Source organism: Cetorhinus maximus, chromosome 8 (assembly GCF_964194155.1).
Source record: "Cetorhinus maximus chromosome 8, sCetMax3.hap1.1, whole genome shotgun sequence".
In the NCBI taxonomy this organism is placed as follows: domain Eukaryota; kingdom Metazoa; phylum Chordata; class Chondrichthyes; order Lamniformes; family Cetorhinidae; genus Cetorhinus; species Cetorhinus maximus.
Genome location: NC_135886.1, coordinates 35,300,671 through 35,444,849, shown reverse-complemented (window position 1 = coordinate 35,444,849; position 144,179 = coordinate 35,300,671). Strand labels below are relative to the sequence as shown.

Sequence of the window (144,179 nt, the reverse complement as noted above, 5' to 3'; positions counted from 1 at the left end):
GGAACACTGGTGTCGCTGAGGCTGGGGCGCCACGGCCACGTATGTTTGCCCAGCACTGAGGTCACCACAGCCATGGCAATGCTGAATGCTAAGTGATTTACTTTTGCAACATGGCTTGACCATTGCTTATGGAAGGATGAGTGCAAAATGAGACGGGGGACAGGGATGCACTTTGTCATTGTCTCCACGTTAACTGATCCAATGTCCTTGTTCTTCCTTTCAGCATCATCGGAGCAGGGCCAGGAGGAGGAGCAGCAGAGACCCCGCCTCACACCTGAGAGGACTGAAGTGTCATCAGTGTCACACCATCTCTGAGCTCATCCTTCCATAACCAATGGTCAAGCCATGTTGCAAAATTAAATCACTTAACATTCAGCACTGCTATGGCTTTTGGGAGAATAATGCTGACCTCACTGTTGGGCATATATACCGGCCGTGGCACCCCATGCACCAGCGCAGATACTAGCACCTCAATGGGAGTTAGAACATTGGCTAGTGTCCCGGGGCACAGCGGTGAGGGCACTTCACAGTCACTGGAGGAGCTGGCAGAGACAGAGAGTGCTCATGACGCCAGCAGTCAGAGGACTACAGAGGACCAGGCACGTGCTCAGTCGTTGCCTGATGATGTGGCTCTGGAGTCGTCCGCAAAGCAGCATGGGCATGAAATGTGGCCAGGTGTGCGGGAGCTTTTGAGGGAGATACATGAGGCTATGCTTGGCTTGGTCTCCGTGGTGGAGGAGTCTACGCGGACGATCGCCGAAGCAATGGGCCGCATGTCCGAGCGCCATGCGTCCTCCTTGGAGAGAGTGGCAACTCTCATGGAGAGCCTCCTCCAGGAGACCCATCAGGGCTTCCTGGGGATGCGCTCTGACCAGCAAGGCCTCACATCGGCTGGTAAGTGCCAATGTGGGAGATGGTGTGGGCACCAAGTTTCCCAGCTTGGTGCCCATCCATCCCCAGCGAACAGGGAGGACCTTAGTGACCCCACACCGGCGCAGCAGCTGCCTGTCGTCTCTGCTGGCACCTCTCAGGGCACTCTGGATGAGGGTGGCAACTCCTTCACCCCTCTCCCAGTGACCATAGCGTCCGGTGAGGCTGCAATGACTGGGGAGATGCCAGCTGTGGAGCTGGCAGATCCCTCCCAGGTGGGGCCAACATAGGCTCCATGGGCCAGAAGACGACCGCCAAGGTCATCAAGGCCAACAGGACAGCAGAGTCAGCAGGCTGTCTCAGAAGCCACTCTCAGCGATGGGACAGCACCAAGACGTAGCACCCAGAAACGTAAACATAAGGCACCTTAGGCACACCATGGGTTTATCACTGGTGCTTTTGTGTTGGCCTGCAATGAGGTCTTTATGATTTGCTTTGAATTGAAACATCCTTATCATTTTGTTTCATTAATTTTCTTTGCCTGTGATATTAAATTCAGACATGTGACCATAGCTGAGGGTGCCTCTTTTCTTCTGCATGTGTATGGTTTCCAAAAATGTTAGGAGTGCTTTGTGGGACATTCAGCTTTATTAACAAGTCTCTTAGTTACTGTTCCTAACCTGGAATATTTGGCACTTAGGTATCGGGTATGGAGCCTACAGCCCAGGCTTGTCCTGGAAGTCCAACTTTGGTGTGCTAGCTGAAGGTTTGTTGGATTAAATCTCTCGAGTGACCCTGCCTCCCTGCAGTATGCCCGGGTCAGCATCTACCCTGTTATAATTTCCCTGTGCATGGTCATCCTCGGACTCACTACTGGACTCATTACATGCAACCGCAGCCACTGCATCAACATCTTCATCATCCACTGCATCCCCCCTTTCCAGTGCAAGGTTGTTGAAAGCGCAGCATGCAACCACTATCACCGACACACGATCTGGGGGGTTTTGGAGTGCGCCCCCCCGAGCTGTCCAGGCATCGGAAGCGCATCTTGAGAAGACCAATGGTTCTCTCTACCACAGCCCTTGTGGAGGCGTGGCTCCTATTGTACCGCTGCTCAGCTTCTGTTCTTGGATAGTTGAGAGGCGTCATGAGCCATCTTCTGAGAGGATAGCCCTTGTCATCCAGCAGCCATCCATCAAGCCGGGCTGGAGCACTGAAGAGCCTCGGCACCTGGGAGTGTCTGAGGATGTAGATGTCGTGGGAGCTGCCTGGGTACCTTGCACAGACTTGTACAATCAGCATCCTGTGATCACACATTATATGCACGTTCATGGAGTGGAAGCCCTTCCTGTTGATAAAGGCTCACCTGCTGGTGCCTTGATTGTCACATGTGTACAGTCTATTGTACCCTGGACACAGGGGAAGCCAGCAATGGCCGCGAAGCCTCTGGCTCGTTGTGTCTGGCTTGCCTAGTCCCAAGGTAGTGGATGAAGGTCAATGCACGCCTGAACAGAGCATCTGTAACCTGTTTGACACAAGTATGGACAGCTGATTGGGAGACACCTCAAAGATCACCCATTGAGCCTTGGAAGGAGCCGGAGGCATAGAAGTTGAGAGCAGCTGTGACCTTTAGAGCCACTGGCATGGGGTGTCCACCCATACAGTTCGCGGAGATCTCAGGCCCAATCATCTGACAGATATAGTTGACTGTCTTCCCTGAGAGCCAGAACCTCCTTCGGCACTGCAGCTCAGCCTGTATATACTGGCAGCAGGATCGTGGCGTCTTCTGCAGCTCTTTCTGCCTTGGTCTACCTCTTGGCCCTGCACCCCTTGTGCCAGTGCCTGTCCTCCCAAAGTTGGCTCCCCTGAAGGCTGAATGTGCACTCATGGCCTCCTCCCCCTTCTAGCCCTCCCTTCCTCCTCAGAGGAGGTGGAGAGTTCAGCTCCCATTCCCAGGCTATGGAAAGGCTTCCAGAAACCTGCAGGCCCAGAAAAGATTCCTCACTGCAAAGTGCTGACCTGGGTTAAGAGTCCAGATAAAAGCAGCCGGTATGCGTTTTGAAGTATTGCATATCACACAGGCAAGTTTCAAAAACTTCGAAAAAATCAATATTTGACAGAGCACACTCGCGACCCCACTGAGCCCTCTTATCCCAACCGTGGATGAGGTTTATACAAATGTGTCCTACCCACCTTCCCATTGCGCTCGTGCGCCGATCCGAAGATTGCATGGGTGCTGAAAAATCGTCGTCGATTGGTGACTCAAGGGCCTTAAGTGGCCGGTTAATTAATGGCAGGCGCGCAGCAGGTATCGTTGCCTGCCCGCCCAATGAAATATCACGAAAACATGCGCTGACATCAGGACGCTCGCTTGACGTCACCACGTGACATTTTAAGCGCCGACGTGCAGGGCCCGCCCCTGCATGCCAATGGGACAATTCTGCCCCAGGTAGGTAGGCCATTTGGTCTGAAAGAATACGAGTGGATTTTTTATTCAATTTTTCCATCCTGGATGATTATAAACATAAAACCAGCATGAAAAAGGCATTATGAAGTTTTTATATTAGAAAACTTTTTGACATAGAGAGGAGGATTTTCCCCTCGTCGGGGGACTGAGCAATGGCCCACCACCCATGGTTTCATGCTGACTGGCCAATTAACCACCAGCCAGCATGAAATCCGCGCTGGGAGCCTCAGCACTGCCGGGGTTGGGGGAAGAGTCCAACAAAGCTGAACCAAATATTCTATGTTCAAACTGCAGGGTGGACTTTTATTTCCAGCATAGCTGTTGATGCATGGTACGTCAAAAGATCTCACTTTTTTTTTCTGCACAAAGTTCTGCTGCAAGCCTTCAAACCGGGCACTAAACCGTCTGCTTTTATGGATTCCATCAACATGCCAGAATGCAGCAGGAAAGAAACAGCCAGTCATAATGTGATATATTTAAATTATTATTTGTTCATGGGGTGTGAGTGTCACTCAGAAGGCCAGTATTTATTGCCCTGCCCGAATTACCCTTGAGGTTTATGAACTGCTACAGTCCATGTGGTGTAACTAGACCCACAGTGCTGTTAGGAGAAGTTCCAGGATTTTGACCCAGCAACAGTGAAGGACAAATCAGGATGGTGTGTTCAAACTGATCAAATTATTTCCTCTCTGTGACAAGAGGGCTAATGTGGATCCAGAATGTCTCATTAGTATCTTCTCCCGTAGAGGTACGCAAGACAAAACCATCACACAAGCACCCCACCTTAGAAGGAAAAAATACTGACCGGCCTCCTCCTGCTTCATTAACATGGACTGTTCCTCCCCTTTTTATGTGGCAGATAACTGAGCAAACATTTCACAAAAGTAGAGAGCAAAATAATTCTAAAGATTTCTGCTACATGCCTTGCACAAAATTGACTTCAAATTTATTTTATGACTAGAATAATATATTGCTCTTAAATGGGTATCAAAATTATGCACTTGGGCTGCCTAGTTATGTATGTGCAGCACCTGAGAGAAAGGGGAATAGGTTACAAATCCACAGCTTGCTTGATTGTGCATTTTTTACTGCATTCAGTAAAAGTAACATAAACCCCCAGTGCAAAGGATATATTTCAGAGTTTATCTAAGAAGGTTTGAAAGTTTGGCCTCAAGTTTCTGCAGTGCCCAGATATCCACTATATTTTTTTAGAAATCTGCCTTATTAAGTTCTAAATCCTAACCACACAGACAAATTTGGGGATAAAATTGCTTTAAATAATTTTACAGAACATGATGAGTACAAAATGGAGAGTTTTTTTTAAAATTGTTGACAGAAGGACCTGAAAATCTGACATTGGTTCAGTGTTTGTAAAAGTTCATAAGCAATCACTGCTGATCTGACTTCAAATGGTATAATTTGGAATGAGTGTTGAAGCACTCAGAAACATGATCCTGCACTACAGGATTTATTAAAAGCACTCAGAAATGCTTGAAAGCCATCCCGGCTTGTCAAGGTTGTGGAAGCGATCTTCTGCACTCAGAGGCGATCGTTAATAACTGAAAGCACTTGAGAATTCAAGGGAATATATTCCCTTTATTCCCATTATAATGCCTTCACCATCTCTGGGAAAAAACAACGGATGTTTTGTCAGGGGTGGGGGAGGTTGCGCAGTGAATAAATAGTCAACAATGTAAGTAACAAAGTAAATGTGGCACCATTAAGAAGTAATAGTGCAGCACAATTAAACTTATAAGTGTATAACAAAACGAAAAAGCTCGCAACTCACCAAGGCTCTGCGACAGCACCTTCTAAACCTACGACATTGACTTAGAAGGGCAAGGGCAGCAGGTGCATGGAAACGCCACCACCTGCAAAATCCTCTCCAAGACAGATACCATCCTAGCTCACCATTCCTTCACTTTCGCTGAGTCAAAATCCTGGAACTCCCTTCCTAACAGCCCCTGCCTAATTGGCCGCTGTTCTTGAGCACCTGATCGCCGAAATCCAAGACCCAGGAGCTGGCGGGCAATGTGGCCCGGGACAACAAGAAGACCCACATCAGCCCCCACCACCTGCAGCTCATCAGCAATGACAAGGAGCTCAACACGCAGCGGGGGGAGTCACCATAGCCCGGGGCGGGGTTCTCCCTAACATCCAGGCCGTGCCTATCCAAGAAAACCAGACATCCCAGCATGGTTAAATTAAATTATTAATTTGTTCATATTTTAAAATCCCCTTTCTTATCCACTTTCTATTCCTTTTTCCCCAACCACCACCCCCTCTCCCCACCCCACCCCCAAAAGAGCCATCTGTTACTTGTCCCAAGTTGTTCTTTCACAGAGTGCTTACCCTTGTCCTATTGTTAACACATTCTGCTTTCTTACCTTTATGCCAATATCAGCACCTCCTTTAGCCCTTACCAGTACTATTAATACTCCTTTTGTCTTTTTGTCCATGACATATTTATCAATCTTTCCTTAGCACCCACCTATTGCTGGCCTTCTATCCAGCTTCACCCGCTCCAACCCCCTTAAACAGTATAAATTTCATCACATTTATACTTCTCTTTAGCTCTGAAGAAGGGTCATACAGAGTGGAAATGTTAACTCTGTTTCTCTCTCTACAGATGCTGTCAGACCTGCTGAATTTTTCCAGCATTTCCTGTTTTTATCCCAGCATGGTTTATGTCTGAAGGTGAAAAATCAGAAAAAGATAAAAAGATAATGTGTGTAAAAAATTTTAAGGAAAACAATATATCGCCCAATGCATGGCTAAAAACAACAATCTTCTGGAACACCCAACCGCTGCCCCCCCCCCACCCCAGTTCTTCCCAGATCCCACTTCCACTGCCGTAAGCCAGCAACACCCAGCACCCAACTTTGTTGGCCTGTTATTATCACTTGGCAGGTGATGTGTGCCAGGCGGACTAAATCCACAAGGAAACTTGGCCAAGCTATCACAACTGTTTTGGAATTTGTATTTATTACGAGAAGATTTGTGCACTGAATTCAGAGGTAATGAGTTCACGAACACCTTTAGAGATTTTAAAAACTAAATTAAAATATTTATTAACAAAAGAAAAGATTTCAAGCACATACATAAGATTACAGTTACTTAATACTATAACAAATCCCAAAATTCCTAATTAACCTGACTCTCAACTACATACCCCCTTTAAGGCAACAGTCCAAAATAGATTTTAAATTTAAATACCAAGCTAGCAAGTTTACCACAGCATCCACTCGACAGTGGAATTCCAAATGCTTTCCTGTGCCTTTGGTTACTGGACACAGCAGACTTCTGCTAAAGTAGCTGGAGGCTTCCCCAAGGCTGTTTTACATGGTCCTCTTAGATCTTCCATGGCCCCATAACATAGCCTTCCATTCTCTTTATATATGTTTCAACTCTTTAATCTGTAAATTCCATTTTTCTACATGTTTTTTGAAATCTACTTTTCCCATAATATAAAAATCTTTCATGTTGCCAATATGGTCAGTACCTTTGGAAAAAATAAAAATAATGCTTGGCCTTGCTTGTCTTGTTGGTTGTAAACATCTGATTATCTCTCTGAAACCTAAACAACTCTTCCCCTTATCTAAAAATGCAAATTCCCTTCACACGCTATATGTGGAGCCCTCATCTATATTTACTCATTAGCATTTCAAATGCCTTTTACCCCTAACTTATTTTGATAATTTCAAGATTGCAGTCTCTCTGACTCTAATTCAAGTAAATCACACAGACAGAACCATCTACATTCACACCCATAAACCTATTTTACAACAAACCACAATAATATAAATGAAAAAGTATGCTAGTTTCATGACATCCGTACCCTTTCCCTTCCCCTCGGGCCTTCTCGGAAATGTACCTACATAGGATGGTGTGTCAGTCCATAGCCCTCCCTTCCTCTCTCTCCCCCCATCTCTCTCTCGCTCTCTCTCTCTCTCCCCCTTCCCTCCCCTCCCTCTCCGTCTCCCCCTCGTTCCTTTGCACCCTCCCTCTCCCCTCTCCTTGTCCCTCTCCCCCTCTGCCTCCTTTACCCTCCGCCTCCCCTTCCTTCCCCCTCCCACCCTCTCCCTCCTTTTCCCTCCCCCTTCCCTGCCCCCTTCTTCCCCCTCCCTCCCTCTTTCTCCCCCTCCTTCCCAATTCCATCCCCCCTCTCTGCCTCTCCCCCTCACTCCCTCCCCCTTCTCTCTCAAACACCCTCCCTGCCTCTCCCTCTCACTCTCTCTGCCCCTCCATCCCCCCCTCTCTCTCCTATTCCCTCTCTCTCTGCCTCTCTCACTCTCCCCCTCCCTCTCATTTCCCTTCCCCCTCCCCTCCCCCTTCCTTCCCCTCCCTCCCTCCCCCTCCTTCCCTCTCCCTCTCCCCTCCTTCTCTCTCCCTCTCCCACCTTGCTAACCCCCCTCGCTCTCTCACTTCCCCTCCCTCCCTCTTTCTCTTTCTCTCCACACACACCCCACCGGCACTGCAACCCTCTCCCTCTGCGACCAGGACTCCTGTCAGGAAGTTCCATGCCCCTGATTACCTGTGCTAAAAGCTCGCTGGCCGGATCACCCGTTATACATCATGTGACCCCAATTGACAGAAGGGAGGGACTATACCCCCAGTTACCACATTGCCTCCCCCTTTAGTTTTATACAATTTCTATTTACAGGAAAACATTTGAATAATCCAACAAACATATATACAATTTCAGGTGATTATAAATCAAGCCTCCGAGGTGCTCTTCTTACACAGCTAGAGTGCCATAGCTCTACCACTGGAGGTTCCTGAACGGGATCAACAGGGTCTGGAACTGCAGTATGAGACACACCATCGGAACGTGGCAGTTCAGGATTTGACAGCTCTTCAGAGACATTTGGGATGTCTATTGTAGGTCGTTCATAACCTCAGGAATTGACGGTTTGATGTTAATCACAGCTGGATCAGTTGATTGTTAGGATGTCTTTCTAGCACAAATATGATCTACGTGCTTTTGGAATATTCTATCTCCCAGTTGTACTTGGAGATGGTAAGATCGCGGACCAGTCTCTGAGACAATGGCTCCAGGAGCCCAGCAGGGTCCACTGTCAAAATTCCATACGTATACAATTCCGTACGTATGCTGAAAGTGCGAGCTTTACAGTGTATGTCATGGTTAAACTTTTGGTTACTCTGGTTCTGTGCCACCTTCCTCTCTAAGTTTGGAAATATGAGGTATGGGCATATAAGCAGATGCCGTTTCATTAATAACTCCGATGGTGTTGAACCCAAAGTCAAATGTGGCGTTGAAAAGAAACCGGGAAAGTCGAGATTGCAGAGTGCCTTCCGATAGCTTTTTCATAACAGACTTAAAAATTTGTACTGCCCTCCTGGCTAGGCCATTTGATGAGGGATGGTAAGGGGCTGTTTTAATATGTCGGATTCCATTTAGATCCATAAATTTCTGAAACTCTGTGCTGGTAAAACTGGTGCCATTGTCTGAAATGACAAGTTCAGATAGGCCATGTCTGCTGAAACTGTGAAGTAGCTTCTTGATAGTTGTATTTGACGTTGGCGACTTGACTTCATTTACAACCATCCATTTAAAATGTGCAACTATAATTAACAAGAACATGTTACCCAAGAATGGTCCCATGTAATCGATATGTAATTCAACCCAGGGTTGACCAGGCCACTCCCACAGATGCAGGGAGCCATTACAGGCAACTTCTATTTTTTGCTGACAGTGGAGATAGTGCTTGACCAAGTTTTCAATATCTCCCTCAGTGCCTGGCCACTGTACATAGCTTCGCGCAAGCATTTCGTTTTTGATGTACCCGGATGGGCACTATGGAGTTCTGTCAAGAGCCTTGTAGTGGGACCACTCTTGACCCCTGCAACAAAATCCCACCTTGGCAACTCAATTCCGTCTGTCTGACATGGAATGGTCTCAATTCTTCAGATACAGGCAAGTTTGGCCATCCTTTTAAGACAAAGTCTCTGACTTTCGATAATGTTGGATCTCTGTCCAATTTCTAATTTGTTCCACAGACACAGGCGAAGAATCTAAGAAGTTCAATGATAGCGCTAATTCCTGTGGAACTGGAGTACGTACAATGCTGTCTGGCAATGGGAGGTGATTGAGTGCATCTGCATTTGCAATTTGTAGACCAAGACGGTACATAAAATATACTCATACACAGATAATGTCAGAGCCCATTGTTGGTATCCTTGATGATGCTATTGGTGGGATGGCCTTGTCCGCGCTGAATAAACCCATTAAAGGCGAAATGGCGACCATGCAGGTACTGGTGGAATTTTTTCACCCCAAATACCACCGATAAGCCTTCCTTTTCCAGCTGGGAATAACCCTTCTTGACTGTGGAGCGGGTTCTTGGGGCATAGCCAATGGACCTTTCAGACGCATTTTCCATTTTATGGGATAACACAGCTGCCACCCCGTAGGGAGAAGCATCACATATTGATACCAGCTCTTTCGATGGGTCTTGGTGTACCAATAGGCACGACGAATGCAACAATTCCTTTGCTTTCTCGAAGGCTTCTTCCTGTTGTGACCCCCAAAACAAATGGTGGTCCTTTTTTAGTAACGAGTGTAACAAGGCCAACACAGCTGACAGGTTTGGTAAGAAGTGGCTATAGTAGTTGATCATGCCTAGGAATTATTTGAGTTCTGTTACATTGGATGGTGATGATGCATCGTTTATTGCCTGATCTTTGTCTCCTATGGCTGTAGTCCCAAGGTACCTTCCCTGTGGCCTAGATAAGTCACTTCTGATGCCTGAAGTGTGCATTTTTCCTTCTTTATCTGTACGCCGGCTTCCATGAACCTCCTTAGTACCTCCTCCAGGTTGGTCAAGTGATTGACCCAAGTGATGAGAACATCATCCAAATATACTCCCACTCGTGGGAGTCCTTGCAAAAGACTCTCCATTGTTCTCTGGAAGTTAGTGCACACCGACGAGATCCCGAAGGGTAGACGGGTGTACTGATAGAAACCCTTGTATGTGTTAAAGGTCACATACTCCCTCGGTGTGCTATCCAGCTCTAGTTGCTGGTAAGCGTGACTCATGTCCAATTTTGTATAGGACTTGCCTCCAGCCAGTTTGGCATATAAGTCATCTACCCTTGCAATAGGGTATTTGTCTAGTTTGGCTGCCTTATTTACAGTCAATTTATAGTCTCCACAGCTACGTGTGGTGAGGTCAGGCTTAACCACTGGAACTATGGGCTCAGCCCGTTCCGAGAATTGAATTGGATAATGGATAATGTCCAGCTTTTCTAACCAGCGCAGCTCCCTGTCAACCTTTTCTTTCAATGCATAAGGCACAGGTCTTGCCTTAAAGAAACGGGGTGTCACCTGTAGCTCCACATGGATTTTGACCTGCATGCCTTTTAACTTCCCTAGTTCATCCTGAAAAACCATGTTGTATTTTTTTAGGAGTTCTGGAACTCCATCTGATTTGAGGTGAAATATCTCAGGCCAGTTGGGTTTGATCTTCTGTAGCCAGTCTTGACGTAAAAGACTGGGACCTTCTCCTTTCACAATTATTACAGGCAACTGTTGTCTCTTACTTGTAAGAGTCTGGGGCTGTGGTGATGCTCTTTACCTGAATAGATTCTCCCCTGTATGTTATTAATTTAGTGGTTGTCTGCTCCAGGTTTATTGGCTGTTTTCCTTCATTAAGGTACCTAACAGTGTGCTCTCCCACCACTGTGATCAAGGCACCCGTGTCCGCTTCTACTTTCAGTGGCTTCTCATTAACTTGTATTGTTACAGTAATAGGTCCGGTCTTTACAGAAGTCACTTTATATAAAGAATAAATGCCAGGAGCAGCAGCTTCAGACGTTGTTGTATCCATTACTTCTATCATGTTTGTTTGCTATTTTGCAGACTGTTCTAACTTTGTCAGACATTGCCTACCCATGTGACCCTTCATATGACAGTAATGGCATTCTGCCTCTTTGAATTTATAGCTACCCGCTCTGTGGTCACCCCTGCATCTGTAACAACTTTGTCTTGAAGTTGCTGCTGAAGCGTTTCTGCTAAGCTTTCTAATGTTCCTCACAGTGGACATTGAATCATGCTTCAATTCTGCAAGTCTGGCTTTTGCGCCACGCTCAGAGGCAGGATCCAACCCAACATGAAGTATGGAGCCATTTTCCACGCGTTGCAAAGCCTGCAAGTCTCTCGCAGCACTTTCCATGGCATAGGAGGTTTGTAAGGCGTGTTTAAATTCGATGTAGATCTCAGCGAGTAAACGGGGCTGTATGGCATCGTCCTTAACTCTAGAAACCAATCGGTCCCGCAACGTTAACTACTGCTATCCGAAATGACAATTCAGGTAGGCCATGTTTGCTAAAATAGTGACACAGCTTCTCGATAGTTGTGCTCGATGTTGATGATTTGACTTCGTATACATCCCTCCATTTGGAATGTGCTTCTACAATCCACAAAAACATGGTACCTAAGAGTGGTCCTACATAATTGATATGTAGTCTAACCCAGGGTCGACCAGGCCACTCCTACAGATGAAGGGGAGCTGAAACAGGCAATTTCTATTGTTGCTGACAGTGGAGACGGTGCCTGACCATGATTTCAATGTCACTGTCTATGCTTGGCCACCAGACATAGCTACGCGCAAGCATTTTCATCTTTGATAAGCCTGGATGCACAATGTGAAGCTCTGTCAAAAGTGGGTCTCTACCTTGTGATGGGACGACAAGTCTTTGATCCCCACAACAAAATTCCGCCTTGACAACTTAACTCTGTTTTTCTGGCATGGAATGGTCTCAACCCTTCTGATACAGGCGAATTTGACCATCCTTACTAAACAAGATCTCTGACTTTCAACAATATTGGATCTCTGTTCATCCAAATTCTAATTTGTTTCACACACACAGGCGAAGAATCCAAGAAACTCAGTAATAGCACAACTTCTTATGGCACTGGAGCATGTACAATGCTATCTGGTAACGGGAGATGACTGGGTGCATCCATATTTGCAATATGTAAGCCAGGGCGGGACATAAAAGTATACTCACAAGCAGATAATACGAAAGCCCAATGTTGTATTCTTGCTGAGGCTATTGGCGGAATGGCCTTATCCTCACTGAACTGAATTATGGTCCGACACAATGGTGAAATGTCATTCATGTAGGTACTGGTGGAATTTCTTTACTCAGAATATCACCGATAAACCTTCCTTTTCTAGCTGGAAATAACCCTTCTCAGATGTGGAAAAGGTTCTCGAGACATAGCCAATGGGTCTTTCTGATCTTTTTTCCATTCTATATGATAACATGGCTCCTACACCATAAGGAAAGGCGTCACATGTTAATACCAACTCTTTCGATGGGTCGTAGTGTACCAATAAACATGACAAATGCAGCAGTTTCTTTACTTTCACTAAGGCTTCTTCCTGTTCTGAATACCACGGCCAATGGTGATTCTTTTTTAACAACAAGTGTAATGGTGATAAAACAGTTGATAAGTTAGGCAAGAAGCAGCTATAGTAGTTGATCATACCTAGGAAAGACTTTTTGAGTTTGGTTACATTGGATGGTGAGGGTGCATCTTTTATTACCTGAACTTTATCTTCTACTGGATGCAAGCCCATGGCGTCTGCCCTGTGACCCAGGTAAATAACTTCTGGCACTTGAAATGTGCATTTTTCCTTCTTGAACCGTACGCTGGCTTCCATGAACCTTCTTAGCGCCTCCTCCAGGTTGGCCAAGTGTTTGGTCTCTGTTGACTCTGTGATCAGAACATCGTCTAGGTAAACTACCACTTGGGGAAGTCCTTGCAAAAGACTCTGCATTGTTCTTTGGAAGATAGCACATGCAGATGATACTCCAAAGGTAGGCAAGTATACTGATAAAGTCCCTTGTGTGTGTTAATAGTCACGTATTCTCTCAGCCTGCTATCCGGTTCTAATTGTTGATAGGAAAATCGCATATCCAATTTTGTATAGGATTTTGCTCCAGCCAGCTTTGCATATAAATCATCTATCCTTGGAATGGGGTACTTATCTAGTTTCGCTGCCTTTTTGTACCGTCAATTGATAGTCCCCACAAATGCGTATGATTTGGTCAGGGTCAACCACTATATGGGTGCTGCCCATTCTGAGAATTGGACAGGTTGGATGATGCCTAGCTTTCCTAACTGGCACAGTTCTGTACTCACCTTGTCCTTCAACACATAAGGCACAGGTCTGGCCTTAAAGAAATGTGGTGTTGCCTGAGAATCCACATATTGCTGGCAAGCCTTTTAACTTCCCTGATTCTTCCCAAATACACTGTTGTATTTCCTTAGCAGTTCAGGAACTCCTTCCATTTTCAGGTGGAATATCTCAGACCAGTCAGGCTTGATTTTCTGTAACCAGTCTTGGCCTAGAAGACTAGATCCTTCTCCTTTCACTATTATCACTGGCAGCTGGGTTGTCTGTTGCCTGTAAGACGGTGGTACTGTGGCTATGCCCTTTCCCTGAATAGATGCTCCAGTTTGTATCTTCAATTTAGCGGTTGTCCGCTCCAGGTTTAGTGACTGGGCACCTTCATTAAGGTATTTAAATGTGTGCTCTCCCACCACTGTAGTTGAGGCTTCCGTATCCACCTCCATTGTTAGTGGCTTCCCATTAACTAGGACTGTGACAGTAACAGTTAGGTTTTTACAGTGGTTACGTTATAATGGAATAGATGTCCGTGTTGGCAGCTTTCAGCTTTGCTGTGTTTTTAAATTCAGTCATGTTGGTATGCTGCTTTACGAGCTGTTTTGACTTTGCCCTGCATTGCCTTACTTCATGATCTTTCCTATGGCAGTAATGGCATTCTGCCTCCTTGAATTTACAGGTGTCTGGTCCGTGGTCACCGCCACATCTATAACAAATTAACCTTGGAGTCGCTGCTGAAGTGTTCCTGCTAGGCCTTTTCATGTTTCATGTTTCTCGTCAGGAAGCCCCACCCTCCAAATTGCCCGCGCTTAGGGCTCATTGGTCGGGGCCTCCAAGAACATCACATGACCCCCAATAGCAGGAGAGGCTATACTTCAGTTACTACACTCCCACGCCCTTCCTCTCTCGCTACCCCTTTCTTCCTCCCACCTCTCCCCCTACCCCTCCCTGCCTCCCTCCCTCCCACCCTCCCTCTCTCTCCCCTTCCCCATCCCTCCCTCTCTCTCTCCACCACCCCCTCTGTCTCTCTCTCCGCCCTCCCTCCATCTCTCTCCACCTCCCTCCCTCCCTCTCTCTCTCCCATCCTGCACTCCTATGTTCCTCCGTCATTCCCCCTTCCTCGCTCCCTCCCTCCCTCTCTCTCTCCCCCCTCCCTCCCTCTGTCTCTCCATCTCCCCTCCCTCCCTCTGTCTCTCCCCCTCCCTCTGCCTCCCCTACCTCCCTCCATCTCCCTCTCCTTCTCTCCCCCACACCCCATCTCCTTCCATTTCCCTCTATTCCCCTCCTCCCCTCTCACTCTCCTCCACCTCCATCCCCCTCTCTCTCCCCTCCCCATCCCCTCTCTCTCCCCTTCCCTCCCTCCACTCTCTCTCCCCACTCTCTCACTCCCCCTCCCTCCCTCTGTCTCCCCTACCTCCCTCCTTCTCCCTCCCTCACCCTCCCTCTCTCCCTCCCTCTCTCCCTCTACCTCCCTCTCACCCTCCCACTCTCCTCTCTATCTTCCCTACCTCCCTCCTTCTCCCTCTCTCCCTTTAGCCCCCTCCCTGTCTCCCTCTACCCCCCGCCCTCTCACTCTCCTCCATCTCCCTCTCTTTCCCCTGCTTCCCTCTCCCTCTCTATCCCACTCTCCCCTTCTTTCTTCCCCTCCCTCCCTCTCTCCACTCTCTCTCCCTGCCCTATAACTCCCCTTCCCTCCCTCTATCCCCTCTTCCCTCCCACCTCCCCTCTCCCTCCGCCTTCCTCACCCCATCTTTCTCCCCTTCCTTCCCTCCCTCAGCCTCCCTCACCCCCTCCCTCTTCCCTCCCTCTCTCCCCTGTCTCTCCCCCTCCCTCCTCTCCCCCTCTCTCCCTCCCCACTCTCCCCTTCCCTCCCACACCCCCTCTCTCCCCCTCCCCTGTCTCTCCCCTCCCTCCCCTCTTACTCCCCTCCCTCCCCCTCTCTCTCTCGTCCATCCCTCCCCTCTCTCCCCTCCCTCCCCTCTCTCTCCCCTCCCTCGCCTCTCTCTCTCCCCCACCTCCCTCCCTCTCTCTTTCTCCCCCCCCTCTCTTTCCCTCCTGCTTTCTCTCCCCTTCACCCCCTGCCTCTCTCTCTCCCCCTCCCTTCCTCCTCCCCTCCCCCCTCTCCAGCTCCCTCCCTCCCTTCCCCTTCCCTCACCCCATCTCTTTCCCCTTCTTTTCCTCCCTCTGCCTTCCTTCCTCCCCCTACCTCCCTCTCTCCTCCCCTCCTCCTCCCTCCTCTCCACCTCCCTTCCTCACTCCCCTCTCTCCCCCTCCTTCCCACAACCCCTCTCTCTCCCTCCTGTCTCGCTCCTTCCTCCCTCCCCTCTCTCTCTCCCTTCCCACCTGCTCGTCTCACTCCCCCTCCCTCTCTCCCCCTCCCTGTCCTCTCTCTCTATCACCTCCTCCCTCACTTCCTCCCTTATCTCCCCTTGCCTCCCTCCTTCCCCTGTCTCTCCCCATCCCTCTCTCCCCCTCCCACCCTCTTGCCCCCTCCTACTCTCTCTCCACCTCCTTCCTCCTTCCTTCCCTACAAGGAAAAAACAGCTCGGACCAGTACTATCATTTTCCAGTTTTTACTAGTGTTGCATAGAAAGGTATACAAGGTCAGTTCAGACCAGTATTCTTATTTCGCAGTTTTTACAGAATCTCGCAGGCTTTGTAACACATGGATAATGGCGCTGTACTTCATGTTGGGCAGGGAGCCTGTCGCCAAGTATGGCGTGAAAGCCAGGCCTGCAGAATTAAAACGTGATTCAATGGCCACTGTGAGAAACATTAAGAAGCCTAACAGAAATGTTTCATCATCGGTTTCAAAGCAAAATTGCTATAGATGTGGAGGTGACCGCGGAGCAGATACCTGTAAATTCAAAGAGGCAGAATGCCGTTACTGTCATAAGGAGGGCCATGTGGTTAGGCAATGTCGGACAAAGTTGAAGCAGACTGCAAAACAAACATGATAGAAGTAATTGATATAGCAAAGGCTACAGCTGCTGCTCCTGACATCTACTTCTTATATAACATGACTGCTGTGAAGACTGAGCCTATTATGGTGACAGTACAAGTGAATGAAAAGCCACTGACAATGGAAGTGGATACTAGTGCCTCAACTACGGTGGTGGGAGAGCACACTTTCTGGTACCTTAATGAAGAAAGACGGTGAACCATTGCTAAATTAAGGACTTACAGAGAAGAATCTATTCAAGTAAAAGAAATCACCATTGCCCCAGTCTCTTACGATCAACAGACAGCAAACAGTGAAAGGAGAGGGATCCAGTCTTTTAGGTTGGGTTTGGCTACAGAAGATCAAACTCGACTGGTCTGAGATATTTCACCTAAAATCAGATGAAATCCCAGAACTTCTAAGGAAATACAACATGGTTTTTTGGGATGAATTAAGGAAGTTAAAAGGCATGCACGCCAAGATACCTGTTGATCTTCAGGTGAAACCACGCTTCTTCAAGGCCAGGCCTGTGCGTTATACATTGAAAGAAAAGATGGATGCAGAGCTTTGCCGGTTAGAAAAGCTGAGCATCATCCAACCTGTCTAATTCGTGGAGTGGGCCACACCCATTGTTCCAGTGGTTAAGCCTGACCAAACCATACACATCTGTGGAGACTATGGACAGCATTTTCCCCCTGTCGGGCGGGTTGTGCAGGAGCGGCGTGGGTGGGTTCCTGATCGTTGCCCCCGGTTGGGGGCGCGCCGCCATTTTACGTGGGCGGGCCAATTAAGGCTCACCCAGTGTGATGTTTTCTCGGAAGTGCTGTGCGCTCCCTGTGCGGGCGGAGCGGGGGGGATTCCCTGAGCCGGGAGTGCAAAGTGCTGCCTCAGGGAGATCGGTGGAAGTTATAAAAAATTTTTAAAGGGTAGAAAAAATTTTCCTGACAAGTCTCCTTAGGTGACACTGTCAGGTGAGTTGGGACATGTCCATTACTTTTATTTTAAAATATCCTGAAATTTTTAAATCCCTCATGAAACCTCATCCCGCCCGTAGATGAGGTTTCATGCTTTTTCATGCTATTTCAGAAGGCTGTCTGGGCTCTTTGCCTGCCTGCCAACCTTAAGGTTGGATGGGTAAGTCTATTAATCATTTCAATTACTTTTTCAATGGTCTTAATGGGCTGTTGACAGATCAGTGGGCACGCAGACGACTCGGCTGCACGCCCGCTGAACTGAAAACCTAAATGACGTGGGAAGACGTCGGGGCACTTGCTCGATGTCACCCCGCGTCATTTTATGCCTCGGTGAGCGGACCCGCCTCTGCTCACCGACCGGAAAAAGCCGCCCTATAAACTGATGGTAAATAAGGCAGCAAAGTGGGACAAGTACCCCATTCCAAGGATAAATGACTTATATGCCCAGCTGGCTGGAGGCCAGTCCTATACAAAATTTGATATGAGCCAGGCCTGTGAACAATTAGAATTGGATAGCATGTTGAGAGAATACATGACTATTTACACACACAAGGGTCTCTATCAGTATACTCGTCTATCCTTTGGAGTCTCGTCAGCATGCACTATTTTCCAGAGAACAATGGAGAGTCTTTTGCAAGGACTCCCATGAGTGGCAGTGTATTTGGATGTTCTGATCATTGGGTCAACTGAGACCAAACACTTTGCCAACCTGGAGGAGGTGCTAAGAAGGTTCATGGAAGCCGTTGTACAGTTAAAGAAGGAAAAATGCACATTTCAAGCTCTAGAGGTGACTTATCTAGGTCACAGGGTAGATGCCATGGGTTTGCATCCGGCAGAAGATAAAGTTCAGGCAATAAAAGCTGCACTCTCACTATCCAATGTCACAGAACTTAAGTCCTTCCTGGGTATGATCAACTACTATAGCTGCTTCTTACCCAATAGTGTTTTGGCACTATTACACTCGCTGCGAAAAGAGAACCACAGGAAGAAGCCTTTGTGAAGCAAAGAAATTGCTGCATTTGTTCATTGGTACACTACGACCCATCGAAAGAGCTGGTATTAAAATATGATGTCTCCTTGTGATATAGGAGCTGTTTTATCATATAAAATGGAAAATGGATCAGAAAGGCCCATTGGCTATGTCTTGAGAACCCTTTCGCAAGCCTAAAGGGCTATCCTCGGTTAGAAAAAGAAGGATTATTGGTAGCATTCGGTGTAAAAAAGTTTCACCGGTACATACAGGGACAGCATTTTACCATTGTCATACCATAAGCCATTAACAGGATTATTCAGTGAGGATAAGGCCATTCAGCCAACAGCATCAGCAAGAATGCACCACTGGGCTCTGAAATGATCTGCCTATGAGTATACTTTTATGTACCACCCTGGCTTACACATTGCAAATGCAGGTGCACTCAGTCATCTTCAGTTAGCAGATAGTATTGTAAATACTCCTGTTCCACAAGAATTAGTGCTATTACTGAATTTCTCAGATTCTTCACCTGTGTGTGCAAAATGAATTACAAATTGGACGAACAGAGATCCAATATTGTCAAAAGTCAGAGACTTTGTTTTGCAAGGATGTCCAAACTCGCCTGTATCTGAAGAATTGAGACCATTCCATGTCAGAAACATGGAACAAAGCTGGCAAGACAGAATTGTGTTGTGGAATTCAAGAGTTGTTGTCCCACCACATGGTAGAGAGCCAATCTTTACAGAGCTCCACAGTGCGCATCCAGGCATATCAAAGATGAAAATGCTTGTGCAAAGCTATGTATGGTGACCAGGCATTGACAGTGATAATGAAAGGATAGTCAAACACTGTCTCCATTATCAGTAACAACAGAAATTGCCTGTTTCAGCTCCCCTGCACCCATGGGGGTGGCTGGTCGACCCTGGGTTCGACTACATATCGATTATGTTGGACCATTCTTGGGTACCATGTTCTTGTTAATTGTAGATGCACATTCAAAATGGATGTATACGAAGTCAAATCGCCAATGTCGAACGCAACTGTCGAGAAGCTACGACACTGTTTCAGCTTACATGGACTATCTGAAATTATCGTTTCCGATAATGGTGCAATCTTTACTAGCGCCAAATTTCAGAAACTTGTGAATATGAATGGAATCTACCACATAAAGACAGCTCCTTGGCATCCCTCATCGAATGGTCTAGCAGAGAGGGCTGTTTAAACTTTTAAACCTGGTATGAAAAGATCATTGGAAGGCACTCTGGAATCTTGAATTTCCCAGCTTCTCTTAATTTATCACACACCACATTCAACTACGGGTTCAACATCATTGGTGTTATTAATGAAACGCTGTCTGTGTATATGTTTACACTTTGTGATTCCAAATTTAGAGGGGAAGGTAGCTCAGAACCAGAGTAATCAGAAATTTAACCATGACATACACAGTAAGGCTCGGACATTCAGTGTAGGTCACATGGTATATGTGCAAAATTTTGGCAGTGGACCCTGCTGGGCTCAGGGAGCCATTGTTTCAGAGACTGGTCCATTATCTTTCCAAGTACAAGTGGGAGATAGAATCGTCCATAAGCACATAGATCATATCTGTGCCATATAGGCATTCCAACAATTAACTGATCAACCTGTGATTAATATTGAACCTTCGATTTCTGAGGTGTGTGATCAACCTAGAACAGACATTCCAGATGTTTCAGGAGAGTTGGCAAATCCTGAACTGCCCAATTCCGATGATGTGTCTCATAGTGCAACCCTAGATCCTGTTGATCCTGTTCAGGTACATCCTTTGATAGAGCTACGCCACTCTAGCTGTGTATGAGAAGCACCCCAAAGATTTGGAGCAGAACTCTTAGCTAGGCGGTGGGCACAAATTCGCGCAATATTTTGGTTGGCGGGCACAAGCAAAAGTTGGAAGCGTGCCTGCCGACAATTAAGAGGCCAAATAAGGTAACTAAAGGTGCAATTGACCCTGAATTTTCGTGGTCCGTCCAACCTTACAGTTGGTGGATGGGCGAATTGGCCAGTTGGACTTTGCATTTTTCATGAAGCCTCATCCAAGGGCAGGATGAGGTTCCCGTTCTTAAAGTAAAATAAAAACCTATGGACAGCACTTTTATCATCTATATGTTCAGGTGGCTGACTGTGATGCTTGGAAGTTTTTTTTCCTGAAAGTTTTATTTAATGCTTTTCAGGTCTTCAACTCCCTGAGGCAGCTCTCTGTAGAGGGGGTGGGGGCCCAGGGGGGTGTAGAGGGGGTTGGGGGTTACACGGGGGGTGTAAAGGGGCTGGGGTCAGAGGGGTGTAGAGGGAGTGGGGCTGCTGGGGGGTGTAGAGGGTGTCCGGAGGCTAGAGGTGTGTAGAGGGTGTGAGGTTTTGGGGTCTAGAGGGTGGAGGCTGGGGCTTTAGGGTAGGAAGGGGTTGGGGAGAGGTGGTCAGCAGTAGTGGGTGGCAGGTTTTGGGCATTTGTATGGTACAGGGTGGGGGCTAGAATGGAAGGTGGTGTTGTAGGAGGGGATATGGGGTTAGAAGGGGTGGGCAGTTGGGTGTGGGGCAGTAGAGGATGTTGGGTGTAGGGGTGGTGGACAGGGGTTTGTGGCTGGGATGGGGGTGGAGTTGTAGGAGGGGATGGGGGTTTGGCAGCGTTGGTCATAGGGAATTGGGGGCTTTTGTGTAGATGGCGGGGGGGTCAGGTGCCTTACTAGTCTTGATACTAGCCCATACCTGGTACCTCTGTCTGAAAAACACATTTTAAAATTCTGTTTTAATTTTAACACAGAAGTACTTCAGCTGTCTTTAAATTGAGATCTGTCCCTGTGAGTGAAAATGGTTTAAAAAGGTTTTTAGCCCAGCTCTGCCTGTTAACAAATTGTAACCATTTATTCAATTCTAAAGTATAAGATCCTAATATTTAATGAATTCTGCCTAATACCTAAATTCCACCTAACCAAATCTCTATTATCTGTGATGCTGGAAATTGGGAGGTGGACTACCAAATTGGCCAATACTAATTGCTGGGACGTGCACTTAACAGGGACAAATTTCCAAGTACGGGCTGCATGAGGGACTTAGTTAATTTCCAACAACAATTTTTATCTGTGCTGCAGCTAGCGATAGGGACTTGGTTAATTTCCAACAACATTCTATCTGTGAGCACTTAAACAGGCCAGCACTTGCTGTGAGTACACTTAGGAGCTAGCCAATCACTGATCCATGAGGGTTTAACACCAATGATATCAGGGGAGCAGATGCTGTTTGCAATTGATGTGGTTTCTACGGTTGTAAGCAAATAAATGTTTGCAATTGATGTGGCTTCAGGTCAGCGTCTTCAATTGATTACCTTCAGGTATTAAATGATCATTTAAAAATCACTTTTGAACACAGAATTTTGCAACTGAGTGCAAGTTAACACTGTTACGTGCAGAATTCTGTCAAAGTTTTCTGGTAGGGGTCATCCTATTGGCCTGAATTTTTCAGGCGGTGGGCAGGCTCGGTGGGTGTGGGTGGGGGCGGGCGCGGAGCCAATTGCCATCCGTGCTAGGCTCCGCGCCGCCATTTTATGTGGGCGGGCCAATTAAGGCCTGCCCAGTGTAAGACGTGAGCCCTAGCACTCAGCACTACCTGTGCGAGCAGGGGGAGGAGAGAGAGTCAGGGCCAGTGCTCTTTCATGCATGTGCAAGAAAGAGCGCTTCAATCTCCCCCGAGGCACGGAGCTGCCTCAGAGAGATTGAATCGCTGCTGAAAATATTAAATACATGGAGTAAAAATTTATTTAAACATGTCCCCTCATATGACTGAGTCATATGAGATGGAACATGTTTTTATATGGAGGAAAATTTTTTTATTAAATAAATAAAAGCTTTAGGAAACCTCATTCCGCTCATGGATGAGGTTTCCTAAAAAATGCAAAGGCCGCTTGGCCTTTTCACTCGCCTGCCAACCTTAAGGTTGGACTGGCAGCGTCAACAATTAGCTTAATCACTTCCTTAGTGGCCTTAATAGGCCGTTTACTTATCTGTGGGCGTGCAGTCGACTCCAGCGCGTGCCCACAGAACGAAACATCATGAGACAGCGTGATGACGTCGGGACGCATGCCCGACATTATCGTGAGTTATTTTACACGTCGGCATGTCGGGCCCACACCCGCACACCGACTGAAAAATCCTGCCCATTGTTTTTTACAAGGTACAAATTCATATTTGGCTATAAACAATGTAGGCATTATAATGGTCTTGTTAAAAAGAATCAGGCTATGCAAATGTAAATGTCTTATCAATACAACATTTTAGCAGCACACTCACAGAAATAAGACAAAATAAAAATCATAAATTAATCAGCACATTCTCCAACATATTAAACTCTGAAATGTTAAACAGAAGAGCATAAAATCTAATGTGTAAAACAGAATTTTTTTTAGTTTTGTTTTTACCAAGAAAAGATCCTAAACAAAATCTAGTCCTTACAGAGTACCTATCTTCATTAGGTAAAGTACTGAAATATAACAAAAAACAAATTTAATGATTTTTATTGAAAAGCTGTAAAAACATTCATATTTTAATTTGCATTATGAAAAGTACATAAAAAAATAAAGTGGTCTCCGTTTTGGAAGTTTGCAAGGCATCATTTACAACAACTTTCCATTTATCCTGGTTTTTATTTTAAAAAATGGTGAAAATGAAGCTCTGTTATATTTTACTTAAAAGTGATATGAATGCAGAACTAAGAACAATGCCATGATGCTGAAGTAGACTTCGGCAGTAATCTCTACCACTGCTTAATGATAAAAATGCTACATGTACATAACTGTTAATAATAGTAGCACCTCCTATTAGAAGTTGCATTGACTGTACTGGTGCACCACTGAGCTCAGCTATAGAATGGTAGCACAAGGGTTTCAATTTGCAAATTTCCCCACACTCACCAAGTTTCCAGTCTTAGTCAGGCTATCAGAGACAACATTTTCCACAGGGACAACTGATGTTAAGATCAGTAAATAATGGATCTCGGAATGATCTATACATCTTCCACCAAGCAGTTCCAGGACACTAGTGGCAGAGACCTGGGAGCTGATGACTACAAACTCTCTTGTTGGGAGTTAGTGCAAAGCAGTGTAAATGAAGTGGTAAAAATGTAAGAGAAAATAATTGCTGGGAGAATATATTTTTAAAAATATCAGTTTCTTGTACATTTAAAAATACATTTGAGTACAATCTACTCTTAATTTGAGTCATCCGTTTAATGGTGGGGAAAATGCCTATTGTGCTGCTTTATTAAAACACCTTAATTAGAGCTGCTGGATAACCCACGTTCTTTTCAAACAAAATTTGGTTTTGAGTTAACAGGAATAGAGTATAATAAATGAAAAAAAAACATGTTTTTAAATACTTAATAAAAAAGCCTATGCCTACTAAACTCTGGAAAATGATGATGGTTTCTAAAACTTTACTGTATCAAAAGTAATGATTGATATATCCTATCATATGTATCTTAAAGCAACCCACTTGACTGGAAACCTGCTAAGTTAGTATTTTTGTTATTTGTTAGAAATCCTTGTTCTTGACATTTGGAAACCTCTGACCTTTTAGATTGGGTTATAATAATTGAAACCAAAATATGAAAACAGACATCATATTGAGGGGAGTATCGCTAAATAAGTTGGTTGTTTAGCAAACATAGTTATCTGATCAATGCTTGGTGGTCTGTGATTGCCCCTTTCCTACCAATTGTATTTTTATCTTCCAACAAGCATTGCACATGTGTCTTAAGGCAGGTGAGTTCAGGCGGTGACATTTCTAGATTCATTCAGTGCAGCTTGTTGTTTCACCCATCAGGAAATTAACAGTAGAAGAAAGAATTCTGCCACAGCCAATATTCACCCAAACTTTTGGCAGAGATTGGCACTTTTACCCATTGGTTCAATAAGAACAGGAATGACGGGTGACGGCATTACATCTTGGTCCTCTTTACAAATGCTTTAATGGATGTTCCACAAAACCTTTTGGAATTTGAGATCTTGTAGTAAGGATAAAATGTCCAAGATCCTCACTATCCTTGAATTTCCCTCATTGTTCAGACTTCCAACCATGTCCAGTTGTATCCATTATAAAGTAAAAACACACTACAAATAACATTGACGTACATTTCTGGACACACTGATATTGTTTTGTGGGGGTTAATTTTAATAGAATTAGAGTAAGCGTGACTATGGGATCATGTGCATGGATCATTGAAATATGTCTAAAATGTGGGGATGTCGATCAGCTCTAAATCACTAAAAGTGCAAATGAATGGTGTTCAGGCAGTTTTATATACAATGGTCTCTCTTCAATGTATTAAAAAAAAACTTTAAAAAACCACAATTCTACAATTGGCACTATATTGGCAATGCTGTAAAGGGTGTTATTTGAAGCTGGGCTGAGGCACTTTGTTATGGCACTTTAATGACAGTGGCAGTTGTAGTGATGTTGCTTGTGCTAAGAAGACTTCTGTTGCTAAATTTACAATAGGCGAACACTTCCTTCCCCCCCCACCATAATCTTTCTAGTTCAATAACCTTTTTGTAATCCAAGTAAATCAAATAATTTAAAAAATTGATGGAAACTTAATAGGCTTAGACGTAGATTTTAAGAGCATAATCCTGGATGAAATAAGTCTCCATCCATTTTATGTTTCCGTAGAGTTCTCTATGGATTGTTAAATAGCAAATACAGTGTAAAACAATTCAGATGTGGTAAAGAATGAAAGCTTAGGAAGAGTCTATAACTTCATCCAAAAAAATTGGCGAAATGGTCAGAATCTCAATTTGAAAAGCTGCTGAATTTGCCACTGAGCCAACAAATGTGCACTGATACACATTCAAGGTCCAAAGTTAATATCTTACATTACAGATAAATGGAAATCTACCATAAACATTAGATAATGCAATTGTGGAAGCATTTTTTCTGTTGTCCTATTCATGATATTATACTTCTTTGTTCCCTGGAGAAATTTTATTTGAAACATTCACCATTGCTTTATAAATACAGAGAGGTACTCTTCATTTTGAAGTTGAAGATGAATCAGGCGTCTTGGAGTAATTGCTTTGATAAAGACATAACGTTTGATGCAAGAATTGATATTGCTCACTTGTCTGGATCATTCCACCCCTAAAAGATAGAAGTCAGGAAGGCCATATAATATTTATAAGACAAATTCAAAATGCATTTACACAGGAAATACCTTTTTATAGGAGCAGAGGATTTGAAAGTGATTAACAAATTAATTTTGTTGCCAATTTCAGAAGGCTGGAACTCAACTACTTCACATTATTGATTGGACAGGCCAACTCTCTTCTGGTGTGCTGAGATCCACTTTAATGCTGTAATGTAACCCAAAGTAGCATTGGATACAGGATATGCAAGCCTTGAAGGAACATAACATATTTGATCTAGGATTCTAGCATCAAGCAACTGAATTATACCGCACAAAAATCTGTAAAATAATTAAATAAAGGATGTGGTAGGAAGAATTAAGTATTTTTAGAAATTTAGTTAAAGATTAATGTAGAAATAGTGCATTTTGATACCAGCTACTTTTAGGGGAATCCAGGTTTCTTATATTGTTTCTTTTCAGAGATTCAATGGGTTATTTTTAAGCATAATTTCTTTTAGAAAGTTATTATTTTTGGAAAGCTGTTGAACTAGTCAAAGTGAGAGATGTAGGTCTATTCACTTTGGTGAATATCAATATCAAGTATCTCTACTTCAGATATAATGAGGCTAAACATAGAGTAAATTCCCTCCACCCTTCCTTAACAAGTGCCTTAAACACTAAGATAAAAGCAAAATACTGCGGATGCTGGAAATCTGAAACAAAAACAAAAATAGCTGGAAAAACTCAGCAGGATTGACAGCATCTGCGGAGAGGAATACAGTTAACGTTTCGAGTCCGTATGACTCCTGACTCGAAACATTAACTGTATTCCTCTCCGCAGATGCTGTCAGACCTGCTGAGTTTTTCCAGCTATTTTTGTTTTTGTTGCCTTAAACCTAATCTTATGCACCAGTGTAGGAATTTTTGATTTCCCATACCCAGTTGTTTTTGACCCTTGCCTGACAGTGATTGTGATTTCCATGCACGGCTGTTGTGAGTAGTCAAGAGAAAAGGCTCACATTTGAAATATCCGGACCAGATTCTAATGCAGATCCCTTAAGAAAAATGATAATGTACTAAAACATTATCTTCCTCTTTAACTATTCTCTCATTCAAAACAGTCACTGATTACAGTGTCAGCTAGTGGCTTCAACCTATAAAGCTAAAGCAGATTCATTGACCATTTAAATCGACTGAAGAATAGTCAATGTAACACTTCGCTCAAGAACGGAGGGGACAAACTGGATTAATTATAGACCAGTTTGCCTCTCAGTTGTAGGCAAACACAAAAAAATTAATTGAAGATGAAATTAGTGAGCATTTAAAAATGCATGCATTAATCAAGAACAACCATCACAGATGTGTTAAATATTAACTTGACACGTTACTTTTGAAGAAGTGACAGGTCTGGATTTATTTAAGGAAGTGACATAATTGTATTTTCAGAAAAGGTTTGATAAGGTGCCTCATAAAAGGCTTATTACTACAAAATTGGAGTATGGTATAAGAACAAAATTTAATATCACTGATAGAAAAATTGGTTGATGAACAGTAAACCACAAACTAAGGTAAATGAATGTTCCTCCGATCAAAGAAGGGTTAGACGTTGGTCAGTATTAAGATAACTTTTGTTTTCAGTATATGTAAATAATTTAGATTTGGAAATAGGGTAGTGTTTCTGCTTTAGGCGCAATCAGGAAATCACTCAAAATGCACACTCGAAATTGTGCTGGGTAGGCTACAGCTGAAGTTTCCAATAAAATTAACTTACATAGGGGAGGATCTTCCGGTTGGCAAGCAGGGGCGGTGCCTGCTCGCCGACACGTAAAGACGTCGGGTGGAACTCCTGATGTCACCCCGCATCATTTCCATTTTCAGGTCGGCGGGGGCGCAGCCAAATCAGCTGCGCCCCTGCCAACCTGTCAACGGCCTATTGAGGCCATTTAAAAACTAATTGACATAATTAACGGACCTGCCTGTCAAACTTAAGGTTGGCGGGCAAGCCGGGAGCCCTGGAGTGCTTAAGAGAAAGCAGGAAACCTCATCCACGGGCGGGATGAGGTTTCATGAGGGTTTTAAAATATTTAATAAAGGTTTCAGTAAAAGTGATGGACACGTCCCAACTCATGTGACAGTGTCACATGAGGTGACGTGTCAGGGAAATTTTGCTATTGTTTCTTTAACATTTTTAAATTTGGAGCTGATCTCCCTGAGGCAGCACTTAGCCTCAGGGAGATCAGTGCGCACTTTCGCTTAGTGCTTCCTGGCGGATATCACGCTGGGCAGGCCTTAATTGGCCCGCCCATGTAAAATGGCGCGTGCCCCCAATTGGGGGCGCTGATCAGAGGCACGCAGCCCGTGCCTGCTCCTGCACCTCCCCCCCACAACGGGGGGGGAAATTTTTCCCATAATCTCGAACATTAAACCTTCCATCAGTGCAATCAGACAATACAGGATGTTATTGTTTAATCTTTTTCTTTTTGTTAAAGTATTTTTGTTCTATTTAAGAGAAGTGACCTGGTGCAATTTTATTAATACAGCTGAAAATTGATATTTAACCAAAAATAAGCATTTTTAATTTTAATAAGTGTCCAGTCCTCCAACTGTGAGCAACTTGATTTAATATAGCTGAAAATACCTTAAAAAAATACTGAACCATTTAATATTTTAATTGGTGTACACTAGGCAGTTTCTAGCAAATTAAGTTTTGATACAAAAACTTCTGAATTGTACCTACGAGGACCTGTGTGCCTAAGGGGAGAATTTTCCCCCTGTCGGGGGGGATTGTGTGTGAGCGGGAGTGGTCGCGAACCCGATCAGCGCCCCCGATCGGGTCCGCGCCGCCATTTTACGTGGGCGGGCCAATTAAGGCCCGCCCAGTGTGACGCGTGCCCGGAAGCCCTTTCACATGCGAAAGAGTGCAGAAATCTTGTAGATTAGTTTAAGTTTCAAAAATTTAAATAAAGGAAAGAAAAAATCTTAGGACATGTCCCCTCATGTGATAGTGTCACATGAGCTGGGACATTTTAATGAACATTAATGGAAAAATTTATTAAATTTATAAACCCTTCACTAAACCTCATCCTGCTCGTGAATGAGGTTCCATGAAAAATGCGAAGGCCACCTGGGCTTTTCGCCTGCCCGCCAACCTTAAGTTTGGACAGGCAGCTCAGTTTATTACTTTAATTTATTTTTAAATGGCCTTAATAGGCCTTTGACAGTTTGGTGGGCGCACAGTCGAGTCGGCTTCGCGCCCGCCAAATTGAAAATCTAAATGACGCGCGGTGATGTTGGGACGCCCGCCCGACATCACCACGCTTCATTTTACGCCTCGGCGAGCAGGCCCCACCCCCGCTTGCCGAGCCGAAAATTCAGGCCTAAGTAAATGAACATAATTTAAACAGTCTTCCTGAACAGCACAATTTGCAGAATTTCATAATTTTAACATGGATTCAGGGCCAGTTTTGTAAACAGGGTCTGACACAGAAAACTGAACCTTAAACCAGCAAAAAGATCATGGAAATCATGAACATAATTGCTTTTTGGTATAATATTAAAATTCCCCTATCTTGATCGGGAATGGGGCCAAAGGAACAGGATGTGGGACTCATGGACAAAAATAGCTCAAAGGGGGCATGATGGAAGATACAATGGACACTAGAAAAATACACAGGTTCACGGCTATGGTGGAGAATGGGCTTGATAAGCAAGGGGGAAAGAGGATGGTCTCGGTCATAGTAACAATGAGATCCATGAGTTCTCGCATTTATTTGAAATTAGGGAAGAGGAGCCAGGAAGAGGGGTAAAAGATCTTGGGGAAGCGAGTTGTTTTGAAAGGGAAGTGTAAGGGTCGATCATGCTTGATGTGCTCCAGTCAGATCTACTGATGAATAGTTAGCCAGTTGTGTGCCAAGTACACGTAAATCTGTATTCTTTGGGCTTGAGGGAATGAAGATGGGGATACCGGTGGAAATGGCCAGGGTTGCAGAAAGTAAGCGTCTTACTGAGTGGATTAACAACTGCCAAAATATCATGTTGAATTGGGGAAGGCAAAGGCTGGATGCTTGGGGGCTTGAAAATGCTTTAGTAGGTGGGGGAGATTTTATTTGGAGTGGACACAGATGGAAACAGGATCGGAAGGGGCAAGGAGGTTTGGATAGTGAAGAATACCAGTTAGTGGTCAGATATAGTACCTTTCACATTCTCAGAACCTGTTCAAGCATGGTACAGCCAATAACTGTTCTTTTGAAATTATTTGTTTTGTACGCAGTTGCAGTAATGTATTTGCATGTACACGTTTGGCAGAAATTGCATTACAATTTGTCAGGACTTTTAGGTAAAATGATGAGATGATGTTTTTCTGAGGTTGAGAATAGGGCATCTTATTACATGTTTGCAGCTGGTATCTGAATGTGCTGTGTCTTACTTAAGAGTACATGCTACTGACATCCAATGCAAAAAATAGAAATGTTGCAGTCTAAAACATTTCTTCCCAACCCTTAAAGCACAAAAGTGACTTAAATGTAGACGCTAGAAATCTTACTGACCTGTCTGTCCGCATCTGACATACAATTCCAAGAATGTCCACTTCGCCGGTCTCTTCTATCTGTTGGCAGCCAATGCTTGTAGCAATGAAACAGCCTGTTCTCCCAATCCCTGCACTAAATGTAATGGTTACTTTCATTATCAAAGGCTTCACAAGGTGGAAATTAAGCTGAATTTTACCCCGTTATGGGGGGCAAGAACAGATGTAGGCAGGTATGTAAATGTGTACATTCTGTTTATACAGAGGTGGGATTGGGCGGGGAAAGTCTATGGAAGGGCTAGGAAAGGTGAGTAGCCACTTAAGATAAGTTAAAGGCCAATTAAGGCCAATTATCAGAGCCTGACTGGAAATTCCAGTCAGGCTGCAGGCCACCTTTGACATCGGGAATAGATCAGCTGTCTGGAAACAGCCTCCTGGAGACTCCAATCTGGGCTGGCTTTGAACCCTCCTCACCACCCTGGCCACATCTATTCCCACAGGTGCACCACAACCAAGCCACCGCACCCCCCCCTCTCCCTCCCAACTCCCACCTCCACAATGGTGGCCTGGCAGCTGTGGCCATATTTTTTTTCAATTCCTTTAAAGTTGATGAGAGGGTACCTCAGGATGGAAGTGCCCTCTCTCTTCCTTACCTGCAACAGCAGGCTGCAGCTCCTTCCAGGCTAGAGGGCTTCCTATTAATTGGACAGCATATGTGCCCCCTGGCCGTTAATTGGACGATTCAGGGAAAATAGCTGCTGGGTGACTGCTCCCGATACAGTGAGGGGTTGGCCCTGTTGTCAGGGTCCTGACCCAAAAAACAAAATTCAGCCCTTAATTACAAACCGTAACAGAATGATGAATAAGTGCAAACTAAATACAGTCACTGCTGCCATTCTGATGGAGGTGCAGTGTCATTTGCAAGCAACGTTTATTAAAGCATTTTAAATTGAAATTTTATTTCCTTGCTATCATACAGCCAAAGCAATATGTGCCTGCTTAGCTATTTTCCAATCCTTGTAATATAGATAATGATCTGAATATTTATGAGCAATTTTGCATTGTTGGAAAATGTATCAGTATTTCTGTGTTAAAATGTAAGATTGGGCAAAAGTAACACAAAATAATCAAATCTACATCTTCATCAACCCACCATGCACAAGAAACAATTTATTTTCATGTTTTTTCCCCCACAGTTTGAACAAAACTGCTACAGTCAGGAATTACTTGAAAATGGTTTCTCACCTGCAATGAACTACAATGGGTCCCCTGTTCCCTGCAGCCTGTCTGCTTTCTTCGACCTCATGTATGAGGTCCAAGAGTGATTGTGCTGTTTCTGGGGTCTTGTGATCTGGCCAGGATGAGTACCAGTACTGCTTTACACTTTGAGACCGTTCTGCATCCTAGGAAGAAATAAGTCATCTTACTTTTTGTCCTTAAGCCTCCCTGCTGAAACCTAAGGAGATAAGTACTCGTCCAAAACAAATGCCTTCCTCTTTTCTCCCCCTCCACCAGTTTTCCCGTTGCTTGTCCTCATTCTCCTACTCTGAAATGTTAGCCAAAGATTCTACTGATCCTCTTATTAGACAGTGTTTGGGAATGGCCTGGAGATCTGTATCTCTGTTTTTCCCTTTCCCCCTGAGGGTAGCTGTCTTCATGGGTTCTCCCATACATCTCAAAACAGACAAATGACATCCTTGGTTGTGATAAAGATAAACCATCCTTCCTCATCCTTCATGACCTGTCTGCATCCTTTGACATAGTTGACCACAAACTTCTTTTCAAACAACTCTCCACTGTCATCCAGCTGGGTATCTTGCGGTTATACAAAATTATGCTGCCTGTATCCTAACTTGCAACAAGTTCCATTTGCCCATCACCCCTGTACTCACTCAACTACATTGGCTCCCAGTGAAATGCCTCAATTTTAAAATTCTCATCCTTGTTTTCAAGCCTCTTCATGACCTTATGTCTGTAATCTCCTCCAGCCCTACAACCCTCCAGGATATCTGGCTCCTGTGCAACCCGATTGCTCCGCCATAGGATGCCATGCCTTCAGCTGTCAAAGTCCTAGGCTATAGAATTCCCTTCCTAAACCCCTCCCCCTCTCTACCTCTCCTTCCTCCTTACCTACCTTTTTGACCATGCATTTGGTCATTTGGTGTAATATCTCCTTGTGTGGCTGGGCTAGCTTTCAGCTGCTTATTGGAATTCCTGAACTTCCCCGCCGCTCCTTTCTCCTTTAAAACACACCTTTAAACTTCCTTCCCTGACCAAGCTTTTAGTCATCTGCCCTAATATTTCCTTATGTGATTTGGTGTCATATTTTGTTTTATAATGCCCTTGTGAAATGCCTTGGGATGTTTTATGACTTTAAAGGTATTTATATAAATGTTGTTGTTCTTGTATTCAAAGAAGAACACATTGTTCGCTGTTGTCCCACTCAACATTCTTACATTCCTTCCTGAAATTACGCCACCAAAAGACACATTGGGCAGAATTTAGCCCTTGTCAAGCAGGCTCAGCGGGGGTGGGCAGGGCCGGTCGGGAAGCTGACTGCCGCCCTCGATCAGGGCTGGACCGTGATTTCGCACCAGTGGACCAATTAAGGCCCGCCCAGCGTGAAATGGAGCGGCAGCGCTAAGCGCTGCCTGTGTGGCGGGGGATGGGGTTGAGGATAGCGAACTTCGCGCATGCGCACGAGTGCATGCTTCAAAATCTCCCTGAGGCATAGAGCTGCCTAATAAATATTTTTAAAATGTTATAAAACATGACCTCTCATGTGACTCTGTCACATGAATAGGGACATGATATAAATGAAAACTTAAAAATTTTATTTCATTTTTATTTGATGTTGGAAACCTCATCCCGCCCGTGGATGAGGTTTCCAAAAATGTGCAAAGGCCGCTTGACTTTTTCGTCTGCCTGCTAACCGGAAAGTTGGATGGGCAGCGAAAAATTTGTTTCAATTACCTTGTTAATGGCCTTAACAGGCCTCTTAGTTGTCCGGGGGCGCACTCGCCATTCCTGCACGCACCCACAGACCGAAATATCACGCGACTACGTATTGACGTCAGGACGCTCGCCCAACGTCATTGCGCATCATTTCACACTTGAGCGGTTTGGGGGCGCACCACCTGCCAAGGTAAAAGTTCTGCCCATTATCTGCTCATTAATCTTGTGTCTGTTTGTGGAATATTGCTAGTAACTGTTATTTTGGCTGCAAATTCTGGAGCATTTTTGTAACAGAAAATGTCCCATCTCAAAATTACTGGACATTGAATCCTGTATATTTTGGTTTTATTAACTGTGCTAATTTGATTATTGTTCCAGTACCTTAATACTTAGATCCAGAATAGTGTATCCATCGCATTCCTTAAGATTGTTTACAACAATTTCAAATTTGTCAAAGGTGTCCCGATTTTCTGGCCAATAGACAACACATTTCTGAAAATACAAGAAGCCTAGTGTAAGTGGGAAAGATAGGACATGAATTTTGATAATATCAAGTGCAAAGAAGATAAAAGTTTCTCAGCAGTTTCAATAGTAAGATTTCTTAAATTGTAATAGTGCACTTAAAATAAATGAACAAGACTCTTTAAAACTAAATCAAATCTGGGCTTTGATGGTGTTTTCATGCTTTGGGTCCATACTCGGAGTTCGTGTGCATTGCTGTCAACCAACAGCATTTTCAACTTTCAGATTCTACACTTGCTAAGCTCACCAATAAGTGGGGGCACCTTGCAACATCAAGGTGACAAAGCTCGGTCCCTCCCAACCCTCTCAGGGATGCAGCGCTGTGCGCCCCCTCACCTGAGCACTCACCACGGTCACTGATGCTAATTCCAAATGGTCATTTCTGGCAAGCAATGGCGGCTTTGGGCAGGCTCTGGAAGCACACATGGTTGCTTCAGAAAGTATGTAGGGGAGCAACAGGATAGGAGCGAGGATGTACTGAAGCTGAAGTTATTGCTCTTTATTAGCAATGCTGTATGCCCTTGAGGGCTTCATGGTATGTGTGCATTTTGAACTTGGTAAGGGCCAGGGCTGGCCATGGGGGCACAATGCCTCTGTTAAAGAGGAGGGATTTTAATGTGTAGCAGGAAGTGTTTGAAGTCGTCATGCTCAGGTGGTCCGCATCCTTATCAAGCTAAGAATAAATGCAGTCCAGGATCCCTAAATGACAGTTGCCGGGTGTTTGTGATTTGGAAAAATGCACCACAGATGACTGAGTCATCTCTAAATGGGTTTACCGCAGCAGAACATCATCAGCTGCCTTGTCCCAAGTGTGAATTATCCGATTCATAATCAATGTTACACACTGTGTGTAGTTCCATTGCATCAGATGGATCTCCTTGAGGAACCTTGTCACATTGAAGGCATACAGCTACAAGACCAGTGAGGATCGGCCGACAGTTCCTGGCTTTACAGGCTGCCTTTGCTACTGGGATGCTAGAGAGACACTTGAAGGGGCAACACCTTCTGACATTTGATGCCAGGGTGCCCTCCTCCATTAGCACCTCATCTCAGCAAGGACACATGCTCCCAAGAATTCATCATCCTTTCAAGGATCAGGACAATGTGAGCCTGATGTTTAACTATTCACACTCTCATATTGAAGTGCAAGGATGAAATGAGAGGCATAGCGATGCTGGTGCTCATGCTGGCCCATGATGGAGGACCCTTGACCAAAAGGGCACTCACTATAACTTGTCATCATCCTGGTGGAATCTGGTGGGTATCAGGGCCTCACACGCATGCCTGCCTCATCTGGCCTGTACTATGACCACTTCCCCTGCAGCCTTGGCTTCCTTGAACTTATTACCCTCATCCCCTTCGAGGTCCTCGTGCAGCTCCTCCATCTCGTCATCCGGCAAGTCCTCCCTCATTGCAGCACCAGGTTGTGCTGTGCACAGCAAGCCACAATGATCCATGAGCCCCTCTGGGAACTATACTGGAGTGCTCCGTCAGATCTGTCCAGGCATCAGAATTGCATCTTTAGGATCCCTCTGGTTTACTCCACCAATGCTCAGCACCCTGAGCCTTATTGTGCCTTCTCTCTACAGGAGTCTGAGGCTGCTGGACGGGCGTCATCAGCCACGTCCTTTGCGGGTACTCTTTGTCATCAAGGAGCCAGCCCTGGATCCTGTGTGGTCCCTCGAAGATGTCCGAGATCTGTGATCTGCTCAAGATATATGAGTTGCAGATGTTTCCTGGGTATCTGGCACAAACCTTATAGCCACAGACCAGCTGTACATTGAGTGAGTGGTAACCTTTCCAGTTTATGTACTGCAGTGCCTGTATGTAGCCACATGAGTGCATTCAATGGCACCCTGCCCATGTGGTAATCCGGAAATCTCAGCAAAACCCAGTGCTCTTGCACCCTGGTTTGCTTGATCTCTGTCGAAGTTGACATAATTATAGTTCACAGAGGTCCCCAGTGGAACCCTGGAAGGAGCCACCGGTGTAGAACTTCATTGCAGCGGTTACTTTCAGAGCCACCAGTAATGGATGCCCTGTGGCGCCAATTCCTAGATAATGTGGCAAATGTGAGTCACCAGATCCCTGGACATGCGGAGTCATTGATGACACTGTCTCTCACTCATATACAGATAAGACATGTGAGTTCTGTACATCCTGGGTCTGGTGAGACGCCCACACACGACGTCTCTCTGAGCCTCATCCCCTGCAGCCAGAGGAGGCCCTGCTGGCCCTCAGTCTTGAGGACCTTGCTTCTCTCTTTGGAAAGCCTGTCACAATCTTTTCCTTCTTCTCTCCTGCCTGTGAGCGATAATGCAGGCAGCGATAAATCCAGCCTCCATCTTCCTGATGGTCTGCTCTCTGCAGTGTCAACGAGAAAAAGACAAGTGTCAGCATTAGTGTCCAAGAGCATTAGTCTCTTTCTGTCAATGGCTCGTCAGTGAATGTGGGTTCAAGGGCTTTGTTCCCGTGTCGAGAGTACTCGCCCCTGAGATGATGGACAGTGAGGGGTGCGCATCCTGGTTCCAACATGACCAACTGCTATGAGATTGCTTTGGCCAGGTGCTTGGATCTGCTGCTTTCAGCCCAGACTCTGGGAGCCTCATTCACTGCACTCTAATACTACACTCTTGGTAATAAACATGAGGGTAAATGTTCATTCAGGAAACGAGATTATTTGCGGGGCCTGAGGCTTCTCTTCAGCGATCTGTGCAGCATCAATTTTCTAACAGGCTTCTGGAGCTTGTCCATTCGTCCAATTGCTACAGAGTTATTACTTATTACTCTGAGAAATTTCCACACTGCAAACAAGGGGTTAAAACAAGTAGGTTAATTAATGCTACTTTGCAGGATTAGGCTTGTGCGAATATACATCGTTGCTTCACTTTCCTGATTCCCTGCATTGTTTTTGAAAGGTTCCTAGCTGTGCCTCTTTCTTCATTTGAGAATGCACAGTTCAGCTGGGTGCCCCTTTAATCAGCCCATTAAAAGCCATCCCCGCCTTACTGCTGGCCTGGCAGGTAGAGACTTGTCTGTGACACCCCGCTGAAAGTGATGTGAAGCCTGGCATTGATTCCTGCGAGCGCTGCGCGATGCAAGGTAGGTGAACTAACCTTGAAGTGACGAGTGACGTGCAGGTTGCCAGGTGCACGTTGCTTATCCTGTTGTGAAACATGTTCTAATTGCACGCCGACGTGCCCAGATGAACAAGTGTGGGGGGTTGATTCTGGCGAGCAGGGCTTATAATGAGATACAAATGTATTAAAAAGATGTTCCTGATGTGCTGTGGTGGGAAACGCACCCCCCCCCCCGTTGAACCAGTTCATCTGGTTCTTCTCACCATATATACACTCCTGCCTGCCATGATGCCTGCCGTGAACGGTGGGGGAAATCCTGGCCTATATCATCATTCCTTCACTGGCACTGGATCAAAATCATGGAATTCTTTGCCTAACAGCGCTGTGGGTGTATCTGCACCACATGGACTGCACGGTCCAAGAAGGCGGCTCACCACCACCTTCTCAAGGGCACTTAGGGATGGGCCAAGCCAATGACATTCAGTCCCAGCGAATAAAAAAATGTAATTCTTTTTTGCAACATTAAAATCAGTGTTCTACGTGAAAACCATTTTACCACAGACATAAATCTCCTAACTTTGTTATTGCTTTAAATGTGGAATGGAGCAAAGGAGCTTTCATATTCATATACCTCATTCTTCTCTTTTAGCTTTGTAATCATCACAATTATTGGACAATTATCTTGCCAAACCATCTCCCAGAAGTCAGTTACTGTATTTATCATGGGACCCTGGGTAGCAATGTATGCTTTCTCCTTTCCTCCATATCCCTGCGTGAAAGAGATAAACAAAAGTGATCATATCCAGATGCCAAATAATAATAGATTCACATGTATGAAACTATTCAGTTTGCTTGGGAGGTTGAATTCCTATAGGAAAAGACAGGAGATCAATTCTCACAATAACACAAAAACCAGTCAAACAAACACTGTAATGGAGTGTATTGAAATGCTAGTACAAATCATTGTCTATAAAATAATTCCTTCTATATCCAGGTTAGAAAGCAAATCTATTGAAAAAGAAATTTGAAGTCAAATAAAAAGCAATGGATGTTTGTCTTTATATTAAGGAAGTTATCCAGAATGTTGGAAATAGGAAGATAAGCTATAGCTTTAGAAGGGTCTGAGACAGATCACAGAACAGACAGGATTAAAGATCAAGGCCATGTCTAAATAGTACCGTTGAATCGGTTGAGGAAGTTAAAAATAGGTAACAATGTCCTCTCATTACTAATTTGAACAAGATGACTAAAAATTTAGAACTTGTTTAGTACTTGTCTAAAGGCAGATCATCAGCAAAATTAATGCTGAGCTCAGTTAAACTGAGTCAAAATCTGAGCTTAGACAGAAGCAACTTTCTATATTGCTGTTACCATCAAAAGTAAGTAATCTTACCCTAATGTAGTTTGCATTAATATAGGAGCTCAGGTGGTTAACATGCTTCCCTGATGTGAGGCAGACTCGCGACTCTGGGTCTAAAAAAGGGCAAAACAATCTTAAAAAACATCCAAAGAATACCCAACATTGCAGTAACAGTTTAGCCAAAACCTAAACAAGTCATCCAAAGTAAAATAATTAAGAAATCTGAATGGGTAAAGTGGGGAAGAACGCTTTTAAACTGTGCGAATGTCATTTGGTGTCTGCACTCGATTCCTGGTTGAGTGAAGATACTGTGTTGCATTGTTAATGCAGATGTGGAGAACAGATATGAATAGTACCAAATAACACACACTGAGGGTATAGTTAACAAAGAGGCCTTAGTGAAACCTGCCTGGAATGTATTGGATCAGTGCTAAATGGACAGAAATTACACCTCAGACAATGATCTAATTTGGCTGCTAGTGGATAATCTTGTAGGAATTTTCTTTTTTCTTTTGATCCCCCAGGAGCGAGGTAGTGGTGCGTGGGAGGGGTGGGGGGGATGCCTGGTAGCATGCGGGAAACCTGGAAGTGAGGGTTTCCTCTGCATGCTGTGGAGCCACTGACGGATTCCCTGCTTGGATGTCAGCCTCGTTGACAGGCTTGGCTTCCAGTTGGACCAGGAACGGTGGAGAAAAGTCTGCAGGATCAGGTTGGTCTGAGCACCAACCTGGGGTGGAGGGTCAAATCTTCGGCCCTGGCCATAGATGGATCTGATCCTGGTGGTTGTGACGTGGGTAAGGGTTTGCAGGCCTGAGGAATCGGAGGCCGGTGTTGTGGGGAGTGGTCGGAGATTGGAGGCCTGTGGGATTGGGAGCTGGGCATTGCAGAGCCAGAGAGTTGAGACCTGAGGGATTGGAGGTCAGGTGGAGATCAGAAGCATTGGGGGTGTGTTTTATCTTAGGAGTTGGTGAGGTAAGTATGTTGAATCCAGCAGGTGAGTGGAAAAGCACCCAACCCTTAGACCAGCACTCCTCACCTCTCTTTAGCCACTGGGGTTCCTGAAGCCTGAGAAATTCGGTCAGCCAGAATTAAGTTTGAAATGGTGCATAACGGTGAGCCATGCAGACTTATTATAATATTTTAATAGCTAAACCACCTTATGGATATGGGTTGGTTGCCCATGGGCAGCCAGCTGGGCTGCAACCCAGTTCTGCCTTCTCTAAAACCAGAGTGGGCAAGTTGAAGGCAGGCTGGGGGTTGGGATTCAGAGCTTTAACACTTTAGCCCACCTACCTGACCAAAACCCACCTATTTTCAGTGGCTAAAGCCTACACACTGGTGTGGGTGGTGTGGTCTGTGTATGTTCTTCTAATTTTGTGCTCTAATCATAATGGACAGAATATCATCAACATCCTTCGTGGATATAGATGGGAGGAAACTCTACCCAATCCAGCAGGAACCCTGAACTGACCTGAGCTGAGAATGCTTGATACTCTTTCGAGTTATCAACAGTCACAGATTGCAACTCTTTTGAGTATGCTTGATGACTGTAATGACTACTTGGGAAAGAAAACTTCCCCTGATCTTGACTCTGACAAATGAGACAGAAACAAATACAAATTATTAGTGAGTAGTCACGAAAAGGAAATCTATAAATATGTTACAGTGCTGTGTCAAAAAGGCACATAAATAATATGCAAAATGACAAGAATAACAGGACAAATGCTGGAAAATGAGTCATTTCGGATGTCTCTACATGTTTTTGTTAACAATTATACCGCTCACTGTGGGTAGAAGTACACAGGGGATTGCTTATTGACCAGTTGCCAAGCACTATCTTTCACCATCCATTCAACAATTTCACCTGAGCAAATACGAGTTTTCAACAAAAAAAACTATCCATTCCACTTGCATTGTAAAACAGTGTTATGTGTGATAACTCAGGTGCATTCTGTAACTGGAGTTCCAATAATATAGAACAAAAAAATAATGCCAAAAAATGGGAATCTTTCAAGGCTTCACAAGAAGCATAATGGTGAAGTTCAGACCTTAAACATGAAAGTGGGAAAACATTTAGACATAGTATTAGATGTTAAATTGTTTTGTTCTACACAGAGAATTTGGCCACAGATCAATGACTTTTCATTGAGCATTAACAGCATGGGTAACTGGGACCATGTTTTGCTGACCTAAGAATTTGTATTTCAATATTTGTATTTAGAAAAAGAATTGTGTGATTACAAGATTTGTTACATTAGATCAGACTTACTCCTACTTGGCACATCTTTGTCTGAAATTTGTTATTTTTGCAAAGTCTGAATCATTTTATCAAGTTGTATATAGTTGTTTTTTTTATATTGCTGGACCTATTGCATTTAGTTAAGTTGATTTGATATACATGACTAGGATATATTTCATTTTCTTTCACATGTGCTCTGGACTGATATTTTGTTAATTTGATTTGTAGCAACAACACTGATTTTGTGTGTGTGTTTGTGGTCAGCTTTGATGTACTTAATGTGATTGCTGTACTCAGGGCTGATTTTGTACGATTGTGATCATACCTTTCAAGTTTGATAGATGCATTAATTTGGCTTAAATAGATAGTTCCCGGATGTTATTTTACCTATGTGCATGCTGACCCAAGCCTACTTTATTTGTTTATTTGCTTAGTGTAGATACTTCTTTGCATGGCCCAGTGTTGTAAAAAAACACATAAGTTTCAAAAAAATCAGTGGCTCATTAGACTGAAAATCTCAGTACAGAGAAGTAAAATTGACTAAAAGATGAATACGCAGATAATTTATGTGATATACAGTGCAAAACAAACATGAAAATCTGGAAGACAGTATATGTGTGACTTTAAATATGACAAAGCAACAACTATTCAATTCCCTGCACCTATAACAATTTGCGCCTCACCTAAGGAGTATGTGAGCGGGTGCCTCATATTTCAGTTTAATTATGTAGTGTGTTTTTTAACTGAACGTTTCATAGCCATTTAGAACTTTCATTTCAAATTTAGCACAAACATATGTTGTCCTGGATAAGATGTCTGAGTTTTGGTATAATTTTAACAGTGAACCATTGTTAACTTTCTTTTAAGTTCGCTCTTGGTACATGAGCAAAAATGGCAAGGTAGGCATTTACTGCCCATCCCCAGTTACTCATGGGAAGGTGTTGGTGAGCTGGCTGTTTGAACTGCTGCAGCCCAAGACGGGGGAAGTACTCCCACAATGTTGTTAAGGAGGGAGTTCCATGATTTTGACCCAGTGACAATGAAGGAATGACAATATGTTCAATTCAGGATGGTGTGAGACTTTGGAGTGGTGATCGGAGGTGACAGACTTCTCATGCACCTGTTGTCCTTAACCTTCTACATGGCAGTGTTGCCAGAAAAGCTTTGGAAACTTGTTGCAATGCATTCTGTAGATAGAAGCACTGCAGCCACAATATCCTAGTGATGAGGGAGTTGATGTAAACAAAGGTACGGTAGCTAAGTGAGTAAAGTTCATCACATGGCTTTGCCTGTCTAATCCTCACTGCATAAAACATGAAATGGTTACAAGATATTTGAATGAAATAGTCTAACCAGTAAGAATGGATACTAAAATCAAGGATGTTGAATATCATGTTTATTCCATGGAAAAGTTATATATTGGCTGTAAAGTACTTTGGGATACCCGAGATCATATAAATATAAGTCCTGTTTTCTTTCCTTCTTTGGTTTCTTCTTTCCTTCCCTCCTTCCTTCCTTTCTATCTTCCTTTCTTCCTTCCTCTCCTTTATTTTGTTCTTCTTATTTGGCTCTCCCTCTCTTTTTTTCTCTTTATTTTGCTCTTCTCCTTTATTTTTCTCTCTCTACCTCTTCCTTTCTCTTTTTCTCTGTCTATTCTTTTCTTTCTTATTTAACAAAATTGTTAAATAATAATCAATATTAGTTTTTAATAAAGAGATTTGTGAATCATTTTCATCAAGAAGAAACATAGTAGACAATATGCTAATTTCAACTTTAATTGTTCAGTTCAATAAATGGCAAAGCCATTTTGTTTGCTTTGGTATAACTACTATCCAATAGACATGCTTCTAAGTTCAATAGTTCTGACTGTCATGTCCTGGTATTAACGCAAAACATACAAAGAACATACAAAGGACAAAATAATGTGACATTAGTGCATATATTTTATCTTCCTAACAGTGTTTGTATTAAAATAAATGTAATAAATGCCCTTCACAATCACTCAGTAAACTTCCCATTCTAATTCACTTTTTCACAGGTTTACAGAAAGGAAGCTTTGATAAACTGCACCAATTTTCTATGAAGATTGTTAATGTTACATATTTATGCATCAGACTTACTTGGTAAAATAGTTTTATATCTGTCTTTAGAAGCATGCCCTGGAACATTCAATTTATCAGATTCAACAAAATTGGGTGGAATTTTCTAAAGAGAGAGAAAAAGAACATATCAGAATGAGGTCTGAATTATTGTACAGGTTAGAGGCCGAGTGAAATGTAAAACTTTAAGTGGAGTATGGAGCTCTTGAAGATGTTATTGTTAAAATTGTGCTGATTAAAAGAGTATGAAAGTTAAGTATAGTAAATTTACTTCTGTAACCAAAGCAAAGTTCTCTGGTGTGACTGGGGATTGGGAGTTCTGGTACCTAGGCCCCAGGCATCTCACTGTATTACTTGGCGTTCTGAGATGGTCATTCTTGTCTGTGGACTCTAGGCATGGTATTGGCTTACTAGATAGACTGTAGTGATACTCTGGTACCTGCTTAACACTTGTTTATTAGTACTATATCTAAGCAGGTTACAGAATTGCCACATTGCTCTTGGGCATGGTGTTCCAGCCTCTCTTTCTCTCTCTCTCTCTCTCTCTCTCTCTCGAGTCTAACCCATGGCTGACTGATGTCAGTGACACTTCATCATCTCCATCATACATTAGCATATCCCATCTGTTAACCCTTCATACCACAATTACGATTTAATTCTCTAAATATACTATCATTAAGAGTTAAGGAAAGCACCATGTGATGTGGTGCAAAGCTGTACATGTTAGGAAGATCCAAGATTAGATTTCTGGCTCAGCAAGACCAGCAATCGCCTATGTCATCCCTGGTGCGATACCCCAACAGGATTTAGCATCTTTACCAGAGGAGGCTGTGAAACTATGTTTGGAGGAAGAAGAACAAAATCTTCTTTCTGGTGAGATCTTATCATTTCAGGGTCCATTTACCAGCATAGAGGTAGGCAATCAATACTTCAACATCAGGTGTGATGTACACTATACACAATATTGAATTGAAAGTTATATCTGGTCGCTCCACAGTGCCCATTAGTGACAATATTTTCTCTCAGATAATGATGTAAATAATTAGGGTCACTAACAGCATTCTCATTTATAATGTCCCAATTATTTGCATGTGACTCTGGAACTCATTCATCTCTACTGAAATGCAATTTTCCATTTAATGTTGCAATTACGTAATATTTGTAAGTTTCAATGTACATGTTGTCTGTCATCTTTTTAAATTTCATATGACTGGTGATTCTTCAAGATACTAGTCAGCTACGAAAGAGTAATGGGCCACACTGAATACTAAGGCCCAGATTTTCGCTCCTGGGTCGGGTGCACAGAGATGGGAGAATTCCTAGCTCCATGGGCCTGACCTTTAAAAATGGCTGCCCGCAGTTCTGATTTTCATTTCTGGGGTGCGGACTGCATTAAAGGTCAAGTCCACTGCCCCTGGAGCAGGTGCAGAGGCTGCCAGGTGCAAAGGCGGCTGGCTGGAAGGCCTACCTCTGTGCTCCAGCACTTTGCTGAACTTAATTTTAAAAATGATTAAAACAAAAAAAAACCATCCAGCCTTCACTCCCACACACTCCCCATGTCCCATCCATGACAATCTATGCCACCTCATGCCCCTGCACACCCCACCATGGCCACTCAAACCCCCTATGCCAACCCATGCCCCTCCACAACCTCCCCATGCACCCTCAGAGTCCCTATGCCAATGCATGCCCCTCTATCATCTGCAATGGCCATGCATATCCCCCATACCAACCCATGCCACTCTACACACCTACATGGCTCCTTGTATCCCCTATGCCAACCAGTGCCCCCCAATCATCCCATATAGACCTTCTGCAAATTTAGTGCCAACTCATGTCAACCCATGCCCACCACCCATCACCCTTTGCTATTATCCCCTTCAGGCAAAGTCACCGAGGATCCACCATTGGTAAACCTCAGGAGCCATGTTTGACATAAAATAAAGTTATGTGTCTATTGATGTCATCACTATTTAAAAGAAACACTCTTATTGATAAAAAAAACATTTAATGCATTCAAATTCGTTTAGCTAATCTCTTACGAAAACAAAAAATTCTATTGTATAACCATCTGAAGCTATCAATCAAACTGATCACTTACAAGCACCCCACTGTGACAACATTGGGTTGTAAAATCAGAACTGCAGCACAAATCCTATAATGATAACCCTCAGGCTTATGTCAACAGACGGAGAGAAATATTAAGCACTTTTTTTAAGCTCTGCACTTTTTTAAAATTTAAAGCCCAGCAGAGTTAAATCCCCTGATGATTTTGACAGTTCCAACGAGTTTTGATATTTCCAATGGGTTTTGATCATTCCTAAGAGTTTTGACAGTTCTTGAGATCTTTGACAAATTTGGTAGTTCTTTGACAGCTTTGATGTTTCTTTGACAGCTTTGACAGTTTCAATGAGTTTATGCGCTTTTTACGCACAATCACATCTATTTTAACAATCCCAAAAGATGTCTTATCTACCAAAGGATGCCTTCCCTCTTTCAAAGGTGTCCTGGAACCATATCCAAATGAATCCACCAAGTTCAGACAGCTCTTACTTGTCCTAATCTGCACACATTAGGTTTCACACTCTTGGCCTACAAAAATCCCATGTCAATGGAGGCAGCTGATGATTTAAATGGCCAGCTGCCTCCATAAACTGTGCATACATGAGCCCGGCCTGACTCCAGTCCTGCCCCCATGGAACTAGGAAGTGCCATGTTCGGGGCAGGACTTAGGATTTGTGGGCTGATCCGCCATTTTCACCACAATGGAGAGGCTCTCCATCGTGGTGAAAATGAAGGCTTAAATCAGCCATTTCACTTATATTCTCCAATTCTACATTCTGTTTTTATTTAATTAATTCCATAATCTTTGCCATTCATTGCTTGTACGGTACAACTAAGTCACATTCACCACTATGACCTGATACTATCCCATAACATGGTGCTAATGCTGTGTTACAGTTCACTCAGGGAAGTTGCTGTGGCAGCATGTACTTTTACATACATGTTGTATTCTGGAGTTGTGGATAGTGGTGGTAGAGGCTCCAACATTCTTCCCATCACATGGCTGACTAGGAATCGCTCCAGCTCTTACTGCCTGCCATCATTGACATGCATTGGAATGATTTGCAGGTTGATAATCAACATGTTTGATTGTTATAAATGCACCTTCCTTAACCATCAAAACCTGGGTTGTGACCTGAACCCAGAGCTTCTGGCTTAGTCCCTCTATCCACTGTGCCACAAGGCCTCCCACAATGCATGTGTGCACCCTAGAACACCTCAGTTTCTGTTATGAAATGGTGACCAAGATGAAAGGGAAGAGACAGAATAACCAATTATGGCCAGTAGATGGAGCTAATGTCTGGTCAAACAATTATTCAGTACTCCAAAGAGACATGTGTAACAGTGCTGTAAAAGTGGACATGCAGGTTTGTCAAACCATGCTTATTTTCAGGGAGGGTCACTCTTATTGGTTGATATATCTAACATATTTGTTCTATTTGACTACTAACATTAAGCATAGGTCCATCTTTTTAACTGGGTTGCAATCTGTCTCTTTCCTTTAGATCATATATCTTGCTCCTGGTGCTGACAGCTCTGATCATGTCTGTCAAATATAGGACAAATTCTTAATGGTTAGCCTTGAATTAATCAGTTCCAGATATTCATATGTTTCTGCTTTTTGTTCAAATCCTCCTTCTCGAGTGTTTCTACACTGATCGGATTCTGTGGCTATGCTGCTAGAAACAACGGAACATTTATAATATACTGACCTGACGTTCCCTGTATAGATTTAATTGGAGTACAGGCCTGCCTAAGTTAACTATTATAAAATAGTCCCTATGATTTCTTTTACTTGATTTCATTATTTTAAGCATATTTATTTTGTCGAATTTTGTACTGAACAAGGGAGATGATAGTGTTCAGGAATGGAACCATTTCTTCCCCATTTTTTTACTACCATAAAGAACTATATATATTTACAGGACTAAGAGCAAGGCTGCTCAGCAGTGCACAGTGGTAGTATACAGACTTCTGCCATTAATTCTACTTGGTTTAGGTTTAGATTTAGGAAATGGAGCACAAGAAGAAATCAAAACAAGGGGTGATAATCACAGCAATGAGACCATGACAGCTACATAATCAGAACACACAGCAGGACCCTCTTTAACAATATAATTAGACCATTTAATGACTGATGTTCTAACACATCCATGACATTGCTCATTTGTTTGGTCAAGACCATTTGGGTTCCGTAGGGCCTCAGTGTGAGTCCTTTAATTATATCCATGTGTTCAAGGAGAAATATGAAATAGCATTGGAACAGGATAGCATCTATCTGGTTTAACTTAATGGGGAAGCTTGTTTGAAAGGCTTAGAAGGATAGGTACATATATGATGAGGCACTGCAACTGTTTTGTAATATTTTCATATTTGTAGTTTAGTTTTAAAGAGTTTAAGTGATGATATCCTAATTAACAGGTTTCAGCCACAAACCAAAATTATCTATTTTGTGAGAATGAGGCACTTAATGATGTGGGACAAGAAGCATGTTAATTTGGAAATATTAGAATCTGTGCTGTGTTTATGGGCTACTTACAGATTGTTTGTTGATGCTTTTGTTTTCCTTTAATCTCTGCTCAAGATGTTAGCCCTTTGCTCGCGTTCAAAATCCCAGAGGGACTAAACTAAGATTGCTCTATTGCTAACTGATATTTGACAAAACTCAGATATAGCTAGGGCTGAAAAGCTCTTCTAAGCATGACAGTTCTATATGAGGTTGGATTTGTAAAGCTCTGAATATTTGGGCCCTCTTGTGCTGATTTTGTAACAAGAAATGTATTATTATTTCCCTATTCCTAAGGCTCAAAATTGCAATGATTTTGCTCTAGAGGAACAATTGACTATGAATTTTAGATTGAATCCCTGTTGAAATTCTTTCATGTTGTTTCTCTAGTATTTTCACTGATCTTCTAAGTTATAGCAAAAGTTTGAAAATGCCTTGAGAAACAAACGCAAGTCTTTTTGTGTGAAATAGTTGCAGCTGACTGTGTTTGTGATGTATAGGAATAGTCACTGATGGCTATAAAAATTGTCAAAGCCAGTGGTTGGACCAAATAAGTTCAGTAATGAAGCTAGATAAATGTCATCACTTTGGGCCATTAGCAGTTAAAAGTCAAGTATTCCACTCACTTTTATTTATTATAAAATCATTCATGAAGGTTACAATGCAGTGCTTTTTTTTTAAACTTGAATTATTTCTTGGCGACCCAATTTATATGTCCCAATTATCATTCAAGTTTTCATTTCCATGGAAACAAAATTATGCTCTATACAATGCAGTAATGAGAACTAATAGGTGTTATTAATAAGGTGTATTGCTGAGCTCTCAGTTGCCCTGCAAGGAATCCTAAGAGATAAGTACTACCACAACAATTATTGTATAAAAAATGAAACGTTGGTAGATGCAATCTGCTTTGTAACTAATAACTTGAAAACACATTACCGAAAATTCAGCTTCCAGAGCTTGTATGTTACTTGTGGCTTCCTTTAGTTGCTCCTTATTTAACAGGCAACTGCTGGTTTTGAGGTACAGTAGAGTTATTTCTTGAGGAGTAGATTTGATGGGTTCGATATTTCCCAAAGCACTCACATCCAATGTGAGGGATACATTTGAGCCTCTCCTAAAAATTGTCAAAAACAAAGGAAAAGTATTACGTTTTCTTGAAGATCACGCCAGGAATTTGTTTGTGTGTTTCTCCCACTCTGCTGCCATGTCTTTGGCAGGCTCACTATTTATTAGCATAAACAGGATTTCTGCTGATTCTTCACTGAAGGTAAGACAGCACTGCAGGAAAAATTCCAAGGGAGTTCTGCTTAGCCTTGTAGAGCTGTCTACCTTTTGGGCTGCTTCATATATTTGAAATAAAAACAAAAAATACTGGAAATACAAAGCAGGTCAAGCAGTATTTGTGGAGAGAGAAAAAGAATTAACGTTTCAGGTTCATGGCCTTTCATCTGCGAGGTGGAAATTGGTGGTCTTAGTGATGGCGTGAATATCCAGGCTGACAAGTGGCAAGTAACATTCATGCCGCACAAAGTGCCAGGCAATGACCATCTCAACAAGAGAGAATCTAACCATCTCACCTTGACATTCAATGCCATTACCAATGTTGAGTCCCCCAGTATCAACATCCATCGACCAGAAACTGATCTGGGCCAGCCATATAAATACTGTGACTACAAGAGCAGGTTAGAGGCTGGGAATTCCGAGGAGCGTACCTACGGAAATTAACTCACCTCCTAACTCTCCGAAGCCTGTCCATCTACAAGGCACAAGTCAGGAGTTTGATAAAATGCTCTCCACTTGTCTGGATGAGTGCAGCTCCAACAACACTCAAGGAGCTCAACACTATCCAGGACAAAGCAGCATGCTTGATTGGCACCCCATCCACCACAACAAACATGAATTCCCTCTACCACCAATACAAAGTTTCAGCAGTGTGTAGAATCTACAAGGTGCACTGCAACAACTAACCAAGGCTCCTTCGATAACACCTTCCAAACCCACAACCTCTGCCACCAAGAAGGAGGAGGGCAGCAGATGCCTGGGAACACCACCACCTGCAAGTTCCCCTCCAAGTCACACACCAACCTGACTTGGAACAATGCCGCCCAGTCCCTTCACTGTCGCTGGGTCAAAATCCTGGAAATCCCTCCCTAACAGCATTGTGGGTGTACCTACAGCATATGGACTGCAGCAGTTCAAGAAGTCAGCCTTCCACCACCTTCTCAAGGGTAATTAGGGATGGACAATAAATGCTTGCCTAGCCAGCAGTGCCCATATCCCATTCCAAAGTGTATCACCTCACCCTTTTCAGGGTTAAGTTCCATCTGCCACTTATCTGCCCATTAGACCATCCTGTCTATATCTTCTTGTAGCTCAAGACACTCAACCTCACTGTTAACCACCCAGCCAATCTTTCTGTCATCCGCAAACCTACTAGTCCTACCACCCCCCCACCCCATTGTCATCTATGTCGTTTATATAAATGACGAATAATAGGGGACCCAGCACAGATCCCTGTGGTACACCACTGGACACTGGCTTCCAGTCACTAAAGCAGCCTTCTGTCATCCCCTTTGTCTCCTACAACTAAGCCAATTTTGAATCCACCTTATCAAATTACCCTGTATCGCACTTTAGACAAATCATTCCTGTTGGGGGGTGGGGGAATGGTGGGTTAGTTCCCAAGATTGGCCCAAAGTTCCTTGCAACCATCTTTACCTAAACATCCAAGGCAACATATACATGCTATGCTGGACCACGTGTGTCATTCAGAAAATAAATTGTATGGCAATAGAACCAAGAGGGATTGGTTACATTTCTAGTGTGGGTCCTGTTGTCAGACCCTACTGAATGGATTCCCCTGCAGCAGTGCAAATAACCCCTATGATGCCACAAGATTGCAGGTTCAAGTCCACTCAGAGCTTGCGCATAAAAATCAAGGCTGACACTCCAGCATAGTACTGAGGAAGTGCTGCACTGAAGTGTCAACTTCCAGATGAGATGTTAAAGCAAAGCCCCATCTGCCTATTCAAGTTGATGTGAAAGGTCCCAAGGCACTATTTTAAAGAAAATGAAGGAAGTTATCCCTCATGTCCTGACCAATATTTATCCCTTAATCAACATCATGAGGAAGAGATTATCTGCTGATTATCACATCACTGCTTGTGGGAGTTTGCTGTGCACCTATTGGCTGCTGCATTTCCTACAAGAATGACTACACTTCAAAAAGTACTTATTAAGAGCCACTGGGTTAGTGCACCCAGTTTAGCTATTTATCCCTAATTGTGAAAAACCACTTACTACAGATTGTGTGGGATGCCCAGCATAATCTCCCATTGTTTTTGAAAGTAGAAAATAACACATCACCTGACCATTGTATGCAGGCTACATTTATTTGGTCAATTTTATTTACAGGTGAAACAATCTACTAAAGCAAAAAAAAAACACATCAAAGTATTAAAACAGTGAAGTAGTTGAAAACAGTAGCCTTAAGTCTCTGGGTTCATGGCCCACCACATGACCCATGTTGTTGATCACACCAAAGTTCACAGGGCTCGGAGAAGAAATGCCTTCATGGGATAAGGTTGCGTCTGAGGCAAACTCCAACTTTCTTGCCAAAAAAACTGGAAAGTCTGACCAAAGAATCAAGAGCCAAATTCAGATCCCAGGAGATGCTGCCTAAATAAGAATTTAAGCGCAGAGGGCGGTACTTTCAAACTTGAAGGCCGCGCAAGTCTTTGGCGTGCTGGATCCTGATCCCAGGCTGATCCCCAGTTGAGCCCGACATCTACTCCTTGGTTATCCAGTACACCTGACTGTATATTAGGACTCAGTGGCAGTCCGGGGTGTGGACATTGTAGCATTCAAATTCCCTAGCCATCCTTCCATTGATAACCTTGTAAGACACAGGTTAATTCTCTGCTTCCTTACGACCATCCCCAAAATTTCAGTGCGAGGCTGTGACCTGGCATAATCATGTCTTGGATTAGTGACCAGCCATGCTGGAAACATCATTATTGACTATCCCTCACTAGCGAAGATGATTGTCTTCCGTGAGATGGCTGATGAGGCCCATTCGGGATCTGCAGCATTTCAGAGAATCGTCGATGTATTTACTGAGGCATATGAGAAGATAGGACTTACACTCAACATTCAGAAGACCAAAGTTCTCCAACAGCAATCTCACACATGCCTGGCAGTATGATGGGGGATTGTGGTAATCTGATGTGTAATATAACTTTAAGAAGAATGTTATAATAGAAGATCACATGATCTTATTATCCAATGACAGAGTAGCACGGGCTACCTTAGTAGTCTGTAGTCAGTAGTTAATAGTCCAGAGTGAGAGTCTGTAATGCAGAGACAGGGTTTTAGTTGTAAGTACACAAGTGTAGCTGCTGAGTTCCTCTGTAAATAAATAGAATGTGTTCTACATAAGAACTGTCTACTGATCTGCTAAGTCTATGGTACCAACTCGGTCATCCCAAAACAAGCAAGCAACCCAGATCCATTAGTCCAACTAAACTAGTGACCAAGGATCCAACAAACTGGTGACGAGAAAGGACAAGGATGAAAAAAAAGCAAAGAAAAACAAGGAAGGAAATCAAGTGAACCAAAATCGGGCCATACCTCGCACGCTAATTGCAAGTAGAATTTTTGTCCTAATCGTCGAAGCAGTCCCCTTGAAGCATGCAGCAACTTGGAAGAGTTGATCCTTTCAACACAACGGTGGACAATTGGTCTCATTATGTTGAATGCCTCATGTTCTTTTTTCCAAGCTAATGACAGTGTGGGGGAGGAAAAGAGGCGTGCAATCCTCTTACCCATGTGTGGGAGTAAGACTTATAGATTAATCCAAAGTTTAATGGCACCCAGTGCCCCAGATTCGAAAAGTTTTGATGATTTAATGAACCTTGTGAAGAATCATTACCAACCCAAGCCCTCGGTAACGATGCAAAGGTCCAAATTTAACTCAAGAAATAGAGCCCCAGGGAAGACAGTTGCTTGTTATGTGGCAAGTCTAAAACAGTTAACAGAATATTGCGAGTTTGGTACAACTATAAATGAAATGCTTAGAGATCATTTGGTGTGCGGTATAAATGAAGATTCGATTCAGAAGAGATTACTGTCTGAAACAAATTTGGATTTTTAGAAGACGCTGGATATAGCACTGGCCTTGGAAGGACTCGAAAGCCATATAGGCACCGTCCTCCACGTTGGGTGGGGAGCGTCAGCTAAAAAGGGTGTGAAAATGTACAGCTCTGATGAGAAGCTGGAAACAGCAACAACTAACAGACAAATAAAAAGAAATGACTTTGCAGCAAAAACATGGAATAATGGTAACAGAAGTGGAAGCAGACAACCATGTAATGAATCGAAGTTTAAAAAAAATCGAATGTTTTTACTGTCATCGAAATGGACACCTCATGAGACAACGCAAGGATGGAATCTCAATCAGAATTTCAATCAAAAAAAAGCTCAAGCGATTCATAACATAGAAGAGCCTGAAATAACAGATTCCGATATTTATTCATTGTATAATTTAAAGGTAGAAACAACAGAACCAATCTATGTAACTTTGAGGGTGAATAATAGGCCTATCAGTATGGAGGTGGATACAGGAGCTTCCGCTATATTGCTAGGTGAGCATACTTTTAAATACCTGAATCATGGGGAATGTAAATTAAATTTGGAAGAAATGGATGACAAATTGAAAACTTACATGGGAGAAGACATCAAAATCAAAGGCATAAGCAGGTTTACTGTACAGTATAGAAGTCAATCAGTGAAATTACCCTGGATGGCAGTAGCAGGTGAGGGGCCAAGTCTCCTTGGATGAAACTGGCTGAAAGAAATTAAATTGGATTGGACTGAGATCTTCCAACTGAGAGCCACTGAGTTACCTGAGCTACTACAAAAATACATCTCAGTTTTCCAAGATAAACTTGGGAAGATCTAAGGCCTATCCCCCCCAATTTATGAAGGCAAGGCCAGTGCCTTATGCAATGTAGGAAAAGGTAGACGGCGAGTTGGATAGTTTAGAGAAACTGGTAATGATACGACCTGTGCAGTTCTCAGAATGGGCAGCACCAATAGTCCCGTACTTAAACCTGACCAAAGTGTTAGAATTTGTGGACGCTACAAATTGACTGTTAATAAAGCGACTAAGTTGGACAGACACCCCTAACCAAAAATTGAAGACATGTATGCTAAATTGGCAGGTGGAACCGCCTACATGAAGCTTGATACGAGCCATGCTTATCAACAATTGGAGTTAGAGAAGGCCTCCCAGAGGTTTATCACAATTAATACACACAGAAAGGGCTGTACGAATATACCCATTTGCCTTTTGGTGTATCCTCTGCATGCGCCATATTCCCGAGAACAATGAAAAATTTACTACAGGAGTTACCTCATGTTGTAGTTTATTTAGATGACGTTCTAGTGAAAGGACAGACTGAAAAGGAATAGTTGGCAAATTTTGAAGAAGTTTTGAAGCGGTTATTCACAGGTGGGATTGCGTTTAATAAAAAAAGTGCATGTTCCAAGCGAAAGACATCATCTATTTAGGTCACAGAGTAGATTCACAGGGCCTCCACCCGGTTGAAGCAAAAGTGAGAGCCATTAGAGAGGCTCTCTGAACTAAAATCATTCTTGGGAAATGATCACTTACTTGGAAGCTTTTTGCCTAATTTGTCAACAGAACTGGCAGCCTTGTATTACCTACTCAAGGAAACACAACAGAAAGAAGCCTTCACAAAGGTGAAACAGCTGTTGCATTCATCCACCCTATTCGTACGTTTTGACCAAAGATAAGAGTTAGTTCTAACATGTGACGCATCACTATGGAATGGGAGCAGTGCTCTCCTATCGAATGGGTGTTGGCTCAAAATAACCTATTAGATATGTTTCAAGAATGCTCAACACAGCGGGAAAGGGATACTCACAAATAGAAAATTAAAGCTTGTCAATCATCTTTGGCGTCAAGAAATTTCACCAGTATGTACACAGTCGTCACTTTACTATCGTTTCAGACCATGAGCCTTTGATAGGATTGTTCAGTGAGGACAAGGCTATACCACCCATAGCCTCAGCGAGAATAGAGATGGGCATTGATTCTGGCAGCGTATGAGTATACTTTCATCCACAGACTTGGAAATCAGATTGCAAACGCTGATGCACTTAGCCGTTTGTCTTTGAAAGAAATCTTCAAGAACTCATTTTATTATTGAACTACTTAGATTCATCACTGGTATGTGCGAGACAGATTAGTGATTGGACAAGTCTTGACCCAGTCTTATCCAAAGTACGAGAACAAGTTCTTCACGGTTAGTCACAAGAACAGGAATCTGACGAGATGAAACCGTATTTTCACAGAAGATATGAGATCACCAGCCAGGGTGGTATCTTATTGTGGGGAGCTAGAGTGATTGTTTCTCCAAAAGGACGAAAGCCTTTGTTAACTGAATTACATAGTACACATCCAGGTATTTCCCGAATGAAGACCATAGCACGCAGCTACCTACGGTGGCCTGGAATGGATGGAGAATTAGAGAGCTTAGTGAAAAGTTGTGTGCAGTGTCAGCAAGTGCAAAAGTTACCTCCAGCAGCTCCGTTAACCTGTGGGTGTGGCCTGGAAGGCCATGGGTGCAATTGCATATTGACTATGTGGGACTTTTTATGGGAACAATGTTTCTCCTTATTGTTGATGCTCACTCAAAATAGATGGACATTTATGAGGTAAAGTCACCAACATTTTCTGCTACAATTGACAAGCTAAGATAAAGTTTCGCCATCAATGGACTACCAGAAGTGGTCGTATCAGAAAATGGCATAGCATTTACGAGTACTCAGTTTCAATGGTTTATCAGCCTCAACAGTATTACTCATGTAAAAGCTTCACCATACCACCCTTCTTCGAATGGTCTGGCCCAGCGAGCAGTTCAAACATTCAAAAACGGTATGAAGGAATTAACTGGAGACTCCATAGCGACCAAGTCAACATATTTTCTTTTCCATTATAGAACCACCTCTCACACGACAACAGATGTCACACCTGCGGAATTGTTGATGAATCGCCATCTCAGAATGAGATTGAGCTTAGTAACGCCAAATTTATGGGGGGAAGATGGAAAGGAGACAGGGAAGTCAGAAAATCGTACATGATTGGCATAGTCATGACAGAAAGTTTACCATAGGATAGACGCTATATGTGAATAAAAGTGGTTATCAGGTGAAATAAGTGAAGTCACTGGACCATTTACCACGTGAAAGTAGAAGACCAAATCATATGGAGACATATAGATCATGTAAGGAGAGAAACAAAGTATCAGGAAGTGGTGCCCCCAGTGTTCACGACTGCGCCAATGTCTCCTGTTGAAAGAATTCAACTGAGTACAGATGTGTCTGAAGGATCGGCTGTACCTGCAAGAGTTGAGGAAACAGATTTTCAGGTGCGCACCGAAGAACCTGATGTTCGGACAACACCAGAAAAGCAGGTTCCTGATAAAACATCTGGAGTTATAGAGCTGAGATATTTTACACACAGAAGGAAACCCCCAGAAAGACTAAATTTGTAAGTTACTTATCTGTGTAAATAATTTTGATATTTTGAGAAAAACTGTAACTGTAAAATATATTTCTGAGTAAAGGGGGTGGAATGTGGTAATCTGATGCGTAATATAACTTTAAGAAGAAAGTTATAATAGAAGATCACATAATCTTATTATCCAATGACAGAGTAGGATGGGCTACCTTAGTAGTCTGTAGTCAGTAGTTGGTAGTCTAGAGTAAAAATCTGTAATGTAGAGACAGGGTTTTAGTTGTAAATACAAAAGTGTAGCTGCTGACTTCCTTTGTAAATAAATAGTGTGTTCTGCATTAGAACTGTCTGCTGATCTGCTATGACTATGGCACCAACTTGGTCATCCTGAAACAAGCATGCAACCCGAATCCATTAGCCCAACTAAACTCGTGACCAAGGATTCAAGAGGAGCCAACTAGACCAACCCATTCCTAATTGCCCTTGTTCAGAGTCAACCACATCGCTATGGGTCTGGAATCACATAAAAAGATGGCAGATTTCCTTCCCTAAAAGGCATTAGTGAACCAGATGGATTTTTATAACGATTGGCAATGGTTTCATGGTTATCATCAGACTTTTAATTCCAGATTTTTATTGGATACAAATTTCACCATCTGCTGTGGTGGGATTCAAACCTGAGTCTCTAGAATATGACCTTGGGTCTCTGGAATACTAGTTCACTGAAAATACCACTATGCCACTGCATCCTGACATCCAGCAAGTTCCAATGGGTGGAAGGGCTTTTTTTATATTCAAGCTGAAATGTTGCATAGTGGTGACGCAGGTTCCAGTTTGCTGGAACTCAAACAGCAGTAAAAGCTACAGCTTTGTGCTATGGGGCTTCTTATATGTTAGAATCACTGTGTGCTGAAGTAAATGTATACCTGTATGTCTGTTTGTTTTATATCTTTACAGTTTGGGAGGTGAGGTGTTAACAGCTAGAAATTGCTGCTTCTGTCCTGTAGCCCATCCCCATGTCAAAGGACTGAATTCAATCTTCAGAATAGATTTACCTAATATCTCAGTAACCAGTGAAAACAGGGTTGTGCACCTTTATTTGGCAAACTGTACACATTAACACCTGTGACCTGTTCTCCTGCCATCATATTTCCATGCAGACTGAACATCTGCTAGCAATTTGGAGCAGCATTCATTTTAGAAGAGGTTTCTGTGATAGTGTAATCCCCATTTTCAGAACACAAAGGGAGGGGAACAGCCACAAGGGAAGTTTGCCTCCTCTATTGATGTACAGTAAGGCACCATGTTAAAATGGGTCCATCACAACCACAGTCAGGGGATGTGGTTAGAACATGTTTGCCTCCTTGTAGGCTGCCTGTGTTTAACTTATAGTAGCATTACTCTGGATGTTTATTGGAGGAGAGACAGGTTATTACAGCCTCGCATGATTTGACTTTTTTTTAACGTATGTATTGCAGTCCCTTTTTTTTATGCCGCCACTTGACATTCTATATGCTGTGCTTAATTGGAGGTAACTGTATTTTTGTTGTTAAGTTGTTCTAGAAAAGTTTAAAAAACTTCAAAGCTTTAGCTGAGGAAACTGTGGGTAGAATTTTCCCCTTGTTGGGGACGTTGTGCAGGGGTGAGTGCAGGCGGGCGTTGACCCAATTGGCGCCCCCGATTGGGTCCACGCCACCATTTTACGTGGCTGGGCTAATTAAGGCCCGCCCAGCATGACGTGCACCCGGAAGCACCCCTGTGCGGGCGGGAGGGGAATTCCCTGAGTCGGGAGTGCACTCTTTCTAACATGCACGCGAAAGAGCGCAGAAATCTCACTGAGGCACCAAAGGTGCCTCAGGGAGATTAGTTTTAAGTTTTAACAGTTCAATAAAGTGTTGAAAAATTTTTTATGACATGTCCTCTCATGTGAATCTGTCACATGAGCCAGGACACGTGCATTAATTTCAATAAAAATTTTTGAGAAACTTTAAAATCATTCGTGAAACCCCATCCCGCCGGTGGATGTGGTTCCATGAAAAATGCGAAAGCCGCCTGGGCTCTTGCCTGCCCGCCAACCTTAAGGTTGAGCAGGCAGCTCCATTAATTATTTTAATTGTTAGTTAAATGGCCTTTGACAGCTCGGCGGACACGCAGCCGACTCGGGTGTGTGCCCACTGAACTGAAAATCTAAATGACGCGTGGTGACGTCGGGACGCACGCTCTACCGTCACCCCGCGTTATTTTACGCCTCGGCAAGCAGGTCCTGCCCCTACTCGCCGAGCCGAAGATCCTCCCCTGTAAGTCTGTATGAAGCCCCTGTTGTCTCCGTTTGAGAAGGTCAACAGTATAAGAAAAAATATTGCACTTGATCAATTTGATACAAAAGGCTTGAGAAATAGATTTCAAAAATTTTTTAAAATCACACCAATGTGCCACTTGATATGATTCTCACTGCAGCCATGAGGCTTGATTCTGGAGAAATGCATCCATAAAAATTAACTTAGCCTGGAATTTTACTTGCATTGAACCCCAATTCAGACAGGGTAGTGGTGTAAACAGTGGCAAAACAGGGCAGTGAGGCTTACCACTTTTCCCTGTGATTTTCCTCCCCCCACTCCCTGCCCTGCTGGGATGACTGACTCTTTCCTGCTCACCACAGAGTGGGAAGATAGAGCCCGACAAACCTCCCTATTTCTTGCCTTCCACCACTGACCCTGCTGCCCCATTTTCCTCAGGAGTTATGGCAGGCTTTTGCTTATGGGCCGGAATTGGACCTGGTGCTTGTCCTGCCTGACACATATCCATGAAACTGTTTTGGGATCAAGGTGATAGATAGATGCTGGCCTGCCCTTCTTTGGGCGGGAGAAGGAAAATACAGAACATCTTATTCAGCAAGTAAAGTGAATTGTAAATTAAGTGGTGGTTTACGAAAAAAAAAAATCCAGTTGGCATATATAAGTAGATGGAGCAATCTAAATCCTACTTGCTTGCAGAAACTAGATGGGTTGTGAACCATTACTCACTGGAAAGGAACTCAAATCCCACCAACATTTATTTTTACAGCAGATTCTGGACCCCTAAACCGCCTTCCCAAAGCCTTGGGGGTGTTACTTTTAATATAGAGAACAGGGTCTGATAAAATCATAGGGCCTAGGCTGCGATTTTAAATTAAATGTGATCATCACACCTGTTGTGTTTTTCTGTTTATCACAAACTTACCAATCATACAACAAGGATTGGTAAAGCAATAAATAATCTGGGTTCTTCATTTGAAAGTAAGACTATATACGGACAGTGTTAACTGGGATCTACACATACACTTCTGACCTATAGGACTGTCTGCAGAGTCATGCGATTATCAGCCACATTATGTCTCGTGGTGGGTAGTGATGGACAGCAGTTTCAGATACATCCCTTAAAGGTAGATGTACATCACATCACACGGTATCTATTCCATCTGCTTGAAGAGTTAAAATCTCATGATAGGATGAAATAGACCGAACAGGCAAGTTTCTTACTTATATGAGAAGCAGAAATGCCCTTCTAGGTTCCAGAACAAAGGTCTCAGGCTCCTCTTCCCTCGAATTCCTCCCCTCACACATTCTGTCCATCAAAATCCTCCTGGAACCACGTTCTCATATCCTCCTATGCAGAAGGATGACTGAAGGCTGCCTGATTTTCTGTAAGTCAGTAGCCACCAGGAGTGAAGTGGATCGAGGCATTTTAATGAGGCCTAGAAATTAAAATTGTGTCCTAAATGTTCTCCAATAACTGGGTTGTGCATATGCCATGAGCCGTACCTTCCCCACCAACTGCCTGAATGCCACTCACTGTTAAAACTGATCGAGGCTGTTTAACAAAGTCAACTAGTTAAAACGTTATTTTCTGCAACTTATTTCGATTCTGTCAGATACATTAAAGACATGGTAAATTGTGTAGATGCGAAATGGAAGTACAAAGTGAAATAGAGGAATAGATTTTAACTTCTCTACGCGCTGGGAGTGAGTGATTTTGGCGGGGGTGTGTGGGGGGTTATCCCTTAACCCATAAAAAACCTGGACTTAAGCACAGCATGTCTGTAAGAGGCTTCTTAAACCAGCAATTACATTATCATATAATTTCAACTCCATTATTTAAAGGGACACTCCAAACATGCAATTTGATGGAGTTGGGAGTGCGCAGAGGTAATTGGCAAAAAGCAGTTCTGATGCTGAAAGGCTACACCTTGGGCAGAATTTTCTGCCTGGTGGGCAGAGCGGGAGCGGGCACAAACAGGCGCGGACCCGATCGCTGCCTGCAATTGGGTCCGCGCCACTCTTTTACAGGGGCGGGCCAATTAAGGCCCGCCCAGCGTGAATTGCAGCTCCCGAGGACAGCGGGAGTGGGCGGGTGGTGAGACTGCAGTGACCGCCGGGTTCAATGGCGACCCGGCAGCCTGTTTTAAAAAGCTGCTGCAGCCTTTCAAAGGCTGCGAGTCATGGCCAGTGGAAGGGCTCCCCAGAGCGCTGCTGATGAGCAGGCCAGGCAGAAGGCTAGGGCAGGGGGGCACTGTGCCCCTCGTTTTTCTGATGATTGCCTTGCTGCCCTCCTTGAGGAGGTGGCTCACCCTTGTCACCCAGCAGCCATCCATCAAGCCGGGCTGGAGCACTGAAGAGCCCCTGCACCTGGGAGTGTCTGAGGATGTAAGCATCATGGGAGCTACCTGGGTACCTTGCACAGACTTGAGGAATCAGCATCCTGTGATCACACACTATCTGCATGTTCATGGAGTGGAAGCCCTTCCTGTTGATGAAGGCACCGGGCTCACCTGCTGGCGCCTTGATGGCCACATGTGTACAGTCTATTGCACCCTGGACGCGGGGGAAGCCAGCAATGGCCGCGAAGCCTCTGGCTCGCTGTGTCTGGCTTGCCTGGTCCCAACAGTAGTGATGAAGGTCAATGCACGCCTGAACAGAGCATCTGTGACCTGCTTGACACAAGTGTGGACAGCTGATTGGGAGACACCGCAAAGATCACCCACCGATCCCTGGAAGGAGCCAGAGGCATAGAAGTTGAGGGCAGCTGTGACCTTTACCTTTAGAGCCCTTGGCATGGGGTGTCCACCCACACAGCTAGTGGAGGTCTCAGGCCTAATCATCTGACAGATATAGTTGACTGTCTCCCTTGAGAGACGGAGCCTCCTTTGGCACTGCACCTCAGACATATTGAGGTAGCTGCTTCGCCGCCTGTATACCCTGGCAGCAGGATAGTGATCTGTGGCTCCTTCCGTCTTCAACTACTTCTTGGCCCTGCGCCCCTTGTGCCTGCACCTCTCCTCCAAAAGGTGGCTCCCCTGGAGGCTGAATGTGCACTCCTGACCTCCTTCCCATTCTAGCCTTCCCTTCCTCCTTAGAGGAGGTGCCTCCAGTGGAGAGTTTAGCTCCCATTCCCAGGCTAAGGGAAGGCTTCCTGAAATCTGCAGGCCCAAAAAAGATTCCTCACTGCAGAGTGCTGACCTGAAGACTGAGTCCAGTCCAAGCAGTTGGTATGCGTTTTGAAGTATTGCAGATCACACCGGCAAATATCAGTAACTTTGCAAATTAAATATTTGACAGAGCACACTCGCGACCCCACTGTGCCCTCTTATCCCATTACGGAGCATTACGGAGACATGGCTGCAAGGGGATCAGGACTGGGAGCTAAATATCCAAGGATATACATCCTATCGAAAAGATAGGCAGGTTGGCAGAGGGGGTGGTGTTGCTTTGTTAGTAAGAAATGAAATTAAATCGATAGCAAGAAATGATGTAGGGTCAGATGATGTAGAACCTGTGTGGGTAGAGTTGAGGAACTGCAAAGGTAAACAAAAAAAACCATAATGGGAGTTATGTACAGGCCTCCAAACAGTAGTAGGATGTGGGGCACGAGATACACCAGGAGATAGACAAGGTGTGTAAGAAAGGCAAGGTTACAGTGATCATGGGGATTTCAATATGCAGGTAGACTGGGAAAATCAGGTTGGTAGTGGATTCCAAGAAAAGGAATTTGTGGAATGTCTACGAGATGGCTTTTTGGAGCAGCTTGTGGTGGAGCCAACTAGGGAACAGGCAATTCTAGATTTAGTGATGTGTAATGAGGCAGATTTGATAAGGGAGGTTAAGGTGAAGGAACCCTTAGGAGGAAGTGACCATAATATGATAGAATTTGCACTGTAATTTGAGAGGGAAAAGCTGGAATCAGATGTAATGGTATTACAGTTGAATAAAGGCAACTACAGAGGCATGAGGGAGGAGCTGGCCAGAATTGACTGGGAGATGAGCCTAGCAGGAAAGACAGTGGAACAGCAATGGCAGGAGTTTCTGGAAGTAATTTGGGAGACACAGCAAAAATTCATCCCTAGGAAGAAGAAGCATACTAAAGGGAGGACGAGGCAACCATGGCTGACAAGGGAAGTCAGGGACAGCATAAAAGCTAAAGAGAAAGCATACAATGTGGCGAAGAGCAGTGGGAAACCAGGGGATTGGGAAGCCTACAAAGATCAACAGAGGACAACTAAAAAAGAAATAAGGAGGGAGAAGATTAAATATGAGGGTAAACTAGCCAGTAATATAAAAGAAGATTGCAAGAGTTTTTTTTAGATATATAAAGGATAAGAGAGAGGCAAAAGTGGACATTGGGCTGCTGGAAAATGACGCTGGAGAAGTAGTAGTGGGGAACAAAGAAATGGCAGAGGAACTGAATAGGTACTTTGCGTCAGTCTTCACAGTTGAAGACACGAGTAACATCCCCAAAATTCAAGAGTTGGGGGGCAGAGGTGAGTATGGTGTCCATTACCAAGGAGAAGGTGCTAGGAAAACTGAAAGGTCTGAAGTTGGATAAATCACCTGGACCAGATGGATTACACCCCAGAGTTCTGAAGGAGATAGCTGAACAGATAGTGGAGGCATTAGTGGTGATCTTTCAGGAATCACTGGAGACGGGGAGGGTCCAGAGGACTCAAAAATCGCTAATGTAACGCCCCTGTTTAAGAAGGGAGTGAGGCAAAAGATGGGAAATGACAGGCCAATTAGCCTGACCTCGGTCGCTGGTAAGATTTTAGAGTCCATTATTAAGGATGAGATTTCAGAATACTTGGAAGTGCATGGTAAAATCGAGCAAAGTCAGCATGGTTTCATCACGGGGAGGTCATGCCTGACAAATCTGTTAGAATTCTTTGAGGAGGTAACGAGTAGGTTAGACAAAGGAGAGCCAATGGATGTTATCTACTTGGACTTCCAGAAGGCCTTTGACAAGGTGCCGCACAGGAGGCTGCTCAGTAAGATAAGAGCCCATGCTGTTAGAAGCAAGTTACTAGCATGGATAGAAGATTGGCTGTCTGGCAGGAGGCAGAGAGTGGGGATAAGGGGGTTCTTCTCAGGATGGCGGCCGGTGACTAGTGGAGTTCCGCAGGGGTCAGTGTTGGGACCACAACTTTTCACTTTATACATTAATGATCTAGATGAAGGAACTGAGGGCATCCTGGCTAAGTTTGTAGATGATACAAAGATAGGTGGAGGGACAGGTAGTATTGAGGACGCAGGGAGGCTGCAGAAGGATTTGGACAGGTTAGTAGAATGGGCAAAGAAGTGGCAGATGGAATACAATGTGGGGAAGTGTGAGATCATGCACTTTGGTAGGAAGAATAGAGGCATAGACTATTTTCTAAATGGGGAGAGAATTCAGAAATCTGGAGTGCAAAGGGACTTGCGAGTCCTAGTCCAGGATTCTCTTAAGGTTAACTTGCAGGTTGAGTCGGTGGTTAGGAAGGCAAATGCAATGTTGGCATTTATTTCGAGAGGACTAGAATATAAAAGCAGGGATGTGCTGCTGAGGCTTTATAAGGCTCTGGTCAGACCACATTTAGAATATTGTGAGCAATTTTGGGCTCTGTATCTCAGGAAGGATGTGCTGGCCCTGGAGAGGGTCCAGAGGAGGTTCAGGAGAATGATCCTAGGAATGAAAGGCTTAACATATGAGGAACGTTTGAGGACTCTGGGTCTATACTCGATGGAGTTTAGAAGGATGAGGGGGGATCTGATTGAAACTTACAGAATACTGAAAGGCCTGGATAGAGTGGACGTGGGGAAGATGTTTCCATTAGTAGGAGAGACTAGGACCTGAGGGCACAGCCTCAGAGTAAAGGGAAGACCTTTTAGAACAGAGATGAGGAGAAACTTCTTTAGCCAGAGAGTGGTGAATCTATGGAATTCATTGCCACAGAAGGCTGTGGAGGCCAGGTCATTGAGTGTGTTTAAGACCGAGATAGATAGGTTCTTGATTGGTAAGGGGATCAAAGGTTACGGGGAGAAGGCGGGAGAATGGGGTTGAGAAACTTATCAGCCGTGATTAAATGGCGGAGCAGACTCAATGGGCCGAATGGCCTAATTTCTGCTCCTATGTCTTACGGTCTTATCCCACCTGTGGATGAGGTTTATACAAATGTATCCTATCTGCCTGCCCTTTGCATCCGTGAGATGACCTGAAGATCGTACGGGCGCTGAAAAATCACGGTCAATTGGCGCCTCAAGGGGCCCGTTAATTAATGATGGGCACACATCGGAGATCATCACGCGCCCTCCCAATGAAATATCGCGATGGCGCATGGTGATGTTGGGATGCTCGCCTGATATCACCACGCATCATTTTACGCGTCGGCGTGCGGGTCCCGCCACCGCACGCCAATGGGAAAATTCTGCCCAAGGAATATTTTATCAAAGCAATTTAAAATGAAAAAAAAACCTTTTAGTATGCTGCCTAATTGCGTTGGTTCTTGGCAGATTTTTTGTTTGGTAATATGTAAATCAATTTGAGTGGTGAAAAAAATACACTTTTCAAAACCAAGGCAATTTCTGGGTTACAATTTGAGTGGAATCTGTGATTGCTCCCCCAAAAATTGGAACTTGCCTCTCTATATTTATTATCTGATAGTATCTGATATGAAAATTGTTTTTTCTAATTGGGTTAAGATGGATGCCCTTCACTTTTATAATGGACATTCCTATTAATGGAGCTGTCACTGATGTACTACTATGCCCCACAATTGTACCACAGTTAACCCCAATTTCCAATGGTGATTAGTTCATTCTGGGGAGAGGAGGTGTGGCCATTTTGTTGGCAGCTCCTGATTCTTGCAAAATGTTTTGAAAACTAGTGTAAAAAATTGCAGAAACTCTATTTATGCCAAATGTAATTTGCAATTAAAATGATGTGATCCTTTGTGCTGATTGCACCAAAATTGAGTGAATTGCACCAACAGAAGCAAGCACAACCGTGATTTATATGTTAATTTCTTTGACCCTATTTTAATTAGGTTGTGTAGATACTCATCTGTTGGAACTTGTTCACCCATTGGTATTCATGTCTTTAGCTCATGTCCTGAATATCTTGATACCATAGGTTGTATCACTGGTTATCAAGAACAGAAAATTCATCATCACATTCCAAAAGCTTATCACTGGCATCATCATTGAAAACTGTTGGCAACACTTGACAGCAAATTGAAAATATAATGTTGAAAACTCAGAAAAACTTTCAGTAAACGACTTACTAGATATTGTTTGTGGAATATATCAACTTCATGTAATAGTAGAACTAAAATTAACTACATTCCACCATAATTCTACATTAAATTTACCCTAAATATTTTGTGAAAGGAACAACACTAAATTACAACAAAATGGATCCAATGAGAGAACTAAAAACTATTACAGAATGGTTCTGTAATTATAAAGTGGGCATCTTGCCCACCACCATATAGTATACGTTGATATTGGAACGGTTTCTGGCAGGCAATATAAACTATGAGCTTTTAAATAGTTTCTCTCGAGAACATTGAATTTTAAGTTTCCATTGTGACAATGTATCCATTAATAATTGCTTTCTTTCTCACTGTGTAAGTAGCAGTTATGTCTATTCTGATAAATTGTTAAAGCACCAAAACACATTTCCATTGAATAAAATCACTCTACCCGATAAGTCTGTAAAATATTAACATCTGCAGATTTTCACAGAACAAAAGCAAACTGATATCTGACAGTTTTTCTCAATGAGTGTCAGTAATTTTTTTTTGTATTCCAAACTCAGTGAACACAAAATATAGGGTGTGATGAACATGTTTGAAGAGATGCTTTCTTCTCCCTCTTTGCTTCTCAGGTAATGTTCAGTTCTCAATACTATCTTCCATGTTGCTGCCCAATCTGCCTACTGGACGCCCACACAGTCTGGTTCACACAGGAAGTCTGGTACCGCTGTTGCACAGCCATTTCACTTTTCCAGCAAATTAGCAGCTTCTCCAAATCTAGCTAGGACAACCTAAAAGTAATAGTTTGACTGCTGTAGTTTTCATCTCAGCCGTCATTTTAATATGGGCCTGTAGCAAAATAGCTTCTTGCTTGTGCTAAACAGTGCTGGTGCTATCCATTGCAAAAGTGTTTCCCAGAATGCATCACTGTCAGCAATCACAATGCAGTCATCAAGTGGTTGATTATTAAGATTTGTGTACAAGATGGTACAGTAGATAGGAACTGAAAGACTGAAAAATACTACAAATAAATCATCTGAAAAAGAAAATTAATGACTCATTATATTCCTGTGTTCTGAATAAGAACCAAAAAGAGGGAGAAAGAAAAAGAGTGGGCCAAATGTAAACAGGCATTTAACTACTAACATCAACACAGAATGCTTGCTAAGACTAGCTAAAAAAATCCCATCACCAAATAACCTGCAATTTTAAAATGTACGCTTCATGGTGGACAACTCGGAAACAGCGTGAAGGTTGCCAGGTGCAGAGGTGGCCTAGGGGCAAGGTCTGCCTCGGTGCACTGGCACTTTGTCGAAGCAATGCGAAAAAATAGTAACGCAAAAAACAACCCTCCAGCCCTCTTCCATCAAACCCCCTCTTCCCTACACACCCCCATACCCCACCCGTGCCAACCCATCCCAGCTTATGCCAGTCCCATGGCCCGTCATTCTCTCCATGCCTAATCTATGCCCTAATTCAACATATTCAAAACCTACTTCCAAATTTGTCACGGGTTGTCTTGTGTATCGATTATGAACTTAAACAATGAATTTGTCATAAATTGAGGGTGCTCTTAAATGCAGGTGAAGGGTGTAGTGGCTGAATGCTAACTATCATTTTCATCTTCTTCATTAGCTTGTGAAGCTGATGAATTGAAGCCCACTTGTTGTGATTACTTGTCATGACGTTAATACTTCAGTCCTACACTGTATACACATCATTAACAAACAACCTGTGCTGAAGAAAGCTGAGATGGTAGGCCATGCTTAGATTATCACTATCTCTTAGCAAATATCAAGTATTCAGTAACTGACAAGTTTCTTGCAATATAGTGGAAGTTGAATCTAACAGCAGCTTTTATTAATATACAGCTTAGTATTTTTTCACTTTGTGATAAGGAATTGAATAATGAAAGTAGAACAGCTTCCAATATAGCCACCATAAAATCAGCGCATGTAACTCATTGGAGCATCAGCCTGGCCTGCTTCAGGCTGTTCCATAGAGCACGCGGCTACAGAAAACTAGTGAGATGATTATGCAGGAGCTTTGAACTTGCATCTTTCATTCATATTTTTTTTTTCTCTTAAACTGAAACTAGCATCATATATTTCTAAAATCTTTTGTGGTACTTTATCAGATTTTGCACTTGTTGCAAGTAGGTATGCTTTCTGTGAAATAAAATAGAAACCTTTGAAAGTAATGTAAATTGTTGGATTTGGGAAACAGCAATGACAGGTCAAGGTTGAAAAATAATCAGAGGGGGGCCATCTAACCATACACTAAACATTTTGACCTGGAGTTTCCACTTAATTACATTACATTTTTCAGGGCAATTACAATAGATTACAAAAGTAGGGAGGGCATGTTGGAATTGTATAGAACCCTGGTGAGGCCACAGCTGGAGTACTATGTGCAGTTCTGGTCGCCACATTATAGGAAGGATGTGATTGTACTGGAGGGGGTGCAGAGGAGATTCACCAGGATGTTGCCTGGGATGAAACATTTAAGTTATGAAGAGAGGTTGGATAGGCTTGGGTTGTTTTTGTTGGAGCAGAGGAGACTGAGGGGTGTCCTGATCGAGGTGTACAAGATTATGAGGGGCATGGACAGGGTGGATAGGGAGCAGCTGTTCCCCTTAGTTGAAGGGTCAGTCACAAGGGAGCATAAGATCAAGGTGATGGGCAGGAGGTTTAGGGGGGGTGTGAGGAAAAACTTTTTTACCCAGAGGGTGGTGACGGTCTGGAATGCACTGCCTGAGAGGGTGGTGGAGGCAGGTTGCCTCACATCCTTTAAAAAGTACCTGGATGAGCACTTGGGATGTCATAACATTCAAGGCTATGGGCCAAGTGTTGGTAAATGGGATTAGGTAGGTAGGTCAGGTGTTTCTCATGTGTTGGTGCAGACTTAATGGGCCGAAGGGCCTCTTCTGCACTGTGATTCTGTGATTCGCTGATTCTGTGAATTCCTCAGATGATGGTGTTTACCAGCACAAATTGTGTTCAGCGCAGCTCAAATTTCGCCATCTTTTGCGCTATTTAAAAGCATTGCACCAGAAGGAGGCCCAGCCCACAAAATTGGTCTCATCCCAGGGTGAAATCATTATTTTTGGGAGTTTCCATTAATTATGCTTCTTTGTAGACCTTTGAGGAGACTCCAAAAATTAATTGATTATTTTGGGCTCAATTAAGAACAATAATAGACACTTTTTTTCAAAGGTTTTAAATGCTTCTTTTTAAAAATTTACTAAGGAACTGACTGCTGTGCTCTAATCCAACTAAAAAGTAGATCCGCATTTTTTTTTTTAAAGTCATTTTCAACCATTTAAAATTGTATCACTCACAGGTGCTGGATTGAAACTGTGATTTAAAATGCTTCTTTCATTGTGAGATACCCAATTTCAGCTGTATTCATCAAACTATACCAAGTTACCACTATTCAAAATATCAAGAATCATTTTTAAAGCAAAACTTTTTTTTAAAAAAAAAATTACATTTTAAAATGCTGCTCTATTGCACTGGAAATAGTAGATTTTGCATTTATTGATGTGCAAATGCGTTGAGTAGAACTAAAGGGAAAAAAAAACTTTTCAAAAGGTGCTCAATTTTTGGTGCAATTTGTGCCGGAATCACCAATTGCAACCAAAGCTGAAACTTTAATCTGCTAATCCATTCTTTGAGTGCAAGTTCAATGTTCGTATAAACTTGTTCTACCTTACAGTATCTTATAAAAATGTCCATCCTACTGCTTTGTCTCACAATATTCTAAAGATGTGTGATCCTTGCTGATGTTTGAAAGTGACACAAGACAAAAATCAATTTGCTTTCTGAGGTTTCTAAGTGTTGCCTCATGTTTTTGCATTTTGGATATGAAACTAAGTGCACAAGTCTAAATTTGGTATGCCATGATTAAGAATAAACAGCAAGAGGTGAGAAAGAAAAGCAAGTAGGTTGGGTAAAATGCCTTTAGCTATCAATGGGATACCAGACATTACAAAAGGTAATACTTAGACATTTTAATGTTTTCAAAGCTGGATTGTCAGCAGAAGGCTATTGATTCTGGCTCTACAGCCAGTTTGAACAAATCATCTAGGCTCAAAGTCTACTGTAGAACATTTTCAAAGTTCCATACCAAGGTGTTAAACTGAAGTCATTGCCTGTTTAGGTGGATATTTAAAATGGTCATGAGTTGGTATTTTGGAAGCATTCAATCAAATGTCAATCTAATTCAACCTTATTCTGTTTGTCTCATCAGATTTAGTGGCTCGATTGTTTTTTAAAAAATTTTCATTAAAAATATTGCAAAATTCTGCTCATATAAGTGAGAAATTAACATTAATAATTAATCTCCTGTATCCATCAGTCAGTGAAAAGTTGAGCATAGACAATTTAGAAATGAATCACCCCAGGTATTGTTAATCACCTCCCCTCTCCTGGCTCCCATTATACCACTACTTTTTTCCCCCTGTTTTCTTCTCTTCCCACCTCCCTGTCTATTCAGTGGAGACATGCTTTTAAAATTTGAGACATTGGAGTTGATGTTTGTCTTAACAATCTGTGGATATTCACTCCAATAACAGAGCCTGCCAATTGTTAATTCTATTTAATTTAATGGATGACAAATCGGGCAAGTTCTATTGTGTATGTGTTTGTGTGTATTTTTTTCCATTTGATGACTGGGATTTTTTGGTTCCACCTATGGCAGGACCAGAAATTCCCACCAAACATCAATGGACGTTTTGCTGGTTCGACAAATTTTCAAATTCCGGCTGATTTTCTTTACTGTGCTTAATGCCTAGTAGACAAATAAACACATCTAATGCTTCTCTTCAATAAATAACTTTTAAAATAAAATTACGATAAGTGTAAAGAGTGAATAAGGGCCAAAGGTCTATGTGACCAATATGTATATGGGCATTTTTTGTAGCCTATTGTTTGTAAAGTTATTGCTGAATGTTGGTTGCCTTTCATTGGCTGGTTGCCACTCTAATGATGGGTGCCTGAATACAACAACCATTTATACAGTACATCCTGTGTAAAGAGGACTGTATAACTCTTACATTCTTAAGCTAAACATTCTGCTTTGGTGTGTTTGACCTTGAAATATCATTGTTTATTGGCAATGTTCCAAAGAATGAATACCCATTTTTATATGTGTTTTCTTTTTGTAAGGCTTGATGCTCTTGATTCTTTTTCCCAATACGCTGTTGTGGAAAATACATTTTTTAACTTTACAAACTAGATGACAAACACATTGGACAAGGGTGGATAGCTCATTTTTGGCTTCAACTCTCAAAGCTGTGGAGAGCTAAAGCTTCAGTCTGATGGTGCAAGTTGTCAACCAGAAGCTCCATGACTTTGATGAAAAACTGATGCAGCAATTTACTCTCTAATGCTGCCAGGCATTGGACATGTATTTACATGGCACTCAGACTCATGGGGCAGAAATTTCTGCCTGCCGGGTGGGTGGGCCCGACCCAATCTCCGGCGGGCGGGGAGCCAATCCCCGCCGGAGAAGCGGGCCCCGCTGCCATTTTACGTGGGCGGGCCAATTAAGACCCGCCCAGCGTGATGGTCCAGCGGGAAGCGCTATGCTCTCCCTGTGCGGGCGGGGGGGATTCCCCAAAAGCGAGAGTGCGTTCTTTCGCACATGCGCACAAAAGAGCGCACATCTCCCTGAGGCTAAGTGCTGTCTCAGGGAGATCAGTGACAGTTTTAAAAAGATTAAAAATAGAAAAAAAAAAATTCCCTAACATGCCCCCCTCATGTGACAATGTCACATGAGATGGGACATGTTCATAAATTACAGTAAAACTTTATTAAACTTTTTAAAACCCTGCATGAAACCTCATCCCGCCGGTGGATGAGGTTTCATGTTTTTTCTATTGCCCGCCAGGGCTCCTGGCCTGCCCGCCAACCTTAAAGTTGAACGGGCAGGTCCTTTAATTATTTAAATGATCCTGTCAATGGCCTCAATTGGCCATTGACAGGTCGGCGGATGCACAGCTGATTTTGCTGTGCTCCCGCCTTCTTGAAAATTTAAATGGGGCGGGATGACTTCAGGGGTTCCCCCGCCCCCTGCTCGCCGATGGCAAAGTTCAGCCCATAATTAATGGACAAATGCTAGGAAACAACACTGTGGGTGTACCTATACCACAGGGACTGCACCGGTCCACCAAGAAGGCAGCTCACCACCACCTTCTCAAGGACAACTAGGGACGGGCAATAAATGCTGGCCCAGCCTGCGAAGCCCACATCCCATAAATGAATTTTTAAAATGTCAGTTTCCTTAAAGTTGGGTTGCTGCCACCTTATAGATAGAGTTTTCTATTAATGCAATTGCTAGGTTGCTCTCAGCTGCAGAATAGAAAGGGTATGTGTGTTCAACACAACCCATTAATCATTCCTGAGGATTGAGCAGAAGCAAGTATTTATGAAAACACTTCCTCACCAGCTTTTCATTTAGTAAACAATTACTGCTCCTCTTATTTCATTTCACTTCAGTAATCACTGGTGGATGGTCCTTGAATGGGTTTATTTATTTTTCTACAGCTGGGATCGTGCAAACAATAGGATCTGCAGTAACGTCTCCATTACTAAGATGGCAGCAGCTCTGCTTCAAATAAACTAACATTTCTTACCACACATGTGGCCTCTTTTCTTAAATATCTGCACAAGGCTTTTTGGCATTGTAACAGAAACATAAATGTGCTGTTTCAATTTTTTTTTAGACTGATACATCTGTATTTATTTTTAGTCAAAGTGCTGTGACATATAAGCAGAGAAATTATGTGGTTCTTACATTTTTCACATCTGTCACTAAATATTGTTTTGCTTCAGTGTTTTTTTTCTTTAATTATTTAAGACAGTGCTTTAATTTTTTTCTTCCTGCTTTCTTTTTCACAATAGGAGTTCCCTACAATACAACTCTTATTGAGATGACAGTCAGGTAGTTTAATGATGAATTTTGCTAATACTGCCCCACTGTCACATCGGCCATTGCTCAGCATGTCAAAACCAGCTTAGATCCTTAAGTATTATGAGTACACTACATTTTGAAAGGGATTGGTTATCCTCAGTGACCCAATAGCTTTATAATCTGTAGAATGGGACAATGGAAAGCATAGGGATGGAAATTTGCATGGCAAATCCTGATCCTATTTGTGAGAGGAACCAAGTGGAACAAAGGCACTTGCCTGCAGAAGGAAAAAAGGCACAGTCATCAGTCCAGACAACCAGGACCACCCGTGTTCATTTCCTAACAAGTGGTGACTAAAAATCACAGGCAAAGTTCTCTCAAACGGGAAATGATGCGTGGCACAACCCTAAGGCAGAATGAACAATGTCAAAGTGTGGTACATAAGTAATTTTTTTTTAAATCTAAAATTTTGAAAAGCACGAGTTCTGTAACATTTTCATCTGTAAGGTGAGGTGAGAGTGACTGCTCAAGTGACTGCCCTTGATATCAAGGCAGCATTTGACTGAATGTGGCATGTAGGAGCCCCAGCTAAACTGAAGGCAATGGGAATCAGTGGAAAGTTTGCCATGGGTTGGAGTCATCTCTCGCACAAAGGAAGACAGTTGTAATTATTGGAGGCCAATCTTCTGAGCCTCAGGACATCAGTGCACGAGTTCCCCAGGTTCCCCAATCATATTCAGCTACTTCATCAATGACCCTTCCTCTATCATAACATCAGAAGTGGGGATGTTCAATGATAATTGCACAGTGATCAGTATTCACAGTAGCATTCAGAACTCCTCGTATACTGAAGCAATCCCTGCCTGCATACAGCAAAAGCTGGGCAACATTTAGACTCGGGCTGACAAGCGGCAAGTAACATTCGCGCCATAAGTGCAAAGCAATGACTGTCTCTAACATGAGAGAATCTGACCATCTCCCGCTGACACTCAAACATTACCATTGCAAAAATCCCTCACCATCAACATCCTTTGGGTTACTATTGACCAGAAATGTAACTGTACTAGCCATAAAAAAAAACTGTGGCTACAAAATTCTGCAGAGAGTAACTCACCTCCTGGCTCCCCAAAGCCTATCCAACATCTATAAAGTGCAAGTCAGGAGCATGATGGAATATTCACCACTTTCCTGGATCTTCCCTATGCACTTTAAAGCTGAAGCTGGGATTTCCTGGCCCTGCAGTGGTGGGGACCGCTGTGGGGGATGCAGCGGGCCAGCCAAAAGTCATAGAAACATAGAAAATAGAAGCAGGAGTAGGTCATTTGGCCCTTGGAGCCTGCTCCACAAATCAATATGATCATGGCTGATCCTCTATCTCAACACCATACTCCCGCTCTCTCCCCTCACCCCTTGATGCCTTTAGAGTCTGCTGATAGCTTCACCATTACTCTTAATTCAAAATCTCATCCATATTATGATCATCATGTTATATTAATAACAAGCTATAATTTCAGTTGAATGGGGCAGGCTTTATCAGAAGTTACCGTAGGATGATAAATGAGATATCAGATTATTTTTTTAATTGTGGGTTGGTATGAAGATAAATATTATACTTCCTGTCATGAAACTGTCATGAAAGGAGTGCCCCACCCTTACTTGGGTCACACTTTTAAAGACTTTTACATGTTGCCTGTTCCTGAAAGCTTTGGGAATTACAGAGTCTGTGCTTAGTTTCAAGGGTTTCAAAATCAAAATGTGAGTGTTGCCTGTTCCTATTTGTGAATGTTTTTTCTTCGTCCCCTCCTTATACACCCAATTGTGATGGTGACTGGAATAGCATCTTTCTTATTTGTCTGTTTTTAACGAGCTTTGATCTTCTGTAAAATCACATGGCCTCAAGCTGCTGAATATGGTGGGGGAAAAGTGGCAATAAAGTCAGCTCTCAAATTTATTGAAAACTGGGATAGGTCATGTAAAATTGCCTTTTTTCAGATCATAATTAAAAATCAATATAATATAACTTGTATTGGTGGTGGAACTTTGTCTTTATGAGTTTTTAAAGAGTGTCCCTGGTAGAAAATCTGGAGGTAAGTCAATCAATTTACCATGCCGCTCTTCCAGTAATAGGCCATAATCAGAAGCATCAAAGCCATTTAGTGGTTGTGGAGATGGCCATGCTGAAGAAGACTCAAATTGGCTGCAGCATGATCTGCTGAGGTGAACATCTGACTTAAGGAGGCAGAATGAAAAATAAAAGTTAATGCAGATGGTGTTATGAGTTCTGGCGGAATGATGGTACAACATTTGCAAGGCTTTCCGATGCTTTTAATGCTTTGTACCATCATACAAGTTAAAACTTTGTTTAGTTAAGATGGTGGTACAGTGGTATTGTCACTGGACTAGTAATGCAGTGTCCTAGGCTAATGCTCTGGGGAAGTGGGTTCAACTCCCACAGCAGCTGGTAGAACTTAAATGCAATTAATAAACCTGGAATACAAAACTAATCTCAGTAATGGTGACCATAAGAACTACCATCAACTGTTGAAAAAACCCATCTGGTTCAAGAATATAGCACATGGATGAGGTGCTTGCACTTTATCTGTGCAGAATTGATATCAAGAGATTTTGGAAGCACAATTTTTGTTTCTTGGAGCTGCTAGTGATCGTTTGTCTTGGCGCTCCAAAAAAAAATTCTTTAGGGAAGGAAATTTGCCAAATTACCTGGTCTGACCTACAATGTAACTCCAGATCCACAGTGATGTGGCTGACTCTTATCTACCTCTGAAATGGTTCATCAGGCCACTCAGTTCAAGAGCAATTAGGGCAACAAATGCTGGTTTTGCCAGCAACTCCATGTCCCATGAAAGAATAAAGAAATCAAATCATTAAATGTAAGATCTGAACATTAATGCAATTAACATTGTCTTATAAATCATTATATGTAGTTTTAATGAAATCCTGATAATTCTTGTGAAAACTAGATAACCACTTCTTGGAACCAATTTAATTATAGCTCAAGTATACTTCAGGGAAAACCAGGCTGTGCAAATTCCAGCTTGTGAGTCAGATATAGTGAACGGGTTTTGGCAATTCAATTTATTTGCATTTTGATTTCCTACTCATGTTTGACCTGTTTGAACTTTATTGGTCTGGAAGTTTGGAACGGCTTGCTATTGGCACTGCAGTTGCTTCATTGGTAGATTAACCCAAATCAGAACACCACAATCAGTTAGTAACTACTTAAGTTAGCTTAAAAAACTTAAAGGACGCTTTGATTTAAACATCATGCATGGCCTAGCAGGCTTTGTGGTTTGGATCTAGCTAGTGTAAGTTTGTTTGTGCCTGAAGTAAAGAATTAAATGCTTCCTGAGTAGAGGTAATTTTTTTTGGGGCAGTCTGGGAGAAACAACTGAGAAATCTTGAGGTATAGGTCACTGTATTGCACAATAACGGTTGGAACCTTCTAGATATTGCTTCCCTTGCTGAATTCTCAATTGGAAACTTCTCTACACTAGAGTTCTGGCAAGGCAATTGTGGAAAGGGTTAATGTTATATTAAGCACTGGTTCATTATGTCACACATATAGCTCAGTGATGGTTTTGTGGGGTCCCATCTATCTTCCCATAATCCCTGAGGTGTATTAAAAATTATATTGCGTATTTTGTCCACTTAGGACAACCAATAATGTCCTTCTGGCCCTTTAGGGAAGGAAATCTGCCGTCCTTACCTGGTCTAGCCTACATGTGACTCCAGACCCACAGCAATGTGGTTGTCTTTTAAATGCCCTCTGAACAAGGGCAATTAGGGATGGGCAATAAATACCAGCCTAGCCAGTGATGCCCACATCCCATCCATGAATAAATGAAAAAAAAACAATAATACCCATGTATCAGCAGAGAGAGTCCAGAAGGAGAATAAAATAATCCTTGTTTCAACAGCAACTGCAGCAGTTCTGCTTCTTACTGAATTTTGCTGTTTCTTCCCAAGAACTTCACAATGGTGATGAAGATGGTGAGAAATAAGAAACATTGCTTTTAAGTGTGAAAATTTTGTAAGGTGTTTGTCTACTTGCTGAAGACAGCATTTTAAGTTGGAGATTTAGGAGGGAACACGTTGAGGCTGTAGCCTGCTGTTAGACACACAAGAGGCACTCCAGCTCGGGATTAGCAAGAGGAAAGCCTGCACAGAGCGCACACACACCCATACACTATTGCTGCACTGCAGGTCAAGGTGGCATTGTCTATGCCCAATCTACAACATTTTAATATGCATTCAGAGCCACTGGGCAGAATCATTCCAGAGTTGCATTCAGTGCGGTACTGGGTGTGAAAAAAGTCATTTTACCCGCCAGCCTCAATGGTGGGTTTTCGTGCCATATCATTCCATTCCTGGCGCTGTCCCGCCTCATTAATAATGCATTCCACGGGAAACACGCCAGATCTCTGGCGGGCGCCCACCACGCTGTGACCTCAGCGCTTCCTTGCTCTGGGAGCCATATTTGAAGTGCACCAGAGCGCAGCCTACTTCATGTTGACAGACCAGCACTGCTCCAGGCGACAAATGGCCCTGAAAACAAAGAAGATGGCAGCTCCCAAATTTAGTGATGTCTCTCTCAGGCACCTGCTGGATGCAGTGCATGGCCGCACGGCTCTGGCTACAGGTGGACCACCAGAGACAACAATCCAGCCTGGGAGGTTGCGATCAGCACCACTGGAGCACAGAGCAGGTCAGCCATCCTGTGCAGGGAGAGGATGAATGGTCTCATCCATTCCACCAGGGTAAGCAAACTGCCTCATCACTCTCAACTCACCTACACTCACAAACCCATCACACATCCACAGGGATCTCACACCACAAGGGACAACACCATTAACTCTCTCACACACACGCGGACATCTCCATCAGGCTCATATCCTCTGGAGTTCATGTACTCATACTGTCCATGGCTCTGCTCATCACACAAACATTCCACGTAATGCCATGCTCACGTTCTCTGCATCTGTTTTCAGGCAGGAGAAGCTGGCTCACAGCAGCAGGGAGAGGTCCCAGACCAGGAGTGGAGTGACCCACATTAGGCCCATCATTCACTTTGAGGAGTGTGCCATCATGCTGACTGGTGAGGATGTGGGCCATGCCTCTGGTGACGGTGAGGTCAGCGACGAATACCCACATGAGGATTCTGCACCATATCATCCCTCTCTCAATGCAACTGTGAGTGCTCTCTCTCCTGCTTTTGACTCTGCTGCCATGCACTAGTTATCTCTACTTTGGTTCACAGGGAGCTCTGCCAAGCGACTGATGCCCTGAGCCAGCCAATCCCTCAACTCCATCCAGATTCTCACCTCCAGTCAAGGGGACAACTCCTCCATTGAAGAGCTGGAAATAAGCAGCCTGGAAGACCCTTCACAGCGCTTACCCACACCCTCCACCAACACAAAGACACACTTCGGTAGGACCTAGAACTAGAGCAGGCTCAGGTTCACAATCTAGTGGTCACCACATGGACACATGTCTGCAGCAGGCGGAGGCAGGTTCAGCTAAGGTCCCCGGCACTTGGAATACTGCTGAGGAAGAGGCATCTATGAGGTCCGAGTCAGATGATGAGTCTTTCGATTCGGCCTTCCAACTCATTGTGGAGAGTCAGCAGAAAGCAGGGGGACATCAAGCAGATGGTGGAAGACCCTGGTCCAGCAGAACACGGGGATGTGTGCAGACCTGCACTCCATTGCAGTAGGCATGGGCAAGTTCCTGCAGTGGCAATGCAGGAGGGAAACAGGACACCTTGATGCCCCTCCAGGTGCTCCTTCCCCTCAAGGAGTCAGGCCGAAGCACTTGAGCGCCCGGAGGGATGAGGTGCAGCTGAACAACCCTGGGTCATCCACTCAGGAATCTCAGAGGCTGTCTGATCCCTCCAAGTCCCCTTTGCCTGTGACTCCATCAACCTCATCCTCATACACTGCAGAGGAAGCAGCTGGCCCACAGGAGGACAGCCAAAGCAAGCCGGGGCCCTCAAGGCCTTGGCTCTCCAGAGGACACACACCAAAGTCATCAGAGGCAACAGCACCAACCATTGCACAGGCTATCTGCACCCCTGCTGCAGATGTCAGGGCAGCACCTTGAAGAAGTGGTAGGCCTAGAAAAGTTAAGAAATTCTGATCACATGGTTGCACAGGTGAACACATTTTCTCTCTTCATCCAAAAATATATTCACTTTCACTGAATAATGTGTAATTTTGTCTTTCAGCTTCATTTGTCTTTCAGGCTTCATGAGTAATCCCAGTGCATCTCACTGCCCCACTAGCAGTTCATCTCCATGCAGCCGGACCATGAATGATTCTGAAGGGAGAGGTGTGTGTGTGGCAGAGCCTTTCGGAACCTCGTGCAAACACTCTCCCACGCATGCGGAGCCTTCATCTGTCACACTCATCTCAATGTCCTGAGCATTTTCAATGCTGCCTGCTGGGGTTCTCTTTCAGTTGTCCATCTGAGCTGACCTGCATCTCTGCCCACCCACTGATCACACTCCCATGCAGCATCTGTGCCCGTCCTACACGAGGCTCCCTCACTTTTGATTTCGACAATGCTGGTCATAGTGAAGCTTTGGATCAGTTCTCCCATCCCGCAGTCACCCATGTCCTTCCCCCCATCATTGTCGATCCCCTGGCACTACCTTCCACCTCCCCGCCATCACCTACCAACCTGGACTCTTGTCTTTCCAGGATGTCCAGGTGAATGTGCATGTTCCTCACCTTCTTGAGAACTCAACCCCCATCCACGTTGACTTCCTCAAACTCCTCCTTCTCACCCCTTCCCACCTCTGCCTACAAGTCCCCACCAATTACCCTTGCCATCCCTTCTACCACAGTCAATGCACCCTGACCTCCCCACCCCGCCCGCCCCCCCAACCCCCCAACCCTTTCGGCTCCCGCTGCCCCCTGTCCACTCACCATTCCCTCCTACCATGTCCACCCTCATTTCACTCCCCAGGGATTTCACAGACCCCTCCTACCTAGCGTGTTTACCTGGGCATCCCACACCCTTTACTCCGTCCTCAAACCTTACCTCCTCCTCCACCCTTACTTCCTCCTCCACTCTTACTCCCTCCTCCACCCTTACTTCCTCCTGCACCCTTACTTCCTCCTCTCCCCGAAAAGCTTCCTCTCCCTGGACATCTTCCACTCTCACTCCCTGGACACCTTCCCTCTCTGAAATACCTTCTCCCCCCGACACCTACCTCCCCAGGACACCTTTCCCCCTCCGAACTCCCTCCTCTTGCCAGACATCTTCCATCCTGGAGACACCTTCTCCCTCCAAATTCCTTCCCCACTTCAAACTCCCTCCCTTACACCTTCCTACCCCCTTACACCTACCTACCCACTTTCCGCATTCTCCTCCATTACACCCTCCTCCCCATCCCAACCTCATCCCCTACAACTTCATTCTCTGCCTCCCAACCTCATCCCCTACACCTTCATTCTCCCCCTCCCAACCTCAGCCCCCCAACACTTTCATTCCCCCCCCAACCTCACCCCCCCCACCCCACCGACAGCCTGCTCTCCCCCCCAACCTCACCACTCCCTCCCACCCCCCCAGTACACCTTCCTCTCCCAGTCAATCCTAGACCTTCCACCCACATCCCCACCCCCACCCCCTGGTACACCTTCCTCTCCCACTCACGGCTGAGCCTTCCTCTCCCCCCCTTGCCGATCTTCTGTAGTAGCCCATGGCCAAGACCATGATGTCCTGATGCAGACCCGAGCATCAGTGGAGACCTCCCACCTTCCATGAGCTGCTTTGCAGTGGAACCTTGGCCATGAGAATCCATCCAGCATGCGCTGCACGTGTTCCTCCAGGGTCCCCAAAGCTGTAGAGCTCCAGCATCTTCTCTTCTGATGTCTGCAATCTGAACAAGACCCTAACGATAAGTCCCAACTTCTGCATGTCCAGAATGTGTTCTGGGCTGGTGTGCTTTTCCGCTAGCATAAAGGTAAACCTGGCAGAGGGGGACGGATCCGGTCGGGCCTTTACTTTGCATCCTATTACCAGGATGCAAATGGGGTTCACGCCAGCCTCCAGCAGGATTCCCATTCCACCATCGGTTGATCCCAGTTGTGTTTTCACGACGACGTGAAAACGATTTTTGGCCTTCTCGCCTTATTGTACGCACCCCCCCCCCCCCCCCCACCCCCCCACGATTCCAGCTGACAGGGCTGGAAAATCCTGGTTATTATATGTATTTGCATATTGGCAAAAGTGGCTGCAACTTTTCAAAGGCGCAATAGTGGGTTTTGCACCCACAGATAACAAAAGAGAAAAGGCCTTACTTCTCTACTGTGGAGGTGAAGAATTGGAAGATATTTTTGAGACAGTTACTCCTGCACAAGGTAAAAACTGACTACAACGCAGCAAAAAATGCCGTAACCATGCCCAAGGAAAGCACAATATATGAAACAATTGTCTTCCAATGTACTAAGCAAGAAGCAAACAAGACAATTGACCAATATTGCACAAGATTGAGGTAACTAGCAAAATAAATGAGGCTTTGGTGATGTTCAGTATGTCGAACGGGAAATCAAAATACAAATAATCGAAGGTGTCTCCTTAGTCAGCTACTCCGACAAGTACTCGAGAAAGCAGAAAACTGTCAGAGCTACTGGAGTTAGCGAAATCATTATTGTTTTCAGAGTCCAGAGCTACTGAAGTTGAGGCTGTTAACAGTAACTATCATTACTCCAAGTTCAACTCCTGTGTAAAATGCTGGTTAGGCCACAGTGGGAATTTTGTGCACAGTTCTGGTTACCACATTACAGGGAGGACATAATTGGTCTGGAGTGAGTATAGAGGAGATTTACAAGAATGTTGCCAGGACATGAAAATTGCAGCTAAAAGGAGAGATTGGATAGGCTAGAGTTGTTTTCCTTAGGACAGAGCAGGCTGAGGGGTGACTAATTGAGGTGTACAAAATTATGAGGGGCCTAGATAGGGTAGACAGGAAAGACCTATTTTCCCCTAGCTGAGGGGTCAATTACCAGGGGGCATAGATTTAAGGTGATTGGTAGAAGGATTAGAGGGGACATGAGGAAAACATTTTTTCACCCAGAGGGTGGTGGGCATCTGGAATTCACTGGCTAAGTTGGTGGTTGAGGCTGAAATGCTCAACTCACTGAAAAGGTACATGGATCTGCACCTGAAGAGCTATAACCTCCAAGGCTACGACCCAGGTGCTAGAAAGTGGGATTAAAAATGAGCAGCTAGTTTCTTTTTTTCTCTTTTCTTTGGGCATCGCAGACACAATGGGCTAAATGGCTGCTTTCTGCGCTGTAACCTTTCTTTGGTTCTGTGAACACTGTTTATCACTCATGTGCTAGGAACCCATCTGGAAAGCAACAACAGCAGTCTCACCAACAGTGTAGCAGCTTGTCCAAAGAAAGTTTCCACTCTGGCGATGCTTATCCACATGGACAGAATGTCCTGCTACTGGCAAACAGTGAAAAGCCTGTGGAAAATTCAACCATTTTGCTCATGTTTGTCACTCATCAGCAAAATTAACTATTAAGACCAATATCACCAGAAGGATGCCATGTGCATGTACCCAAAATGGCAAAAGAATGTGGCCAATGTAGAGGCAGATGACCCTGAATATACTTTGTGCTCTCTTTTCGACATAGCAACCAGCCACATGTGACAGTGATCATTGGCTGCTCGGACATTGATGCTCTAATACAGAGGTTCATACAGACAGATACAGGAGCATCTGTCAATGTCAAGGGAGACAAAACATTCAACAAACTTCAAAATGGCTCCATTCTCTGCCAATCTGGGAATATGAAAATTTTCCCTTACACCAGTGACAAACGATTGAAAGTTCTCAGGACTTTTGAAATAACAGTTTCATTCAAAGACACTGGAACAAATGCTGTATTCTATGTCATACCTAAAGGAGGTGACACATTTAACAGTTTCCACACAGTAACAGATCTGCACAAGATTGCAGTCACACACACAGTTCTTACGCATGCCAACAACATTCCCAAAGTGTATTCTGACCATTTCATGCAGCTGCTTGTAGACACATGCCCCCTAGTCACGCATCACTGGCAGTGAATACCATTTCATGTAAGGAAACAGACTGAGAAGGAACTTCAACGTCTAATTGACCTTGACATCATTGAGAAAGTTGGGGATGAGCCTACCCATACAAGTTGTCACGAAACCCATGATTGAGAATCAGATTAGAATCTGCACTGATACATGGTCATCAAACCTAACCATACAACAAGAAAGACACTTGACACCGACAATCCATGATATAATGAATGGTGCTAAACATTTTGTTAAACTTTACCTAAAAAAAAAGCTACCATCAAACCTAACTTGCAGAAGGATCGCAGTATTCACCACTCACACTGAAATTTTTCGATACAAGAGGCCCAAATTTGGAGTCAGTTCAGCAAGCTGAGGTATTTCAGCTCATGATTCAGTCTGCATTTCAAGGACTTGAAGGCATAATGAACATCAGTGATGATGTTCTCATCCACATTCACGCTGAAAGTTAATTCAAGACACACCTACCTTCATGGCTACAATGTCTTAGAGAATGTAACCTCACCTTGAACAAAAATAAGTGCTTGTTCAATGAAAGCAGAATTGTATTCTTTGGTCATGTGTTCAGTGGTGAAGGAGTATCATCTGATCCATGGAAAGTTTCAGCTATTGCTAATGCTGCAGATCCTACAAGCATGCAAGAAGTCTGGAGTCTGCTTCATCATTTGCTGTAGTCACTTCATTTCTGATCTGGCAATGTTATCTGTTTCCGCCCCCCACCCCACCCCCCCACCCCGACACACACACACATGTGATCTGACAAAAGAAACCACCAAGTGGGAATGGACTATATCACAGAAACATACTGTACACCAGATCAAACAATGGTTGTCAGCAAATTGCACAAATGCCTGTTTCAAACCTGAGAAAAGACAATTTGTCGTGGATGCAAGTCTGGTTGGCTTACGTGCAGTTCTCATGCAGAAGAACAAGTCAGGTAACCCATCAATCATTGTTATAGCAATTAAGCAGGTCGCTATTGCCTGTAGAGCAACGTTATTCACAAACGGATAAAGAAGTGCTCTCAATTACATGGGGTAACTTGCACTTTCATCTCTACTCGTATGGAAGCAAGTTTGAAGTAATAACTAATCATAGTATAAGCCAGGCAAGCTCAACCCAGCAGACTATATTTCATGAAATCCATTGCCAACAGTTACTCCTACTAGTTGTGAAAAAAAGGTTGACAAACACAATCTTAATTATGTAATGTTAAACATGCCAAAGTTCATCAAAGCAGCAACAAAACACAATATGGCATTGCAACTATGTATGACAGCTATGGAATCTGGAAAGATGTAATCAAGAACGTGTCTGCAAGTGAAATCGTTCACACACTTCAAGGTCTTCACAATGTACAAAATGATCTCACCATTACAAGTTCATCTGATCTTACGTTATGCAGCAGAGGTATTGTCATTCTGCATTGATTGAGGGAATGTGTTGTAGGTATAGCACATTAAGGTCACCATGGAATTGTCAAAGCCAAAATACTCCTTCAGGAAAAAGGTATGGTTCCCAGGAATTGACCACATGGTAGAGCTCAAAATCGATCAGTTTTTGCCATGTCAAGCAACCACAATGTTAAATCTTCATGATCCTCTCAAGATGTCTGAACCATAGATTGAAGTTAGCATTAATTTCTCAGATTTGCACATTGACAAACACCTGCTTGTTGTCACTGATGGAAGGCTGGTACCTTCTTTTCTCAGATTCTGTTCACTTCTTAAAATCTGCTGTCAATATCCTTTCTTATTAGAAAATAAACGCACCTTGAATCCCCTGTCCTTGCAACTGCCACCACATCAACAGCCTTTTTTTCTTCTCTATAATTTCCTTGGGGTCATAATTGGCCAATAAAAATCCAACCATGTTTCCATACCAGCAGCAAGACTACCTAAGTCCACAACGGTAAAATAACACGAATCTGCATTTTCCTCAGATTAAGCAACCCCTTGATTTTAAAATTCTCATCCTTGCTTTCAAATCCTTTCATGGTCTCACCTGTCACTATCTTTCCCATCTCCTCAAGACCTACAACCCTCTGAGATACCTGTATTCCTCTAATTCCAATCTCTTGATCGTCCCCAATTTTAATCACTCCATCATTGGAAGTCATGCCTTCAGCTGCCAAAGCCCTAAGCTCTGAAAATCCCTTCTTATGATTCTTTGTCTCAATTTCTCTCTTTCCTCTTCAGGCAGTCCTTAAAGTCAACCCCTTTGATCATCTCCCCTAAAATCTCCTTAAGTGGCTCAATGGGTGGAATTTTCCATGCCCACCAGCACCCGGGGGGGGGAGGGGCGTGATGGGTGGCATCAGCGAACAATGTGGCGTGATTGGTTTTACGACAGCGGGAAACCAGTTCACGATTGTCCGCTCAGCCCACCAATGGCGGGCTGCATTTCCCACCATCGGACATTGGGAAGCCTCATTGTAATACATCTGCATATCATTAACAGGCCAGCCTGCCGGAATCAATCCACCCCCAATCCTGCTGGATCCTCCATCCACACCGGTGGGAAAGCACGCTGACATGTTTCACAACAGCACACAAGTGACGTGCACTCAGCAGCCTGCACTTTGAGGGGAACTCGGAGTGAGTACACGGTAACGTTGTGCAGTGCTCACCAGGGTCACCTGTTGGACTTCAAGGGCACTGAGGGGGTCGGGGTTAAGGGCAGCCCTGCCGTTGAGGCAACTCATGGCAGGGTGGGCGGGTGGGCGGGCGGGCGGGGGGGTGGGTGGGGTAAAGGGCAGCCTTGCTTTCGAATATAGCATACAAGTATTCAGGGTCGGGGGAGTTGGGTGGATGAGGGAAGTGGCCATGCATTCGGGAAACTTGTATAAAGTGAGCATTCCTCTGCAACTCAGACAGTTCAAGCGCAGCCACATTGATATGATTGCGGTTGGGCTCCTAGCTTATCTGCCTGCTCAAACAACGCAGAGGCATCAAAGTGCTACCAAGTTCTCCAGAGCTCCATTCCCCCCCACTCCCCGCCCCCAGCACAGACTGCAATTTCATAAACATTTTAGTGGTGCAGAGCAGCTGGACTGCACACATTGTACAATCTCCTCGCTAAAGCTGGCCACGGAGCAGTCACTGCTGGAGGTGCTCACAGCCCCTTGCAATGTCAGAATCCCTGCCTGGACCAGTCTCCCCCATAGTTTAAGCTAACAGGGCAGCCATGCAGCGCACTAATCTCTGGCCATCCAAGCGGTGGACAGCACTCTCCAGGAAGGGTTGAGAGGCCGTCACACTTAACCAAGACAGTTTCTTAGTACACCCATGCTCACCACGTGTCTCTCTCTTTCATCCTGCAGGGGGAGTACATCAGGATCATGGAGCCTGGTGAACTAGCTGTATGCCTGAAGGTCTACAGAGTGTGAAGAAGACGGAGGAGAGTGTGACTGAGGCTCCTGGCTGCACAGAGGCAGGAGCAGCAACCTCAGGAAGAGGGGGCAGCTGGGGCTCCTGCACATGCTGCCCAAGAGCCACAGCGAGCCGTCACAGACATTTTACCCGTCCACTATCACACTTAGTGCAAATCTGGGAAAATTCTGCCCAATGTCAAATTTTGTTTGATAACCCTCCTGAAGCACCTGGGATTGAATTAAAGGTGCTTTATAAAAGCAAGTTGCTGTTATCCCTGTGTGTCTCTCCCTTCTTAGGTCCACATCCCTCATTTGTCTTTGTGTCTTTGTCTTTATGACTGTCGCTCTGTCTCTATTCTACTTGTCTGTGTACCTTCTTGTTTCCCTTTTCTCTCTTTCTCCCTTTGTTTCGGAAGTTGAAACTGCAATATTTAATTCCTTGTACATTATAACTTCTCTGACCTGCAATGTTTGGGACCAAGTCACATCTGGACTTTGGAATTTTCAGGATTAAAGCATGATATTAGAATGCCTAGTCACAAAGGTGTGAACCAGATATCAATATTTACTTGAAGCATAAAGCAGTAATAAAATTGTCTTACTTATACAAATATTGTATCTTCCATATTTATGCTCCCAAAGTACTGTACTAAATTCGAGGTAACCCTTGGGTCTGTTCAAAAATTTCTGACAACTGGTGTTTCCGAACAGCAGATTTACAGATTGAAGAGGCTTTTGCAAACTTAAAAAAAAATTTCAAACTCAATTATTGTATCTGACTTTGTCACCATTAGAAAGAAAAAGAACCTGCCATCTTGCACTTAATTATACCTGATGCAAATGAATGTGCACTCATTTAATTGATGCCACCATTCTAATATACAAATCGCAACTGCTGATCCCACTCTGATCCATCACTATTTTAGCTACAACAGAATTAAAGGTCAATTATTTGGTGTTCAACAAGGCAGCAGAATGTTTAATTGTTCTGGAGAAATAATTAACCTATTTTCAGTTCTTGCGTCACTAATCAATCTTAGCATTGATTCTTGCCAAAATTGTTTTCACTTGAAAATCTACCACTAGTACATTTAATGGAATAAATTGTGACTAGCCATGTAGTGTGACCACAAATCTCTCATGGCTTAGTTGCTGAAGAATGATGTGGTGCGCCTCAACTGTGGAGGTACTGATTCAGTCAAATGGCCGTCTGCCATCTACATATTTCTCGTCTAGCCCTCCCGGCCCCCCACCACCACCACTACCTACTCAGACAAGTCCAATTTTGTGAACATCCACCAATGAATCCTCCTAGTTCTCCAGTTTGGACAAAAACATATTTTTTAACAATGTGTGTATTTATGAAGCACTGTCTTCAAAGCACTTGATGCAACGGCCCAATCTTCCTAGCAGCGGCAATGGTGAGCGGATAGCTGCTGCGCTCAAAAATTCCCCCGACTCAACGATGCTGCACATTTCTTATGGGGCTTTCCGATCCCAGCTTTCACAGAAATGCGCAGCACAGCATTTCTCAGGGAACTTCGTCAGAGCGGAGTAACATTGGAGGAAGACAGGACAACGCCCCCTTTTTATGTCACCTAGCTGCGGTATGGTAAGTTTATAGGTACAGCCTTTGAATGTGACTGAAGGGGTAAGTGAATGGGTGAAATTATGAGTGGGTGAGTGAAAGTGGATAGGTGGTTATGGGAGTAGCTGGCGGTGGGGTGTGATTGGAGGGTCAGTTGTGGAGTTATGCAGGTATTAGACTAGGTTTTACCCCGTCTAATATTTTCGCTGTAACTATCCAGGCAAGCACCACTGAACTGTCCAAAGCCTCTGACTCTAATGTGGAGGATCCTGGGGATTAGAAGAATTGCCCATCAGAAGTTGAAACTTTTCAGGCCATTCCCACATAGGCCCACGCATCAGGATGTCTGCAGGGTTCTGACACTGATCTTCAATAGCACATCCGGTCTCTGCTGATCATGTTTGACCAATGATTTCTTTTAGAAGAGCAGTAATTGTTATGTTGGCAAATACAGCAATGTTTCTGCATCAACAAGGCCTCACAAATTGCACTGACACGTATGACCAGTTAATCTTATTTTTGATGTATTGTTTGCACCAGGTCTTCAGCAGAACTGTGATTTTTAAGTAGTGCCCTGGAACCTTCAGGGAGTTATTTTTATGGCACAATGCTGCCAGGAGCAAAAATCAGCAAATTATGAGCAGCACACTCCTGAATTTTCAATATACAGTGCCAGTGGCTTGACTTCTGGCTGGCAGAACAAGTCCATTAAAATACCCTTTCAAAGTCCATCTGAATGGGCAGCGAGATGGCACTCCATTTCAGGTTCTATTCAGAACATGGCATCTTTGACAATGCAATGTGCTACCCAGGTGTGTCAGTTTAGACTATGAACCAATTTGTCGCGTTGGCGTGGGTCAGAAGATTGTGGGTTTGAGTTCTGCTAATTGAGTCATCACATCACACTTCATGCTTCTGCTCATAGACTTTGGCAATAACTATACTAAATCATCCTATGAGTATGGATTGTATATTATATTAGCATCTGAAGTATTTCTTTACTTAGACTGAACCAATCATGTCTTTGCTAAATCAGATAACATGATATACAAGAGTTTGTTGGACTTAGCACTAGGAAACGCAAGATTTTTTTTTATTGTAGTCGAACTTTATTCGGTTACAATGACACATCTAAGTGCTTTTGCCGACAAATATTGATTTTGTTCAGAAGCAGATAGCCTTTTCCTCTACCAGATTATTAGCATCTGCTATTATTCTCCATGTTTTATTATTACGCTGTCTCATTTACAAGACATAAAGCCAAGTAATCTATTGAATTACATCAAAAATATATATTTTTTTCCCTGTCGTATCATCGCTAGAATGGCAATTGGAATTTATGTATATCCCATCAGTGCTCCTGCATGAGAGTACAATTGAGAAGTACAGTGAAAAATGAACTTAACTAACCACCCTGTCTCCCCCACTCACCCAGATCCCTTTTTCTTCCCTTGCTTTCCTGAAAGAATAGGTCCAAGATTGTCAACACTCTCCTGATTGACAATATAAATAATAGGGGCTCTTAAACTGCATGCTCTAATTATTTCAGTATGTAGCCTAATAATTCAGTCAAGAAAGCAATTGGCCAAATATCTACTTATGTGGACAATTACTAAAAACTGTTGAAGAAATATAAGGAAGTGCCAACTCCCATAATTTGTGAATACAATTTACAGCTAAAGCAAATCCTTCCTGTATTTATTTTTACCAATGGCTATTGGGCCCCCCAGTTTGATTAGTATCTCACTGAAAATGCTCGTTAGCATTTTCTCGGTGCCTGCACTTCAGTAGAACATTTTGTAAGATGAGAGGAAAATGTTGCCATAAAATTTTGTGCAATAACAAGATTAGCCCGGATGTGTTGACTCATGTGCTCATTAACCACATACCAAACCTGACTTTGTGATGATTAAGTTTATGCCATGTTCTGACATGTGTGGGTGTCCCTATTGATGTCTGCTATTCATTCTCTAGGTTGCGGTGGTTGGAAATGAGATGTTTGAATATAAAAGCTGTGTTGAATGATACTTTATGTCATAAGCCTTAAGTATCCTTCTTTCTCTTCCATGTTTGTCATTTGGAGTGTTTGGTAGGGTTCCAGTGGGTACATAAGTGACTGCTAACATCATGAGAGCACACCCCAGACTCAAGCTCTCCACACAAGATTCGCTTTAGTAACCAAGTTCCAGGCATTCTGGTTGCGTGACTAGTTGTGACTGTCTCAAAATAGTGTATATGCTTCACATGACAGTTTATGAACACCTCAGTGTTTGGTATTTTGTTCTCCCATCTGATATTCAGAAGATTCTGAAGGCAGCTCAAGTGAAAGTGGTTGAGCCTTTTGCATGGCATGGTACACACTCCATGCCTGGCATGTGTAGAGCAAAGTGGGCAGGACTATTGCTCTGTAGTCTTTCAGTTTGGTAGGCAGACTTAGTCTTCTTTGTTCCTAGACTGATGTTCGAAGTCTGCCAAAGGCTGCACTTGCTTTAGCAATTCTTGCATGTGTCTCATCATCAATGTAGACAGCTTGAGGAGTGTGCTGCTGCTGAGATAAGTGAACTTAACCTCAGCCGACAGGTTCTGGTCATGGACTGGAACCTTGGGCTCGAGATAGGGCTTTCCTGGAGCAGGCTGGTATGCATTACTTCAGTTTTCTTCATGCTGATCATAAGGCTAAAGTTGTTGTATGCATTGGAGAACAAGTCCATGTCACATTGCATGTCCAGCTCTGAACTGGCAGCTAGTGCACAGTCATTGGCTAACAGCAAATTGTGAAATATGCCCTTACAGGCCTTGGTCTTTGCTGGAGTCATCTCAGATTGAGCAGCTTCCTGTCCATACAATGCCTGATTTTGATGCTATCTTGGAAGGCATTGGAGGGCTTGGCAGAGAAAAAACATACTGAAGAGGGCTGGTGCTAGTATGTTTTTTTTTCATTAGGGGATGTGGACTTCACAGGCTGGGCCAGCATTTATTGCTCATCCCTAATTGCCCTTGAGCAGGTGGTGGTGAGGTGCCTTCTTGAACCACTGCAGTCCATGTGATGTAGGTACACCCACAGTTTCTGTTAGGAAGGGAGTTCCAGGATTTTGACTCAGCGACAGTGAAGTAACGGCGATATATTTCCAAGTCAGGATAGTAAGTGACTTGGAGGGGAACTTCCAGGTGGTGGTGTTCCCATCTATCTGCTGCCCTTGTGCTTCTAGATGGTGGTGGTTGTGGGTTTGGAAGGTGCTGTCTAAGGAGCCTTGGTGAATTCCTTCAGTGCATCTTGTAGATGGTACACACTATTGCTACTGTGCATCGGTGGTGGAGGGAGTGAATGTTTGTGGATGTGGTGCCAATTGTCCAGGACAAAGCTGTCCGCTTGGTGTCCAACTTCTTCAGTGTTGTAGAAGCTGCACTCATCCAGGCAAGTGGGGAGTATTTCATCACATTTCTGACTTGTGCCTTGTAGATGGTGGACAGGCTTTGAGGAGTCAGGAGGTGAGTTACTCGTCGCACGATTCCTAGCCTCTAACCTGCTCTTGTAGCCACAGCATTTATATGTCTAGTCCAGTTCAGTTTCTGGTTAATGGTAACCCCCAGGATGTTTATAGTCAGGGATTCAGTGATGGTAATGCCATTGAATATCAAGGGGCGATGGTTGGATTCTCTCTTATTGGAGATGGTCATTGCCTGACACTTGTGTGGCGTGAATATTACTTGCCACTTGTTAGCCCAAGCCTGAGTACTGTCCAAGTCCTGCTGCATTTGGTCATGGACTGTTGTCTTAAGTGTAGCATTTTAACATAATGGTTAAAATGAAGAACAATTCTCAACACTGGAGACAGCTCTGCCAAAATTCACACATTAATTTTGGGATGTTAAAAAGGTCAAATATTAAGAATTTCCAGTTTTTATCTCAAGTTAGTACTTTTGAATATGGTCTATTACCCACGTGCATAATTATTTTTCTTATTTTTATTACAAAAAGTATTTTGGAGAATTTGCTTTCAATGTCGCCTGAGAAGGTGTGATAAAGTATCATTATATATTAATTGGTATATATAATAATAAAATTACTATTTTGTTACTGTACCAAACATTCAAAACTACACACACAAAGTTTTTAGAATTGTGTATGTGAGTAGATGGCATTTCCATTAATCCATCAGCAGGCATTTATAACCTCACTTACCGAGCTAACACTTGTGACCCCTTGTCATCCAAACCCAGATACCAGATAACTGATGAAGTATTAGTCAATACAATGACCCTCAACTGTTTCACTTAATGTGAAACCAAGCGACTGGATTGATAAAGGACCTAATAAGGCCACTAAGAAATGAATTAAAGTAGTTAAGAATGCTACCCGTCCAACCTAAAGGTTGGTGGGCAGGCGAAAAGCCCAAGAGGCCTTCGCGTTTTTCAGGAAACCTCATCCATGGGCAAGATGAGGTTTCCTGAAGCTCTTATAAAATAAATAAATTTTCCCACTTTTACAAACATGTCCCAACTCATGTGACACTGTCAATGTGTAGGCATGTTTAAATAAATTTTTACATCATTTATTAAACTGTTTTATTATCCATTCAACCTCCTCGAGGCAGCTCTGTGCCTCAGGGAGATTGCTGTGCTCTTTTGCGCGCATGCGCAGAAGAGTGCAGGCCCTCACTCTCCCTCCTCCTCCCCACCCACACAGGTAGCGCTGAGGCGAGCCTTAATTGGCCTGCTCGCATAAAATGGCGGTGCGCAGCCAATTGCAGCTGGAGATCGGTTCTGCACCCGCCCGCTCCCGCGCAGCCTGCCCGCCATAGGAAAAGTCCTGGCCATAGTGTCTTATATTGAAGCCTTGCTCTGTACCATTTTTTACCATTTCTCAGTGCTGCCATTTCATGCCTTAAAACCGCACTGAAATCACTTTTCTCATCAAAACTGATAGTTCTCTTCTCAACCTACTCCCTCCTAGCACTGGTGAATACAAATCATCCTAATAATCTCAAACATCGCTGTTAAGTATTGAGTTGACAATGACTTTTTGAAGTATTAGATGTCAACCTTGGCTCAATGGTAGCACTCTCACTTCTGAGACAGAAGATTATGTGTTCAAGTCCCACTTTAGAAATTTGAGCACATAATTCAAGCTCACACTCCAGTGCAGTACTAAAGGAATGCTGCATTGTCAGTGGTGCCATCTTTCAAATGATACGTTAAACCAAAACCCCTTCTACCCTCATGTGGGCACTAATCCATGGCACTAAAGATCCCATGATACTGTTTTGAAGACGAGCAAGGGATTTTTCCCTTGACCAATATTTATCTCTCCCTTGACCAATATTTATCTCTCAATCAACATCACATCAACATCAAAGTAGATGATCTTGTCATTATCTCACTGTTGTTTGTGGAACCTTATTGTGCACAAATTGGCTGCTGCATTACTTACATTACAGCAGTGCCTACACTTCAAAAGTATTTCACTGGCTGTAAAGCATTTTGATACATCTTGATGTTGTGAAAGGCACTATAACAGTACAAGTCTTTTTTTTATTATCCTGATGCATTCTAAATTTGTCTGGTGTGTGGAAATGCTTTTAACTTGAATGCTCCTTTTGGAAAATTGGCACTTTTCCTCGTCTACATGTTAGATAGACTGTGTTGTGCAGTAGACAGCAACCAAATTCTGCATTTACAGATTTCACCTTGGCAATATTCATTTAGGGATCAAACCCATGTCTCAGGGATAGTGAGCTGCCTTTTATTTGCCAGGAGGCTTGTGCACTTAATGTTTAATATCTGCAGCATTATTAATATGGAATCCTACTAGAGGCAAAGATGAAAAATAATTGATTATTTACGTTGATCAACTTGGCAAAGAGCATGGGGCAGGACTTGTCCTCTCCACAGCCCCTCTCCGTCTCCCTACTGTTGCAGATCCGGAGGTACTGCCACTGCTGGCCCCATTCCTCTTGCAATCTTTATGTTGACAGGTTAGCAATTCCACCGCCCTTCCTGTGAGCATGCAGTAACCCTCTGCAGCAAATCCAGGAGCTCACCGCAAGAGAACTCCAGAAACCTTCCAGGCACTTAGCTCAAAAGAAATTCCAAGCATTTTCTGTACCTGCAGTTTGAGTGCCTGTCCCTTTAAATAACCGCATTACAGGGCCCAGTTTCACACTTGTTTTTTCTTGAGTGGACAATGAAGAGGCTACCTGCGCATGCATTGCCCAAATATGGGATCCAGGTGTCACATTCACGGTCGGGCTGTGTGACATCAGGATAGCACCAGATCAGCATCTTCCAAGGCACGCAGGGGGCACACCTCAATAATGTTCACTCGTATTCACAATCTGCAATGTATACTTAATGGTATGAATGTAATTCTTGTCAAACAATTGTAACTGAAGAATAATTGTAATAAAAGATCATTTTAATTAGCACAAGATTCTAATACTATAATAATAACTCAGAATCACAGAATCTTTGCAGTGCAGAAGGAGGCTATTCGGCTCATCGAATCTGCACTGGTTCTCTAAAAGAGCATTCTACCTAGTCCCACTCTCTTGCCTTATCCCCGTAACCCTGCACATTCTTTCTTTACAGATAGCCGTCCAATTCCTTTTTGAACATCTCGATTGAACCTGCCTCCTCCACCCTCTCAGGAAGTTCGTTCCAAACTCCAACCACCTTTTGGGTGAAAAACATTTTCCTCACATCATTATTACTCCTTTTGCCAATTATCTTAAATCTGTGCCTTCCAGTTGTTGGGCTCTCTTGAGTGGAAACAGTTTCTTGCTATTTACCCTGTCCATAGCCCCCAGGATCTTGAATATCTCTATCAAGTCTCCTTCTTTCCTCCAAGGAAAGCAGTCCCAACCTCTCCAATCCATCCTCATGGCTACAGATTTATATATTAGATATATATTGATAATTGTAATCTATCAAATTAGCAGAATGATGTCCACCAGTACACAGACTATTCTACTAAAATATAGAATGGTGATTAGTATTATAATTTACAGTTCTTTATAAATAATGAACAATAGTAAATGAATAAACTACATTCTCATGTTTGCAGCTGTTAAACTGCATCTTTTATAAAAGCAGCTAAGTTTAACAGCTTGTCATTTACTTTGTACTTTCAGACAACTCCAGAAAAGGAGGTTCCTAACAAAGCATCTGAGGTTATAGAGCCGAGATATTCTACACACCTTAGGAAACCCCCCGGAAAGACTGAATTTGTAAATTACTCACCAATGTAAATATTTCACCATCTTGAGAAAATTTTCCTTGTAAATATAAAATGTATTTCTTAGTAAAGGGGGAGGGATGTGATAATTATGGTTTTATCTAATATGTAGTATACTTTTACGAAGAATGTTATAAAGGAAGATCACATGATCTTGTGTAACCAATAGAGGAGTAGCATGGGCTACCTCTGTAGTCAGTAGTCTGTAGTCAATAGTATGGAGATAGGGTTTGAAGTGAAAGCACACAAGTGTAGCAGCTGAGTACTTTTATAAATAAACATAATGTTTTCTACCTAAGAAGTGTCTGCTAATCAACTCTATCAATAGTATCAACTTGGCCACCCCACAACAAGTGTGCAACTGGGATTCACAAGTCCTAACAGTGACATGGGTGTTTTTCAAAAGTAAATTTCACTTGTAAATATTTCACATTACATTGGTTTCACTTCATTGAAATGCGCACCATTGTTATTTGTTTAGATTAGTCACAGGGCTAAATGTACTGGCACATCCTGTGGTTGGCATGCATTGATAGTTACAGTGGAATTAAGGACATTTCCTTTATTGTGGAAGGAACAATGTTGTGTTTTTTGTTCACTCTTTATTGAATGTTCATGTTGGTGTCCAGTGTTGTGCTCATCACTCTGTGGGACATGACTAAACTTGCATGCTCAGCTGGCCCTTCTTTCTTTGCATTGTAAAGCATACTGTCTAAGATCACTCTCAGCGGGGATAACTGAAATGTTGTAGCTGAAGTCAAAGCCCTGTAAGGACTCTATCAGCCAATACCATGTGTCCCTGAGATGGACACACATTTGCAGTGTGCTTTATCCCCTCATTTCCTTACCTTGACTGACTGTTCCCACCAACCTCTCCCCTCCAGCACAACCAGGATGCCACATTCTTCCTGCCTCACTCCTCCATGCTCCCAACCCCACTCTCTGTCTTCACTGCATCCCTCTTCCACTCTTCAGTGCCCCTGACTCCACTCCATCCCCATTGCCCCCACTACTCACTCAACTTTGCCTGTCCAGAGTCTCCATGCAAGCTACCATTGTCCTGCTCCTCTCCTTTGTCTGGTAGAGTTAAACAAGGAAACCTGCTGACCTCAGACACAACTGCACAAAGCTGACTGGTGCACGCCGCCTTTAAACGAATATGATCCAGGTACTACGAGACTCTCATGCGCCGCTGACTTTATCTTGAAGGTAGGACATAATTAAAACAAAGTTTTACGCTAATGAGTATTCCTGGCATGCAAACGTATTACAAGTATGAACCCATCACACCAGCATGAATCTTGGAACGCCACAAACATGCCACTGCCTTTACCTCTACATCTCAACCCATCGTTGGGAAATCGAGATTTTGTATCCCACCTAATTCAGTCACCCCGCAAGCCACTTTTCCTGCTGAAGTGGCCTCCATAAAATCTACCCCACCAGTCTTGTTGAATCTATTTATGAATCACAAGAAATAAGCAAACAGGAAACTTTCCCACCATGTTTTGCAAGAGCTGGACTAAATCTAAGAAGCTGAGGGACTTAGTCCTCCACTTCATGAAGTGACGTTCTAATGGCAGGTTGGTACAAACCAGACTCAACCAATCTAAAATGACTTAGGCCAGAATTTTCTGCTCTCGTTGGCAGTGGGTGTGTTTGACAGTGTGAGCAGACAATATGATGGGAAGACCAAAAATCAGTGCTCCATACTTCAATGGCAGGGCCGCGTTTCCCACTGTCACATGTCGCGAACCTAATTTCAATACTCTAGCATCTCATTATAAGCCCTGCTCACTGGAACCATTCCCCACGCTGGATCATCCAGGCATGTCGACATGCAATCACGCCGACGTGTTTCACAAATATACATAAGAAACATGTACCTGACGAGCTGCAATTCGCCCGGGACTTCAGGGTTTGGTTGCCTACCTTGCTTCAGGCAGCGCTTGCATTCATCAGCACTAGGCTTCGCGGGCAACCCCACATCGCTTTTAGGGGGGGCGCATGAGCAGATCTCCACCTACCAGACTAGTCATAAGATGGAGGTGGCTTTTCAACGGCTACAGGGCTAAGGCTTCCGTGGGGAAGGGGGTGAAGTTGTCTTCGGCAAGGGAAGAGTCTTCAGGGCAAATGCTGTGCTGAGGAAGCGGGGGTATCCCAGGTTGTGTCGGGGGCACATGTTGAACTCTGCAAGGAGCCTAAAGATGGTAAGGGCTGAGGAGGCAGTCTCCATGGGAGGTGAGGCCAGATGGAGATGTGAGGGCGTGTGTGAGAGAGTGAGTGGTGATGTCCTTTAGTTGGCTGTGAGTGTGATGCCAACGAATGTGTGATAGCCTGTGAGTGTGTGATTTTAGAGTGCTGAGATGGTTGCTTTACCCTGGCAGCATGGATGAGATCATTCATCCTCGTTTTGCACTGGATGGCCAAGCTTTTCAGTGCAGCGTTGGCACTGACCACCTCTGCCACCGGCTCCCAAGCCGGAGCGGTGCGAGTACTGGAAGTCCTGCTGCCAGAGCGGCGGTGGAAGACATCACAGAGGGCCTCCAACAGGCATTCCAGTGACGGGTCACTGAACTCTTCTTGGCTTTCAGGGCCATGTCTTCACTGGAGTAGTCCTGGGCTGCAAGCTTTGAGAACTGCGTGGGCGGCTGCAGTTTAGATTTGACACCCGGAGTGAAGAAACAGTGAGGTAACGGTATGGTGGGTGATTCAGAGGCCGGCTGCCAGTGAGGAAGTGTGCTTCCTATGGCTGCATAATTAATGAGGCAGTAAGTGGACAATATGGCACGAAAAGCCATCATTGCGGCTGGCGGTTAAAAAGTCTTATTTCATCCCCACTACCACACTTAGTGCAATTCTGAGATGATTCTGCCCTAAGTATTTTTATACTAAACAAAATAAAAGGTGTCAACTGTGGTTCAGTGGTAACAGCCTCACCTCTCATTCAGAAGCTTGTGAGTTCAAGAGCCACATTAGGGACTTGTGCACAGGATTTCAGCTCATACTCCAGTGCAGTTGTGCTGTCATACTGAGGGAGTGTTGCACTGTCAGAGGTGCCATTTTGCAAATGAAATAGTAAACCAAGGCCCTGGCTTTCCTTTCAGATAAACATAAAAATCCCAAGGCCTGAATCTTCTGGTTGGTGTGCAGGGGTGGGCATAAAATGCCCACGCAGTGACATTGGTGCGTCCCGATGTCACCGTGCATCATTCCGATTTTCAGTTCGGCGGGCATGCACCAGAGTTGGCTGTGCGCCCGCCGAACTGTCAAAGGCCTAACAAGGCTATTTAAATTGTAATTGAAATGATTAACAAGGCTGCCCGTCCAACCTTGAGATTGTCGGGCAGGCGACAAGCCCAGGCGGCCTTCGCATTTTTCATGGAACCCCATCCACAGGCGGGATGAGGTTTCATGAAGGGTTTATAAATGTCATAAAAATGTTTATTAAAATTCATTGACATGTCCCAGCTCATGGGACACTGTCCATGACTTGGCGCAGGCCCCAACTCTCCCACCTACCCCCGCCTGCACAGGTAGCGCTTCCAGGTGCGCGTCATGCTGGGTGGGCGTTAATTGGCCCACCCATGTAAAATGGTGGCTCACAACCGATCACAGTTGGCGATCGGCTGCCTGCCCCACCTACGCCCGCTCCCGCTCAGCCCGCCTGATGGGGAGAAAATTCTCCCCCCATCAATTTTTTACTGTTTTTTTTATTCTGGGAAGGGGCAAGGTCATGGAGGTCATTTTACACATTGGCGAGCGGGGCCAGCCCCCGCACACCGACCAGAAGATTCAGGCCCGGGAAATAAGAATACTGGTCCAAACTGGTCTTGTATACCTTAAAATGGAACATCAGTAAAAACTGGGAAATAAGAATATTGTTCCGAACTGGTCTTGTATACCTTAAAATGGAACATCAGTAAAAACTGGGAAATAAGAATATTGTTCCGAACTGGTCTTGTATACCTTAAAATGGAACACCAGTAAAAACAGCGAAATACGAGTACTGGTCCGAACCGTTTTTTCCTTCTGGGTCCTTATGTCTGTAACTTCCTCAATCCTGCAACCTTATGAGATCTCTGTGCTCCTTTGATTCTGGCCTTTTAGGCATCCCTGATTTGGAGCCAATGCTCCACCATTGTTGGCTGTACCTTCAGTACAGTACAGTGCAGTAAACTCTAAAATTCCTTTCCGAAACTTCACTGCCTCTCTACCTCCTTCTACTTCTTTAAGACACTCCTTAAAATTTAACTCACTTGTCATAACATTTCCTATGGCTCGATGTCAAATCTTGTTTCACAATGCTCATGTGAAGCACTTTGGAATGCTTTACCAAATTAAAGCCTCTATATAAATGCAAGTTGTTGCTGCAGTCCAGATAGGTATGTATAGAGCTTTTGAAAAATCTCATTGTAGCTGACTATAAAGTATATTTAGAATTGTGTATCAATTTTCTGATGGAAATGAGATAAATATTAAGAAGGCAAAACAACAGAGCTATTCTGTAGTTCATGTGCAGAAGTCAAAGATCACAGCACATCTGGAGCAGCATTTGCCTGTTTGTTGCAGGAGCCAGAGGCCCAGTGTTCACAGCACCAGCAACTGAACCACATTTTTATGAGAATCTGCATCGCCCACGCTTGAAAATGGCCAGCTCTACGCGGCAGACCACAATGGAGATATAACTGTCACAGGAACTAGAAAAATAAATATATCAGATGTTAATCAGGAATGACACTAAACAAAACTGGAGTCTACTGACTAACTTCTGAATTGGTAAAAGACGTCAATAAAATAATTCTGTGGGGGTGGGGAGCAGGATAAACGAGTAATTTTAAATTAAACATGAGAAATTAGATAAAAAGAATGTGTGATTATTAAAACAGGTCAATAGGTATTATTAACTATTTTGATCCTAAGTGTCTTGATGAATTCCCTTTGAATATTATATTGTTAAAACTGGCTAATTGTGTATACCTACAAAGAGTTTGGCATATCTAATATGCTTTAAGATCAAGAATATTTAGGGAATGTATGAAATCAAGTAAAATAAAGTTGAAAAATAACATTGCAAGATAGAGAAAAATATATAATTTGTCACAAAAAACATATTCAAATTTGCTTTTGCGGAGACTTGTGCAATGAATGATGAATTGGTGAAGTATAATGGTGAAGCATTTAACACAGTCAGAACTAAATTATTTAGTCAAATTGCAAAACATAAACCTGTTTTCATTTAGATAAGGAGAATAATCAATAAAATGTTAGCTCTGAATATTACAAGAGGAAAAATGAAAACAAAACAATTCTAGTTGAATATGATTCTTGAGCAAACATAAAGCAATCTGAAGTTTGTCAAATGTATTGAAGTATGAAACCAAAATATACTTTGACAATCAAAATACTCACTCACTTTTCCAGAACCGCTTCATCCAATGCAGGGTGGCAGGGAGTCAGAGCCTATCCTGACAGACAATGGGCGCTAGGCAGGGTACACCCAGGACCGGATGCCAATGTATCACAGGGCACATGCTCACACACACACACACTGAGGGGCAATTTACTCTAGCCAATCAACCTAGCCAACGCACCTTTGGAAGGTGGGAGGAAACCCACACAGATATGGGGAGAACATGCAAACTCCACACAGACAGGTACCCGAGGTCAGGATTGAGCCCAGCTCCCTGGAGCTGTGAGACAGCAGCACTAACCAATGCGCCACCCCAACCAAAATACTGTCTGTTCTAATTAAACCTTTCTTCACTTTCGTCAGCCACTGTCGTTGCATTTGATGTCTATTATACTACCGCTTCTGGTCTTCAAATGTAGAGCACAGTTGTCAAACCTGAATGATATTGCCTGTTCACTGTACTCATCAAAAAAGGACACTCTACATGCATAGCTGGACACATGCTCAGAGCTTTACTCCTCAAATGACTTTTTTCATGTTATGAGAAAGTGGGCAGCAGAATTGTTCTTTTCTTAATGCTAGAAATGGTCAAAAGTAAGTTTCTCAAGTTCCTAGCATATGCAGCAGACCTTTGGATGCTTTTAAAATGTGGCTTCTTCAGGGGATAGATTATTTTAGCCAAGTGCTCAAATAATGTTAAGGTAATTCATAGAGGTGTAAGGAAAAATTGCACACTGAGCCAAAAATAATAGTAGGAGGGGTGACCAAAGACTTGGTCAAAGAGGTGGCTTTTATGAAGGACGTTTAAGGAAGTTTGGAAGTGGAGGAATTTAAGGATAGATCCAAGAGTATGGGGGTCTAGGTGGCTGAAGATCAAGTGCTAATGGTGGGATGAAGGGAGGGGGGGTGATGCACAAGAGGTTGCAGTCAGGGATATGGAGAGTTTGGTGGGGAAGGACTGTAATGCTGGAGGTAGTTACAAATGTTGGGAGTGCTGAGGCCATAGAGGGATTTAAACATGAAAATGGAAACTTTGGGGAACTGGGAACCAATTTAATTGAGTGAGGATAAGGGTGATGGGCCTATATGAGTTTCTGCTAGAAAATGCAGTGGGGATTTGGATGAGTTGAAGTTTACAAAGAGGGTTGATATTACAGGTTGGCCCTTGGAGCATTGAAAGAATTGAATCTGAAAGTAAATCAGACAAAATTAAGGGTTTCATTGACAAAGGAATTGAATTGAAACTGGGGGAGAGATGTTACAAATTTGGAAATAGGTATATGGGTTTGTGGGTTCATCTTGGGGTTGATTTGGACATGTAGGTCATGAACAGGCTGGTTCAGCCTGAGATGATTGTCAGGGAAGAAGATGGAATCAGTATCAAGGCAATAGAGTGTGTGCTGGGATCAAGCCAATGACTTCTGCCTGCCCAAGATTTAACTAGAGGAAATTGTAGCTCTTCTGAGACTGGATGCCAGTCTTACAATGTGACAGCAGATAGGTAGTGGAGGGTGCCAGAGAGTTTGTGAAGAGGAAGAGATGGATGCATTAGCTGACCCCATGGGCTGATTTTTGAAAAAGAGGTGGAGTCTGGATCAAAAGGAGTTGGGTGCCCATTTTGGCACCACTAGTCTCCGTGCTGGTCCTCTGCCACAACCCCAACTTGAAGCCATTTTTGAAAGAGGTTGGCTCGGGGACAGATTGTCAAGCAGTAGGTAGCCAATTGCCGTTAATGAGATGTAATTAAGGAGCCTATTGAGGGCCCATTCCTATGCCGACTGGAACTTCCAGGCAATGTGGGCAGGAGCTCCCAGAATCAAGTGACAATTATCTTAAGGTATTCTTTGTGTGGTTCCAATTTAATCACTTCATTATTTGAGATCAATGATGTCTGCACTCCATGCTTATAGATGTATTCTGCTGCATATATACAACTGGTGTCCATATTGACTCTTAAATTGCAAATGATTTTAGAATTATTATTTTGGGTATCACTGGGAAGTTTTCCAAATATTTTTAACATCTTTATTTGTTCCACAGAAATTACTTCCCCAGTTCATCTCTATTCCTCTGGAAAGGTTGTGTTGGAAGCTAACAAACAATAACAGGCTTTGTAATCTGAACATGATATGATGCTAGACTAAGCTGCTGCTGGAATAGTCTGACCAATCAATGCCATAACACTTTTCACCTTCACAACACCTTTCACTGAAAGAGAAATGACTTTGATCTGCAGAATGGTCAACGATAACAATAAAAATGAAAGTCAAAGACTTTTGCTGAGATTTTGGACACTTTCTGCTTCAGGATTACATTTTTGTTATATAAAAATCATTTCCCTTTTTCTTTCACTGTTATCTAATTATTTATCAAATTAAATCTGTGGTTTATTTACAAAATATGTAAGTAAACAATGGGAAGTGGCCTTTGGCTTATGGATCCAACTTCTTCCAATGGCCTATGTGTCATATGAACTTGATCAACTCTCACTCATTCTCTGGAAATGAATTATCATGGCCAACATTTCCAAAACGATAGACTTTTCGTTAATCCAAACTGCAAACATAATTCTCAGAATGTCAACTTGCATTCAGCCCTGGCCAGTTCCATTCTGCTGGAGACTTTCCCATTGTCCCAACAGACTAGTCTTAGCTGTTGCCATTGATCAGTGCTTACAGAAAAATGCATCAACTAATATAATTTATGTTACATCCACCACATATTTGTACTCTAAGTATACATTTCAAAAGACTATTTTGTAATAGAAAAACTAATCATCCTTTTTAATTGAGCTACACTTCATGGTATTTTCCCTTAAGTGGTGATCTGACATCTTTTCCTGTTTGATTGGTTAATAACTGTGTTTGATGAAATGCTGCATTGTGATTTTATAGCTTTTGAAAACCCACACTTTTAAAATGAATATTTGAAATGCCTATTAAAATTTTTAGCAGCTGTTTACTCAAAGGAGGCATAGATATAAGCCCAGGCCTTCAGTTCTCAAAGGGAGAGAGGGAGGGTTGTACCCCGGAGGTATCTCAGAAGATGTGCTGGGTGACCCTTCAGGAGACCCCATGCAAGAACTTCACAAGAATTGTCCGGGAAGTTTAAACTTCTGTTGGACAATTATCCTGTGTATCGAACTCTCCGAAGCTCTGATTTAAAGTCAGAGAATTTGGATGGTTCCAACTCGCTTGGGAAAATAGTTACCAAGGAAAAATAAGAAGGATTAAAATCAGTTCTAACTCCCAAGTAACTATACTATACCTCCCACCCCCAGGCTACCGCCCCCAAACTACCCCCCCACCCCGACCACACCCCAACACTCCCGACCCCCTGGAAACCCCCCAATCAAACCTGCCTCCCATTTCCTATCTCTTAGGGGAAAATCTAGCCTTAGGTGTAGGCCACAGCTGAGCAGTCAAGAATGTAGTGGAAGAGAAGCTGAGGTAAGTAGAGTGAAGTTTTGAAGGATTTGAAGGGTTAAGGTTCTTAATGTCAATTTGTCACAGAGTGGGCAGATGATAGACAGAAGTGATTGGAGAGTGGACCTTTGGATGGATCAGAAGAGGAGCTATAGCATTTTGAGTGAGGGTGGAGACTGGCTAGAAGACTATTTGAGGACAAAGTGTTGTGGATGCTGGAAATCTAAAATGAGTACAGAAAATGCTGGAAATTGGCAGCAAGCCTGGCAGCACCTCTGGAGAGACAAACAAGGGTTAAAATTTCAGGTCAATAACCTATTGTCAGAACTGGCCAGGTCAATGATCTGAAACATTAACTATAGTGCTTTATCCACAGGTGCTGCCTGACCTACTGAATATTTCCAATGATTTGAGGATAATTTCTCTATCATCAATTTGTGGATTAAATTCTGGCTGGGGACGGAGATGGAGATGGAAGCATTTGGCATGGGGAATATGGAAAAACTGTCTTAGTAACTGAAATGATGTGGGGGAAGAAAATTTTTCAGATGATCAAGCATTACATCAAAGTTCCACACCTCCATATTTAACCTGAGGCAGTGGTAAGGAGGGAGATTGATGAAGTTAAAACCAAAGGATTGTAGGTGCCAGTCATGTCAAAGAAAAGGTTTTGCTTTTGATGACTTTAAGATGTAGGAAAGTTTGACTCATTCACGCCTTAATTTCAACCAGGAAATTGTAGAGTGTAGAAACAGCCTTGGGATCAATGTAGGAGGCTGACAGATAAAGCTGCGCATCATCAGTATAGAAGCTTGCCCCCCACTGGATGATATTGATGAGCAGCAGCATAAAGAAAGAGCCAAGGGTTCAGTGTAAAACCTCTTGTTCACAAGTACTGTTTCAGTAATGCTTTGACTAAACTTGTCAATTATAGCATTCAATGATGTTGCCTTGTAATATTGTTAATTTTCCAAGATGTAATGTGATAAATAGAGAAGCACTGAAGATTTTCTGACTCTGGGCTGCTTTATGGAATGAGCACCAAATAGGGTTCAATTTAAAGACAATTTAATGCATTTCAATTAGGTATTTGGGAGTAATTTTAACCAAACCTGCCTGACAGGAAACCTCAAGCACCACTTTCATATCTCATCTGATTTTAATAAAGGGTACAATCGTGATCCCATCAGTTTCATGACAGGCGGGTTAGGGTGAATATGCTGCTTTCACGAGAAAGCCATAAGACAGTTAAAGCTTGTTGCCAAATGCAAAGGAAGATTCAAATTGATGAGTACTGACAGCTGAAACTGTCTTAACTGATGAAATAATTGTGTAGACTTCATGACCTTGATTTTTTTTTATTGTCATGTTTCTGCTGTAAGTGTTGCAAAAATTCTGGCCAGTTGAAATTCCAGGCCTACATGTGTGCTCTGTGATCCTCAACCCATTCTCCTTTCCTTTGTGGCAAGATGCTTATGTGTGCAGGACAGAGTCCCAGTGCAAATAGTGCTCCTCAGAGACTGAGGGAAATTAAGGGCAGAAATTTCTGCTGAGTGGGCGGGCCCAACCCGCTCAAGCATAAAATGACATGTATTGATGTTGGGCGAGCGTCCCAACGTCATCGCGCACTCACGCAATATTTTGGTTGGCGAGCGCGCACAGGAGTAGGCAGCACGCGCGCCGACAATGAACAGGCCTATTGAGGCCATTAAAGTTCTAATTGAATGAAATTTTGCGCTGCCCGTCCAACCTTATGGGGGCGTGTTTTTAGCACAGCAAAGTTTTTTTATTTCTGATTTTTTAAATCTCCAGCTCCCTGAGGCAGCTTTGAGCCTCAGGGAGCTTTCATTGCACGCACTCGTGTGCATGCACGTACCTGCGCGCTTGCCCTCCTCCTGCCCCCACCCCAGCAGTGCTGAGTCAGCGTGAAATCGATGTCAGGGCACCATTGCAGGCGGCAGTCAGCTTCATGATCGCTCCCAGGCCCGCCCACCCGACAAGGCCAAAATCCTGGCCTAAGTGTTGCGGCACCATATTATTTGTTGCAGCCTCTTAATGGGGCAGTTGAACAACCGGGAATAAATAAGCAGCGTTCTCTAATGTTAAAAAAAAAATTGCGGGAGGTGCGGTTCAGGGATAGAAGGATAAGAGGATTTGTACTCACATGCAGGTGGAATCGGGGCAAAAAGCAAATATTTGTCATAAAAGATCAAGGAATCTCTGGCACAAGTCTGTTACCCACAGTTTCCCTGCTTTTTTACATCTGTACCAATGATCCCTGTTCCCGAATGCATCTTAGCACATTAATACAGCCCTCTTGTCTCCTGGGTAGGGGCCCAGTTTACAGGTTCCACTGATGCTAAACAGAGCTGACTACTTAAAGGGAGCTGCATATTACAGGGTGGGGGAGAGACAGATTGCTTGCCACCCCCCTAGAAGGAAAGGTAGCTGGAAGCCGATCTGCTCCCACAGTATGCTGCAGGCTGGCTAAATTAACAGTGGGACTTCTGCCCCTCAATGGGAGGAAGTCCCGCCCGCAGCAGCTGTCAGCCAACCTGATTGGCTGGTAGCTCCAGCAGTCCTGGCAGCACCAGGTGTAGGCACACCCTTGGGACTACAGGAGAAGGACAAAGAACACCATGGCTGCCCCAGAAAGGTAAGTCCCAGCATTTTAGGATTGGGAGGGGTCTTGGAGCCCAGAGAGGAGGGACAGAAGGTTGGGGGCCAGATTTGCTAGGGCAGGCGATGCAGAAGGGAGGAGGGGGTGGTGTGCCATCTAGGAGGGAGGCGACACCAATGAGCGTAGGGCAGCCCCCCCCCCCCACCAATTGAGGTGCTCCCTTCCAGCATTTTTTCATGTAGGCCTTAAAAATGGCCTGCCCACTCTTGCCAGCCTCCCCATGCCAACCATATTATGGCATGGGCAGCGTATTATTCTGGTCAATAGGTTTGCTAACAAGCCTAATTGACCTTTAATTATTAATTTAAATACGGCAGGCAGGCTACCGATTTTAGCATCTGCCCACCTAGCATATCATGAGGCGGGCTTGAAGGTGGCGGGCTAGCCACCTGTCCTCTTTTACATGTCCACCTCCCCCCCAGCCACTCGCTGAAAACACACCCAGCAGGAGCACGTGAGATCCAGCCCATTGTGACGGCCATGACATTTTTCTGTGAGGAACCTGCTGCAATTAGTGACAAACCCCCCCCCACGTATCCCTGTCCTCCAGTCAGAAAGAAAGTGACAACCACTGACAGGATAGCTTTGTAGTCTTTGCAGCAAACAATTGTAAGTTGCTAGTAAGTTAACAAATGAAGAAGCCTGATAGACCACCTGGGGACTTCTAGATTGTACGTTCTGAGAAAACCTGCCTCGTTTTGTTTTGTTTACCCCACAATCCCTCAGCTCAGAGAGATGCAAATGATATCAGCCCGGCTGCAGAGCAGAGGGGAAAGTGCCTCCTTCCAACTGCAATCAGCAGCAGGAGCCAGGTTAATCTTTATCCTCTGCAACACACAAGCCAATTTGCAGGGGGCAAAATTCATTTGAAGCATCTCTCCGCAGAATTATCTCGATTCCCCAGGGCGGACAGTGCCATGGGAAGCTAGCTGTTTGGGCCGCACAGCATTCTTCAGAGATATTTAGAAGTGGTCTACGTGAACAAATTTCTCCCCCACATGTCTCTGTGGATGACCTTATCCAAATGAGCCTAGAGTGGGCGTCTAACATGGATTGCCCATTCACTGGGAAAATTCACGGTGCCTTCAGAGAATCAACAGAATTAATATTGAGCTCATGATTTGAATGCCTAAACTTTGGAGATTCAGATGAGAATAGGTGTTATTAACAAGAAATTATTGCCACAGGATATAAAGATCACTAAATGTTTGATATACAAAGGTTCTGCCAAATTATTTTCCACAGATATTTTCACCTTCTTTAATATTCAAATAACTATTTCAGATCAATTATGTGGTCTGAAATTGTTCTCTACAGAAGTGATTCTTTCAGATGCTGAGTCATTCCATTCTTACCGTTCCTGAAGGCGGCTTTGTTTAATTGATTTGAATGATGCAGAGAAAGTTGATGAGGGGTCCATGTTCTCTTTTGCGGGTTGACCTTGACAGCTCACAGTATGTACCGAAATAGAAGCTAGCCCAGGCTGTACCATGCTGTGCACTGAATATACCTCAGAAGGAGGCAGGTCTGGGCTGAGACTACCTGCTGGCTCCATGATGTCCTGGCCGGTGTGGACGCAAAAGGCACTCTTAAATGGCAATTAATCTGTAAATCGTCAGAAAAGAAAATTTGTTGTGGTGAAAAGCATTGTGTATGCTTTGAACAAAATTCAAAGTCACTTTGCAGTTTAGCCCGAAGAATATTGAATTTTATTTCAAACTTTGAAGATATCTATATATGTGCAACTATAACTTTTTTAAAAAAAACATAGCCTTCATAATGGGCATAATAAAATATAATTTGAGAATTGCACGAGGCAACAAAGTTATTATTGCGTGCTAATCATTAAATATAAATATCAAAACAAACATCTATCATAATCCTTAGTTAATATAACATAGACATGTTTAATGTAATTTATGGATCAGAATAATACCTGAGATTTCTACTAAACAAAAAATATGCTTAAAAACAATGAGCTTGTTTCTACTGCTTCCTGCAATTTCTTTAACTAAAGCCCAGAGGGGAAATGGAACCTTTTGAACAATTCAGGATTTCAGCATTTTATTGATCCAATACACGTTGCTCATGCAGTAAGTTACTGATGTTATTTGTTAAGCTACTGTACTTAACCAAACCTTTTGTGGTTAGATGTTTACTGACTTAGTTTTATAGAGTATTCTTTTGATTTTCATAATAATTTAATATTTGATTTGACTAGTAATTGTATTAGCCCAGGTAATTAAATATTAAAAACTATTCATGGGCACAATACATCTCACTGCATCTTTTTCTATGTTGATTCAGCAGTTAGCACAGCCAGACTGTCTAAAAAGAGTTAAGTTAATTGAAGGTATTTTCATTTACTGAGGAAAACAGAGGTGGAGAACACAGTCACTGCTTATTTAGTGACTTAGTTGAAAGCAGCACAATTTCCATATCCTTTCTATTCCCTGGCTATGTATGACTTTGTAGTGCACTAAGTATAGTTTGTGCTCGATTCATGTTGAATGGGCATTGCATTAAAATGAGAAGAATAAAGCATTTCATTTCTACAGTTGTGCCTTTATCTTTTTTTTGCAACTTGATGACTTCTTTCACGATCAAAAAGGTCGGCCGTCAAAATGGTTAAGCATGCATTCCTGAAATTTACTGAGCAAAGATAATTGATGATGTAACAAACAGTTACTTTTAGTTAAAGCTGAGGAATTTGTTATTCCCCCTCCCGGGAGTTTTCTCCACCTGCCTTGTCCTCTCCTCAATATATTTGCTCCTTCTACGGTACAGTTCTATGGACACAAGTTACTACTTGGTAATTCATCCAAGTGTCTGACTTTCATAGTCAATGTTGCCAGGCTACTTGAAAGCTGGGGAATGGTGGGGAATCACAATCCCTCGACATACACACACCCCAATTCTAGTCGGGGTTTCTGTAGCAATCAGGAACTCTGATAGGATTTTCTCTGTATGTGAAAGTATGACATGCACATTAGTGGCCTGAATTTTACCCTTGGCAGGCCGGCGTAATCGGCAGGCCCGCGACTGGTCTGGAAACGGGCCTCCACCCGCATTCAGCCCCCAAGAGAGATTTCCATGCTGACTGGCCAATTCAGGCCCACCCAGCATGAAACGTGTTCTCCCAATGGTCAGGAAGGAGTGGACGGGTCGGGGGCCTGTTAGCCGCTGGGTCACCATTGGATCCAGTGGCCAGTTTAAAAACAGCACAGGTAGCTCCTTGAAGGCTGCCAGGGAAGAACGTATCTTCTGCGTTGTGAACACTGAAGTTATGGCATCAAGTGTAGCTGGTGATGCCAGGTGGAAGGGTGGGTTGGGTGGTCACTGGCCCGCCCCGGGTTTTCAGATGAGTGCCTCGCGGTCCTCCTGGAGGAGGTGGCTGCCAGGAGGGACACCCTTGTCCCCAGAAATGGAAGAAGGAGGCTATCGCACCTGACAAAAAGAGCTTGGGAGGAGGTGGCAGCCCAGGTTAGCAGCCACGGCGTTGTGCGGCACACATGGATGCAGTGTCGCAAAAGGTTTAACGACCTGCTGTGCTCGGGAAGCGTGAGTACCATGTTGGCATGGATCTGTGTGTTGAAGCGTTAAGGGTTGGCCATCCCCCTGTGGAGTTCAGGGGTGTTAGAGTCTGAGTGCCAATTGTCAATGAAGCCGGAGTTGGCCAAGGAGGTGAGCCTTGGCTGCTTGGACTGAGCGCCTTGCGCCTCGAGGCCCACAAATCGGATGTGCCCTGCCAGGTGCTCCTCAGGTGGGGTTGGCCAGGCTGCAATGGCACTGCAGATAGAGAGTGGACTAATCCATGCTCCTCTGTCCTTTCAGAATAAAACAGCCCATAACAACATTGAAAGGTTGCCGACAGGCAGAGGCCCCCCAAACCTCCTAATCCTATCCAGATTTGTGCAGGATGCCTTAGAGCTGGAGAGGCGCCACACACCTCGGTCAGCCGGTCATGGAGAGGCTGGGGTGTCAGACGAAGGTAAGAGTGCAGTGCACAGAGCTGAGAGTTTCAGATGGTACAAACACTTGTGTGTAGTCTCATCATTGATGGGAGCCTCAAAGCTGGAGTCCCCATTGATCATTGAAAGGCGATGGCACCATGATGCAGATCTCCATTGTCTCACCAGGGTGCCTGGCATGCACAGTGACAGTATCATGACTTAAACTAATGACATATCATTGTTCTCCCTCAGATTTGCCAGCATGCACTCAATCGCAGGACCCCAAAGAGCACCCCTGATGCCAGAGGACCGCCAGGATTCACATGCACCTGTGTCACACCCCGCTCTCTGAACCAGGCACCAGTGCAGATACCAGCACCTCGGTGGGCGTTAGATCCTTGGCTAGAGTGTCAGAGCACAGCAGTGAGGGCACTTCACACTTGCTTGATGAGCAGGCGGAGGCAGAGAGTGCCCAGGGTGCCAGCAGTCAGAGGGCTGATGGAGACCAGGGCGATGCTGAGTCAAAGGCAGATATGAGCCTCTGGAGTCGTCCATTAGCCAGTAGATACTGGATGTCCAGCGGGATGTGCGGGAAGATCTGGCGGAGATCCATCAGGGTATGTGTGCCATGGTCTCTGTTGTGGAAGGGGCCATGCGGAGCATAAGCACTGCAGTAACCCTCATAGCTGAACACACTGCCTCCTCCATTGAGAGAATGGCGACTCTCATGGACAGGCAGCTCAAGTAAAAGAATCAGGAGTTCCTGGGTTTGTGCTTCAACCTGCAAGCTCTCACACAGGCATTGACCTCAGATGTGTCGGTGCCAGTATTGAAGATGGATGGGGCACCCAGTATCATCAATGGTGAGCAGGGAGATCCAGAGTGGCCCCACATTGGTGCACAAGCTGCTTATCGTCTCTGTGGACTTCTCTCAGGGTGCTCTGCATGATATTAGCTGCTCCTCCACCCTTCTGCCAGTGACCGTGGCATCTGATGAGGCTGTGGTGACTGGGCAGATGCCAGCCGTGGCACTGGCCGCTCCCTCCCAGGTGGGGCTAGCACAGGCTCCACTGGCCAGACGACAACTGTCAAAGTCAACAGGGCCAACAAGACACCAGAATCAGCCAGTTGCCTCCAAGGCTGCTGCCAGAGAGGGTGCGGCAGGGTACCCCGGGACATCCCGGGCACCAGGACGTAGCACTCGCAAGTGTAAGTTTAAGGCACAATGAGCACAAGAGGGACTGGTCACAGGTGATCTTCCGTTGTGTAATGGTTAGTTTATGTTTTCCGGTCTGGGAATTAAGACCAGAGAAAGTGATGTTAATTGTTTTGGGTTGTCAAAATAAGATAAATTTTGTTTTTGTCTTAATGGCCTGAGTATGCTTCACCTTTGTATCTTTCTGTTGCAGAGTACACCAGTATATAATGCTGGACATGAGTGGCTCTAAACCTTATTGCACAGGCACTGTGTGGATTTTAGGTTTAAATGAAAGGATAATTTTAGACATCCGGGGTGGAGGAGGCAGCCCTTGCTTGAGGTGGAAGCAGATCTTTGGCAGCCTAGCTGAAGGAGTGTTGGATCTAGGCATCCCTAGTGTCTCCTGCCTCCCTGAAGGATACAGAGGTCTGCCTCCATGCCCTCAGCGTTCTCCTCACCGTGCTCCTTTTCTGACTCACTACTGGATTCATCCTCTGTGGCCTGTGGAGCTGCATCAAGATCCTCTTCCTCCAGTGGATCCCCCCTTGCCAGTGCCAGATTGTGGAGAGCACAGCATGCAATCACTATCAGTGACACCCGCTCTGGGGGGTATTGTAGTGTTCCCCATAAACGGTCTAGTCATTAAAAGCACGTCTTCAGAAGACATATGGTTCTCTCTCTCTTACTGCCCTGACTCCTGTTATAACGCTGCTCTGCCTCTGTTCTTGGGCGGCGGAGAGGCGTCAGAAGTCACCTTTTCAATGAATAGCCCCTGTCACCCAACAGCCATCCATCCAGTTGGGCTGGAGCACTGAATAGCCTCAGCACCTGGGAGTGTCTGAGGTCATAAGCATCATGGGAGCTGCCAGGGTACCTTACATAGATTTGCAGAATCTGCATCCTGTGTCACACTCTTTCTAGACCTTCAGTTAGTGGAATCCCTTCCTGTTGACGAAGGCACTCGGCTGACCCGCTGGCGCCTTGACGGCCACGTGTGTGCAGTCGATTGCAGCCTGGATGCGGGGGAGCCCAGCAAATGCTGCAAAGCCTCTGGCTCACTGTGTCTGGCTGGCCTCGTCCGTGCGGAAATGAATAAATGTTATTAACCGCCTGAACAGAGCATTAGTCATCAGCTTGATGCAGCTTTTTTTAAATTCATTCACGCGATGTGGGCTTCGCTGGCTGGGTCAGCATTTATTGCCCATCCTTAGTTGTCCTTGAGAAGGTGGTGATGAGCTGCCTTCTTGAACCGTTGCAGTCCATGTGGTATAGGTGCACCCATAGTGCTGTTAGGTAGGGAGTTCCAGGATTTTTACCCAGCAACAACGAAGGAACAGCGATATATTTCCAAGTCCGGATGATGAGTGGCTTGAAGGGCAACTTCCAGGTGGTGGAAGTTCCATCTTTCCCATCTTGTCCTCCTAGGTAGTTGTGGTCATAAGTTTGGAAGGTGCTGTCTAAGGAGCCTTGGTGAATTCCTACAGTGCATCTTGTAGATGGTACACACTGCTGCTACTGTGTTTCAGTGGTGGTGGGAGTGAATGTTTGTGGATGTGGTGCCAATCAAGTGGACTGCTTTGTCCTGGACGGTGTCCAGCTTCTTCAGTGTTGTGGGAGCTGCAGTCATCCAGGCAAGTGGGGAGTATTCCATCACACTCCTGACTTGTGCCTTGTAGATGGTGGACAGGCTTTGGGGAGTCAGGGGGTGAGTTACTTGTCACATGATTCCTAGCTTCTTACCTGTTCTTGTAGCCACAGCATTTATATGGCTAGTCCAGTTCAGCTTCTGGTCAATCGTAACCCCCAGGATGTTGATAATGGGATATTCAGTGATAGTAATGCCATTGATCATCAAGGAGTGATGGTTGGATTCTCTCTTGTTGGAGATGGCTATTGTCTGACTTGTGTGGCGCGAATGTTACTTGCCACTTGTCAGCCCAAGCCTGGAAATTGTGCAGGTTTTGCTGTATTTGCACATGGACTACTTTAGTATCTTGAGGAGTCACGAATGGTGCTGAACATTGTGCAATCATCAGAGAACAACCTCACTCCTGACCTTATGATGGAAGGAAGGTCATTGATGAAACAGTTGAAGATGGTTGGGCCTAGGAATTCCTGAGAAATTCCTGCAGTGATGTCCTAGAGCTGAGATGACTACCTCCAACAACAACAACTATCTTCCTCTGTGCTAGGTGTGACTCCAGCCAGCAGAGAGTTTTCCCTCCTGATTCCCATTGGCTCTAGTTTTGCCAGGGCTCCTTGATGCCACACTTAGCCAAATGCTGCCTTGACGTCAAGGGCTGTCACTCTCACCTCACCTCGGGAGTTCAGCTCTTTTGTCCATGCTTGAGCCAAGGCTGTAATGAGGTCAGGAGCTGAGTGGCCCTAGCTGAACCCAAACTGGGCATCATTGAGCAGGTTATTGCTAAGCAAGTGCCGCTTGATGACCCCTTCCATTACTGTTGATCGAGAGTAGACTGATGGTGTGGTAATTGGCCGGGTTGGATTTGCCCTGCTTTGTATGTACAGGACATACCTGGGCAATTTTCCACTTAGCCAGTAGATGCCAGTGTTGCAGCTGTACTGGAACAGCTTGGCTAGGGGTGCGGCAAGTTCTGGCGCACAAGTCTCCAGTACTAATGCCGCAATATTGTCAGGCCCTATAGCCTTTGCAGTATCCAGTTTCTTGATATCACATGGAGTGAATCGAATTGGCTGAAGACTGGCATCTGTGATAATGGGGCCAAGATGGACCATCCACTCGGCACTTCTGGCTGAAGATTGTTGTGAATACTTCAGCCTTATCTTTTGCTCTGCTGTGCTGGGCTCCTCCGTCATTGAGGATTGGGATATTTATGGAGCCTCCTCCTCCAGTTAATTGTTTAATTGTCCACCACCATTCAAGACTGGATGTGGCGGGACTGCAGAGCATAGATCTGATCCGTTGATTGTGGGATCACTTATCTCTGTCTATCACTGGCTGCTTATGCTGTTTGGCATGCAAGTAGTCTTGTGTTATAGGTTCACCAGGTTGACACCTCATTTTTAGGTATGCCTGGTGCTGCTCCTGGCATGCCTTCCTGCACTCCTCATTGAACCAGGGTTGATCCCCTGGCTTGATGGTAATGGTAGAGTGGGGGATATGTCGGGCCATGAATTTACAGGTTGTGCTTGAGTACAATTCTGCTGCTGCTAATGGCCCACAGCGCCTCATGGAGGCCCAGTCTTGATTGCTAGATCTGTTCAAAATCTATCCTATTTAGCACGGTGGTAGTGCCACATAACACAATGGAGGGTATCCTCAATTTGAAGGCTGGACTTCATCTCCACAATGACTGTGCAGCGGTCACTCCTACTGATACTGTCGTGGATCTGCGGCAGGCAGGTTGGTGAGGATGAGGTCAAGTATGGTTTTCCCTCTTGTTGGTCCTCTCACCACCTGCCACAGACCCAGTCTAGCAGCTATGTCATTTAGGACTCGGTCAGTAGTGGTGTTACCGAGCCATTCTTGGTGATGGACACTGAAGTCCCCCACCAAGAGTACATTCTGAGCACTTGCCACCCTCAGTGTTTCCTCCTCCAAGTGCCATTCAGCATGGAGGAGCACTGATTCATCAGCTGAGGGAGGGCGATACGTGGTAACCAGCAGGAGTTTTCCTTGTCCACATTTGACCTGATGACATGAGATTTCATGGGGTCCAGAGTCGATGTTGATGACTCTAGGGCAACTCCCTTCTGATTGTATACCACTGTGCCGCCACCCTCTGCTGGGCCTGTCCTGCCGATGGTGATGGTAGTGTCTATGATTCCATGAGGATGTCTATGTCAGGCTGTTGCTTGATTGGTCTGTGGGACAGTTCTCCCAATTTTGGCACTAGCCCCCAGATGTTAGCAGGGCTGCGATTGCCGTTGGTCGCTGCCAGGTGGTCCATCCGGTTTCATTCCTTTTTTGTGACAGTTTGTTACAACTGAGTGTTGTAACAAACATCGAGAGGGCATTTCAGAGTCAACCACTTTGTCACATGTCGGCCAGACCAGGTAAGGATGACAGATTTCCTTCCTTAAATGTGAACCAGATAGGTTTTTACAACAATCAACAATGGTTTCATGGTCATCATTAGACTTTCAATTCCAGATTTTTATTGAATTCAAATGCTGTGAAAGGATTTGAACCCAGATCCCCAGAGCATTACTAGTCCATCAACAATACCACTACGCCATCACCTCCCCAGCTGATTGGGACACTCCACAAATATACCCCACTGACTGCTGGAAAGATCCAGAGGCATAGAAGTTGAGGGCCACTGTGACCTTTAGAGCCACTGGCATGGGGTTTCCACCCATACATTTGGAAGTGATCTTAGGCCCAATCATCTGACAATTGGAGGTCACAGTCTCCCTGGAGAGCCATAGCCTCCTTCGGCCTTGCCCCTCAGACATATTGTGGTAGCTGCATCACCACCTGTAAACCCTGGCAGCAGGATAGTGGCGTCTTCGGCGGCCCCTTCCACCTTGGACCACCTGCTGTCCCTGCGCCCCCTTGTGCCTGCGCCGCTGCTCCTACAGGTTGCTCCCCTGGAAGCTGCATTGGGACAGCTGGCTTCATCCCCCTTCTGCCCCTCTCTTCCTCCTCAGAGGAGGTGCCACCAGCAGAGACCATAATCCCCATTACCAGGGTAGTAGAAGGCTGTCTGATATCTGGAAGGGTCCACATGGTCAAAATCCTCTGGGGGCATTGGAGACACCAATGAGTCATGAAATGAAGCCTAGAAATGCTAAGAATGAAGCTCAGAACAGAGATGAAGCTGTCAACTCCAAATATGCAACCAGCAGCAAACTATCTTCGAAACTCCTCACTACTCACACTGGCAATCCTGCTGAAAATTTTTATCCCACCCTTAGATGAGGTCATGGAAAATGTGAGCTGCCCCCCCCACCCCTCACCCCCGCCTGCTTTGCCCATGCAACAAGTGTGAAATCACAAGGGCAAAGTAAAATCGGTTTCAATTGGGTTTTTAATAATCTTAAGTGGCCTCTTAATTGATGGCAGGCATGACTCCAACTTCCGTATGCACGCGCTGACCTGAAGATTGCTCGCTTGCGGGATGAAGTCGGGACGCTCGCCCAACGCCTTCTCGCGCTATTTTGCGTTCGATGAGGTCGGGCATTTGCTCGATCGGGTTGGGCGTGCGCCCGCCCACGGGGCATAAAATTCTGCCCAGTGTGTGGCTATGTGCGGGCCAGTGTGCGGGCGCACGCCCAACCCGAACATGTTGTAGTATGACACACAGATTAATGTGCATGTGATGCGTGTTTCTATGTATGTTGTAGTATGCCACATGGATTGAAGTGTGTGTGATGGATCTTTTCATGTACATTGTAGTCTGATGAACATACTAATGTGTGGATACTGGGCTGTTCTGCATATGTTTAGTATGATGCACTAATATGGGGATAATCAGTCTTTCTAAATATATTGTAGTAATGTGCACAGATTAATGCGTTGGCACTTCTGAGGCACTAAATAAATACTTTGCATCAGTCTTCACTGGAGAAGAGGATTCTGTCAATGTAGCAGTTACAAATGAGATAGTAGCAACAGTGGATAGATTTAGAAATAGGTGAAGAGGAGGTGCTCCAAAGGTTGGTAGTGCCCAAAGTAGAAAAGTTAACTGGTCCGGCTGAGTTGTATCCTGGTTTACTGAGGGAAGTGAAGGTGGAAATTGAGAAAACTTTGATCACAATCTTTCAATGTTCCTTAGATATGGGGTTGGTGGTGGAGGGTTGGACGATAAACCCAGCTTTAAAGGCCAGTCAGACTAACATCATGGTGGAGAAACTTTTAGAGATAGCTATCCAGGAAAAAAAAAGTACATGATAAAATATAGACTAATAAATGAAAGTCATCATGGATTTGTTCAAGGCAAATCATGTTTGACGAACTTGATTGAGTTCTTCGGTGAAGTAATGGAAGCAGTTCATGAGTGCATTGTGGTTATGTATATAGGGGCTTTCAGAAGGCATTTGACCAAGTACTATGTAATAGAATGATTAGCAAGATGAAAGTCCATTAAAGGGACTATGGCATGGATACAAAATCGGGTCAAGGACAGAAACAACAAAGAGTGATGAGTGGTCGTTTTTTTGACTGGAGGAAAGTATAAAGTAGTATTTCCCAGGAGTCAGTATCAGGATTACTGCTCTTTTTGATATTCATTAATGACCTTGTCTTGGGTATATAAGGCATAATTTCAAAATCTGCAAATGTCATGAAACTTAGGAATGTATAACAATGAGAAGACTAGAGCAGGCTTCAGGGAGGACATAGCCAGACTTGCGTAATGGGTAGACATAAGGCAGATGAAGTTTTATGCCGAGAAGTGCGACATGATTCATTTTGGTAGGAAGAAGGAGGACAGGCAACATAAATTAAATGGTACAATTTAAAGGGTAGGAGGTGAGGGAGTGCAGGAACAGAGAAACCAGGTGGTTTTTGTACACAAATCTTCGAAGGTGGCAAGTTGAGGAAGTCATTAAAAAGCATGTAGGTTCCATATCTTCATCAAATAGAGACTTGAGCCCAGACTTCTGTCCCCGGGTCCGGTTCACTGTGTCGGGGGATTTCCCAGCTCGGCGAACCTGACCTTTATAAATGACTCCGAAGAAGAGTCATATGGACTTGAAACGTTAACTCTGTTTCTCTTTCCACAGATACTGCTAGAACTGGTGAGTTTTTCCAGCATTTTCTGTTTTTATTTCAGATTTCCAGCAACTGCAGTCTTTTGCTTTTATCTTTACAAATGACTGCCTGTAGGTTGGATTTTTGGTTGGGGAGGATGGTGGGTGTGCGGGCTGTAAAACAATTCAGAACGGGCGACCCTGGAAGTGGAGAGGGTTTGGAGATGGGCCCAGTGTGGGTCGGGCACCTCGGTTGCATGTATAAAGCGCCCCCTTGGAGTTTCAGTCCTGGCGAATGAAGCACGTTGGAAGCCTTGGAGGAGACTTTGTGGAGTGGTCAAGTGAGTGTCAAAGCTCTAAATGTTGTCCAACTGTTAGATTATCCTAGAACGGATGGCCGATCAAGGACGTACCCTATGGGAGAACTGTCACTGAATGCTTGCTAATCAAAAGTGTTCTGAGCTAAACCACTGAGTGGATTCCCAAGACATAACCATGGAGATAGCATTGTCTTGCCATGCAGAGGAAGTTGCAGTGATTTAGTAAACTGGCTTGGCTCAGTGGACGAATGAACAGCATTGCTATACTCATTACCCAATCCACTTGCTCTGTTTGCACTTGTCTCTCTGGATGCGCCCAGACTGTGGACCTTTGACCTCACGTTTGTACAGTGTAACGGCATAACAGTCTGTATAAGACAGAGTAAGCCAGTAAGGCTGTCAGTTGTGCTTGAGCACAACATGTCACCTTGGAGTGGCTTCCACAACATAAAGGGCACCAAGAGTATTTGCAGAGCCCTTCTCTCAACCACATTATTGAGAGTATTCATAGATGAGATGATGTACATGGTTAGAGCATGTAAGCATAAAAATGTGAATTATAGCAATGTATTCTGAGTTGCTCATGACGCTTCTCACCTTACATTTTCATTAACTAACTTATTAATTCATAGAATGTAGCAGAGATCAGGTGCATCCAAAGGGATGGGGCCAGTTGCTCCATCTTTTTTTGGCCGGGACCTGGAGGCCCTGGTAGAGGAAGTCCAAAGGTGAAGGGGCATCTTTCACCCAGCTGGCCATCATAAACTGCCTGCCACAAGCAAGAAAGCTTGGGTTTAGATTGCGGCAATGGTGAGCACCACCAGTGAACACAGAAGATTGCGGACTCAGTGTCACAAAAGGTTCAGTGACCTTTTGCGTTCTGGCAAGGTGAGTAGCTTGGCTCGTAGGCACAGAGGTCAAAAGGAAAGGTCACAAGAATGAGACATAGCACATATAACACTCAATGCTGAAGCAGAGGATTGTGTAAGCAGCTCATTTATCTACATGCAAAACATGTGAATAGGCAGCATAATACGCAGGCATATTGAAGAGCAATATCTCTGCACACACTCCATATGAGAGTGACATAAATCAATTTTGTGGCTGCAGAACCAAAAGGGGGAGATGGACCAGACTGGGGTTGGGAGAGCCCACTTGGTGTCCTTGGGCCCTGTGGGGCAAATGGCCCTGGAGACTGGCAGGATGCGGGAGCTGCTGGCTGTCTGTGATGGTGAATCTCCTGTAGCAGGTGATAAAGGAGGTGTTGAACTTACATTGGTACATGGTGGTAATGGTGGAGGTTATGCTGTCACTTTGCTGAGCACAATGGGATGTTGGCATGAGAGGAAGCATAACAATAGAGTTGTGTCATAGGGGCTGCAGGAGCAAGGTTAAGGCAAGGCTGTGCAACAGAGTATGTTTCCACAATGAGAATGACTTTACCTAAATACCTCATTTTGTGTCTCTTGCAGGTCCAAGCTCTGCTGGCTGTACCCATGGATCCATTCCATCCCGAAGATGAGGAAGAGAGGAAGAGATGTCCGAGGAGGCAGCGTCACATCAGACTAGCCCACACTCCGTCAACTCAGGCACAGGTACTTCAGAGGGCTGTAGCATGCGTTTAGAGTCATTGGCACAGTATGAAAGTCACTGTACCAGAGTGCAGGAGGATGTGTCAGAGTCTGAGACACCTGTGCATACTCCCTCTTGGAGGAGGAAGGAAAGTCATGATGATGCTCCTGTGGGAAGGAACGTGGAGCCTCAGGAGTCAGCTTTTGGGGCACAGTGTTTGTCAAATCAGGAGCAGATGTGTGGACATCTGACGGAGTTTCTTGAGGCAGTGGGAGCTCTTGGACTGCAAATGGAGGAGTCCAGTGCCATCATGAGCTCCACACTATCCTGAGGGCTCAGCCATATGAGCTCTGACCATGAGAGGTTGGCCAATTTCATGGAGAGACATGTGCAGCAACACAAGGAATGGATGCAAGTGCTGCGACGTCCTCCCTCAGGCCTCGAGCAGTCTGCTCAGAGTATGAGCACTGGCATCCACAGAATACACGAGGAGCTGCGTACCTTTAACAAGATAGTCACACTGTTGGCACAGCAGTTGCTGCATTGGACAACTGCTGCGTACCAGCAACAAGCCTCATTGACCCCACCTCAAGGCCAAGCCGGGGCTATGGAGGTAGCTGAGGAGGGTGAAGGCATCGAGAGCTCTTCAGCACCCTTATCCTCTGCCATTCCCCTGCCCCTCTGCCAGAGCCCTCGTCTGCTCTACATGCGCCAGTGACCATGCTGTCCATGCAGAGATGCAGAGGCCACAGACTAAAGTAGGTCCCCAACAGGTGCCTGTAGGATGAGGCCGACCACCACGCTCCTCTTTGTCCTTTAGATGGAGAAGTGAGCAGCCTGCCTCCACCTCCTCCAAGACAACAAGGCAGGTGGTCAGGGGTGGGGGGAGGGGGGGCACTTCATAGGAGTGTGAGCAAGTGCAGGGCATCATCTCACCCAAAGCAATAATGGGTTCACCATGGCTACTGTATTTACATTCTATATAGCATATTTGAGCTCTTGTCCAATATATTTCTTTTCACTACTACATTCTGTGTGTGCATGTGTGTGTGTACAATAGAGAGCTCAAAAGGAATGATAAAAATGTGAGTAACATTGAGAGTGCAGGGTGAGTTGCATATTGACATGGCTTCACCAGGAGCAATGATGTAGCCTGATTGGTGAGGCTTGTAAGAGCTTCTTCCTTCTCTGTTGTATCAGAGAGAGTCCAGTGGTCAAAGTCTCAGCCACTAAAATGCTCCTTGTATCCTTTAGTTTCCATTTAAGTGTGAGATTAACGGAGGCTGAATGATCCAACTCCATGACAAAATGTTGGTTAGCAAGTGCATTTGAAGCATAAATTCTGGATGCTAGACATTCATCCGCACTGCAGTGTTGAAATTTGGCCTTGGTGTGGGCAGTTCAGCTCAGTCGGCCGTGCATCATCCAATTAATATAGGCTGTCTGTTGTCGTCACGACAGTGGCTGTGTTCTCACTTCCAATATCACAGGATGTGGTTTGTGACGTTTGCAGAGGTAGATTTAAGCCAGGACTGATGCGTGTGGTGCCCAGTTCTTAACCTGGAACATTCGCCAGAATAGATGTTGCACAAGTTCTCCTGATGAACTGTCATGGCACATTTGTCCAAGCATCATGCATGAGATGCCATATCTGCATGAATGATGCAACATGCTCCTGTGTCAGCGCCTATAGGGTTTAACGCCTTCATTCGTGTCATTACCTGCATTGAGGCATGGCTTGATAGTGGTCCATCTGGCAGCATAGGTGCATCATTCACAGTCAATGGCATTCATGTGAAGGGACCAGGATGAAAGGAACTTATTACCATATGCGTTTGAAAGATGATGGTGGCCACTTTTTATGATGGAGAGGGTAGCTGCAGGTTTTAATGTCGCTGAACCTAATACATTTGTTCCCTTGTGAAGGATGGGCAGTCCCTTGAGAGACTCTGGCGTCAAGGTACAGGGATTTTCCAGTGGAGGTATGTCACCACAGACTGTCTGGTAGCATTATTTATTTTGGAGAAGCTTAAATAAAATCCGTTCTGGACATGGACCCACCTGGCAAGGACCCCCACTGGCACAGAATCAGCCCTGGATGCATGGTCCTTGCCTCTCTGATGGACTTAACATCCTCATCTGTGGCAGGGTGGCCTGAATGTGCATGGGCCTTCAACTCCTCCTCCTCTTCATCTTCTTCCTCCTCAGAAACTGTGGCTCTGCCCATGACCTCGTCATCTTCACTCGCCTGTGCAATGTTGTGCAGCATGCGGCACACAATAACTGCTCTTGAAACCCTTGCTGGGGCATATTGCAGAGCTCCCCCTAAGCGATTGAAGCATCAGACTATAATTTTTAAAATGCCAATGGACTGCTCGATGGTGCTCCTGGTGACTTCATGGCTGCTAATTATAGTTTTGCTCTGCATCTGACTGTGGGTACCTAACAGGGATCATTAGCCATGTTCTTGGGGGGTAGCTGTTATCCCCTCAGAGCCCTCCCCTGATCCATGTGGGTGGATGAAATAGATTGGGGAGTTGCAAATTCCTTTGTATGAAGGAATCGTGGCAGCTGCCTGGGAATCTTGTGCGCACTTGAAGAAATACCTTATTGTGGTCACAGACGACCTGCATATTGATGGAGTGGAATGATTTGGAGTTCACAAAGGGGTCTGCATGCTGAGTTGGGTCTTTGCCGTCAATGATGCTCTGCACCTGAGGGAAGCCTACAATTTGGGCAAAGGGTGCCTCTGTGAGTTTGAGACTCAGGATCCATGGGGAAACTAATGTATTCACCCACATGAGCAAACAAGGCATGAGTCACTTCCTTAATGCATCTCTGTGCTGCTGACTGTGATATGCCAACCATGTCTCCTACTGAGGCCTGGAAGGGCCTGCGGCGTAGAAGTTCAGTGTGATGGTTACCTTCACAGCCACTGGTAGGGCCTGGGGGTCAATGAATTGTGACTCCAGTTGCTGCTGTACTATGTGACAGATGTCTGTCACAACATCACAGCTCAGCCTGAGTCTTCTCCAGCACTGGTTTTCTGTCATGTTGGGGTATGATGTCCTCGTTCTGTACATCCTCACCACAGGGTAGAACCTGATTGTCCTCCCTCTCCTCCTCCTCCTTCCTGGTGCTCATGTCACAGCCGCTTCTTCATGGACTTCAGCCCTCCCTCTGAGCTCCAGGTACTCATGTTGACTGGCTTCTATTGCCTCTATGTGAGAGCATGCCATGCCTATCCCTTATGCTTCCTTGGACAAGCACTATGCACACTTCCGAAGCACTAGTTTCTTCCTTGCACCTGGGTGGAAGACTCAGCTGGGGCAATGAAAAATTACCCAGCAGCCCCAACATCCCACTTCCTCGGGTCACGAGAGGATAATGGGAGTTAAGGTCCTGGCACTTCTGGGGGACTAAATTAAAACTTCAATTTAATTTCACAGGGGTACCTAACCTTTCCAAGGGGTACCCTGGCTCTCCAAAGGAAACGCACAGAAAACACACCTCCCCTGACGTGGTCTGCTTTGCGCACACCGGGCTTCATGCAGCAGTGGCTCAAAATACTGAAGTAAGTGGAAGCAGCTGGTGATTCAAATGGCCAGCTGCCTCCAGGACCCATGAGTGCACGAACCCTAGCTGAACTCCAACCCTGCCCCCACCAAGGTAGGAAATGCAGGAACCCTGCACCCCAAACCGGGCTGGTGGGGGGGGACTTTGGCATTTCGTCCATATCCGAGATTTTCGCCACTTTGGAGAGCCTCTCCACCATGGTGAAAATATCGGGCTTTAGAGTACAAAAACAAGGATATTATGCTAAACCTTTATAAAACACTGGTCACCTGGAGTCTTGTGGCTAATTCTGGGCATCGAACTTAAGGAAGGGTGAAGAGGAGATTTACTGGAATGGTATCCAAAAGAAGGGGCTTCAGTTATGTGGCCAAAATGGGGATGTTTTCATCAGAGCAGAGAAGGTTAAGAGAAGATTTGATGGATGCATTCAAAATCATGAACGGGAGAAACTTCACAAAAGGGTTGATAATCAGAGGACATAGATAGGTGATTGGCAAAAGAACCAGAGGCAATGTGAGGAAACATTTCTTCTTGCAGCGAGTTGTTGTGATCTGGAAGATAAGGGTCTGAAACTAATTGGTTAGCTCCAGCACAGCACCAACAAAACAGCACAATGGGCCACACTGCCTCCTTCTGTGCTGTATCATTCTTTAAACCTTTGGTAACAGGTCTTTTTAGGTATTTTGTATTATGATGCATAGATCAAAAGCAAGTTCATCTTGCACACAAAGTCATGTAAATTGGTTTAGTGAAAAAAGGCTGTAACATCACTTTAGTACAGGATTTGTACTTTAATAGGCATCTTACAAGTAAACATTTTAAGGCTACTTACAGTTTAGGAATTCTGATGTGAGTGAAAGAAGTATTGTGTATAAAATTGCTTGTGTGTTTGTATGTCTACATAAAGATGTCACCATGCAATAGAGATTCCTGCTAAACTGTATACTTTTCAAGTCAGATATTACCTTTTATGTAAAGAAGAGCAATGAAATAACAATTTATTAAGGCATTTGGCATAAAGAATCATATCAACATAATAGTTACTGTCATACAGGTAATAGGATGTTCCTGCAAATCGCAGGACTTTAAACTATATTTAGTTTCTGGTATCTTTATGTAATTTAAACACATTGGAGATGATAATGGATGCAAATAGTTTCTTAATCTAACAGAGATAGTAACTAAAAACATTGCAAATAATTTGGCAGGGTGTGAAAAAGGTGATAGATGGTCAGGCTAGGTGTGTAATTGATGACTGATCCACTGTTGCCCGTTTCACAGCTCTGCCAAAGTTGAACACTCCACCCAATACCAATTTATAAGCTGTCACCACTGTGTACATCACATATATGATTTAAGTCACATACTGTGGGTCACTTTAAAAGGCACACGACTGCTGTATCTCTGAAACAAGCAGACTCTGATTCCTCCATTAGCACCCCTTTGCACTACTTACAAATAAGGAAATAATAACCTAACAAAAGTCAAGGACAAGCGAAGACTGTCAAAATTCACCTTCTCACAGCTCTAACTCTCCTATTGTTGCATTCAGTTACATCTTGACTATCTCTTAATATGTTTGGGTTAATTAATATGGCAGGTTATTCTAAATCCTTATCACCCTTCTTCCTTTAACATTTGTTTTCAAGTTGTATTCATTTTATTGGATTGATGCCTGCTGCTTCCACATTCCAGGCCTAATTTGAGGTAACTTATGGTAATATCTATGCCGTATCAGTGATGACCCACTAAATGTCCATTCTATACTGTACGGCGCAGCTTCTCAAATATTTTTGCATTACTTAAGCCCATTTACACTTGGGATTGATCTTGTTGCTCTTTCCTGAGTATGCTACAGAGTATAGTAATTAATAACGGACGTTTATAAAAGAATGAGAAATGCAAGCAGAAGTTCTTCAGTTAACAGGAATATGCAACTGAAAGAATTTCTCTCAGATGAATAATATAATGAAAGTAAAAGGATTTTGGATTTAACATGTCCATTTCTCTAACAGAATGTTCCATAATTACTTAAAAGGAGTTGGCAATAAAGCTGTTTTTGCAAGACTGTAACTCATCAGAATAATTGGAAAGGATGATTGGAAGTCTCTCTGAGCCGGACCTTCTCCCATGGGATAGATCCTGGTTACTATACACGTTGATTATCAATGGCGAGTTTAATTCTCCTGTGCTTGTGGCAATTTTTGTCAATGCCTGCTGGTGCTGCGCACAAGCAAGAAGCTGCAACAACATAAAGGAAAAACTGACATCTGAGTGCATCTATGCTTTACTAACAGCAGATTTGTTCAAATTTCAAATAAGATTGTATAGCCCTCAGATCTACAGCCGGAGCTAACTCATTGTGAAAGTCATTGGCATAATGTAGAAAATCATATCTTAATAATGGATAAACTGTCCATAATGGTCACTAATTTAATAGAAGTTACTTATACTTAAGCTTTCTGTTTCTTTATAATAACAGTAGATTCAATTTAACTTTCAATAAATTAACTTTAAATACAATTTTTAAAGTTTCCATCCTACGCGGGCCTTAAGTATTTCAGCTATGAATGCAATCCTGGTCAAAAGCTGCATTGCATAAACTATCTTCTAGAAATAGTCTGCTGCTAAATTGCACAAGAAGTGAAAATAGAAAGAACAACCCATAAATGATCCATGTGGCACCCCTTCCCTGCTTTCTGTTTGATATAAAGGCCACAGAAATGCTTCACCTATTTTCAGAACAAACTAGTTCTACCAGTCAGCAAAAGGATTTAATGACAACACAGTGGATCCACTTTTCTCAATAAGCACATAGTTTAAAAGAATTGTACTATTAAACTCATTCTTAAATACTGTTTCATTCATTTTTTTTATCTTAACTATTTATGAATCTGGGAACTATCACCTCAGTACACTATACTTGGTTTCAATTTTATCACAGTTTAAATATTTGAGTAAACACTTTTTCATGACGCTTTACAAAAGACAATGCAATATTATATTTGTGTCTGTTTTTAAATTTATGTTGGATTAATCTTATTTTACCTTTTTTTTTATATATATACATTATATATTTAACCATTTTTTCTGTCACAGGTACAAAGTAGAATGTAGAAACAGGCATTTATGCTACATCATTTTAATCACAGAGCAAGAGAAAATATCTCAAAAAGTTACTTACCAACAAAAGGAATACTTTTAAAAATGTATGCAGGGCAGTATTACACCAGCATGGCAGTAGCTGACTGTTGCTCAGACTGTGTTCATGAAGTTTGTTTCTAAAAGTGTAGAGAACACATAGCAGAATGAGGTAGAAAAAAGGCAGGAACAGGCATGTATTTTTAAAGTTTCATAATTCCGTCGACATACATCACACTGCAATGCTGATAGGAGCAGCCAAATTGGACTTTGAAAACCAGTTCAACCGTACAACTCCTCAAGTTTAAACCCATTCAAGGAAAAGCCAAATTTCTAGCCCCTTGTGTTTTCTGTTTGCTTTTCCACTTCTTTACTCACCTAAAAGTAAAAACTAAAATATTCAGCAGAAGCTTGGTGTTTCTTTCCTTTCTCTTTCTCTCTGTCTCGCTCTGTGGTAATCCCTGCCTATAATGTACACTGCTGCATTTTCCTGAATGCTCAGGAAGCTGCTTATCAGCAGAGAGGTTCTTCTCACTGTTCACTGCTGCTTCCTCCCACACCACCTACACACGGGCCTACGCACTTTCATCATACTACTCCACTTGCAAGCTGAAAAGGTGAAACAAAAGGTCACATTAAACGTACATGACAAAAAACTGGAAAATTGGTGATACAGCCTAAAAAGTCTATTTTAGGACGTCAGAACGTTTTGAATGCCCATGTAAACCAGTTGCCAAATGGATTAGCTTTACAGATTCATTAGTAGAGTTAAAAACACACATACATACTCCAAAGCCCCAGGTTATCTGATTCAGAAACATTTAGCTTAACATGTAAGTTCCTTCTTCCAACAATAACAATGTTGCACTTAATTGCAATGCTTGAGAATATTTCTGGTACTTGTGACATGTCTTTGTACGAGTGCAACCACTACACAATATATAGTTAAAGAAGGATAAGTAGTTGTTTAACTCATAACGCTTCTTGTTTTTGAGGGAAAATATATGAACCCAGCATTGAAGTCTGCATCACAGTAAAAATATTTAGATTGCAAATCTTCCTTAATATTTATTAATTTTGTTGTATCAATATGTACTTCATGCCACTGGGAATGAGGAAGTGAGTTTTAGTTTTACTTTTGAAAAGAAAAAAATAACATTTTTTTTTGACTAAAGTCCCCAAATCACGTTTGTAGTCTTTCTACCAGTCCCATGCCTTTGTTCAGAGTGTAAATATTTTTTTCTTTTGTTTCATTAACAATGAAAGCACATAGCCACATTATTACAATCTGAATCAGCATGAGCCTTACTAAGTTTTGTCATTGCTACTCAATAAACATGTTTGATCTCAAATGGAACAAAGGTCTAGGGGTTCTGAGACTTCAAAGTACATCAGAATGTAATCGCTAACGCTTAACTTGATATGATCATGACTGCAATATGTTTTATTGATTCGGAAATTTTCCACAGCTAAGTACAGTAAATTCGGTTTTACTGATGAAGTGGTTAAATTGGCTCTCTGCCAGTAAAGAACACTTATTAACTTTTTCACTTTTTAATTGCTGCCTGAGGTGATTAACTGCTTCCAATTGTGTTGACATTGCTACCTGGCTCCTCTGATTCATCCATCAGAGATGAACTTTAACAGTTCTTAGCTGGACCACAAGGCGCAGATTCCTGTTACAGTGAAAAAACTCTCCTGAGGGCAAAGAAGAGGGAAAGGTAGAGTTGAAGTGGGAAGGAAAGGGAAGAAAGGCACCAGTCAATTTGTCCTATTTCAACCCCACATTCTGTTGGTCAACCATAGAATGATTAAGTCATGAAAATGCTTGTCTTCCAGACCAACCTTTGTGAAGAAAAAAATAAGCATGACAGTAATTTAATTAAATTAACCATAAATCAACTTCACTGTGTACTAACATTATCTTGGGTCATCATTGTGCTGAAATTGTTTAACAGGCACAAATATCTTCCAAGTACAACACTTGTGATATCCAATAACACTAAAGAGACAGAATTTTATGTCCCCCCAGGCGGGCGCGTGCTCGACTCAATCAGGCATAAAATCGTGCAAGATGACGTCAGGCAAGCGTTCTGACATCATCACACACTCGCGCGATATTTCGCTCGGCAGGTGCATGCAGCAGTCAAAAGCGCACCCTGCCAACAATTAAACAGGCAATTAAGCCCATTAACGGCGTAATTGAACACGCTTTTTCATGGCCGGTCCAACCTTACGGTTGGCGGACAGGCTAATCTGCCTTTACATTTTTCATGGAACCTCATTCAAGGGCTCGATGAAACCTCCGTTAGGAAATAAAATAAAAATAAATATCTGGGTACAGCATTTTTAGGATGTATGCTTCCAGGTGCTTGATTGTGCTACATCGGCAATTTTCCAGCTTTTTTATGCTTTATTTTATTATTTGCAGGCCTGCAGCTCCCTGAGGCAGCCGTCTGCCTTCAGGGAGCTCCCTCGCAGTGCTCCCTGCACCTGTGGTGATGTTGTTGCCCGCCCCCATTCCAGCAGCTCTGAGCTTTTCAGTGCGCGTTTCATGCTGGCTGACCGTTAATTGGCTAGCCAGCGCGGAATCGCGGTCAGAGGCCAATCGCAATCACGGGCCCATTTCCCGACCGCTGTTGGGCCTGCCAATCATGCTCACTCAACAAGGGAAAAATTCAGACCATGATGTTACTTACTCAGTGCTGAATATTTGTATCAAATGCTTGATCCTATTTTGATGCTGAATATTCTTGCTTTTTTGCAATCAAACCATTTTAACAACCAAATGTGCTACCTTTTGAAGCTGGGAATTGCTTGTTGTTGTGTGTTTCTTGCCGCTATTCAGTTGGCAGCCAGGCCAAATAAATCTTCTCAGTAATGGGTCCTGGGGGTGTGGGGGATTTTTTTTACTGAAGCAGAAAAATACAGTAATATTTTTATTTTTAAAATATTTCAATCTCTTGTAGTTGATATTAGTTATGGAGCTAAGATTATCTTAATCTTGATTGAGCCAAGGACATAAGTTTATAAAATTATGAACAAAAAGTGGATCTCCTATGCACTTGCTCTTAGTGAATCAGAGGATATGGTGGAAGTTTGCAAGAAGTGAGCGTAGCAAGTAAATTGCAGTAAATTATTACTTCATTGGCTGAAATGTGCTAAGAAACAATCTGAAATCCAAAGCTTCTTTGTGCTGTAGATATTTTTAAAGTGTGATGCATGCCGGAAAAATTTCATATATTATACCAGATTTAGAACTAATGTTTAAAACCAAATCCAATTTGATGTGATATGTAGGTATGTACTGATATAGAATCAAATGTTAAAATGCTGCCGCATCCAGTCATGAATGGTGGTGGATAACTAAATAACTATACAGGAGGAAACTTCACAAACATCCCCATCCTCAATGATGGGGGGAGCCCAGCGCATCAGTGCAAAAACAAGTCTGAAGAATTTGCAATCATCTTCAGCCTGAAGTACTAAGAGAATGATTTATCTTGGCCTTCTCCAATATCAAAAATGTCAGTTTTCAAACGATTCTATTCACTCCAGGTGACATCAAGAAATGGCTGAAGGCACTGGATACAACAGAAGTTATTGGTCCTGACAACATCCTGGCAAGTAATACTGAAGACTTGTGCTTCAAAGCTAGCCGAGCCCTTAGCCAAGCTGCTCTAGTACTGCTACAATATCGAAAATTTCCCAGGTATGCCCTGTCCACAAAATGTAAGACAAATGCAATTCAGCAATATACCACTCCATCAGTCCACTCTCAAACATCAGCAAACTGGTAGAAGGTGTCATCAACAGTGCTATCCAGTGGCACTTAGACAGCAATAACCTGCTCACCAAATTTCTGTCTGGGTTCCACGAGGGCCATTCAGCTCCTGACCTTATGACAGCTTAGTCCAACGGACAGAAGAACCAAACAAGAGGTGAGGTGAGTGACTCCTCTTGATATCAAGGCACATTTGACTGAGTGTGGCACCAAAGAGTCCTAGCAAAACTGCAGTCAGTGGGAACAGGGGGAAAATTCTCCACTGGTTGGAGCAATACCTAGCAAAAAGCAAGATAGTCATGGCTGTTAGAGGACAATAATCTCAGACCCAGGACATCGCTGCAGGAGCTCCTTAGGGTAGTATCCTACACCAGCTATGTTCAGCTGCTTCATCAATGACCGTCCCTCTATCAAAGGTTAGAAGTGGGGATGTTCACTGATATTTCACAGTGTTCAGTACCATTTACAACTCCTCAGATACTGAAGCAGCCTGTGTCCAAATGCATCAAGATCTGGACAACATTTACAAGTGCACTGATAAGTGACAAGTAACATTCATGCCATGCAAGTACCAGACAATGACCATCTCCAAAAAGAGAGAATCAAACCAGCTCCCCTTGCCATTCATCAGCAATATCATCGCTGAATCCCCCAACATCAACTTCCTGGGGGTTACTATTGGCCTGAAAAATTACGGGACCAGCCATTAAAATACTGTGGCCTAGATTTTCACAAGAGTTATAGAGACTCCACGCCTTATCCAAAGTGGCACCGGGAGCCCAAATCAGGAAGACCTGTCCCCATTTCTGACATACTATTTTCACCAGTAGGTGAACAGGCATGGGATGTAACTCACACATAGGGTAAACCTGAACTCAGCAGGGGCATTTGAATTCAGTGATGAGTTCAAACAGGCCCCATTTTAACTGGAGCAAGGGACTAACCCTGCAGTGTGTGAGTTACAATTTTTTAGAGGGGATGTAAATACTCAGAAAAGTCAGTATGGTCTATCAAGCTGTCCAGATATTTAAGCCCCCTGCTCTTTAAATTTTGAAAAAAGCCTGCCTGTGTCTCTGAGTTGAAAAAAGTGGTACTTGCAGTTTCAATAGCCGTTTGTTGACATAACTCTAAGAGCTATCCATATAGTATTATTATGGCTTAACTACTTCCACAACTTTTCATTAACACAGTGGGGTGGGGTTGGGGGTGGGGGAAGGGGGGACTGTAAGTTTACAGTTTGATTGAAAGCTCCAAAAGGTTATTAAGGGATTACTTGTCCTTCATGTGAAGTAATGAACACAACATATGTTTCTATATGGGATTAATAACTTGATGAGATTTAAATGTATTGAATGGGCTTTTATCAGAATTTTTTTTTATATAGTGAAGATTGTAATAGATACTTAGAACTTTATGTTATTTCATCTCTGCATGGCTCCTGAGGTCTGCCCATACTGGATATTGGTTGAATTAGCATAGAGCATGTAAGGGCAAAGGGTAGTGAGTGAGTGGTCAAGTGTTCGCATGGGTTGACAATAAGTTGGTGTAGAGGCAATAAGGGGCCACAGGGATGAGTGGGGGTCATGTATTGGCATGAGTTGGCACTAATAGGGTATAAAGTTTCAATAAAGAGTGCATGAGGGCATGCCAAGAACATCATACCTAAAAATGAGATGTCATCCTCATGCCAGACATATCTAAAAATAAGGTGTCAATCTGGTGAAGCTAAAACACAGGACTACTTGCAAGCCAAGCTAGAGAGGTAGCATGCGATTGACAGAGTCAAGAGACCCCACAATCAACTGATCAGATCTAAACTCTGCAGTCTTTTTACAATTAAACAACTAACAGGAGGAGGAGGAGGCTCCACACATATCCCTATTCTCAGTGATGGGGGAGCCAGTGCATCAGTTCAAAAGACAAGGCTGAAGCATTTGTCAACAATCTTCAGCCAGAAGTGCTGGATGGATGATCCATCTCAGCCTCCTCCAGAGGTCCCCAGCATCACAAATGCCAGTCTTTAGCCAATTCGATTCACTCCACGTGATCGCAAGAAACAGCTGAAGACACTAGATACTGCAAAGACTATGGGCCCTGACAAAATTCTGGCAATAGTACTAAAGACTCGTGATCTAGAACTAGCCGCACCCCTTGCCAAGCTGTTCCAGTGCAACTATGACATCGGCATCTAACTTGCAATGTGGAAAGTTGCCCAGGTATGTCGTGTCCATAAAAGGTAGGACAAATCCAACCCAGCCAATTACTACCCTGTCAGTCTACCTACAATTATCAGCAAAGTGATGGAAGGTGTTATCTACAGTGTTATTAAGAGGCACTTACTCAACAATAAGCTGCTCATTGACACACAGCTTGGGTTCCACGAGGGCCACTCAGCTCCTAACCTTATTACAGTCTTGGTCCAAACATGGACAAAAGAGCTGAACTCAAGAGGTGATGTGACTGTGACTGCCTTTGACATCAAGGCAGCATTTGATCAATTGTGGCATCAAGGAGCCCTAGCAAAACTGAAGTCAATGGGAATCAGGGGAAAAACTTTCCATTGGTTGAAGGCATACCTAGCACAAAGGAAGATGGTTGTGGTTGTTGGAGGTCAATTATCTCAGTCCTAGAATATTGCTGCAGGAGTTCCTCAGGGTAGTGTCCTAGGCCCAACCATCTTCAGACGCTTCATCAATGAACTATCTTCTATTATAAGGTCAGAATGGGGATGTTTGCTGATGATTACACAATGTTTAGCACTATTAATGACTCCTCAGATCCTGAAGCAGTCCATGTCTAAATGCTGCAAGACCTGGCCAAAATTTAGGATTGTGCTGATAAGTGGCAAGTAGCATCTGCGCCACACAAGTACCAGGCAATGACCATCACCAACTAAAGAGAATCTAACCATCTCCCCTTGACATTTAATGGCATTACTATCACTGAATCCCCCCACTATAAACATCCTGGAGGTTCCATTGACCAGAAACTGAATTGGACCAGCCATATAAATGCTATGGCTACAGGAGCAGGTGAGAGGCTGGGAATTCTGCAGCAAGTAATTCACCTCCTGACTCCCCTAAGCCTGCCGACTATCTGCAAAGCACAAGTCTTGCCTGGATGAGTGCAGCTCCAACAACACTCAAGAAGCTTGACACTATCCATTCCACAGCAGTCCACTTGATTGGTACCCCATCAGTGCTTTAAACTTACACTCCCTCCACCGTCGATGCACAGTGGTAGAAGTATGTTCTACATACAAGATGCATTGCAGCAACTCATCAAGGCTCCTTTGACAGCACCTTCCAAACCTGCAGTCTGTATCAACTGAAGGCAAGGGCAGTCGACACATGGAAACACCACCACCTGCATGTTCCCCTCCAAGTTACACACCATCCTGACTTGGAAATATATCGCTGTTCCTTCACTGTCGCTGGCTCAAAATCCTGGAACTCCCTCCCTGACAGCACCGTGGCTGTACCTGCACCACATGGATTGCAACAGTTCAAAAAGGTGGCTCATCACCACCTTCTCAGGGGCAAGTAGGGATGGGCAATAAATTCTGGCCTTGCCAGCGACACTCACATCCCAAGAAAGAATTTTTAAAAAATATATAAGGCAACATACAATAAGCACTTTTACTGCAGAGGGGCACGGGTGCTTCAAGACATTGAGGCACATTTGTGGGTCTTGGTAATGCTTATCCTCTAAGTTACTTGCTTGAGCTAAACTTGTGATGGGAATGAGCTGATACTTCCCCACATGGAGAAAGGACAAATCAGAAGGCTAGAATATGCTTATCTATCTTAGAAAGTAATTTTTATGGGGCAGTAGCAGTGGCGACAGTCAGGGGCTGGGGGGTGGTGCTTGTGTTGGTGAATCATGCAACAGATTCCCATGACCTTGCTGGTTTTACAAGAAATATGCTAATCTGCAGTGTGGGGTGACAATTCATCAACACTCCACCCCCAACAGAATGAGCAGGGCTACCGTTTATAATAGTTCATACATGTTATGTCATTGTGAGGGCCAAAGCATACTGTCAAAGACTTATGGTGACATTAAAGATCTGTTCCCATCCTTAATTTTCCAACAATGCAGGGAAAGATTCCTTATTTTGATGTAGTATAATTTTTTTAAATTCATTCACAGGACATGGGCTTTGCTGGCTGGCCAGCATTTATTGCCCATCCCTAGTTGCCTATCACAATTTCCCCAATTTACACTGAAACAGAAATGATTCTGCTCAGTATTGCTTGGACTACTTGTGTGAATTATTTATTCACAAATATCCTAATCATTTTAAAGTTCACTTTTTAGTACAGTTACTATCTTGGCTTCATATAGCAGAAGTAAAGGAATGGAACATAATCTCACGCTGGCTGCCAGATTGCATTAACCCCAAGTCTGTCCAATGTTGATGCAACCACTGTTACATAAAACACATTAGGAGGGGAAATAACTTCAAAAGGTCATAGTGAAGTGCTGAAATCAATCCAAATAAATGCAGACAAGCTTGTGATGAATTGGTGAGAAAGTCACTTGTGATTGCTTATTTTGGATCTAAAATTGAACCCTGCAGCAGTGGGACATTTTTCTAAATCATATTTTATTTGAACAGCTCTTCTTTAAAAAGATAACTAACACTTGAGATTTATTTTCCTATCATTGTCAAGTGATTCAGATAGTAAACCTGGGTATGAAAGTGGTGAGATTCCTGGTTGATAGTGACCATAAAATAGTATGACTTGGGATAAACCAGTAAAGGGTGTTACAAATTTAAAAGGGTCAAATTTAAGGCAACCAGAGAAGTTTTTAAACAAATTGAATTACTTAAGAAGAACTGTAGTTGAGGACAACCAGAATTCCTTTAAGTGTATCTGAGCCTACAGTATAAGTGTATACCAATGACAAACAAACACAAATTAAATAAATATGACCCTAATTCATTGATTAGACAATGTGGAAAGGAATAAGCAAGAATAAAAAATGTTACAAAGCCTGTTTATGGGTGAAAGGTGAGGGAAGACAATAGGAAGAGTGAAAAAAAGTGTAAAACTCTATTTTGTAGAATATTATGGTTGAAGTAAGCAGAAAAGCAGGTAAATTAATGGGAAATTTAGTGTCACTGTTTTACTGATAGCAAATATTGGGTCTTCATACCTGTTTCTTGTTCAATTCTAGAAAGGCTTCTACCTTAGGAATATAAAACAAAGCTGTAAGCTGTTTTCTGAAAGGAAATATTCTGTGTGTTTTGTGCACGTTGCAAACAAGAGATGGCCTTGAATATTTTGAGGGAAACAGCCAGCTTGTGTCCCAAAGGGAAGTTATCCCATGCTTATTGGAGCTGAAATTCTTGCCTGACTTTGAAACATTGGATGCTTGTGAAGCTTGTTGATGCATACTATTGGCCCTCAAGAACAAGCTATTTGATATGCAAGTTAGATTCCAGAAGATAACAAAAAAGATCTTCCAAATATCAGAAGTCAGCAGTTCATACTCTCTTCATGGAAAAAGTTGATTAAAAATACATTCACATGCCTGGTGTGAAAAGACTGCCTTGACCTGAGGTGGCAAAAGTCTTCGTGGAGAAATAGAAATGCTGCCAGCTTTTGTGATAGTGCAGCTCCCTACCTTCAACTCACCATGATATTTGATATATTTGCTCTTAAGATTTCAGTGCCTCACTGAAGTGCGGGCAAAGTGCTCTCCAGCTCTCAGCTAGTAGGGAAATGCAGGTGAGGACCATGAGAGAGAAGATGGAGAAAGGATGGAGTGGGGACTCTAAGCAAGCACTTCCACTTCTCACCCATTGCCCCACCTCTTCCCTTTCACTTGGTGAAGACTCCAGGTTGATATCAAGGTGCCTTGATTGCCACACTTATGTGGTCAATGATTTCCTGGTCCTGCGGGAAGCCAGCCAGCCAGGGTAGCAAATGCAAACGCCCGCTTATTCTGACTGACCTCTGCTGGGGAATGTTCACAAGTTCTGACCTTGGCAAACATGACATCGATCACCTGTATGAAGCATTTGTGGGCAACAGATTGTGAGATTCTGTAAATATCACCTGCAGATTCCTGGAAGGAGCCAGAGGTGATATTTACCTAGTGGTGACTTTGATAGCCACAGGTAATGTGTACCCACCTAGTCCAATTGGCAGGATGTCTACTTCCAGGAGGTTGTAAATATCAGTGACCACCAAACATAATAATTTGAGCCTCCTGAGACACTGGCGCTTCGACTTGCCAGGAAGCTGATCATCGGCCTATAAATCCGAGGTTATAGTTATCACCTCCTATGAGCTTTGTGCTCAACCCTTCTCTCCTGTGGAGCGATAGGAGTTTAGGGGAAGGCTGAACCTGCTCCTGCTACTGCTGCTCTTACCACTGGTCCTATTGCTGCTGCTATTCTTCTTGTACCCCGCCTGGGGTTGAAGGTAAAGTTGCATAAGTAGCTCTCATGTTGAACTGAAGGTTGACGTTTGGGAAGCGTAGAGCAAAGGTACTAAAAACTACAAAGTAATAGAAATCACTTCCAAAGTATTGGAAATAACTTTCAAAGTAGTGAAAGCACTCTCTCAGAACAGGTCCTGTGAGCAAAAAGATTTCACCTAGGCAAGGAAACAGGGTCTCAGTATTCAAAGGACTTCTGTCTGACATTTCTTCAGCACCCTCAAATCCCGCTGTCCTCTCACCTCGATTTCCCTGGCGAGCTCCACGAAGCCCTTGAAACCCATGCACATTTAGTTAAATTCCAAAATCCCAGTTAAAATAACTTGTTCTTTGGGTACTGTAATTGTCAATGCACCTCTTACACAGAAGTTTCTTGCTTGCAGCCTGTAAGCGCTCAGGTTGAAGTCAGAAATTGAGAAATTGCTGCTGCCTTCTCAATACACTGTCAATTTCAGCCTTTTTAATTAGCTGCCTATTCGCAAGCCCAGTGACATTTTCAGGTTATAACTTCTCCCTTAATGTTAATTCAGGTGGAACTGCTCAAAGAACTTATTGGACAATGCAATATACAGAAATTCCCACGTGTTATGGCACACAGTTACATACCATGAGTATCCCAATCTTATTTGGGTGAACTTCAGTATATTTACTCTATTTGCAATGAAATATAATTTGCAGTCTGTACAGTACAAAAAGTTCTGTCACATATATAGCATAGAGAAGACATGTGATGTTTGTACAGCTGCTTTCCCAATTGCTGGAAAAATGAATAACTCCTATCACTTACACAGCTTGCCTTGCTCTCAAATATCAGTTCCTCTGCTATGGTGGGAGAGCTAATTATGCAGATGATGCATAGCATCCCAATACAGCAGTCAACACTGGTGAAATTTCTCTTCTATGCTAAGCTGCTTTTGCATTAAAACAACACATGCTTGAAATAATAGTGGTTAGCAAGTTGATAGAGGAAGACACACCCATATTATGAATCCAGACCTGCAGGGTAGCTTTAGCTTTGTACTGATGCTAAACTTGTCCGTGTGAAGGCTCAAACTGACTCCAAAGTAAGACCCTTCATTCTGCTGTCAGTCTTACGGGCTGCATTTTATATCACTGCATTGTGAATGCATTCCTGAAATTCATATATTTCTAATTAAAATGCTGCAGCCCAGTTGATTCGGAGGTCTAGCTGTAGAAAAATAAACCAGAGGTCGAAGTATGAAGTATTTCAATGTGTTTACAGTTTCTCTCTTTGTTTTGCGCACAAAGAACAACGACCCTGAAAATGCATTAAGAGTTGTAATGTGATTAGAAGATAGTGAAATTGAATTTACATTCAGGTCAAACAAATGATAATCAAGAATTGTTTTTTAATTTTGTATGTTTTTTCTAATTTTAGTACAATTTAGCCTACTCGTTGTGGCCATGAGAAACCCACGCTGGCATATGATGAATCTTTGCCTCAGTTTCAGCTGGAATCCAGGACTTGCCTACACAGAACACACAGTATGACATTGTGAGACAAAGTAAGGCCACTATTGTGTAAAAGGACAGTTTCTTGGAGACTGGGTTTCACAGCACTGAATAGGGTGAAAAGTCAGGTTTTGCTACATGTATCTGACTTGGCTTATTCAGATTCACTGTAGCTTTGCCATGTTTAAGCAAAGTCCAAGGCCACTCAAGCATAGAGCGAGTCTTCACAAAACTTTGAAATGTGTTCAACAAAAGTGTTTTTCACCATATCTCTCCTTACACGTTGCTTGGCATCATACATCCTTTTCCAGTTAAAGGAACAGGTTAGCTGAAACTGTGGTGCCATTGTGTGATCAATCAGCAGGGTCCAGTGTTCAGTGGAGTAAACGGGATGATGTGTATTGGAACAAGACACAAGATTTTTTACTATTGTTGAGTTTTCCTATTATCTTACCCAAAAAGAGATTTCTCCTCAGACAATTAGTCACTTCTTCCAAAGTAGAACTACACCATGCTGGACAATTCAAACAGCATACAGTGCCCTCTACAGGTTTATAGTTCACTGCACTCCGGTGCATTGAGCACTATAATGGAATTACAGTAGAGTGCACACTGAACTTACAAATGACCAGACTGTTTTTTGCGACAGTCACTGGCTCAGAAATTCCATGGTGTTTCGTTCGGAGCAAAATGGGAGCCTATAAGAATCTAATGTGGCAGGCAGGGCATGCTCACTTGGTATGTACCAGAAGTGTGCCACCATATTGGTGAAGGCAGAAAATATGGCTTACTATTGGCCTACACCTGAAACAGACACTAGGCTCTTTATATCTGCAAATAAATTTGTAAAAATCGAGCCATGCTGGGTTCAGCTGACATTGAGCAAGCTTTGTTCAGGAAAAGCAGGTCCACATGAAGCCTAAGCACTGATGCCTACAGGGACAATTAAAGATAGAGCCAGACCTGACTAAACCCCAGTTTCCTGGATTTATAGTTACTTAGGTGTTATTATTGTTCTCCTGCCAGAGGACACTTCAGTTTCAACCTATTTCTCATCTACTTGTTTCTCTGCAAGAGGACTTGGTAACTTTCAAAATTCAACTTCAAAACAAAAAATTAGAAGAATTTCTGCCTTTTTTCTTTTTTTCCACCGCTGTTTCACAGATGTAAATGATTATTATTGTTCTTTTTAACTTCCAGTTACATAAAAGCAAGATGCATAATTAGCTCCACATTCAATTGGTGCTTTACTTTTGACAAACTAATGCCTTCTCCTCCATGCCCACTTCTTTGGCCACAGGTCTTCCACCTGCTCAGTAGACTCTTTTACCTGTTTCCAGTATTCTCCCTCCAGCTGGATGTCTCCCTTTGGCTTCTTATCTCTCTCGATCTTTTCTTGGAGAACTGCCAGCATATCACCATCTCAATTTTGCTGATCCCCTTACTTGCTCTAACCTGTGTCCCTCTGAACTTGCTGCACTTTGCTTTCTCAGGTCCAACACTAACATTGTCATCAAACTTGCTAATAAGGATGGTGCTGTTGTTGTCTGTCGTATCGACCTTTATCTAGCAGAGTCTGAAAGCAGCTCTCTTACATTTCCTTCTATCTCGCCCTAGACTACAACGCCACCACCAAACATCAAGACAATGTTGCCAGGTCTTCCACTGACCTCTTTTGCTCTGGAAGTTTTATCTCCATGGCCTCCAATTTCATAGACACCCAACACCAAACAGCCCAAAATCCACAAAAAGGCTGCTTGTAGACCCATCGTTCAACTTGTTCATGCCCCACTGAACTGATTTCTTCCTATCTCAACTCCATTTTTCTTCTCTTGTCCAGTCATTTCCGAACAATACCCCTGACTCTTCGGATGCCCTACATTATCTTAACAGTTTCCAATTTCCTGGCCATGACCATCTCCTTTTCACCATGGACGCCCAATCCCTCTACACCTCCACCCCTCCCACCAGAACAGTCTGAGAGGTCCCCACTTCTTCCTTGAATGAAGGCCCAACCAGTCCCCATCCACCACCACTCTTCTCTGCCTCGCTGAACTTGTTTACACATTGAACAACTTCTCCTTCAATTCCACTCACCTCCTTCAAGTAAAAGGCGTTGCTATGGTTACCCAGATAATCTATTTAGACCTGCAAGATATGTGGAACATTCCTTGTTCCAGCCCTACTCAGGCCACCTCCCTCACCGCTTTTTCCATTGATGACTGTATCAGTGCTGTTTCCAGACCCTGCCCTGATTGGAAAATTTAATTGACTTTGCTTCTAATTTGCACCTTTCTCTCACCTTCACATAGTCTATCTCTGACTTTCCCCTTGCCTTCCTTGACCTCTGTTTCTTTTTATGGGGATAGGCCATCAACCATTGTTCAGCACAAGCCCACTGACTCCCACAGCTACCTTGACTACTCTTCCTCACATGTTGCTTCACGTAAGGACTCTGTTCTAGTCTCTTCCAGTTTCTCTGTCTCCGTCACGCGTTCTGATGATGCGACCACTGTGCTAGCACTTCCAATATGAATCCTTTATCGAGGATTTCCTTCCCCACCATGATCAAGAACCTCAACCATGCCCATTCTATTCACACACTTCTAATCTTACCCCTTCCCCTCCCTCCCAGAACCACAAAACGGTCCCCCTTGTCCTCACCTTCCAACACACTAGCCTCAACAGATCATCGTCCTCCATTTCCTCCACTTCCTATATAATTCCACTGCAAACACATCAGAAGTTCTGCCGAAGGGTCATGAAGACTCGAAACGTTAACTGATTTCTTCTCCACCGATGCTGCCAGACCTGCTGAGTTTTTCCAGGTAATTCTGTTTTTGTTTTCCACAGACAGAGGGACCATCTCAAAAAAATTCCCTTTGGCCTTGCACCATGAAACCTTTTCTCATTTAATCTCTCCTACCCTCCACCCTATTGTATACCTTCCCATTTGTTCTTCTTCCATCCCTCTGCCCTTTCACTTGCTCATAACCTATTACATTCCTAACTTTTCCCAGTTCTTATGAAAGGTTATAGACCTGAAACTTAACTCTATTTCTCTCTGGACAAATGCTGCCAGACCTGCTGAGTATTCCAGTATTTTCTGTTTTTAATTATGAAGAAAAAACATCTATTCCTACTAAGGCCTGCTGTCCCTTCTCATTTAACTACAGCCTTTTTTCTCTATCTCTCCATATCTGTATCTGTCTTTGTCTCCAGTCCAAGGGAGGAATCAGCCCAGATTTGCACTAACTGCGGTAGCGGGTGTGCAAAACGTTTTACCCGCCGGCCGCGATGGCGGGTTTCCACGCCGTATCGTCAAAAACCCGCCGCATTAATTATGCATTAACGCCTTTTCCATGGCGGCCAGGCTCTCATTCGTCCACCATACTATCACCTTGCCACTTCATGATACCAGGCGCAATGTTTGAAGTCCAGCCACGCGTGCACACATCTCTGTGCTTCCAACCCAGGACTACTGCAGGGAAGATGTCCACAAAAGGCAAAATGTCTGCAGCCCCCAGGTTTAATGATACGTCACTGGAATGCCTTTCAGACACTGTGGAGGGCCACAGAGATGTCCTCTACCCCTGCCCTGGCTGCAGGATGGGCAGTGGCGTGATCAACCAGGCTTGGGAGGCGGTATCAGTGGTGGTCAGTACCAACACCCTTCAAAAGAGGACAGTGCTGCAAGAGAATGAATGATCTCCTCCATTCCGCCAGGGTAAGTCACTCTTCTCATCACTCTTAACTCACACACTCACAAACACATCACACATCCACAGGGCCCTAACTCACTGCCAGTTCAAGGACAGCACCATTTACTCTCTCACACACACGTTCATTGTCCTCATCTCAACCATGGGACCACTCACCACCCACACATGCCAGGCATCCTTATCATCTGGCCTTGCAGGCGTCCTGCTTACACTCTCTTCATCTCGATTCATGCAGGACAAGCTGGCACACAACAAGAGGGAGAGGTCACAGACTGGTGGGGGAATGCCTGAAATCAAGGTCCACACGGACTTTGAAAACAGAGTCAACCAGCTGGCTGGCCACGATCGGGACTGCTCCTGTGCTGACAGTGAGTTTGGCGGTGCTCAACCAAGTGAAGATCCAGCCACGCAACATCCATCAGACAACCATGCTGAGTGATGTGTCCTGTTTCACAGGCCACTGCCATGCACTAATTATCTCCCCTAGCTTTTGCAGGCACATCTGCCAAACAGCCGATGGAGTCCAGGAAACAGGCCCCCCAATTAAGCCCCGAAGAAGCCTCTGAACAGGAATCCGGAGGCATCCTCCTTGAAGTTCTGTCACAGTGCTCACCCACACTGTCCACCAGCGCAGAGACACACACCTCGGAGGGACCTAGCTTTAGTGTAGCCTCAGGATCACAAACTGGTGAGCACATTGAACTGTCTGATCCACAGCAGGCGGAGGCAGGGACTTCCCAGGTCCCCGGCACATGGAGGACTGCTGGAGGCCAGAAATTTGCTGAGTCCAAGTCAGATGATGAGCCTCTGAACTCGGTCATGTCACAGTTGCAGGAGCTGCAAAGTTAAGTTCGCGGACATTGGGAAGGGATGTCCACTACACTCCTCAGATTGCAAGGCACGGTGGAGGAATCTGTCTGCCTTCACTCTAATGTGATAGTGCCGACATGCCAATGCATCGAGGTCAACACTGATAGGACGGCGGCTGCCATGGAGACCTTGGTCCAGGACTTCACTCCTGCACTGCTGCGTGGGCTCAACTCCATCGCTGACGCCATATTTGGCCTCCAACATTGTGTATGTGAGAGGGCTGTGAGGCAGTTCAATCTCACTTCAGCTTCCCCTTTTCCTCAAGAAGTCAGCCTGGGACCCTTGGGCACCCATAGGGAGGGGGCTCAGCAGGTGCACACCCGAGAGCCAACCATCCAGGTGATTCCAGGAGAGTTCAGCCCATCCGAATCCCCTCTTCCTGTGACTTTAGCAGCTCCAGCTCCAAGGCTGAGGAGGGTGCCATTGCCACACAGCAGGACCCTGAAAACAGGTCTCGGCCCTCCAGAGGACACCTGCCAAGGTCATCACAGTCAGGCGTAGCAGTCAGCAGGCTGCCTCAGCCTCCACTGTGGATGGCAGGAGAGAACCAAGACATAGTGGCAGAGTTAGAAAAGTTAACATGTAGTTGCACAGCCTGGGCACGGGTATTAATCACTTGTACATTCTGTTCACTATTGTCAATAAACTTTCAAGAATGCCTCCCTGCTCATGGCTCCTTGTTCTGATGAGCAGTGTTTGTGTCACTCAGATTTGAAACCTTTCTGCACAAGATAAAGGCAAATGTCTCAGTCCAGGGCCTTTTCTGTGTGCTTTGTGCAGGCTCCAGACCACAGTGATGGTCCAGCCTCATATTCCCTGGAAACATTACTGATGTCTGCGCCTCGGTGGTGCTTGTCATTGCTGCTAGAATGTAGTGGGCAGGCTCCACAGAGTTCTCTCATTCTCTCTGTGTGCTCTCAGCGCCTTAAAGGTGGTGCTGCATGATATGACACTGATCACAGAGCAGAAGTGAGCTGCCCTCGGCCAGACAAGAGTCAGACATTCTCGGGGGCTATGTGAAGATCTACGGACTGTCCTCACTGCATGTCATCATCATCCTCCTGCAATCGAGCGACTATTAGGGCCTCCACTGCATCTCCATGACAAGAGCATTATCACAGAGTGTATGTACGTTGCCATAAGTCTGACTAGAGCCAAACATTTATAGATGCAATGTGAGGATCTATGGTATCTCCTCACTGCATGTCATCATCATCATCCACAAATCTAGCAGCTATGAGGGCCTTCCGAGCGTGCCTGCCTCGTCTAGCCAGTGTGAGGGCCTCATCCCCGTCATCATTGCCTTAGAGGACCTCCTTGCCCTCATCCCCATCGGTGTCCTCCTCATCAGAGGAAACCTCCAGCTCCTCCATCTCCCCCTCAGCCAGCTCCTCTCCCTGTTGCAGCACCAGGTTGTGAAGGGTGCAGCAGACGATGATGCATGACACCCTCCGTGGACTGTATTACAGGACTCCACCAGACTGGTCCAGGCACTGGAACCTCATTTTCAGCATCCTGATGGTTTGCTCCACCAAGCTGCGAGTTGCAGCATGAACCTCGTTATACCGTCGCTCTGCTGCAGTCTGAGGCAGCCACACAGGTGTCATAACCATGGCCTCTGCGGGTAGCCCTTGTCCCCAAGAAGTCATCTCTGCAGCTTAGGTGGACCCTGGAATACTTCAGGGAGCTATGACCGACTCAGGATGTAGGAGTCGTGCACACTCCCTGGAAACCATGCACAGACCT

General features: G+C 43.9%; 1 protein-coding gene and 1 non-coding gene across 5 annotated transcripts; one reads left to right on the top strand and one right to left on the bottom strand.

The window, feature by feature from the left end:
- Window positions 1–22,906: 22,906 nt before the first annotated feature.
- LOC144683554 (receptor-type tyrosine-protein phosphatase R-like) lies at window positions 22,907–133,604 on the bottom strand. Of its 4 annotated transcripts, none has more exons than XM_078546680.1 (11): window positions 133,543–133,604; window positions 126,175–126,271; window positions 107,049–107,298; window positions 47,818–47,995; window positions 42,330–42,414; window positions 38,004–38,083; window positions 37,242–37,379; window positions 33,390–33,500; window positions 31,299–31,456; window positions 30,076–30,189; window positions 22,907–25,542 (listed from the first exon to the last, which is right to left on the bottom strand). In XM_078546680.1, the coding sequence occupies exons 3-11, from the start codon at window positions 107,246–107,248 to the stop codon at window positions 25,434–25,436; spliced, it is 1,173 nt and encodes a 390-aa protein (XP_078402806.1). In that variant the 5' UTR covers window positions 107,249–107,298; window positions 126,175–126,271; window positions 133,543–133,604; the 3' UTR covers window positions 22,907–25,433. The 4 variants fall into 4 exon arrangements, with proteins under 4 accessions (XP_078402806.1, XP_078402808.1, XP_078402805.1 ...); XM_078546682.1 differs by lacking the exons at window positions 107,049–107,298; window positions 133,543–133,604 and adding exons at window positions 125,022–125,231; window positions 126,510–126,677; XM_078546679.1 differs by lacking the exon at window positions 133,543–133,604 and adding an exon at window positions 126,510–126,677.
- Window positions 74,421–74,559, top strand: LOC144684124 (U11 spliceosomal RNA). The gene has a single exon (XR_013577410.1). It is a non-coding gene; the product is annotated as a U11 spliceosomal RNA (small nuclear RNA).
- Window positions 133,605–144,179: the final 10,575 nt, after the last annotated feature.

Coding starts and splice junctions, on each gene's coding strand:
- LOC144683554 (XM_078546680.1), bottom strand. CDS start 107,248: ATGGAGCCAGCAGGTAGTCTCAGCCCAGACCTGCCTCCTTCTGAGGTA. Junction 37,380..38,003: donor TTAATGCAAACTACATTAGG/GTAAGATTACTT, acceptor TCTTTCACGCAG/GGATATGGAGGAAAGGAGAA. Junction 30,190..31,298: donor CCCATTGTAGTTCATTGCAG/GTGAGAAACCAT, acceptor CATTACATTTAG/TGCAGGGATTGGGAGAACAG.